Source organism: Genypterus blacodes, unplaced genomic scaffold (assembly GCF_046128005.1).
Source record: "Genypterus blacodes isolate CSIRO-AG114 ecotype Tasmania unplaced genomic scaffold, CSIRO-AGI_Gbla_v1 ptg000106l_1, whole genome shotgun sequence".
NCBI classification, from domain to species: domain Eukaryota; kingdom Metazoa; phylum Chordata; class Actinopteri; order Ophidiiformes; family Ophidiidae; genus Genypterus; species Genypterus blacodes.
Genome location: NW_027466910.1, coordinates 630,796 through 745,744, shown reverse-complemented (window position 1 = coordinate 745,744; position 114,949 = coordinate 630,796). Strand labels below are relative to the sequence as shown.

The following is a 114,949-nucleotide window of genomic DNA, read 5'->3' as shown; positions in this document are numbered from 1 at the left end:
CACACACACCGCACCGGTAAAAGCCATGACATCATCAGCATAGTTTGTAGCTTTGTTTTTATACCTAGTTGTTATCCTGTTGTTGTGGCCTGCAACATCTCTGTCTCCGCTTGAATCAAACAGGATCTGTGATGTCATGGTTCAGATCCAACACTTGCTAAAGGAATGTCAGCTTGTGTCCATACATTGTGTGTTTAGAGGAGATACACATCAGGACCGTGTGCCTCAGGGGTGAGGAGCAGAGCTGCTGAAACAGAGCTGGGGTCACAGTTGCAGGATTTCAGCCTGAGGTGTTCTTTTGATTGCACATCCATAGAACTTCCCCATTCCCATTCCCATTCCCATTCCTAGGGACCGTGGGGTTGATTTGACCTCGTCCTCGGCACGCTGTAAGGAGAGATGTCTTTATTACTGCAGCTCCACAAAGCCTGGACTTTTCTGCCTCTGTGTGCAGAATTGCAAGCTTGTGGTCGCAGGGGCTGGGATGAATGTTGCTTTTGCTATTTCACCAAATGCTTCAAATCTGAGAATAATATGGTTTGGAATGGGAAAGAAAGGTCTAGATGGCTCATATTTCTGAGATGAAATGGAGAGCATTAGCCCAACGCTGGTGGCCAAGGAGGTTGACGCTGTCCCTCAAACTGAGGCTGTGACAGTTCAGTGTCTTTTGCACTCAGGTATGTTCTCTCCAAAGGTTCAGAGACTGCTGGGTAGACACTGATTGCAAATGAAACAGACAGACAGTGGAATAGCAATGGCAATTATTCTAGACTTAGACCAACAGGGAAAACCACAGCAAACGACTGACGAGGAGATGCAACCCCCTTTATTTCATCTTGAATGCAACCCTACGACACTAAGCGGCCTTGTGAGTGCGGCTGAAGAAGATGTGGAAAATGACTTAGTTGTGTTTGATTACCTGAGTGGCTCTCAGGCTGAAAAACAGAGATTTGAAGAAGTGCTTTGTAGTAACGTGAAGTCAAAGACCTTCCCTGATCTTTAGGTATCATCACATCTGTCACTGTCAAACTGTGGCTGCGTAGCGAAGGTCTGAACTCCTCAGGGGCCACAGAGTGTCAGAACGAGCCGCACAGTATGAACTCAAGTATTTCTTCACTTCATCAAGTCAAGTCCAAGCCCCCCTGCCCCGCCCCATCAAACAACAGTGGACTACAGCGAACAGGAAAGTTTTCCTTGCAGTTTGACACGCTGTGCTTCAGGCCCGGAGGACATGCAAAGTGCTTTAAGCCCACATAAAGCCTCGCTGCCACAAACGCACAAGTTCAGTCCTGCTCCCTGTGAAAGGCTTTCACTGGGATGTTAAACCTGAAACAACATCTAAGGCCGCGCAGAATCAATCAAATGCCTCTGATGTAGAGTTTGATGTAGGAGAAAGGTCATCCTCTGGAGACAACGCATATTACCAACTTATTCAATGCAAACTCTACTAGTTAATTTGTAGACGTGCACTCGTCTGATCAGATGTGAGACTCCTGCATGTCAGAGGACTTAAAAAATCCAGTTAAAGCTTTCTCTGCAACTTTCTTCCTCATCCAGCGTCTCCGTTTCGCTTCTCAAGGCTGTAATTTCGATGCAAAATTCCAATAAATGTCCTCACAAATAGGACCACACAGGAAATGACGCACTGGCTCATCCCACTGCAGACCAAATGGGACCGGCACAGGCGGCGGTTAGATTCTGAAGGGGAATTTTGAAGCCAGGCTTTGGGTTGACCACATGGTAAAGGAAAATGAAGACAAAGGGTATATCTGTGTGTGTGTGTGTGTGTGTGTGTGTGTGTGTGTGTGAACGCATCAAAGAAAAACTTTGAATTACTCTTTCAAACACAAGCGATGACAAAATTACAATCACTTTTATTATCAACAAAAATAATTTGGAAGTCAATGTGGGAAAATCTGATGCTGTTTGTTGTCGTCTTTATATTTCCAATTTATTTTCTATGATAAAAAACAAAAGGTCTCTGATTGTGGATGATCCTAACTGAATCTCTGTGCTCACATTATCAGATTATCGTCATTAAATGCTGACATGCAAGATTCTGATCTGCTGCTGACTGATTTGACTTTAGTCGCCACAAATGTGACCATCATTCTGGGTTCAGTTTACACACTGATAGTTTGGTAGAGACAAACAGAACCCAGGTCCCGTCACCGCCTCCTCAGCCAGCGCTCCAGATCTCACCGCACATCTGGACGCCTTCCCACAACCATAGAGGGACTCAGAGTTTCCCCCTCTCTTCCACTATGAGCTGTGGATATTGTGTCGCAGACAGAAGGTTGCTCTGACTCGCCATGATCTCATCCAAACACGCCGAACCAGTCTGGAAAAATCTAACATCAGGGTTTTGTCTCTTTTCTGCATCATTTTTCGTCTAATCCATCAGAAACGCAGTCGGTCCATGCTGGCTTTGGATTACTGCGTGTATCAAACCTTTCTGTAACACTGAAGTGTGTAAACTTGTGTTTCTGCCCACCATTTTCCCCTTCTGGTGCCTCTCAGCAGCTCCTCTTGTCTGGAAAGTAAACAAACGTCTGAGTCCAGCTTTCAAAGGGAGGACTTCCATCCCCCCTCTAAGATAGCTGGCCCATGACTCATGCTCAGCCGCCTCAGCACTCCTCACATTTTCCACAAGGTGCAAATCGTTTCCCTACAACCGTGTACGGGTGGTTGGGAATGAGGCGATGTAATTCCGAAAGCATTTATTGCAATTACTTTGGTTGCTTTGCCGTGAGAGGAAACAGTGTTGTGGTTGATTTAAAAGATGAGAAGCACAGGTAGAGTTTACATCCTGTTTGGTTGCTTTGTTTCAGGATTACTCAAAAAGGTTTGAACCAATGTTGATGGCAGAGTGGGATGTGACCCAGGAGAGATATGTTAGTATTGCCAAACCCAATGAAAGATGCAATAGAAGTATTGATTCGGTGCAATTTGGTGCAGGTCCAGATGTTATGACAAAAAATGCAATCAAGCCCTATTCCTACTTTCTAGTTTCTGTCTGTTTAGGTCAGTATCTGATGACACTAGGTGGTGATTGATGGATAATTCCCCCTTTCACCACATCAGGTCTTAATCAGGATCAATAAATCACCTTCCTCTGTTTATTCACTTGTTCACTCACAAAAACACACCGTGTTTCTTCATCACTGCTCAGTGTTAGGTTGTAAATATGCAGTTGCAATAAAAATCTACAGGAGATGTATTCATGTAGTTGCCAGGTAGTGACATGCACAGGGGAACGCTGGGGAACACACTCACACACACACACACACACTCTGAGCTGAAATACTTTTCCATAAATAAGATCTTCTGCTCACTTCCCAATGTCATCCTCCCACATTAAAGTAATTCCTTCCCCAGATCGCTCGCTGTCCGCCCAGAGAAGCTCGTCTGACTCTGTGAGACGGATGACTGCTGCGTTACGGCTTTGTTTCCTCATTTGTCAAACGAGAGCCTTGTAGTTCTGTTCTGTCCGAGTTTGTTGGGACTTGTTCCAATAGATCCTCTGCAATATACTTAGGATCATTCATCACTGTTCATGAAGTCAACACTGCTGCTATACGGAGAGAGGGACAAGGAATGCAGAGGTCACACACACACAGACACACACACAGCTTCAGCCAGCTCATATCTAGAGCGATCATTAGCTCTGCTCTTGGTGGGTTAGACCAGCACATACTCATCACACAAACACACAACATAACACAAAGGTACAGGCGACGCACTCAAAGATGAAAACTTGAGTACAACTGCTGGAGTGAAACAGTTCAGCATGAAGTGTTTTCATTTAACTGAAACAAGCTGCTGCTGAAAATGAGTGAATATTTCCCTGCAGGTACAAAACAAGTCCTCATCAAAATTCAGCCGCAGCATCACACAGACATGTTTGTGCAAAGCAACATGGGTAATTGTACTGTATTGGTTGGATTTGATAAATGCATTTGAATCTAAGTTTATGCTGGAGGAGGAGGCGCTGCAGCATTAAGGGTGAGCTGACTTGTCATAGTGACTGAAAGTGATTGAAAGGGACATTGATTGGTACATAATGTGACAGTTATGGATCTTTATGTCAAACAAAACCAGGAAAACTCTTATTTTCATTACACAAAGTGAAACTCCGAGCATTGAATTCATCCCGCCACACTGTGTTTGTGACGGACTGAATTCAATATGAGCCGGATGATTGTGATGACTGCACAAACAATCATCTGGCCTCAGGATGGTGTCAGGATCTTGTGCCCGAGCATGAAGAGTTCAGCAGGAAGCCCGGAGGAAGCAATTCATTTCTCTTTGGGGCACCGAGAGTCGACCTCAGAGTTCTCTGCAGCATAAGGAGTTCATATGTGGGCACCAAAGGCCCCTGGTGTGGGTTACAGGGTTTACCTTAGCCCTGCCTGAGGGAAACGTCCTTCATGCTAAAAACAACATAAACCCTCTGCAGCACATGTGGGCTTTCTACTGCAAGATGGTTCCAGAGAGAACCAGAAATCAGCATTCAAAGCCTGTAACATGCCAATTCTTCAAATAATCCAAGAATGATGAGGGAATATTAAAATACCAAAAAGCAGCAACTTAATTCTACTTTTAACTGAGGTGAATGTTTATTTACTAAACCCTGCTGGGTCATGAATCATACCGAAACCAGAAGAGCTGTCAGTGTCAGGACTAAGAGCTGAGGAGTTTCCAAGGTTAAAAGAGGTCCAATGGCAGGAGAACATAGAGTGTGTAAACTATCACTGCAGCAAATGACCATTTAAGAGGTTTCGTGAAAAGTGAAGTTTATTCAAATGTCTCTTCCATTATTCTGCCTTTTTAATTGTGAATGTTAGAAACTAAAATGTATTTTTCAGGTCCTGGTGTTGTTTTTTGTGTTTTATTGGTCTCAGAGTCGTCTGGCCGGTGAGTTGATGACTTCAACAGAGTCGTAAGAACTATGAAAGTCGTCACAGCCTCTGCAGTCTGAGCTCCATCATGTGGAGCTTAGTGTGTGTGTGTGTGTGTGTGTGTGTGTGTGTGTGTGTGTGTGTGTGTGTGTGTGTGTGTGTGTAGGGGGATTGTTGTAGTACAAGTAGGAGATAGCAGAGGGGAGGATTTTCCACTGCAGGAAGTGTGTATTGGCTTACATTGATGTGGAGAATCCTTGTGACTTCTGCCAGTCCAACCAAGACTTCCAAGAAAAGTGCATAGAGGTGCAAGATGTTCCCTGAAATTTCCATCATGCGGATTAAACAGAAGAAACACAATTAGAACATCAAATAACATTCTGTCGCTTAAATAGCTTCCACTGCTTCTACTCAGGAAGTGAAACTGAGCCGATTTGTTGTTTCTCATCGGGCAGCTGCATCAAATACTCCCAAATATATGAGCCGTGAAAAGATCCCCCCTCAGCCGCCATCACATACTCCGATACACAACATGCACATACTGCATTTTATGGCGGGGCTACATGTGCGTTCCATCTGCTCACACATTCTTTCCGTCCCGTCCAATCGCTTCGTTTACAGTGAAGCAGAAAGAGTCCAACAAAAGAAAAAACGGGATTAAAACTTAGTCTTGGGTGGAAACACGCTTGCATGTAATGGATGGTTGCTCAGATGGAGGAGCAGTGAGCAAGCGAGTGAGCGAGCTGCTGGTGTGTGAGCGCTGGATACACAAGCTGTTCATTGCTATTTTGGCAGGCGTCGTCTTGGAGAACAACGCACATCTAATTGTTTCCATTCTCTGCTCAAGACCTCAGTTAAGGTTACTTGGGTCTCTACCAAAGGCGCCCCTCCATGTCCATCAACGACATGCGATCCATATGTCCTCAAAAGGAACAATGGCTACAACAGCATTCGTCATATTAAAGAAGTGGTGACTTTGCTATTCCGTACAATACGGAGTTTAGGGTTCTGTCTCTGGATGCCATCTTGCTGTACAGGCCAAACCTCCTCGTCACCATGGAAAGAGTTTGATAATAGGAGGAGTCAGAGCCTTCAGGAGGAGGAGCAGGAGTGGAACCATCGGTGGTTGGATGTGAGCAGAGTTTTAAGTGCTTCCTCTGTCAAAGCTTCATGAAATCCTTGGATCAGAAACAAAAACGCCGCCTTCCAAACACTCTGCACACCCTCAACGTTGACTGGGCAAATGCAGTCAGAGCAGGAAGAAGAGAACAGAACAGATGCTTCAGGCTGCTGTGTGTTCTATTTGCCACTTAATGACTTCTATTTATCAATTTTTGCGGTGAAATCTGTGCTTTGTTTCTTTGACTCAAATATAAGAAAGATGAGCACAAGAGAGGTAAAACCTGGGCCTGATCCCATAAACCTGAGCCCCTGAGTGACAGGTTGGGCCGCCTGCTTGTGCTGGAACAGGATGGACTTTATCCTTAAATTTGGTGAAAATGAACTCTACAGTTAAAGGATTTTGATGAGGTATGATTTATACTTCTTAGTGCCAGGAACTATTACTTAAATTCTACATCACATATATTTCTCAATATTTTAAGGACTCTCTTTGCTATTGAGCCATAGGTGAGTTTTAAAGGAACAAATGGAGCAGAGATTGGGTTTAACAGTGCAGTCCCTGAGAGGTCACAGGTTAATTTTTTGGGACCACATTAACACAGGAAGCAGAGTTACATAATTACGTCTAAGACCTCTGAAATCTGAATCTAAATAACCCTTCACTTTTTGTATTAGTGTTAGCCATGACAGCATAATATAAGTAGTATAAGGAGTCCTTTGATGACTCAGCGCCTTTATGTAAAATGAGAACAGAGAACAAATTGATCTACAGCCTATCAGATAAAAAGCTCATCCAAAAACTGCACATGAAACCTTGAATTTATGAGCAACAGTGGGATCATTTTCTTCTTTTCTGAAGCTGGATTTCTTGCTCATATTGCATCACCATGACTACAGGGGAAAACACAACAAAGCCTGCAGGTTGAATAGCGGGAGAATGACGACTAAAGTTCACATCTACTGAGGCATGCAGGCCTGGGAAACATCCCTCAGACTCTGCAAAGCATCTTATTCCTCATCTTCAGATTCAGATCAATCGCTATCATTTCACACCAACATGCATGTATAATAAGTCTTATCCATACCCTTACACGAAGAATGTAGCAACTTAGAGTATTGGTGAGTTTTCTGCAGATGTCTGCCGCCTGCTTTGTTGTTTACCCTCTGCTCTTTGAGAGAAGAGCCGAGGAGTCCACTTGATTGTAACTGGAAACAGTCCAGGGAAAAGAAACTGTGCTACAAATCTGAATGTTATTTGACAGAAACTATGTTCATTTGTCACAGACAATTCTGCTGTGGTTTCTTTGACAATTGTTCTCAACAGCGTGGGATCAAATCAGCCAAGGAAAGCGACCTGCAGAGGCATGCAGGGTTGAATGTTTGCTCCGTTGTAGTCATTCAGAATTCCTTTATATGCTTGTTTAGTGTTTTAACCTTTTCTTGACACTACTCAGCAGATTCTTTTAACTCCATTGTGGTGAGTTGTCTCTTTCTTTCGGGCCCTTTTCAATTGGGTCTTCTGACCTTCCACTATATGGATTTCTTCATGTTTAGTTCCTTACAGCGACATCACGGAAAATGATCTGCATCTGTCCATAAAATAATCTCTATCCAGCTGTTTCTATCCAATCAGTGCATCCTTCCATATGTCATCAGACCCGGTGTCATCACACTTCGAAGCGGGGCCAGAAATGTAATGGCGCCGCTTGATTTGTTCTGGCTCAGCTCAGCTCAACTCAGAGTGTAATGGAAAAGGAAGAAGTCAGTCGGCTCGGCGTTGCCATGAAGTGGAAAACAGCCGAAAGAACTGTGTCGATGTGAACATTCTGAAGGTACTGTAGGGTGATTCAAATGTATCTTAATCATTTCTGTACATTCAAGTATTTCATGTATATTTAGAGAATCATCCTTTACCTCCAGCAAGCCAGGCTGTGAGTCTGTTTACAGGCAGGCAGGCAGGGAGCAAACCATGATTCATCAACTCATTCCTCTGAGCCTCAACCTTCCATTTGGCAAATTCTCTGCCATGACAAAACCTTTGGCAACCATTCTGCAGCTGGCAGTGTAAACAGTGCCCTGATGTTCCCTCTATTTCTTCTCTGTTCCCTCACAAAATACATCTGATGCTTCTCCAGAGTCCTGTAGCAGAGAGGCTCTAAGCTGTTGGATGATTTGGACCGTGGGCAGGGTTACAAGTAAACAGCTGTCTTTCTCATTAGCTCTGCTGTAGTCTGCCTGTCAATCCCCCATCCCCACCCCTCTACACACACACACACACACACACACACACACACACACACACACACACACACAGACACCCTTTCTCATGGAAAGCAAATCACCCGAAGCTTTTAGCACCTTGTGAACATGGCACACAGCTGTTTCTTGTCACACGGCCCAGGAAGGAATGTGTGTGGCAAAGATGGGACAGAAAAACATAGTGTCACTTCAATTTGTTAAAAAGCCCTAGAACATGTATTTTCCTACGGCTCCTCCAAGCGTGGTTCTTGTCCAAAGGAATTGATCGACTTGAGTAACTCACAGTACATTGTTCTTGGTGTTTAACCGAGTTTAAAAATATCGCACGTCTTTATGCTTTAGGATTGTAACTGTATTCTGCCAAACTCCACACACATCTACAGTAATGTGACGTTAACATCAAAGTAATTGTCTCCGGGAACCCATTGTTTCCAAATAAAAAATACACCACAACATGATGGACCACAGAGAAGTTGCTCCTCAGAGAGTCCTTCTGCCGTTTTGTCTCTGTAAATTCCCACAGTGGAATCAAAGACGTCTTTATGAGCTTACAGAGCTAAACTACCACAGATTCCTCCGTCTGTTAGGGGATCATATGAAAGCCTCATTCTAAGAGGTCTTCTTTGACAGAGAACGGGTCACATGAGGATCTTAATGTGCCACCCTGGATGTAAAATGAGGTCTACCAAATTGAAACTTGTACTTTGGATATAAATGTTAGAGACCAGGAGTTCATCCAGAATCTCATTAAGCGGATGCTACAATCGGATTGTTTGTCTGTTCTGTGGTTAAGGCAAAAATTTGGGGAAAAATTAATAGGTTCTGTTGATAGTCGAGTATAAATGACTTCCTGCTCATCATCATCTAACAAGACCAAGAGAGGCAGGTAAGGAAAAGCATCTGCAGAGCGATCATGCTTAATGTAAGCTGATGGGGCATTTACATGGTTGAGCAAATCGTCTTGTAAAAGTAATCAGTCAATGTGTTCGATGCATCTTAAAACTTTTATTGTACTCATAATTGATATTTTTCTATAATTAGACTGAAATCGCCTCTGTAACTCCAAGCAACAGACCTGGAACATCAACTTACCCAAGCATGTGCAGAGTACAGCTGACATGAACCTGACAGACTCTCCTCACACTTACAGCAATGCTTCATGTATACTCAATGTACAGCACAGGCAGAAGGTGTAGCATACTATGCATGTAAACATAGTCAGTGACAGTAAGCGCAAAGTAAATATAGCAAACAAACAAATCAAAGGTTTCTCTTTCTCTCGCTGCTATACCAGAATCCACATTGTAAGCAGATTCCAACTCCAAAGGGTGTTGACCTCAGATTTCTCTCTAAATTTACAACCAGGATTCCCTATCATGACCACCAACAATCCTGACCACCCACAGTCACACTCACACACACATAGTTCTCAGTTCTCCTGGTATCTGTGGCCTTTACTTCTTCTGCATTTATTTGACAGCTATGATGACATAGACGCTAAAAAACAACACAGTCCACAAATAATTTCTCTTCATTTGTATTATTTCAGGTGTTGGTTGTCTACAACTTCTAATCAAAACACAATAGGTTGTAAACTCTATTCTTACTTTTAATTGCCCAGTAAAAAGGGAATTTTGAGCAGTGCTGTATTCTGTTCCCCTGAAGACTGCAATAAAACGCCACTTTTATGATCCTGCCTAGCAACCACTTCTTGAAGCCAGAGGGTAGAAACCTGTGACACCCCAAAACAAACAAAACTCTTCTCCTTATCTGCTCCCTGTCATCTTTTTCACTGCGTCTGAAAACCTTCAGGAGGGATTAATCTGTGAGAATAAACCCACAGGCAGGCAGGCAGGGGAGCATCGCCGGAAAGTATGAGAAGTTACGAACATGCATGGGTGTAGTTCTCCCACAGCCACCAAAGCCTGTGAGGGGATGGTTATGGGAGAGGGCTGACAAAAGGGGGAGGAAAATTAGGCTGGCCAGCATTCTTCTCATTTAAAGCTGTAACTACACAAAAAAAAGCACTCCGGCAGTCTGGGCTGGGTCGGCTTGCTGCTTACAAGCAGAGAGGAGGCACTCTTGTATTCATGGTGGTGCAGTGATAACCTGAACATTTTTTTTTCCTCCTTTCTTTTTTTGTTCCCCCTTTTTTTCCCCTGGCTTTGCACACTGGAGTGGCTCATGTCTTTCTTATAGACATGATGGACTTTGTGCATTTAAGGACTTTCCTTTTTCTGGCGGTCTCGGCTCAGGTTTTGATTGTTAAATGTCAAGATGCGACCAATGGTAAGTGAGACCCTCTTGTCTATTTATTTGCTGTTGGGTTCCATGTGTGACAGTGGCTGACAGGAGGTGAACTACTTGGACTGTTCTTGCTCATGCAGCTCAATAAATGAACAGAAATGCTCTTGATGATGTCATTTTTGATTGATTGGAAAATCAGCTATTGCTTCTTTCCATCGTTCTTGTAATGTGAACTTCATCTACATCGTCTTGTTCAGAGTTCCTGTTTGCTGATGGATCACAGCTGAACATGAAATGACTTCATGGAACACAGGAGATAGTTTTCTGCGGAGGAAGGGCTGGGACAAAACTTTACTTGGTCATTTAAGAGCAGTGTAGCTTATTAAAGAGATTATAGATTTAAGGGAGATGAGAGAAGCTCTAACATGGATTATCTGCAATTTGCAAACAAGCCTCGTACGTCAGGAACCAAACCTGAGGACATCTGTCAGTGATTGCTGGTGATGTCACCTTCAGGCACCAAAAATGTGAAGAGGAGGGAAATGAGCACCTTGAGGGTTCACGTTACTCCTGCACTTCTCCGTTACACCGTTAATCCGTTGTGTGTGAGTGTGTGTGTATGTGTGCGTGTGTGTATTTTTTTCCTCTGGTACATCTGCAGAAAGTATTTCAGCACCAGAGCTCACGCGCCTTTGAGGGAACACAGACAGCATGTTAATGCACGGCAGATGTGGGGAGACAAGAGAAAGGGGGGGTGGGGGTGGGGGGGTCGGATTCTGTGAGTCACAGCGGGTCCCTGGAAGTCTCAACCTGGCAACATTTAGCGCTGGAACACCTGAGTGCTCTTGTCAGAGCTGAACTCTGTTTCCCCCATTATTTTCTTTTTTAAAAGCCGTGTTTAAGGACTGAGATCTGTGGTGTCGTCACTGGAGTCGTGTTGGTTTGTACCTATGATGTCACAGCAGAATTAGGGGGACTGGAAGGTTCATTTGAGGGGCCCCTGATGTGGTTCAGTCCTCCAGCACAGAATGTACCGTTTATTTTTTTAGGCTATTATACCATTTAGGTAATTGTGTTTTTCTTCAATTATATCATTAACAAACAGGAGAAACTATTTCTTTAAGTGCAGTTTCACATGTTTTCATGAAATTACCGCGTGGTAGCGTTGGCGCCAGGATGAGCGCCACCTTGTGGTGAATGCAGCAAAGGGCCCAAAACACAACTTGTACTGCTTGTCCCCAAACAATGAAACACAATATTCTGACCAAACAGCAGCAGTGTGTGAATCCTCACTGTCTGACCTGCAGTGTGTCCACAACTGTTATGCTTCTAAATTATTTACTTTATCTTCTCAACCTCTGAGAAGCTCTGTTCTGGTGATCTCCTCCGCCCGCTCTGAGGAACGCTCTCTGGCCATATTAGTTCATGTGTGGCAGCGTAGTGATCTTGGAGTTGTTTCCATGGAACAGCGGTCGATGAGGGGATTGCATTTCAGCCAAACGAAAACTGCGGAAAGTTGATTTTTGCAGACTAATGGAAAATATGGTTTACCATCGGCTTTACTCCTCTGTGTTTGAGATTATCTGCCCAGTTATATACAATTACAGCAGGATGGAATTGTTTTTAATTCACAGTTAGATACTGAAACGCCATCATTTAGAACAATACTGTATGTTTGAAAGAAGCAGTTGTATTATGGAATACACACACGGCTACAATTAACTGTTTAAAGTTGACTTTTATATGGAAAATTGCGACTTCAAATTATGTGTGTCTGAATGTTGAAGAAACAACATAATTACAAGCAGACGCAGAAACTCCCAGGGAGAATACAGTAACACTATTTCTCTGTTCGGAAAAGCACAAAGAAGTCAGCTACATGTTCTTGTTGAGGGCAGTGAGGTTACTGGAAAGATCTCTGAGGTCCAGGACGTTGGTGGAATTCATACAAGACAAATATAGTCTCCTTTGAAGGCTGAAACCATGTTTAAAGCAAATGTTGACTTTTTTAGTTTAATCCAGTTCTAGATTAATGTCATATGTGTGCACATGTGCAGAAGGTTTGCTTGTAGAAGATGAAAATGAAGAAGCAGATGGCCACAATTGAAGATGGTGGAACAAGCACAGATTCCTCTTAAACAGTACAGCAGATTCCTCAATGGCCCAAAATGCACAACCTGCATTGGAAGAAGCCAGAGTGTTCGGATAATATTTGGATTAGAGTTCAGGTTCAGTGTTCTGAACATGGAAAATGGAAAAGAAACATTGGCTGATAACTAAAAAACAGGAGACTTTGAGACAGAGAGAGAGAGAGAGGCAGAGAGAATGAGAGAGAGCCAGAGAGAGAGAGAGACAGAGAGTGTGTGTGTGTGTGTGTTTCAGCGTTTCCCCTCCCAGAGGCTGACATCGCCGTAAAACATCTTCAAAGATACAAAGATGCCACTTAGTGTCGTACATCAAAGAGGCAAAACACTCCGACTCCGTAAAGCAATTTTAGTTTTACATTTTGCTCATTACAGCATTTGTGATTTTGGACCCAGAAGAAAAATAAGAAAGCAAAAAGTCTTATTCCGATTTAACAAATGCACATGAGGTCACTCCGACTCTCAAATTGCTTCCAGTTGCCGTTGCCACATCACTGACATCACAACAAATGGGCTGTTTTCTACCAACGCTGAAATGTCCAAACATGTGAATTCAAGCAGGTCCACAGACGGCTGATTAGAAACACATGCTGCATTTTTGAGCTATGACTTTATTACACGCCTCTTTTCTTCCAAAGTTCGAGTTTCCAGATTGTACATTGTCTCACGTTGCACCTATAGGATTCTAGACTCAAAGAGCCAAACGTTATCGGCTGTCTGAAGTGAAATCTCGGGACGTCTCGGTAGCAAAGATGATGGAGTTGATAGATTTTTAAGGTGGCCTCTGCCTGCGAGGACGGCTCCATGAGAACTACTTATAAACCAAATTATTGCAGTCAGCAAATGGAGGCTTGTGGTGGGGTGGGGGAGCTGGGGGTGGGAGGGATGACTTCCAGATGTTAAAATAGTCACTTTGGCAGTATTTGGAGAATATTAAAACAAGTCTTCAGCCTCAGAGAACATTTGGGAAGGAAGAATAATGGCTGACGTAAAGCAACGACGTGTCAGTGAAGCTTTGGGGCGACTTGAGCGAGGAGCACAAATGGCTCATGCTGTCCATAAAGGACATGTGGGGCTGTCACGTGTCCTACGTCCTCACACTGCACACCTCCATGTTTACAGGTTAAAGGAGCTATTTGTTCCAGACCTATGTAATTACAGCTCCTCCTGACAGCTTTCATAGCCCTTCATTGGTACTTTACTCACAAATCTGCCCTGTGATCCACTCACACGGTCCGTGTTGGATGGAAGACAGGTCCTTGCAGGGTCCTAAACACAGAATGGGCTTGGTTACCACGGTGCTGTAATCATCTTCACTTCATTCTACTTAAAGGCAGGCAGACACTACTGGAGTTAGGCTGGATTTAAACCCTGATTTGGCAGATTGACATACAGTCAGAGGACTGTAAGGTTCACAAGCCGCATTCCTGAAGACAAGACCGGATTTCCCCGAATGCATCACAAAGCTGTGTGCCAACACTTTGTGGATGCAGCCATGTGGTAAAATAAAGCTTCAACGGAAATTGGAAATAGATTTAGTTGTGGCTGTACAATCTGAGCAATCACAGGCTTTGATCTTTCAGAGTGGGCGATCTAAGTCTGATGTGAGTTAATGCCACTTTCTGCTTGGTATAACAATGTCCCAACATCGCTATTCATGGGTACGAGTACAACCTCACAAAGCTCAGTTAATACATTGATTCCCTCTTGTTTTCTTAATGTCAGTGTTTGTGTTTGTCTGGCCTGACATGACATGACTGCTACTTGTCCCTAGCCAGTGCTAACTTAACTCCACATTATTTGTCTCAACAATTAAAATGTTACATTTTCTATCCCTGAAAGCCAAATCAACAAACCTGACTTTCGTGTTGGGGCTTTTGAGAACCCCAGCCATTGGCTTTACAGTGTTGATACAGCTGGTTTAAATTTTTGTTTTGCAGGAGACTTGGGGGGCTTTTGCCCTCTGGAGCAAATCGACTGTAGGTTGGCAGGTCATGGTATAATGTAGCACTCCCACTGAACATGTTCCCTTTGTCTCCCCTGGTGACTTTTTCAAAGGCTGCTGTAATCGCTTTGAAACCTCCAATGTTATGTCTCATATCAGAAACTCGGTCTGGCCAAGTGCTTAAGGTGCTGGTAGATGACTCAATCAGTTAATCAGTCAAAATTGTCTGTTTTCAATGTGTACAAGTTGTGGTTAAAGCTCCAAAAAGGCTGACATCTGCTGAACAAATACATACATGTGATGGCGCCTTATTATCAGTAAAGTTCACATTATAACTCGTAACTCTTCAAAGGCTCCATAAATCCTCAAAGTACGTGTGGTAATATGCGATAATATTCTTTGACAGATCTCAAACACTAAGTGTACATGTTCAAATGCCACAAAATGGTGACTGTCAGCCATAATTGCAGGTTGTGGTCCGCCCCAAACTCTAAGTTGTAGTTGGGTTGTGTACGTTATAACTGCTGAGGGTGAAAGAAGCGGAGCCACAAGGGTGTCAGCGGGTGACAAAGGGCAACAATGTGGCCTGAGTTATGTTTAGGCTCTTAACAACTTGTTGGACAGCTGATTGACTTGATGGTGAGATGGCTCATATAACTCTGGTGAAATGCCCCGAGGTACCTCTGGATCCAGGTGGTCCCCCTCCAGAAGAGCTCAAGCAATACAGACACATTAACTTAACTTTAAATTCCCTGTAGTCTGTCATTTTTCCCTAACTAATTATTGGTTTCTAGGCATTATTTCTGTGTGTGTGTGTGTGTGTGTGATAAAATAAAGAAAGCTTTTTATCTGCAAGCTCTGACATGCTGTATTATAGATTAAACAGCAGAGTCGTCTTAGAGTCTTTTACTGTAAAGATGGCATAATCTCCAAAAGGCTTGTGTTCTGAAGGAAAATATGCTTTAGTAGAAGTGAGTTCCAACATGCGTAGGACTGGAGGTTTGACTGCAGTGCTGCCAGATCTCAGTTGAGGCTATGATGTTTCTTGAACTGTCATCTCCAATTAAACTCAGAGCAGATACAGGTTTTAACTGGGGAAAGCAGCATGTTTTGAGAGCTTCAAGGCACAAAGTCAATCAGAACTGCTGAGAAAGATGATTTGTACCTTCAACTTTGGTCAATTGTGGTTAATAAAGTGATTTAGCTTAGAGTGGGTAGTGTTAGATGCTAGAACTTAGAGCTGTATGAGCTGATGAAAGTCTAAGAACAGATCAGATCATAATCAAAAGAGTGCATGTATGCATACTGAGACACTTCAGGGCCTTGTCGGGGCGATGTCATGTAAGGTCAATAAGAAAAAGGATTTATAGACTCCTTCCCTTTGGATCACTGTCTGTTGCATCAAATGGCTGTTGAGGGTTCTTATGGGAGGATTCGGTAAAGACATAAGTTATTCAGTAGAGAAGGGAGCATTCTTTCTACACAATGTGAGTCTGTGCGGTCCCTCCCCAACTGACCGCTGTGTCCAGTCACTGTCCCGGACAAACACTTCTCAGAGCAAACCAGACCAATGATATGTGGAAATGTCTGCCTGTAGTCAGTGAGTCATGGCTGCCATTTAACCTAGATGGTTTCATTAAATGGGGAAAATGTGCTACTGTGGAGAAGAAGGGGCCCGGTGGAGATGTGGTCAACATGAAATATCTGCAAACTGGACTGACCAGATAACTGCACGTACAAATGGAGAGTCCTTGCTGCTCTAGCTTCTTGTTTATAGTGTGGAGAACTCTGTTTACAGGAGGACAGGACTCTAAAAGAAACGCTCCAACCTGGAAAATGACAAATCAAATTGTTTACAGTCTGCCATCTTAACAATTGCACCCAAGTAAATGACATGAAATAGTACTGTGTTGTGTTTCTGCAAATAGACTTTGGGTTTAACTCAAAGCCGTGTGGGTTATCTTGAAAAAACAATACGCTACAGAATAACCTTATAATTGGTGGTGCAGAGACAAACTGTTACTTAATCAGCCATGCCAGGGTCCCCTCAACAAATACCTCAGGTTTACATTGCTGGGACTCTTGCTGCAGAGTATCTACTGGCCTGTGTTTAGCCAAGCATAAACATAGAAAGTATAGGTTTGATGTAGGTTTGATCTGAGTTTCAGGCTCTCATGTGTTAAGACGTCTAGCCTGCTGTTTACTGTAGGTAGTTTATGTGGTACAGGCTTGAAGAATGGAGAAGATTGGGGAAGAAGCAGCTTTATTTCATCATCACGACTCATAGGAGTGGTGCGGGGAGGAGTTAAGAACAGTTGCAGATTAAAATGGAGGAGTGAGAGAGAAGTTAAGGCCAAGGGCAGGGATGGATCTACTCAAAGGGACAAAAAAGGACAGTTGACAGAAGAGGACATGGTGGTGGTGATTGTGGGTAATCCCAGAGGTCTGTTAGACACATGCCATCAAGGACAATCGCTCCTCCACAGTCTTCTTAGCCTCTATCCCCTCATATCCCAACAGACTGTTCTATCTCAAGCACAGGAAATCCCATCAAACTGGTATTTCCTCTGGAAGGGCATGTGTTTAAGCTTTTGGTGTTCCTCGTTAATGTCCACCGGGATTAATGATTAAAACATAGCAATTACAATAAGGACAACAAATAGCAAAAAGTGAGACTCAAGACTTCATAGGGTCCTGAATTCTTCTTCCCTTTGTTTAGGATACATGCCAGAGACATTTTGTTCGATATAGTATTTGATAATGTCAAAAGCTTGGATAGTAACTGAGTTATTCAAAGCAAACATCCTCAGAAAGTCTTTTAATTCAAGCTGTTGTGAAATTAGGTCAGTCAGAAATGTGTTACTCTTAATAATGGAATACAATAGTTAAAGGCTTTTTTCTGCTTGTGATTTGTCTTTTGGGAAGACATTTTGTGAGGCTCGCACAGATGTCCATGACCTGTTGTATAAAGTATGTAGCTGCTGCTGATGGAAGGGAGGGGTTCAGCAAGCCAACCGCTGCAAACTCGGCCAAAGGAGTAATCTGTTGCTTGGCGCTGCATTGCAAGAACGCCGTCGAGAATCAGGGTTTGTTGGTACTGAACAAGGCAGGATGAAGAGGGAGAGAAATTAGTTTTTCAGGGGTTGTTGCAACTGTTGATGTTTGCTATCCAAGGCCAAAATCTCATGGATGGGAAAATTCTTCTCATATGTCTCTCATTACAGTATTAAAAGTCAGTGTGTGTCCAGTGTGTGTGTGCAGTACGTGTATGCCGTGTGTGCCTGTTTGTGAGTGTGAGAGCAAGAGAGAGAGAGAGAGAGAGAGAGAGAGAGAGAGAGATCAAATCTGTAGTTGAATTAGGACTCCAAAGCAGTATTTGTATTTGTAAATTACATTACGCTTTCCCTCAAAAGTCACAAACACATAACACAAATTTTCCAAGTTGCACAAGAAAAATGTTTATGTCTAATTTCATCTAGCTGCAGTACAGACAGCACACCATGTGACAACAAAGAGCATGTCACTGTGCAAATGGGTTCAATATCGATTAAATCCTGTGATTTTTGTAATTTTGCTACAAGCCAGACAGACCTTCACTAATGTTTCACATGTTTCATAAATTAACTAAGCTAATGTGCATCTCTTCACCAAGCCGACTTGCAACAAAACTGTGTCCTTCTGACCTCCTCACCTTTGTCTGTCTGTGTCAGTCCCCGGCACCCAAAGAAATGCAGAGTGCAGTAAACTTCAAGGGTTCCATCCACCAATGAAGGGAAAGTGATAAATCCTGTCGAGGCCCGGGGCTCCAGGCTGAGTGATGTCACCACAGGGGCCACACACTCCAGTCTGTGCTCAGTGATCTAACCTGAGATGTTGGTGATAGCGTGCAGCTTAGGACAGATAACAAATCCAAATGGATTTGTTATCCACTGTTAGATTCTAAACGGAGGATGAGGCCACAGAACAGAGCCCCAGATGGTTTGTACCTGTATGAACGAGCCAATACTCTGTCTGTAAGCACTTCACCTGGAGTGAGATCATTGTTTCCACTACTGAGATGGATCTGGAACAGTAAGAATGCCAAATCAAACACTTCACAATTATTGTTGAGGACGAGCATCTGCTCTAACGCTTTTCGCCGTTTTCTCTACAAATTCTCTGTCTACTTCCAAAAAGTTGTATGAATGGGTCACGTTCCAAAAACATCCAAAACAAGGCCAATCCATGTTTTCACACAAATACATCAGTGTAAGTACAAATATATCTCCTAACTCAGGGAGAACATTCTCTTACTGTTTCTGAAAGATTGGGTTGGAGTTTTCTACACTAAATAAATGAGCAAGTATCCATGCAGTGGTTCATTACTGCTAACTGCTTAGTGATGCCAGGACTGGAATCTCAGCCTTTTCTCCTTCTGCAGCTGTTATGAGGTAGTTAGGGATACGAACATAAGCCTCATCTCCCAGTTTCAAGTAAATGTAAAAGTTGTGTTTGACCTTGCAGTGTGCATCCAAAATGTAAATATTTATTGAAGTGTCGATTGCACAGTTTAGCTCAGGAACCGCACATAATGTATGGTGCCAAGTGTGCTGCTATCTGAAGCCTTGCAGCTGCAGTAGAATAACCAAACAAAGGGACCCAAAAAGAACAAAGATTATACTTAACTATGGCTACATGTAAACATGATAACACGGTGATGTCATACACAGATGCTCATCTCTGGAGACAGAAATGTATTTTTCCAGCAGTGTTTCCTTTTGTACTATCTCACTTACCTGAACTTTTACCATATTGCTGAACTAAATTTAAAGATGTGGCATTCCTTTGCTTACCAGTGATAATTTATGTTTTGGCTTTAGTCTGGATATCGATGGATACGGTATGTAATCCTCCAGATCAGATAGTACAAAAGCAAGCAACACTGTGAAGAATGTGTGTGTGAACGTGTATGCCTGATTACCATCACGTAGACTAATGACACACTGAAGATGCATTTAAACGGATTTAACATGGTAAGAAAGAATGATTGACACAGACAATGTAGTCAGAAAAGAAAGAAGAGGAGGAGAGAAGTGTTTGGATGGTTTATGTCGAGAGAATGTGTAATAAGCAGAAGGGGGAAAAATGTGGATTTGGCAGAAAAGTACCACTGGCTTTGGTGGTATAACAAGAGGTTGAGGCTTTTGCTTTTAGAGGTCAGACAAAATGTGGGAACCATAAATCTCTCTGGCCTTGGGGGTTGCTCCTAACAACCAATATAGGACACCCCATAAAGCAACTCGGAGTCCTTCTATCCCACCTGAGGAATAATGGCTGGACATGTGTATCCCATTGTGTGGCTTTTAGGAGTCAGCATGAAGATTGTTAAGAACGCCTGAAAATGGAAAGTGTCTGTTTACATCGAGGCCACACTGCACCTACCAGGGTTGGTTGGTTGAGTGATTTTGTGATGTTTTTGGTAAGAGAGAGACACTGCATAATACATCCATCAACTTATAAATTCATCACAGTAGAACATCAGCAGCTCTGCCTTTGTGGCTCTCATCTTCCTGTGTTGGAGGGGCAAGACCAAACGTGTGCGCACAAGCCCGAGGAAATGCTCACACTGCTGTCTTTGTTTGAATCAACCTCTTTAATTTGACTCTCTTGGCACTGTCTTGTCTTGTAGTAAGAGTGGTCCATTGCTAATCAATGCCGCTGTCATGGAAGCATTCATTTTCAAGTAGATGAATTCAAAAATTGTGAGGATCTGAAGTGAGAAGATACAACTAACCGCAGTACTTCCCGTCAACTCTGACTACATGTGCCGTCTCTTGCTTTAGGCTGTCTTGTTCATTCTTGTCACATTTCATTCTGTCTGTATCCTCCATTCCAAATATTCAATTTCACCTCTGTTGTCACTGGCTGGAAACCCTATTCATTGCCGTATTCTGCGGTTTCAGTCGAGCAGGAAAAGCATATTGTGCACAAAACAACTCTCCTCCGATTTCCTCTGTCTGACGTGTCCACAGTTTATTATTTCACATCTGGATATGTGCTTGGTTGATGCAAAACACCAGGGTGCTGTGACCCGGTGTGTATGTTAACTCTCTGCTCTGCTAAACTGGAATGTTTGACGTCACTCTTTTTCCTTTGCTCCATACCTGTTTTTACATGCATTAGACATAAAAATGAGTTCATAAGGATTGATTTATTCTAGTTTTATGTCAGGAACGATGTTACGATGCAAGTATAAGTGCAAGATCATCTGCCAGATAATGTGCCTCATTGACTGATGCAGTGAATTGTGGTAATCAAGATTATATACATGAAGTCTGCAGTAAGTATGGATTTACAGAAATGTGAGTAGATTCTATGAATGTTTGAGTTTGGCCTTTGGTATTTGTACCAACTAAACAAGTACCTATTAGTTTTTAGTCTATAAAGTGGCTATGGGTGCAGAATAGTCACACAGGTGGTGCAGCACATTGTTCACATTTGGTTGAGTGTGTCGTTGTGTTCTTACTTAGCTTCATCACTACGCGCTGAATCCAACCTGAGAGGATATGAAAGCCACATGTTTGACAGTTAAACATAACTTGTTAAAGATATTGTTTCAAATCACAAAGCTCCATCTGGCAAAGTTAAAGTCGTGTTTGGCACTTTGTACTGTACCCATAGGTGATTCTCCCACGTACGGCATAGAGGCAAGATCGTGTGTAGCAAGTAGCAGATGCCTTACATTATTCATTCTCATAAGGTTCTGCTTCATTTCACTTGAGCTGATTTCACTCGTGAACTTCAGTTTATTGGTGCAGAGCATAATTCTGCATGTGAAAACATCTGGGTATGATTTTGTGAAATTAGATGGAGATGTGCCAAGTCAGGGAAATGAACCCTTACGACATCACTTACCTTCTGCTGGAGCTGAAGATACGACTTTGTGGCGGAGTCTCCCTTTAAAATAGAAATGTACTGTATGTCACTGCTGTGGATTTGAGATCAGTAAACTGAAAAACACTCTTTCTGAGCAAAATGAATCTTTTACTTCTTTGTAATGAAAAGATTTGGTGAAACATCATCAAATTATTGTTTTTGTGGAAGCAAAACTATGTCTTAACTTATGCTAAGTCAAGTTTAGATCTTTATTTAGCCTGGAACACAAAGACGGATGACACAGTTGAGTATACAAACTGACTGTCATAGGACTGTGTGATAGGCTGTAGTATATCTATTTACTAAACATCACTGGATTTTGTAGTCTGGCGGCTGTTACACATCTGAGATTTAAAGAAGCACAAAAAACCACATGAAGACGCCATGTGGTGTTAGAGTAACCTGAACATAAAGCCAGAGAGCCAAACACCAGACAAAAGCAGACCAGAAGAATTCACATAAAGACTCAACATGTTCTGTATTGAATCAGCATGTGGATCTTGTTTACTTGCCAGTTGAGGACTATTTTTCCATAGGGTTTATTTTGAGTACATTTCAGGCTCAATTAGGAAAAGATTACCCCTGTTTTGAACTTTGACCTTAGCCCCGGCGGACTTCAAAGGTCAGCACAGTCAGAATCCAAAGGAGGGTTCATGCTTTGGAGTTCGCATAGAATGACATTGATGGATTACAGTTATATTGCTATAGCTTGAGTTCCCTGAATGCCAAATCTCAAGAGTATTCGTTTCAAATAAATAATCTGTTGTGCAGCATGTACAGTGTTGTAGTTGACAAGAACACGCAAGTCACAATATCAAATCTCTGTGCCAGGAAAAGGAGGTTTGAGAACATGTCAACACATACATTCAGAACGCTCACAGTGTGACGGACGTTCGTACTCCTCTGTGGCGTAACATGCAGGTTTACTAGTTGAGAAATAACTAGACGGCAATCGTCAGTCAGTAGGAGTAGGAGTCAGTCAGCAGACCAGATAAAGAGCAGGAGAGGAGAAAGGGGGAGAGGGGGGTGCAATTTAACAGAGACCACAATCCTCCACAGGCTGAACGTGGGATTGGAACAGCTCATGACTGTGGCTGCGTCTTTAAAGAAAGCTCCAACTGGAGACGGGGGCCTGTTGATGGAAAAGCCTAGACGTGTAATCAGCGAGCTACTTATTCATTTCAAATTTCCTGGCCTGAACTTCCCTACCGCTACCCCCTCCCCCCTACCTCGCTCTCCCCTGCAGATACTGAGATTTGTTTGTGGAAGCCAAGGTGATGAGCGTGTTCAAACCGGAGTGTTCTTTGAGATTTCAACCCCCTGTCAACACAACGCCGCTCATCCTCAATGCTACAGAATATTTAATAGACAGGACTTTATTTCCAGGTATTATCAACCTTAGGCTAGGAGACAGGGTGAGGGATAATCACAGGGTGTCGATTCACTTTGAGAACAACAAGTAAGGCAGTAAGGCGTGGTTGACCTATAACAACTTGGCCGTTGGGCTAGCATGGTAAATGCTTTGACCAACGCGTTAGTGAAACCGCAGCCCTGGGGATCATAGCTCCATCAGAGCACCGTCGCAGGTCAGGCTAAAGGTCCTTTACAGAGGGAAGATTTACGTCTGCTTTTGACACCAGGGGTTTCCGAGCAGGAACGCACAGCTGCCACAAAGCCACACCACAGCAGCTGTAAGTCATCTGCATCTGGCCCAGGAATCAGCCTGCGCTCCGAACAGTATTAGCTGTATCTGTTTGGGCAAGTCAGCCTTGCTGTTTTCCATTTCAGAGTCATGAAGGAAACAAGTAAATATGCTGTGATTTCAATCCGTGGGCACTATCTTCTCTGAGAGTGTGATGATAGCAGTGTGGGGGCCTGTGGTCGTCCCGGGTCGTTCTTCACAAAAAGGAAATGGAGGGATCCAGATTGCAGTGAGTCACTGTTTCCATAAGGTCATATTCTAACCCCTCCACTTCTGGCTGCATTAGCCTCTCCCCAAACACAGCACGTTATGAGTATTTCCATACAAGCTGGCTGTGGAAAATCCATAAACTATCCACTTTTTTTGCCTCACATCTGCCAGATACATTGCATTTGGAGCGATCCAATTGTAGGTTTCCCAGGTTGTTGTTTTTTTCTGTGTTGATACTTGTGCCGTGACTTAAGAGAGGATGTTGGCTTCACTAATATGTGGCTGATGTCTGAGGTGAGCGGCACCAGATGAGAGCCGCAGTGCAGACTCGTGAGTCATGTCGAAGAGCTCCAGACTCCATGTTTTAAACCAGGAGAGGAAACCGTCTGCCCTCTTATAGCTGACTAGTGGAAAATCCAGATCCAGCCGTCACCTTCAGAGGGGAGCGTGCCATTTTCCCGCTGTCCCGATTAAACGGCGCTTTAAACGGTGTCTGTGGAAAAGTGCGGAACCTGCATTGAATTAGCTGAGAGGAAGGGAAAAAGTGAACGTTCTTCCTCTCCTCCTCAAGCCTTGCGGTGGGGGTTTAAGACCACTCTGCAAACCACACTTCGCTCTCTCTCTGCACATTTCTAACCCTCCCAACACACACACTCACACACACACACACACACACACACACACACACACACACACATCTTACGAAATCTCCCAGACCTCAAAAGGAAAAATCGCTTTCCAGCTCTGCGGCCAACAGCTCGGCCAGACGTCTCTTGTTTGGTATGTTTGCATCTCGGCGCTGAATAGGACTTAAGTTACACACTGGTGTAAAGGTAATCTGCGAATGAGATCTTCCTGTGATTGATAATTCAGGATGTTGGAGGCTGAGCAAACAATGTAGGGATATTCTAACACCATACCAAACCCAAGAAATGACTTATTCATTGGAGTTCTACACAGTTTCTTACAGGACAACTAAGCTGGTTCCACTGTAACCTGACACCTTATTATCACACGAAAAAGGTTCTAATCCTTTCCAAAAAAAAAGGATTTTAAGCCAAACTGATTCCAAATGTCCTCATAAATAAAGAGCAGCATGGAAAACTAACCCAGACTTTGGTTTTCATCTCGAAGTGGCCACATCATAGAACGTGAGCTGTTTCTGGCCTCCCAGGCAGGAAATTTCATAGGCGAACGGTGTTGTCAAACGCTTTGTGGTGAACAGAACAAGGACGGGTGATAAAGCAACGCTCGGGTTGTATTCTTAGTTGGTGCGTTAACATTTGAAGGCTGCTGTCTTCGGCCTACGCGGCTGACTGGAGAGGAACAGAGATAAAGATTGCAATAGAAGCATGGCAGCTGTTTCATGTCGAGGGAGTATTTACTGTTGGAGGACCCAAAGCTCAGGCTTGTGCCACAGTATACTGTATGTGTGACGGGCTGTTTATGTATGTGTGTGTGTTTACATGAGCCAGACATGAGCCAAATGGGAAATTTCTTGCATTTGTTTTGATTGACTACGGATGTCTCGCAGGTTCGTCAAACAGCACCAGAAGGCTTTGAAATTTAGTTTGAGATAGACATCTACACGAACCGTCTTAACTAGTGTGATATAGGAAGCTAAATGTTATGATCGCTCATTTCTATGGTTTAATATTTGAGGAGTGCGTGTTGAACATTTTCAAACTTGCCATTCGTGCCAGAAGAAATGCATCTAGCACATCGAACCCACCCACTGCTCTGACAAATGAACATGTTTACGTTCCAACACGCCTGCTTAGACACGCCCACAAACTACAACGCTGGCAAGAGAGTGTTTGGACCGTATCCATGTTTAGCAGTTCATGCATGTTGCCAACCCCAGCATGACACAGCTGGCTAATCAAAACAAAGTGGGGGGGAGGGGCTGTTAAATACTCAGCTCCTAAAGCGACGTGTTTGCTCTCACTGTGCACAATGGTGCTGCATCTCAGGAAAGTGGGAATAGATTATTCAGATGTGCGATTACTGATAATTACACTATTGGTTCCTGTATTTTGTGTTTACATGTGTCTTGCTCTTATCTGAGGTATTTCCCAAATCGTGGTTAACATTTCTATGGTTTGTTTATTTGGTAATTTAAAAGTGATTTATATAACAACATCTTCCTGGCTTTGTTTCATTGTGAGTCAAGCGTGTTGTTTGTCATACACGTTTATCTGATTTGATTTGGACATCTGGATTGAGGCTCTTTAACTCCTTTTTGTGTACTGCAGTCGTATTCAATGTGTCTTAAGATGGCTGAATCAATAATATTCATCTGAACAATACTTTCATAACGACCGGGAAAAAAGTCATTGCAGATAAATTTGAGTCTGTTTCCAGGGGACTCCAGATGGGTGAGAGTTTGAGTGGCACGCAGGATAAAGCGACACAAATTTGAATGTGAATGGACTGTAATTTCCTCTGATGGATTACTTAGCCGGGACAATCAAAAGTCCTGGTGCATCCGGCCCTCTGGAAATCTAAGCCAAGTATCAGCTGAACCTCCTCTCTGTCCAAGGTCTGCAGAACAGATGGCTGTACACACACACTGCACTGCCTGATGGCCCATGAGCCTTTGCATTGTCCATTTGTTTCCTTGAGATGCCAGTTCACTCCTTTTATTATAGTGATTCAATTACACAGCAACACTGTGGTAAGGGGTGTTGGTTCTATGCCCTTAGGCAGTCACAGCCAGGGTTGAATCTAGAAGTGGTCTTGCATTAGAAACAGATCTGCACACGTGTCAAGGCGACGCTGATTTTGGACTTTTTTTGGTCTTTTGGAAGCTTCTACAAAGCAAAATGTGGTAGAATGTATTCCGTTTCCTTCCCAGCTGTGGGCTCATTTCCCCCTCACTCTGGTGCTGAACGCTGCTAGACAACACACAACTATCTGAGCATCCTCAGCTGATTAGTGCTCCTATCGGCAACTTCCTGTTTTGTAAGAGGACTAACCTGACTTACCTGCCGACTGAAGCTCGGGGCTGCCACCTGCTGTTTAGAAAAGGAACAGGTAAAGGCTTAGAACCTCCTCTTTGCTGTTCTGACAGATTTGGAGATTCATACTGGTGTTAAAGCCAGGAGGACATTAAACGCCACACCCCTGAACAGGCCTCAACCTCGCCTCCACATTCTCTGCTCTCAATCCATGACTCTGTCTTACTCTTCCTCCTCTACTAGGAGGGTTTCAGCCACATTAATAATTGCTCAGTTATTTTTGAAGTACATACAAAAAAGTATTATTTAGCCTCCAAACAAAAGTGGAAACTGTGACTGGTGGGATGGGCGGCTGCTTCATAGGTGGCCACAGGTTCTCTCTTTTTCAAGTTTGGTTTGACGCTGCGTCTGGAGGAAATTAAGTCACGTCTTACGGCCAGAAACCTCGCTACAGCAAAGGGTCACGTTTTCCAGGCCTTTTTCCCTGAGAGTGAGCGGAACATAGCGGAACACTGTGTTTCACATTATGCCGTAAAATCCAGACCAAACAAGTATACAGAAAGTCCCTGAGTCTATTGAACATCGTGTTCCCTGTGTTCTGTCGATGTGCATCCCATATGGCTGCAATTTGAAAGAGATTGAATTTGAGATTAGGGTTTTATGTCGTGTGAGGTAATAAAGTTGAACTGAACTGGGGCGTTTCTTTGAGTTTACATGTTATTTCTGTGTTCATGTTGGGCTGAACATGCAAAGTGGAAAATTGTCTTTTTTCTTGGAATTGGTCTTCCATTAATGTTTAGGATCATACGACTGGAGACCTGACCTGTTCTTTACTCTGTTCATGCTGTGAACGGCTCCTCCTCCAAAGGCCACTCTAGTTACTTCCAGCTGACTTCTGGCACTGCTTCAATGAAATGCAAACAATGGCCTGTATCGTCTCCAATATCACCAAATTGGAACCTGATGTATCTCAAACGTGTGCTTGGATAATAAAGGGTGAAATGTATTCTAAACATCAGCTATCTGTATGTTTCAGGAGATGACATGAGCTGTACTGCAGATGGCCAGGTGTACACCAACAGGGACATCTGGAAGCCGGAGCCATGCCGGATCTGCGTTTGTGACAATGGCCAAGTCCTGTGTGATGAAATCCAATGTGACGAGCTGTCTAACTGTGAGAAGATGACCATCCCTGACGGCGAGTGCTGCCCCGTGTGCCAGACTGGTCCGACCGGGGGCGGGCAGGACAATTTTGGTGAGAGGAATCTTACTCTGTTTTGTTCTTTGGTGGAAATGTTCTCACATGGAATGAAACGAAACTAAATCTATTTACTTGACATTATTTTTCATGGATTGACTATGAGCGACTATTTTGAGATATCCAAAGCACAATTATGGAAGACAATAACACAATCTTTTCTGTTTTTCTGGGTTTAGGCGGAGGAGGAGGAGGAGGAGGAGGAGGAGGAGGAGGAGGGAGAGTCTACAAGGTGGGCAGTTGTGTGAAAGCCTCGGCATTATCACATCATTACCATATATTTCCACATGCACCTGTGCCTTGTGTCTGAACGCTTTTCTGTTTTCTATCTGATTATTCAGGGTCAGAAGGGTGAGCCTGGAGAGGTCCCACTCGTGAGTGTTTGCCAAATATGAACCAACAGATTCAGAATACAGACAAAAATATTGTAATTCATGATCTAACCCATAGCCTTGATGATGTGTTTGCAGGTGACAGGTATCAGAGGCCGTCCAGGACCCATGGTGAGCGTCTGCCTTACTCCTATGCTCCTCTAGATCACTGCTTTTCTTTGATAGCTCCCTTTAGTTGCTTACTTTCCAGGTTTACAAGTGCTGTAGGAAAGTCAACTAGCTGAATTGACACTAGATGGCATAAGAGCACAGTCACCTTCAGAACTTCCCCTTAAAAGGAGTTCTGCACAATCTTCCAATCATCTGTCACATTTGAAGCGTTGCCATGTCATAGAATTGCTCTGATGCAATCACAGTGTTATTATTGTGTTCAATTGTGTGGTTTTGCTTTTTACAACAGGGTCCCCCAGGCTCACCAGGAGAAAGAGGATCTCGAGGAAACAAAGGAAGGCCTGTATGTCACATCTACAAGACTCAAATGTTACAAATAAGTTCATTAGCACTTTTGACTCTGGACAGCATATTTTATATCAGGTAGAAAAAGAAGAATGAAATTATTATCTTCACATCAAATGTAACATCTGTTACGGTGATGAATGATGTGTGCAATAAGCAAAACCTGAGCAGCTTGAGGAATGAACAAGCTGGGCCCCCCTTTGTGTGCAGAGTCCAGAGCAGCCCAGAGCAGCTTTCTGTGGATCATTAATCAACAAATAACGAGTCTCTTCCTGCCGCAAAACATTCAAACGTCTCACGTACAAACACAGCTAAACCATTTCTATTAAACAGGAAACACCAAAGCGTCTGAATCTGCTGCTTTAAATTTCCTTCCCAAACATATGTTAGCTAACGTCTCCCCCTGCTGTTTAGGGACTGCGAGGTTCTGCCGGTTATGATGGAGAGCCTGGTATACCAGGTCAGCCCGGTGAACCAGGACCTGCGGGACATCCATCACACCCTGGGGTGAGTTTCAGTCAGGAGCATTGTTAACAGGCTGAACCACACAAACACACACAAATGCATGGATACAAGTTTTAGCATGTTCAGTAAGAACAAACATAGATCTCTAAGGGGTTATTTAATGGATCATACCTCTGAGAAACGCAAACGCATGTAAGTCTAACCAAACACAACAATGCAGAGTCACAGCCCACCAACTTCTAAACCTGTTTTTCATCTTCTGCATGTTTGGAGAGGCTCAGTCAATCATATTCAGGCAGAAATCTGTACCAACTAGCCCTCATCTGGAAATTCTACTGTTGATGTTCATGTCATGTCACACAGCGATATGGTACGATGCACACGCATGGATAAGCTCAACACAAATGGTGCACTGTGGGGAACAAACCCTATAATAAACCTGTCACTGTGCTTCTAGTATGTGGAGTTTTGTTTCCATGTTTTTTTTCCAGACTTAAACCCACGTCTCTCTCTCTTTCACCTGCAGGGCGTGGGAGCTCAGATGTCTACAGGGTTTGATGGGAAATCAGGACCCATGGCCATGTTAAGTGGCTCAAGGGTAAGAAAGTGAAAAGGAAGGGAAAGGAGAAAGAGATATAAAGTTGCCCACAAGTTACATGTGGATATCAGTATGTGTTTGAATATGGGCAGTAGTTTCTGACTCTCCATCCATCCATAGATTCATCCACTCTAACAACCAAATTCGAATCCAATTCCTGCTATCATCCATAGTGCTTTCACAAAACTCATCCAACTCTTTCTAGAACAAAACCAGACAATGTCAAGAGAGAAAGTTGAAATCTCCTGATAAATGATTTTCACGTCGAAAGTGAAATTAAATGCGTGGAATCAATCTGCTGTCCCTCAGTCTGCTGCATGTAAAATGGAGAGCAGAGGAATGCTCAGATTAAATCACATCCTTGACTGAATACAAATTTCTCTCAAAATCTCTATTGTTTATTGGTTTGCTTTAGTTTTATTTTAATGAAGCAAGGTCAAATGCTGCTGTCTTTGCCCTTCAGAATGACTTTAAAACACATTCTGCGACAAACTAAAGTAGTATGCTGATAAATTTTACCATGAGAAAGTTCCACAACAGAAATTCTTGCCTTCTTATATTTGAAAGCAGCATTTCCTTTAGGAGAATATTTTGATTTATTTGCCCGCCCCTGCATTCAAGGACTACAGTGTGTCAGCACAAACGTGACTCTAGTGGGGCTCAGCCAGGACCTCCATTAATCACATCATAACACACCACATGAATCCGTCTGCTGTCTTAAAAAGTATGAATCTGTCCTGCACTCGCTTCTGTTCTTCAGGTTGACTTCTTGTTTGTTACTTGATTGAGCTTTGTGTCTCCTGTCATTGTTTGTAGGGTGAGTCCGGATCAAGAGGAGCTCCTGGGCCCAACGGCTCGCCTGTAAGTCCTCAGCGTCTTCGTAAGATTCTTTGATGGACACAGAGTAGTGAGCGAAGTTTATTCTAAATCCCTGCATTAACCGTTTGCGGCTTTTGTCATTCTTTTTCAGGGTCAGGCTGGCCAACAAGGATCTCCTGGAGATGTCGGTGATCCAGGATATATGGTACAAACTGTTTTTGTCCACATTTTCTATGTGTATGTTCAAACTAAGCAGTCATGTTTTGTGGTTTTCATTGGGGTGAATCTGTTTTAAAGAAAATGGAGCAACTGTGTTTTTAAAAACAAATCTGAAAGAAGATTTGTGATTCTGCAGCTGAACTTATTACATGCCAATCTTACTGTGTGTTTCAGGGTCCACCTGGTCAAAGGGGACCTGAGGGCCCTCCAGGGAAAGCAGGTGAAGATGTAAGTCACCTCTGGGCTCTTTGGGTTTTGAGTTAGCAGACAGCTGATTGTTTTCTGTCAGCCTGTGTTCCACTGAAAGGTCACATCAACTTTCGCAAGAATGTCAATTGCCAAACGAGCCTACAGCAGTCGAGTGTGATCATATATCGTTAAAATAACACCTATATACGTTTGAGAGCCAGGTTCAACAAGGACTTATACAATAATCTGACGTATAAAATTAAACAAACAGAAATATTGTCTTACTCAGTCTTTACACTGGTGAATGTGTGTGAGGTCTTCTGTGAGGCCGATTTTGAGGCTTTGACTCAGCCTTACTACTGAAAACTTTTTAATCAAGCGAAGACATTTCCCTTTGTGTGACTTAAGAAGAGAGAGGAGAACTAAAATTAGATTGATTCGGTGACATTTACCTCTTTCTTTCTCCTGAACTTTGCAGCCAAATGAGTGTGTGTAACGTATAAATGTCATGTCCTCACACAGGGAGAATCAGGCAAAGCTGGAAATTCTGGCGAGGCTGGATTCCCCGGGTCAGCGGTAAGCCTCTCCACCTCTATACCTCCATCACAGCAACTGCACTACTAAGTTGATAAAGCTGAATGTCAGATCTGTTGCAATCCGCTACTTTGCATTTAGATTACATGGGGTAAGAGCTCATGCTGTGTCCACTTAATGCATATTCAATACATATCACTGACAGTGCGGTTCTATGTCACACATTTCAGGGTTCGAGAGGTTTTCCAGGGACCCCCGGACCTCCTGGACTGAAGGGTCACAGAGTGAGTTCTGCTCATCTGAAATCAATCTACATACTGATGAGCTACAATAGAAAACAGCTGATAGAATTTCCTTGAAAATGATGTGTTGGACCATGACTGCTATGGAAACCTTCAAATGAAATGCTTGCTACAGAAAAAAGTGAAAAGACACTCAGATATGTAAATAATCTGGAAAATTTGGTGCTGGAGCCTGAGAGCAGATTTTTATTTGTATAATATTTTGATAACAGGGCCACGGCGGACCACTGGGACAAAAGGGTGAAAATGGAGCTCTTGGATCCAAGGTAGGTTTGTCTACCATCTACATTCATTGGCTATATTGATTCCTACCTGCTTGTATAATAATAATATAATAATTGTATATAATACTGACAAACATTGTTCCTCTGGTTTCTTAGGGTGCTACAGGACCCCCTGGTCCAATGGGAGGATCTGGACCCCTAGTAAGACATATTCCCTAAACCAATTTAATCTGTTGACATAGGATCTCTAGTGATTTTTTTTCAGGAAGTAACAAATCTAATGTCACAAAAGATCACAGAATAATTATCTCATTAAAAGAAGTAGTTCAATATATCTGGATTCAATATATCTCACGGTCTTTACTGTTTCTCCTTCTTCATAACTGTAACTGATCTGTGTGTTATAGGGACCTGCTGGGATGCCAGGGGAGAGGGGACGCACCGGACCTGGTGGCATAGCGGTAAGGATGAAATTCCTATTGGTGATTCAGAAAGATGAATTACGATGGACAAGTAAGACAAGCAAGACAAGCAAGACAAGCAAGAGTGTGTTAATGACATGCACAATGACATGTTCGGGGGGGTTGTCTCAAACTGACTGGCACAAAGCTGATATACAAGACAAAATGGATTGTTTTTGTCTCTTAGGGTAAGCGTGGTCCACCTGGTAACGTCGGAAAATCTGGTCCAATGGTGAGTCAACATTTACTTTGGTGATCATCACGGGTGATCTACCTATGAAAGAAATAATAACAAAGTATCTGTACTCTGCTACCCCTTTACAGTCCTTGTTGGTATGCCTTATCATCATGATGCATATTTTTCAATTGTAGAAACATCATTGTTGTTGCTATTGCTTACAGGGTCCTTTGGGTTTGAATGGCCCACCCGGCTATCCTGGAACCCCAGGAATGAAGGTGAGTGCAGCAGCTACAAGTACAACAGCTTTCACAGCTACCATCAGCTTTGCACTGTGTGTGTGTGTGTTAAGCTTAATTATGGTAATTGTCAAAGATCTACTCAGTGGGATTTTCCGTCAAGTTACATGTACAGACTGTTTGTAAAGTGTTCTGAAGTTGGCAATTATCTTCCACAGGGACAACCTGGCCCTACAGGAGTCCGGGGTCCTGAGGGCCCTCAGGGACAGAGAGGAGAGACAGGTCACCTGGGAAGAGCTGGACAGACTGGCCAAGGGGTAAGTTTCTCTTTTACTGGAGGCTTATACATCAGATGTGGCACAACACACGGAAAACTTGTGACCAACTAATAAGACCTGTTAAATAAAGTTGCATGTAACTTCTCTAATTTATATCCAATATAAATATACTCACCATTGCTTTACATTGATAACCTAACGTGAGCAATTTTTCATTCATAGGGACCCATGGGTACAGATGGTGGGACCGGTACCAAAGGTCCAGTGGTGTGTATTCAAATTGCGAGATGTGTTTATAACACATGTACTGTACATGTAAGGTTACCTATCATATGGCTAGCAATGATATTTGAAGATAACTCACTTTGTTCATACAGGGTAACCTTGGTCCACAAGGTCCAGCAGGTCACCACGGACCTTCTGGCCCACCGGGACCACAAGGAAGCACTGGTCAGCCTGGTATCAAAGGACAACTGGTAAATTGGTCTTAGGTTTTACTCCTTTATATTGACTAATGATTGCAAGTTGATGGAATATCAATGTTTGATGTGCAACAGACTCGAGTTAATTTTTGTGTTCAAGGGCGATATTGGTGTAGGAGGATTTAAAGGAGAGTCAGGACCTAAAGGAGAAATGGTGAGCCCCAACACCAACACTACCTGTAGATGGAATACACATCTTGTATGCTTTGTTCTGACAATGACATGTATTTAAACTAAGGGAAACATTAAGTCTTACCTCTTTGTTGTGGGTATTCTAGGGTCCCTCTGGATCCCAAGGTGTGCTTGGACCTCAGGGTGAGGAAGGAAAACGAGGCACACGGGGAGATCCTGGCTCTATTGGTCCATCTGGTCCCCTCGGGGAGAGAGTAAGTCAATATTCTTCCTCCTTTTGTGGTATTATCAGGGGTCAGTTATGACCACAGTCTCACATCTCATTATCATCCAATAAGCCAGAGATATTGGAACTGCTTCCAAGATGAGTTCTGCTTAATGTTGTTTAAAGAATCAATGCAGTAATCTGTGTTTGTCCATTTATTTATTGAACCTGGTTAAACACAGTTTTAACTGACCTGCTGTTTGAGAGGCAAATTTCATTACATAGTGATGTTGAATCTAACTCATCGATTTGGTTGTTAGGGAACTCCTGGTAACAGAGGATTCCCTGGTGCTGATGGGCTTCCAGGACCAAAGGTACAGTGTATGCTTTCATGATCTTTAGAAACAGGTGTACTTATATTCAGTACACCCATATCAGTCCCTCAAAGACACAATATAACAAAGTCTTGTTTTTATTCTGAAGGGTGCTCAAGGAGATCGTGGAATTGGTGGCCCACCAGGGCCAAAAGGTTCTTTAGGAGATCCTGGGCGTACTGGAGAGCCTGGTCTTCCCGGTGCAAGGGTAACTTTACACTTTCCAATGCTGTCACAACTTAACTGGAATTTCTTTATATTTGCTATCATTTGTTTAACCATTTCCTCTCTTCTCTATAGGGTCTAACTGGAACCCCTGGAGTCCAGGGAGCAGAGGGCAAAGCAGGGCCACTGGTAGGTAACATTGCTCAATGTAAACATTTTCAGGGACAACTTTGACCTTACTCTGTAATTTTCATCTATGATGGTTGAGTCAATGATTGTTTTTTGTTTAGGGTGCCCCAGGTGAAGATGGCCGTCCTGGGCCTGCAGGATCCATCGGAAATAGGGGACCTGCAGGAACAATGGGATTACCAGGCCCCAAGGGCTTCAGTGTAAGACTTCACCATCATTCAGAACTCAGCATTGATAGTGGCAGGTAGATCAGTATGTTTGCTACAGGTGTATTTTTAATCATAAATCAATGTTTTAAACTCCAAAGGGCGACCCAGGAAAAACAGGTGAACAAGGATCTGCAGGTGTAGCAGGTCAAAGAGTAAGTACTATTTATGAATGATAAATTATTGTGATAGGTGATCACTTTCTTTTGCTACCAGCATAGTTAACGATTATACAGAAAATAATCAAAGTGTGTATGAAGGCAGCCCTTTTTTACACAGTGGATAAGTGCTTTAATTGTCAACATTGTCTAAAGGGTCCTCCTGGCAAAGATGGAGAAGTTGGACCTGCTGGACCACCTGGCCCAGCCGTAAGTCTCTCGATTGTAATTGTCCACAGTAACTGAAAAATGCATTTTCCTGTTAAAATTAATGACAAACAACATACGTCTCCTCCCAAAGGGTGTTGCTGGAGACAGAGGAGAGCAGGGACCTCCAGGTGTCAATGGATTCCAGGTATGACATTTTTGAATGGGAGTGGAATATTTCATTAACATTGATTTTAAAGAGTTCAATGAACTTCATGTTTAATTGGTTTTGTATTTAGGGTTTACCTGGAAACCAAGGGCCCCCTGGAGAACCTGGAAAACCAGGTGACCAAGTGAGTGTAACAAATGCTGCCGCTGATGGAAACCAGCTGACTTTGTTTTTTATTTGCTGTCTTGATGTCTTGTGACTCATGTTATCGTTTCATTTAGGGTATTCCTGGAGAGTTAGGTGCTGTGGGACAAATTGGACCAAGGGTACGTAAATCCCTTCCTCTGCTTTGATTCATATGATGGATTGTGCTGTTGAGTAGCTGAAACTAAAACCATACATTTCCCTACCAGGGAGAGCGTGGAATTCCTGGAGAGAGAGGAGAACTTGGTACGACTGGTCTACAGGGACCCAAAGGTATCCCTGGTGCACCAGGTCCAGATGGGCCAAAGGTACAGGATAATGTGCAGCCAGTGTTTACTTCAGAAAACACTGTACTGCTGACTTCCTACCCACCAATCTAGAAATGATGGAAATTCTTACCATGTTTTGAGACATGCTAACATCCATCCATTCTTCTTGAGGCTGTTTTTATTAACTATGCTGTGCGTTACAATTGCATACAAACAAGCCTGCTAACCTTTGTTATCTATCACTGAAGGGTAGCCCTGGTCCCACTGGTGCCCTTGGTGATGCAGGACCTCCAGGTCTTCAGGGAATGCCAGGAGAGAGGGGCATCTCTGGTCCACCTGGGCCTAAGGGTGACAGAGTAAGTTCAACATCATTATCTGTTCTTGTCTTGAACTTTGGGTCCGATTTACATCATGTACTGTATATCAGATAATTCGACCCCCTTAACCAGCGACACTGACACTGCAATTGCAGGTTCAACTTGTTACAAGGCTAGTCAAGTATCCGCGCTTCAGATCCTGTGTGAAGAAGTCATGTTGCAATTAAGTGTCTGGCAGTAGGTCTGGGCAAATATACACTCCAGGAGTACACTCATTTCTAAGACATATAGAGAAAGAAATAGTTGCTACATCTGCCAAAGACTGACCAACAAAAACATTAGGTGAGGGAAACAAAAGCTAGCATGACATTGCACAACTGTGGATGGAAGGATCATAGTGTGTGTTGGGGTATGGGAGGTGTGTAATAGTCATACCATCTTAAGTCGTGGAAACATTCTTGGCACTTTAGTTTACCCTTAAAATTAATATTATCACTTGATACCTCTATCTGCTATCAAGTCTGGGCCCATTCTGAAGTCTAATAAAAGATTGTTGTTTCTTCAATAGAAGTCATCAAAGTAAGGGCTTTTCTCTGTAATTTTTGTTTCTTGTAGGGAACAATTGGTGAGAAAGGATCAGAGGGTACAGCTGGAAACGATGGAGCAAGGGTAAGCAGAATATCTGTTCTGTTTGATCACTTTGGAAAAACAAATGCAACTCCTGAAGGGAAGGAGACAGGTTGAGTTGATGTAGTGCATGCTTGAAACTTGTCACAGCCTGTTCTCAGATACTGAAGTCCACTGACTTTCACTGATAACAGTAATGAGTGGAAATCCTCAACAGGGTGCCCCAGGTCCCGTTGGCCCGGTTGGATCTGCCGGACCCAGTGGAGAGAAGGTAATTTTCTTTCTTTCTAACATGAGAAGGAGCAGTTATTCACATTGAACTCACATAAGGTTATATTGGGAAAACATCAGTTCCAAAGATGCACACTATTCTGCAAAATCACGTTGCATCATTATTTTCCTGGCTGTATCTGTTAGCAGCTTCCATCTTCTAACGGCCACTATTTGGCTTGTGCTGCTTTGTCAAATATAAAAAGGATTGGATATATATTGGATGCTTGATAAGTGGTTGCAAAAATCCTGTCGGTAAACATGTAACATCTTTACAGGGAGAACCTGGACCCAAAGGACCGTCTGGGCCCCCAGGATCCAGAGGAGGGCCTGTGAGTAGAATTTGGCCAGTCTTTCAAGTTTGTACATGGAGTCCGATGTTGAAGATATATTATTTGGACCTAAATGTATATTTTCCTACAGGGATCAAGAGGTGATCCCGGCCCAATCGGTTCTGTTGGATTTGCTGGACCCCCTGTAAGTATTCATTCATCCATTGTCACTCATACAAATGCAATAATTCCTCACTTGCTGAGATACCCTGGCAATAGTGATACCTTTTGTTGTGTTTGACATAATATTGTCTTCCTTAAACAGGGTCCTGATGGCCAACCTGGAGTCAAGGGAGAGACTGGAGAACCTGGCCAGAAAGGAGATGCTGGGTCTCCAGGACCTCAGGGATTATCCGGTGCTCATGGACCACCTGTGAGTTGCACAAATAACAGAAAGTATCTACCAGTCATGTTTGCACTTTGGTCCAATCCTTTTATAGTGTGAACATCTAAAAAAAAACAACCTTGATGCTAATAGGCTTGTGATGACTTGTTTTCTAAAATGGTTTTGTTTTGTAGGGACCATTTGGTGTGGCTGGACTTAAAGGCGGAAGAGGAACACAGGGTGCACCAGTAAGATAATTTAGAATTTAAGTCTTATGATAGGATGATCCAGTGTACAGGGGATGGATACTTTATGTTTCCAATCAATTTTGTCAAATAGTGAACACCTCATTTTTGTATCAAATTGAAACACTTGTCTTATTTTACTGCTTACAGGGTCCAACTGGTTTCCCTGGATCTGCCGGAAGAGTCGGACCACCAGGTCCAACTGTGAGTGACACTTGAAACTACAACACACACATCTCTTACCAATCATGCTACATGCTTGACATGAGTATCTGCGGTATCTCATGACTAAAGTTGTTTGTTCTTGCCAGGGTCCTTTGGGAGAACCAGGACCTCTGGGATCCCCAGGAAAAGAGGGTCCTGCTGGCCTCCGTGGAGACCATGGACCCCCTGGAAGACAAGGAGAGCGAGGACAATCAGGACCACCAGGGAGTGCAGGAGACAAAGGGGACTCTGGCGAAGATGGACCCACGGTAAATGGGTGCTAATGTTCGGTAGTTGTGATATAGGAATGTTTTTAATCTCCAATACTTTGAAATAGTCTGTTTTTATTGAGCCCACCTTACTGTTTTTACTTCTAATGACTGACTATTACTCTTATAAAATAGGAATATGAGCTATTTGACAACTCCAAATCAAAACAAATGGAGAGAAGTCATACAGCTGTTGCTGGCCAGTGTTGATCTATTCTTGGCCAGTTTCAAACTGGTGCTGGCTCAACAAAGGAATCTCAAAGGCAAGGCAACAGTGGGTTCTCTCAGTATTTAATGTGTCTCTTTATTGTGATCTCTACTTTAGGGTCCTGATGGTCCTCCAGGGCCAGCTGGAACTACAGGACAGAGAGGCATTGTGGGTCTTCCTGGCCAGAGGGGAGAGCGCGGGATGCCAGGCCTTCCAGGGCCAGGGGTGTGTATCATCTTTCATCTAGACGTTAAATTGATACTATTATGTATCTATGATATATTGAATACAGTTCCAAACTGTGTTATGCTAGAGTGTTGTTAATGCCTTCTAAATCAATTTTTCTTGGGTATGTTATTACTCAACAGCATTATCTCATTATCTGAACATATTTGCAGCAAAACTAAACTTCATGTAGAGCAGCTTTTAGAGACTTTTAAACTCGTTTGGCATAAGGGTCCATAAAAAGGCACATCTCTTATGTGAATGCCAAATAGCTCCAGATCTCTCCAACTTACAACACAAACAATGTCAGTGATCTAGTTACGATCTGAATGACCAAAAAATAATTGCTGAAGTATCACTTAAACATATTTCTTATTTCTACGTCATTGTCTGAGCATTTCATGTGTTTTGTTTTTCAGGGTCCACCAGGAAAACAGGGATCCGCAGGAGCAGGTGGAGATAAAGGTCCCTCAGGCCCTGTTGGTGTGCCAGGTGCTAATGGACCACGTGGTGATCCTGGTCCTGATGTATGCAGATACTTAAAAATTGGTTCTCAAATTCTATTAAAGTGTCTCTTATGGGACCTCTCTGTAGTTGCCTTAACATGTGTCCATTCCTCAGGGCCCTGCAGGCTCTGATGGCCCACCAGGAAAGGATGGCGTTCTTGGACAAAGGGTAAGAGATCAAAGGAATCCTAACTTGCCTTGTATATTTCTTTACACCTCACAAGTGTGACCTTTGAGTATTCCTTTTTTCAGGGAGACCGTGGAGATTCCGGTCCAGAAGGTTTGGTAGGCCCCCAGGGTCTTCCTGGCACTCCAGGTCCTGTTGGTGCCCCAGGTGGTGCTGGAAGGAGAGGAGAGGCAGTAAGTGACTGTTTTTATGTCTCTCTTGTCTTCTGCCAACATGTAAATGGTACCTGGAACATCTTTATCACCTCTGCCAAGGAATTAATGTTATTTAGTCTGCCTGTCCAAGATGAACATAGACATATATACTCAAAAAAAGATGATTAAAAAAGGCCAGATGGTGTTCAGTTCATTTCCATAATGGGACTTAGAGAAAGAACTATCAGCCAAGTATCAAATGATAACAGTGGCGTGTTATGGACTTTTAGAGATGTTCAGTGTTGGCAGAGGAAGACAATATTTGAGTATCTTCTAGTATCTTATATTGCCTTTCATTTGCAGGGCTCAAGAGGACCTGTTGGTCCACCTGGATCAGCTGGAAAGAGAGGACTAGTGGTGAGTCTCCAACTGAGAACATTGAGGTCATGTGGTGCGAAAAGTTCTGATGTTATAAATCCGATTTAAAATACATTTTGGAGTTTTGTACTTAACAGGCATTTCCTGGCCCACGTTTAACGTTTTGTACAGTAAATGTAAATGTTTGACTAGATATTAATGTTAAAATACAAACATTTGACTCATGGGTACCTAATTAGGTAGCATTAATAATGAAATGTGATATCTTATCAACACAGGGACCCCAAGGACCAAGAGGAGATAAGGGTGATTTGGGAGATCATGGAGAGAGGGGACAGAAGGGACACAGAGGATTCACTGGTTTGCAGGGTCTCCCAGGACCTCCAGTAAGTGAAGTCAAGAAAAGCACAACCTTCTGTAAACCATCACACAGCGTGAAAGCTCCAGCAGAAATACGATTGTGGTGTATAACGTCCAGGTTCAATGAATGCAATTCAGATGATCAATGTATTGAGAGAATAATAAATATTTATCTGATTTTAGGGTACAGCAGGAGAGCAGGGAGCATCAGGTATCGTGGGACCAAGCGGCGCGAGGGTAAATACAACCCTTTCATTTGCTTCAAAATGTTTCTTTATGAGATAATGATTAGTGTCCTTCCAGCATGCTTTAACAGTCTCCACTGGACTATCATTCAGGGCCCCCCAGGACCTATTGGACCTCATGGAAAGGAAGGATATGTTGGTCAGACGGGGCCAATGGGACCTCCTGGATCTCGTGGATTCAGTGGTGAAATTGGACCAGAGGTATTGTCTCATTCCATCTTTCAGCACAGTATATCAAACTCATGCTGGATTGTAGCAGATTATTAAAGCAGCAGTGCATTAAGGAATTGCTGTAGTTAAAAAAAAAAAAAAAAAAAAAAGGGCCTAAATCAAAAACATTGTCTAAAAACCAGATTACGTCATTAAAATAATCGTCTTTGAAAAAGGTTTGTCAGGTGTTTTTTATCATCGTCTACTTCACAATCCATAGGGACCCCCAGGAGAGGACGGACCCGCAGGTCCTCCCGGTCCCCCAGGACCTCCCACAGCAGCTGTGGACGACCTGTTTAGCCATCACGACTATGACGCCGGTCCTCCACCTCCACCTGAGTTCAGCGAGGATGAGGCTCTGCCCAACAGCAACGCATCCACCATCGTGCCTGTGGACCCTGGGGTTCAGGCCACTCTGAAGGCCCTCAGCAGCCAACTCAACAGCATGAAGAGCCCAGATGGAACCAAGAAACATCCTGCCAGGACCTGTGATGACCTGAAGAGGTGCTACCCCATGAAGAAGAGCGGTGAGTTAGAGAGAAAATCAACAAATGTAAAGAGTAAAAACTGATTTTTCTGTAAGTTTTGCAGTTAAATTCTAATAAGCCTTCAGTTGATATGCTTATCGAAGCTGTGATCTCTCATAAGATGTATCTCTTACATGATACATCTGTGGTTACTCATAATAAATCGATCATCTAGGCGAATTCTGGGTTGATCCGAACCAAGGCAGTGCCGAAGACGCGATCAAAGTGCACTGCAACATGGAGACCGGAGAGACGTGCATCTCTGCCAGCCCCTCCAGCATACCTCGCAAAGTATGGTGGAACACCTCCAGGAACAAGCCTGTGTGGTTTGGAGCCGACATCAACAGGGGAACACATGTGAGCAGATACATTTCAATCCTGTGCCTGGGACAGAAAGGCAGGGACCTCGACTATATGAGGACTTTTAACACAGTTGATCAGAGTATTATCTTGGCCTAACGCCTTCTGTTCTTTCATATAGCAGTTAGCATAAAAGTCATATTGGCCTTGACACCAACTTTGCTTGTGTTTCTAGTTCATGTATGGCAACAAAGATCAGTCGGCAAACTCTGTTACGGTCCAGATGACGTTCATCCGCCTGCTCTCCAAAGAGGCATCCCAGACCATCACCTACAACTGCAAGAACTCTGTGGGCTACAAGGATGAAAAGAACGGCAACTTGAAGAAGGCTGTAATCCTGAAGGGCTCCAATGATCTGGAGCTCAAAGCAGAGGGAAACAGCCGCTTCAGATACACAGTGGTGCAGGACACCTGCACTGTAAGTTTCACAATATTCAATGTATTCATTAAGCAACATCATCCATCCTTCCATTCGGTCTAATGATCAACAGGATCTGCTTGTACTTTAATTGGAGTACATTTCAATGATGTCATTTATAATTTAACTGTCCTGAATTATTTCACCAATCAAAGTTAGAACTCAAGTCCACTTAAAAGTACAACGCAGTGGGCAGGTTTGGATTCCTACCTCCTGTGCCCCTTTCTTAAGTAGTTTGTTAATCTGATTCCAACCAGTAGGAGGCGCTTCAGAGATGTGATGTTTCTCACAGGACTCTAGATTTATGGATTTGGTATCAGCAAGTTATTATCTGAAAAAGTCTCTCAACAACATGTTTAATTAGTTGTAAGTTGTAAGTAAAACTGCAGCAAATTTGATCTTGTAAAATCTTGAACAATTAGTTTGTCCAGATTTGCCTAACCTTACTCAAGGATGACAAGAAAGTCCTTATGAACATTTTGAAGGATGTACATTTTGGGTTAAAATTGATCATAACCAAACTATGCACTGATTTCCTCTTCATCTCTCCCCTGCAGCAAGCCAATGGCAACTGGGGCAAGACAGTCTTTGAGTACAGGACACAGAAAACAGCAAGACTTCCCATTGTGGATATTGCTCCAGTGGACATTGGTGGCCCAGATCAAGAGTTCGGCGTCGACATCGGGCCCGTGTGCTTCCTATAAGTCCACCAGCAGGGATGGGTTGAAGAGAATCCTGAGACTATTGAACTATTGACAGCTGACCTGCTCAGCCACTTTGTACATACAAGTACTGAGGACAATTCTGGCCCTGTGGCAAGATATTTATTGTGCCTTTCAACCAATTTCAAGAAACCAAAGATTTGTAAGTTAGATGAATGTTTTAAGAGAGATTTACATTAAACGAAAAATTGGTAAAATTCAGAATCATTCCTGTTTCTTGTAGATGTTCCACTTCAAGCTTCCTGTGTTTCTAAGAGTTGTTTGTCAGAGTTTGCTCTTGATTGAGGAGTTTTTACTTGGACTGGACAAAGATTACAGAAGCTACCAAAGATTTATGAATATGAATGTCTTAGAGTAGTAATAACTGCTGTTTATAGGCCCACTGAATCCAAGTCGAATGCTTTATCTCGTCACTTTGATCTCCTGCTCCTTTTCACAAACTTCTAGTTTCTTTGTTTTTTTTTTATAACAAAGTGTTTTGAATATTAAACAAATCGTTGTGGTGCTATTGAGGAAAATTAATACGGCCCATGATGCATTCATAGGCAAAACGTATTTTCTCAAGACAGTTTTTAATGCAACTTTCTGTATCCAGTTCTTTGATCTCTGTACTGACCGAACATAGAACATTAAAGATCCGTTAAGACTGTCGATTCCTCAGTGTTAGCTACCTCGTCACCCGAAACTGAGAAACGATGACACGGCATGTACGTTCATTTTCACAGGTGCTATTTTTTTGTAAAGTAGTGTGACCCATTGTGCACGACGGTGGTGCGGTGCAGGGGTGTGACGGGAAGCCAAATAAAAGATCTTTCTGTCCATGACGGAGAGGCGACTGTGTTGTGGAGTGAGTGGTGTTTGGTCATCAGGATGTTATACTCTTATGCATGTCCGTTCCCCCTTTACCTATATGCTCTTGAAATTATTTTGTTTCTTATAACTATTTGACAGAATAAGGTGGCTGTGAGTGCCTGTTTTGCTTCATGTACTTCTTGCTATGCAACAAATTAAACTAAATGCTTGTTAATCCCCCCCCAAGCTTTTGTCATATTAATTCAGGTACGGCCAGGACTTTGTTTTAACGCAATAGATTTGTTCTGATCATGTATGTACGCCAAATAGTTTCCAGTTGTACTTAATGTGAGCTGTTTGTAATAACTGTACAGCACTGATTGTGCTTTTCTTAAGGGTCCTTCTATTGTGAGCATTTGGTTCCGATTTAAGTATTTATTTTAGATTAATCAGTGTGACTATTCTGTTTTTTATCAGGCTTGACTGCCTGTTTAAAGCCCCACAGGCAGAGAGGAGAGGAGGCAGGAGGGAGGGGGGGATTTCCATACTGGAAACAAATGATTCTTCCTTCGAAATAAATATTGAAAATACTTCTGCCTGTTCTTACTTGGTCCCTGCTAAACTTTTTGGATTACGATGATTTAGAAGGTTCTGAGTCTGGAGATGGTGCAAAATTGGCACAAAATGCAAAGAATCGATAGTAAAGCAGAGAAAACTGTGATGACAGTTTGAAGACGACGGCAGACGTTTCCAAGCCGAGCAGGTGTTCTTCGGATTGGAGTCGGGGGTTGGAGGAAACTCAGCGATTATCATGAGAGTCGTTGACACCTCTGGGCCCAGTGACCTGTCAGGTTACATGGCAGTGAGTCGTCACAGAGTCACGTTAATGGAGTTGAGAGGAAGCGTGTACAGGGATGTTTGGACAGGAACAGATTTTCCAGCTCGACACAAGTGGCTCCCTCCTCTTTCCGATCATCTGTTTATTCATTCACTGAGCCGTTGTTGTTGAACTCTCACACGACTCCCATGAGTAATCTGGCTCAAGGTCTGAACAACTAGTACTACAAAATTAATGTTAGTATACTCAGAAACAAAGAACCTCAGGGATTCCGGAACTTTCCTTCATTTCATAGGAAGGAATCTCTCCTCCTGGGTCGGCGCTGTGGGCTGAGGTGCTGAAGCTTCCCCACATGCAGAGCTGCAGTTTTTAACGCATTTCTTCCTGAGGCGTCATCGTACAAGAGTTCCTGTTCGGGTCAAGAACTTGAGGTCTAAATGCATCTCATGATAGAAAGAGGATAGAGGACTGGTAAAGATGCAATGACCAAGATGATCGACCTTTAGAAGACATCCGCAGAGCAAAGTACTCCTGAAACCGTCCGCATCAACACAAAATATAGGCGATATCTAAATCCAGGAAAGAGGGAAAACAACTGAATACATGCCAAAAATAAGACATTAAATATTAATCAATGAATAATAACTTTTGCATTTCTTTAATAACTGCAACAGCAATGGCATTGCAAACAAAGTCAAATAATGGGATTAGCACTGTGCTGTACAAGGACAGATGTCTTCTATAAAAGTGCCTTGTGGTGCAAGAAAAGAGATACTACCGCGTTCAAGTGCTATGGGAAGGTGGGAGAAACCAAATGCGTCAGGTTGTTTGTTTTTTACCTTAAATCTGCGTGGCATTTTAGGTCAAAACTCATGTAGCATCAACAATCCAGAGTGTGCGATTGGTAAATACGACTTCTGCAGATGTCCCATTGCAATTTCCAAGTTGTAAAATTGGCGTTTCCCAATTTCCCTCAGCACTAGAACGCAGCATAACACGATGGCAAAGTGAAGACATAACGAGCCCAGTAAATACTGACATGGCAAATTAGACATTTCAAACAATTCAATGCCAAAAAATAGAATATGTGAATACATCAGTAAGCAAAAAGGTCACAGTGAATTAAAAATCAATTAATCTGGAGTACTTTAATAAGCTATAGTATGAAAATATGGCTAAGCTGAAGGTTTGTGTTTGTGATTCCATTTCTTCTTCTTCTGGCCAGGTTGTGTTCGGCGTACAAACAGGAATGTGTTAACGATAGAGAATCAAATGGTGCATATTCAATGGAAGAGTCTACACACAAATATGGTGTAATATGAAAGTTCTGCCACAGATTTGTACCATTGGACATATTACTATATACATCTCTCATTGCCTGTGCAAGCAAAGGTTTCTCAAAACTCCGCCCCCCCCCCTCGCGTTTTTACAAAAATAGTTCTTTTCTATAATGGATCTGGATCTACTTTGTAATATCGAAAAACGGAAAGGAAAAAACCCCAAAACAAGTCTAAAATGTAAATGCATATAAACCTCAAGATGAAAGAAAGGTGACATCTTGACCGTGGAGTGGATTTTGGCACTTCTTCATACAAACGAGTTAAAAGCACAGAGAGAGCGTGCGGCGTCTCCTCGCCATCAGCAGCGGCTGTCCAGCGGGTCCAGGGAGAAGACGGTGCCCTCCAGGGTTAGTCCCATTTTGAACCCCTCCTGAGGAGACAAGCAGGGAAGGAGGAGAGCGGTGAGCCGAGACCCCGCCCTCACGCAACAACCGGCTCGATAACGACTTTAGTGGATGAATAATGGGACTAAAGCCTATAAGCCTCTGAGTGCAGAGGGACAGAGAGCGGCATGCATTATGCACAGAGTTAATGCCACTGTAAACACAATGAGAGGAGAAGAAGAGGAACGGGAGGAGCTGGTGAATAATGCAGCCGAATATTATGACATCTAATGAGAAAAAACAACAACAACAACGACCTTGGAGAGGTGAGACAAACAAAACTAAAGCAGAGTGAATCAGAGTATAAAAGTAGAACAAAATCTACTGGAAGTGACTTCAGCGTTGATTTGCATGCAGCAGCAATGACAGCATGCAGAGGAAAGAGAGAGAGAGGGAGAGAGACAAAGAGAGAGAGGAAGAGAGAGAGAGAGAAAGGAGAGAGGACAGAGGAGAGAGAGAGGGAGCGAGAGAGGGAGAGAGGAAGAGGGAGATACAGAGAGTACAAACCATCTCTGACGCTACCATTGGAAGCAGAAGGTTGATTAAACAGGGAGAAGAAGAAGAAGAAGAAGAAGAGGCCAAGGTTAACATCTAACATGTGCGTCTGTGTAACACTGCCTCCTACTGGCAACACCGAGCTTTAAAACACACAACAGGTTGGAAAACACAAACCAGCTGAACACATTAACAGCATTGTTTGGTTCTGGACGGCGTAATGAGTCACTGACTGTTTCTTTAGTTTGGATTAACAAAATTAAACCAAATTAAATCGGCCCCGCTGAAGGACGCTGGGATTTCATTACAAACATTCTGGGTTTATTACAAACAGAAGAATAAACAGGAATGTGAAAGTATCCTGATTCCTCACAGTTTGCTCGTTTTATTGCCACAGCAGCACAACACAAGGACCAATCAACTGCTACTTAAACATTTATGATGTAATAAATGAGGAGGGGGGGGGGGTTCTTACTCTCTACAACAGAGTTATTCAGCCTCAAATGTAGAGAAAGAATCCTCAAAGTGCCAGCGATGCAAACTGCTAAATGCCACAACAACCATGTGATCTCATCAAGTCATCCAAAGTCACAGGAAGAAATGTAACTTTGCCTCTGACTGAGCTGCCGGCTGCTGCCTACAGTCTCCAGAGCAGAAGCAGCATATCAAGGTACAATCTAAGAGAGTCATCATCACAGATGTAGCCTGGAGTGACTGTGAACTCTCTGCCTGTGGCGAGTCGCAGTCACAGAGTCTGACAGAGAGAAACGCTCACCTGCATCTCATCCAGCTTCGACTGAATATCTGGAGGGAAGTCGGCCGCCCCGCATGTGAACGGATCAAAGGGCTCGGCTCCAAACAGGTCTTTCCCTGAGAACACACAGACGGCAGGTGAGCCACACTTCAGACCTTCACCATCCACAAGAGTTTGACTTAAAGAAACACTTTGAGGTGTCAGAAGAAGAGTCAGTGTTATTCAGGTGAAGCAGCAGACATGTGGCTCCTTCACTGCTGTGTGAATCAGATACTCACGTATGTCTGGCGGCAGTGTGGTCGGCGGTGGAGGCGGGCAGCCGTTGCTGGCAGGCACGGGCACCAGCGGCGTCACGGCGGAGAAGGGGACCATGTCGAACACGTCGGTGGAGTCGGGCTTCATGGGGATGCTCCCTGCCTGTGGAGGGGGGAAGTCAGGAAGAGTGGTGAAGGTCAAAGAGTCGGACAAGAGCGAGTCACCCACAAAGCAAAGCAAGCAGCAGAGAGAGAGAGGAAGAGGCGAAAGGGCGTAAGAGAAGAAGCAGGAAAGCGAGAGCAGAAGCAGGAGGTGTTTGTTTACACGAGGCCGTGGGATGCTGTATCCCTCGCTCGGCTTAGGAGGAAGGAGAGGAGGTTTGGCAGGCGGAGGGGTTAGTAGCCCGCTGGAGAGGTTGGACTCGGGCGAGCTCATGGGCGTGAGCGTGACGGAGGAGATCTCCAGACAGGAGAGCGACTTGAAGCTGTGACACCAGAAGAGAGAGGAGGGCCTCTGCAGCATGTACGCCTCGTTAGCCGCGTCTATGTGCAGCGGCTGAGAAGAGAGCGCAGACAGGAAGTGAGCAGACAGAGACAAACGTACGCGTCCTTCCACATCTGGGTGGTTTCTCTCACAGGAGAACGCTGAGGAGTTTATCCCATCATCACCCATCAAACTAACTAACTCATCTAATCAATCTACTTCACAGCAGCTGTAGAATTAGCATGGTAATAGAACAGAACGCCGCTTTTAAAGGTTTTAGCTGTTCAAAATTATTTTATAACCACTAGGTGTCACTAGTGGGCAGCATCGTTTTGACAAAACAACCAAGTTACTCAGTTGAATGTACAGATTTGGACCTCGGGCCGACATTTGACCTACTCAGCGTTACTATGGTGATACTAATGCACTGTACAGGACGTACTGGTGGGACGTGAGCGATCATCAGCTGCTCCTCCAGGTCCTGAAGCTGCTTCTTTAACTCACAGTTTTCCGATTCCAGTTCTTGAATCTGCTTAAAAATCATAAAAAAAACATCAAACAAGTCAATCTAAGCTTTGCGTCAAGTTTTATCCGAGCTCAGACATTTCCGACGCTCAGTGAAGGCCACAGCAGCGTCTCAGCCTGTTGCACAGTAACACAATCACAGGTCTCCAACAACAACAACCACAGTCACAGCTGACATTTCCATCAGCGCAGCTCAATTTCACACTCCGGACGGCTCGGAATGATCAATACAAAACAAACACTGCGTTCTTTAATGAAAGCATCCGGTAATGTCAGCAGCAGAGTTGTGCCGGCGTAAATCAAGCGCACCCTTTTCTGCAGGGTTCCGATCTGTTTCCGCGTCTCCACGTCTTTGCCTCCCGACTCCAGGAACTTCTTGTAGGCCAAGTCGAAGGCCTGGCCGATGGTGAGAGTGATCTCCTCTGCCTGCACACACACACACACGTAGACGCAGTGTTAACGCATACAAGGTAAACAATAATGCTGTAATGAGGTAAACCTTTGATACGTACACATTTCTCACTGTCAAACACGTAGCAGAGGTGTTTGTTGGACTCAGAGTCTTTGCAGATGAAGGTAAATATCCTTTTGTCTGTCTTGTCGTCCGCACAGAAGGATATCCTGTGTAGCTGACAGTTATGCAGCACTTCCTGCGGGCAAAACGACAACGTCTTTAATCATTAACCCCATAAATGAATGAGTAAAACACAAGCCAACGGCTGAATGAAGCGGCTGCACTCACTTTCGTCTTGAGATCCAGGACCTTCACGCCGTAGATGGAGATCTGCAGCTCCACCTTGGGGGTCTTCTGTCCCTCAGACTTCTTGATGTGCCTTTGAAACTGCCAGAGAGATAAAAGGACGCATAAGAGACATGATGTATACCCCACCCACCCACACACACACACACACACACACACACACACACACACAGACTAAACAAGCAGAGATAACAGAGCAGCAGCCAGTTATCTTCTGTATTCAGGATGTTTGCATTTTAAACTATTTGGCACCAAAAGACTGAATTATTTAAAGTCCCTTAATTTATATCAACACCATGATTGTCTAGGGAAAATACGTAAAACGTGAAATAGTTAAGGGACGTATAATACCATAAGGATAAATTTGTTTTTTACCTAACCTAAGCCGGATTACATCATTGTCTATGCTCCAGCCTAACAGTGTTTTGATGATGTCATTATTTTGCTGCGACTCAAATACTGGAATTTCCCACCGTAGGTTAAGCATTCAAACTCACCAGCTTCCTTGAGAGTGAGACAGTAACTTTCTGCGCTAACCAAACAAACAAACATCTCCTTTAAAGCTTAATGTGTCACAGAGACAAACTCCACCTGTGATTCATTGACGGTGGAGCGTCTGTGACATCTGACGAGCTTATTGATGCCAACTGGCGTAAATATTAACAAGACACGTCTGTGAATTTAGGTCAGCGCCCGATGAAGGAGAGAAGAGAGGAAACAGCAGAATGTTGATGTTCCTCTGTGTGAATGATGTTACAGTTACAGGCGATGTGAGAGTTTAGGGTGAAATCATGTTCATAGTTAGAGAGAAACAGAAGGAAGATCTGTTTTAAAGTAGCAAAGCTAGGCAGGCAGGTGTGGGACTCTGCTGAACACTCACAGCCTCTTTATGTCAAATTGGGAATTGAAGATGTTTTCCTGAGTGTGCAGGTTGAAGGTCATGAGTGTTTGACCTTGATGAAGGTTAATGATCTCCAGGCCCAAAGCTCAATCTTTATATTTCACCAGAGCCTTTATACTCCCAGAGAGGTAACAGAGCTGGCGTATCCGTGGATACCAACCGGCCAGGCGAGCCACTCAGCCGGGATCTTTAGTCAAAAGTCGAAAACAAGCGTCCTCAACCAGCAGCAGTGTGTGTGTATGTGTGTACAATATGTCGCATTCTCTTACCATTGTGTTTTTTTTATCTTATTAACTTTAGTAGAGAGGAATGGTTGACCGGCTCCACTTATACATTTATTGCTGATTCAGCACTTACACACACACACACACACACTTGCAAGCTGGAGGAGAAACTCTGAGGGCACCTTGCTGCCTGCTGATGAGGCCCAGGCACATTTGTCATTCTTTCAGACTGCTTCAATCTGCGCGCGCACACACACACACACACACACACACACACACACAGTTACCTTCAGCTTCCTCACTGCATCCTTGACAACTTCTGTGCCTTTGGGGGCTTCAACCTCTGTGTTTCCAAGGAACTGTGGAGAGGAAGAAGGAAGAGGAAGATGAAGACAAAAAAAGGCAGATACATCCAGAGTGTGACAGCCCAGTACAGTACAGCCAAGGCAGAGCAGTACAGTACAGAGTGTACTGTGTGTTACTGTGCTGCAGAGGGGAGGAGGTGAAGTAACAGAGGAATACACAACTCCTGCTCATTAGCTCAACACTTTGATCCTCACTTACTTTACATTTGTTATTCTGAGTTTAAATTCATGCAGAACAGTAAACACTTGTTAAGACACCAAACTTATGCCTAAAACACACACTCACACACACACAGAGACGCTGGTGCATGTTTGCTAATGAAATCCCACACACAGGCGCACACTTCAGCCGCGCCGCACTTCTCCTGTTCTCCATCAGATGGAGCCATTAACCTTTGTGCCTGAACTTTGTGTTGTCCATCTGGCTGGCAGACACACACACACACACACACACACACACACACACACACACACACACACACACACACACACACACACACACACACACACACACACACACACACACACACACACACACACACACACACACACACACACACACACACACACACACACACACACACACACACAGCCTGGATGCCTACCGAGCTGTGTGTGTGTGTGTATCCTGTTCCAATATCTGCATACATACACAAACACGGTTCCCACTGAAGCGAGGCGAGCGAGACGGACGGAGACGTGGGTCTCCAGGCTACAGGACGCTCTGCCTGCTTGTTCATTCATAGATCATCTTCATCATACGTGAGGCACTGTGACATTATGAAGTGAGTCATGTAGAACCATTAAAGCAAACACAGTAGGAAAATAAGCCCCAAACATTGAAATAAAGCTTTTGTCCCCGACCCTGACATGGACAGATGGACGGACGGATGGAAGGACGGACAGATGGGTGGATGTTTTTGGTACGTCACGTTTGAGGAAACTAGAACTCTGTAATCCCTTATCCAGTATCATCACGGTTACCCATTTACAGGACTAGAATATGAGGATTGGCGAGGAACTCTGGCGTGACAAATGTCCTAAAACTTCAGGACAAAACAGCTGTAAGACAAACGAGACAACACAGACAGACGCATGGATGGAGAACGGAGGAGCTCTCGTTCCTGACCGCTGCATCCTGAGCCGCGGCGGAGGAGGGAGGGGGGAGAGGGAGGGGGAGGGGGAGAGGGAGGAGGAGGGGAGAGAGAGGTTTGACCAGATAACCCAGCTCGCCAGCTCATCCATCAACTGGTGCGGACAATCAACCTCTCTGCTGCCTACAAGGGACAGAGAACTCCAATCTCCACGCAGATTCAACATCCTTTCAGGCATTACTGCACAGATTTGGAGGCTCAGTGTCTTCATTCCCTCTCTAGATGACAGGATTGGATACTGTGTTGGAAACTGGGGTTCAAATGTTTTCCAGAACATCCTTCTCCATCAGTAGGAGCTACAGAGCTGCAGTATTCTCTCACTTTAAGGATTCTACATGGACGTTCTAGGCAAATTCTTGCAGCTTAAACCTCCCAGACACATTTCATATTTGATATTTACTTCACAGGAATAATCCTCTCCACACACACACACACACCTTGCTCAGGTTGCACCTCGGCAGCAGTAATGGCGGGCGAGTGCAGATCTTCACCTTGCTGCTCTGGTGACCCTCGTCTGCCTTTTCACGCTGCCGGTGTGTGAAGCGGCGCGGAGCGGCTCGCTGTTCTGCGTCAGCAGAGAAAATCAGCCAGGAGTCGATCCCCCCTCCCCCCCCCAGCTTCCTGTTTGCCTGCTGCAAAGCTGAATATCGCAAAATAATGGTTTTTGGGAATTCTATTTTAAGGATTTGTTGAGGTAATGTTAACCTTTTTCTGAAAATAAACAGGGACTGAATAAGCATTTTCAAGACTTCTCTCAGCGGGGAACAGAACCGTCTGGAGCACCTGGAGGGAACAGGAAGCGGCTCAACCAGGATCCACAACCGCAGCTCAACACTGTAGAGCCAGAAACAACACCATCAATAACACAGCATGGAGGTTTGACCCTCGTACGCAGGCTCAGGCCCTCAGTCCGGACTAAAGAGCGCTGAACTGTAGAGCAAAGACCTGAAGAAGGCGCCGGCTCATCGTCTCAGTCTGGATGGGGAAGTCGGAGCTTTGGAATCTGCTGACTATAAACACCTATAATACCAAGCTGGGTTCAGCCTGAGACCCTCAATGAACACACATCAGAGATCAGGCTGAGCAGAATGGAGAAGCAGGAATGTTGCAGTGGTGGAGTTTTGTCAAAAAGTTGGTCCAGAGTCCAGAGACAGAGGGAGAGAGCTTCATGACCCCAGTGAGATGAGTGCAGATCCACTGTCAGGAAGCGCAGGCTGAGCGTTTCCTGTAAGCACTTTGGCCGTCTCTCTCTCTCCCCCTCTCTCTCCCCCTCTCTCTCTCCCTCTCTCTCTCCCTCTCTCTCTTGGGATCTCAGCACATCTCTCTGGACTGGCAGCTCATCAGTGGGAGCAGGGACACTGACAGCACACTTTGCTTTGAGAGATCCGTCTCCCGTCGGCTCTTTGATGCAGGCCGGAACGTCAGCAGGAGGAGGAGGAGGAGGAGGAGGAGGAAGTGGAAGTCTGAAGTTGTACCTGGATGAATAGAAAGGCTTCGGAGGCGCGGGGACGCACGCTGACTCAAGCTTTCCTCGCAGGAGAGGAAGATGAAGCAGAACAACCGCTCTGACAGGCAAAGTGCCTCCCACGTGAAACACACTTCCTCAAAGTTGTCGGGAATAAAAAAAAGAGACTTTTGTGAAGAGAGGAGTTTGCAGATAAAAATAAACACGCCACTTCTCCAGTCACCGCCGCCGAGCACTAGACAATCAGACTCCCACTGAAGGACGACACGCTTTCCACACCTTTAAATGCTGACAGGTCAGATTTTCCTGCATGACAGAAGGAGAAGCAGCAGGAAGAGCGAGCAGGAAGCAGAGGCTCAGTGTTCAAACTCTGGATCAACCTCATCACCACAACATCACAGAGAGATAAGACACCAGCATCAGGAGATCAATCAGGTCTCTTTGTTTAAAGTCACTCAGATATCAAACTGCTTTTTAACAAATCAACCAGTTCGGGGCGAGTGAGCCGGTGAGCCACCATTGAAAGAGCCGAAGAAGAAATGCATCATGGGGGATCTGATGCTACTCGCCCCCAACTGAGAGGTGCGTTTGATTTTATGGTGTTTCTTCCTTTTAATTGGGGTTATTAGCGAGCCGCTCGCCCACACCGTCACACACACACACCGACACACACACCCACCCACCCACCCACCCACCCACCCACCCACCCACCCACCCACCCACCCACCCACCCACACACACACACACACACACACACACACACACACACACACACACACACACACACACACACACACACACACACACACACACACACACACACACACACACACACACACACACACCTTACCTTTACATTGTAGGGTATGTAGTGCTTGGCCAGAGCTTCCGGCGTGTGCATCCATGATTTATCTGAAACGACACAAAACAAACCACAACATCTGATCAACAGAGATCAAACGGAATAACACACGGTGCAGAAACACACACACACACATCACTCAAACACCTGTGTGTGTGTGTGTGTGTGTGTGTGTGTGTGTGGAATGGTAATGAAACTTGAATGACTTTATTAGAACCTAAGCTGCTTCAGAGTTCTGTGTGTTCTGTTCCTGCTGCTGAGAAGCTTCACGTCTCTCATCACCATAGAAACTAAACACAGCATTATAGCAGATCACAACATAAACACTGTCCTGGGGGCTCCATTTGCCCTGGACTTGGACTTAAGATTGAAGTTTTCTACGCATTCCTATACGACTTCCTCAGAGCAGCCGAAGCAGAGACGGATTCATTTTCTCTGGAAACACAAAGCAGCAAAGTCAAAAGCTTTAGTTTGATTGCATTTGAAGCCATTCCACATTAATACACTGCAGATGTCTCCCAGCGCATTAAAGGAAAGAATTCATCACAGCTAACCGAGCCAAATTATTACCCAGATATGAAACGGCTTCATCAGCGTAAACTGCAGATGGTGCTGGTGTGGGCGCCCGCACGGTTCTTACGGCTAATTGGTCGCTTCCCTCAGTGTCACATAAAGCCCGGATGAAACGAGCAGAGGGTCAGAGGTCGCCGAAGGTCGCCCGCGGCACGACCCGACACGTCCCATCAGGCCGTTTGTCAAACGACGCCTGATTGAGAATTCCTTCCCGTCTTCATTTCCCCTCCGCAATCACCAGCGGTTGGCGGCGGCGTTAATGAATCCCCGCCACAGAGGACGCAGCGGCCGCGACCTCGGCCCGCTCGGCGGCGGCGTGATTGTTCCAATCAAGAGCTTGCTTGGCGACGGCGGCTACAGCGGTGCGAATCAACTCGTCTGCGTCCTCTTGGCGGGTATGCAGATGGGTTTACATTGTCGTCGCTGCTAAGTGGCTTGATGAATGCAAAGTCTATTCTAATTAGTTTTAATTTGGTGTTCGGCGTGCACAGGAAGGCTCCGGGTTCAGGGAGGGACGTGAACTCTTTCCTGCTCTTTGTTTCATGTTTCAGATGCTTTTCCTCACATTAGACGTCAAGCGTCTCCTTTCAAACTTTCCTAAGACGCAGCACAAGCAGATCGTCTCTGCTCACATCCAGCAAACCGCCTCTTCCCACATGCAATCAATTTCCTAGTGGGGCCTCTTGAGGGGAGGAGACGGAGCTGATGGAGGGATGGTGCGTCCCCTCCTTCCCTCTGCGGAGGAGGGGAAGAAACTTTAGTCTCACAGAGAGAGGAGGGAGGAAAGGAGGAAGGGAGGGAGTGAGGAGTCAGGGGGCTGACACAGAGGCATGACAGGTAGGGCTGGATATATTTTGCCGCGTCAGCACACACTGTTCTGATTAAAGCAGGAATGGAGGGAAGGAGGGAGAGGGCGGGGGTGAGTGTTGTTCTTCTCTCACACACTCTGAGTAAAATGGCATCAAAGCCAGAGCAAGAAAAGCAGCAAAGAAGCCGAGAGGTTGGACCCAGTGAGGGTGAGACACAGTGAGGGTGAGACACAGTGAAGGGTTCATGAGGACGAGGAGGCTCTGACAGCTGCAGGGGTCAAACCTGGAGGTCAGAGCGTCCCTGTGAGGCGGCGACGCTCCTCTGTCACACACTCACGTCCGACTCCTCGACCCTCACATTTTAAAGAACCTTCCAGAATTCGAGTATTCTCTCTGCCACGCGAGCCGGAGCAGCGTGGCAGAGAGAATAAAGGTCGCCGGTCCTTCGTGAATTCTCCACTCCAGCGACTTCCATCATTAGCATTAGCCGGCGCCGTAGCATCGGGGGCCAGTTGGGCTCTGAAACGGGCCGTCTAACCCGAGCCAGCAAACTAATGAAGGTCAGGGAGGGCGGCGACCCCAGCAGGCACCACTCCAATACTGTGTGTGTTTACTGTACTGAGCTGCAGGTCACAGAGGTCAAAGTCAGAATGAAGGATCTTACTCTTTACCTCAGCTGCTGTAGGATCTCTGCACTTTAAACCATTAAGGCCTGGAGATAAGAAAGGGAAACACCTAAAGACTTCAATCTGACATGGAGACCAATGTTTAGGTCAAGCAGTTACAGGCAGAATCTGAGCCGTGAAGTCTGGACGAGAGGAGGAGGAGGAGGAGGAGGAGAGGGAACGGTGAAGAGGAGGGAGGATCATCATCATTCCACCTCTGACTTCAGGATATCAGCGGCTCAGTGTGATACCTGACGAAAGTGTTGGAAGTGAACATCAAAAAGAGCCGGAGTGATAATGTGATTAACCACACACACACACACACACCCTCAGGGAAACGTCTTCATCTCCCTCCTCTGCCTCAGATGTTCAGTTCATATCTTTTAAGTGCTTTGCTGATTGAAAACAACAAACAAAATAAAGACAAAACACTTTTAGCTGATGAGTTCAAAGCTGAGGAGCTAAAGTTTGATGTCTTTAAGTTTGCAAACTGGATGGAAATTAACTTGGTGTGAAGACAACTTAAGTGTTAATGTGAGAGCGATGTAATCAGGTTCAAATGGAGAAGAAAAGGAGTCGGGAAATGCTGCAAATCATCAGTTTGGGTTTAACGGGTTTGCTGTCGTCGCCGAGCAACAGCCTGGTTTGGGTTTGTGGGAGAAGCCCAATCATTCCTGTCAGATCTGTGTGTGTGTGTGTGTGTGTGTGTGTGTGTGTGTGTGTGTGGTTTACGTTTCACAACCACTGCATACAGATACGTTTTCATCAGCGTGTGTGTGTAAAGGTCACAGCGACACACTGGCAGAAAACAACGGCCACATCCACATGAATGACTGAACGACTCAGCTGACACGAAAGCAGCTCCAGGTTATAAATGACAAACTCAACTCAACTGTCAGCCCCGGATCTAAAACACTGACCTGCATACACGCTCCAATTAAAGAGAGTAGACAGATAGAAATGGTTAATGGTTTAGTGCTGAATAAAGATGAGCTTGAGTTAAACGGCCCGGCACTGTTTCCTGCGCTCCAGCTCCTCTTCCTCCTCTTCCTCCTCACCTGCAGGCGGACGGATCATCGCTAAAGATGAAGCCATGCAGTTGCTCCGTCTTTCATAGCCAATGAAAGTAGTTAAAAAAAAAAGATTTTGATAACTGAAACTTTTACTTTAGCCCTGAAAACCTCAGCAAGTTTGTGAGGCAAGTCGATAAAAGCGTAAAGGGAAAAAGGAAAAAACACAGTTTAAGACAATAAATTGGGCGGCAAGACGTTTCTCCAATGAGAGCGTAAACTAGAAGCTGGCTGCAACCTTTAAATAAATAAAAACACACTTTTCCAGCTCTTATGCTCTGAATTTAGCTGCTTTTCGGTGTTGAATAATGCATGAAGTTTACTAATACTGTTCATATTTGAACACTTTTCCTGGACAGTTAAAACAAAACAAACACTTAAGCTGCGTTCGTCACCACAGAGACTAGAAGGCCACAGGCCGCAGGCTTCAGAATGGCCTTCAAGCAGACCAGGTCTCTACCTCACATCTATTCAAAGCCCGACCTGTGCAGCAAAGAGATAAATACGACACAAAAAATCAATCGAGCCGCTGTGGAGTTTCACACGCCGACGCTAAGTGGAAGTGAAAAGCGCTGTGAGGTTGACGAGGCCGCAGGCGGGTTTGTTTGTTTGTTAGCGGTTTGTTATCTGGCCTGGAGGACACGTCGCCAACATGATACAATGCTGCATCCAATAATATCATCACCATAGAGACGCTACAGACATACACAGAGAGAGGTCAGAGGTCAGAGCAGCCACTTACTTCAAGATATCTACAGCTCACAAAGACTGAACTGAATACCTGGACATGGAACATAGAAGTGAGACAGGAAACAGAGAAATGAGAAAGAAAGAAATCATCCCTAGGTTTTCAAAACAAATAAAAAGGAGAGATTTACTGATTTCTAATACGATGACATTAATGAAAATATTAACCAGCTATCGTTTGGATAGCTGGTTAATACGAGACTGGATTCATTACAGTCTCGTACATGAACTTAGCCTAACTGCCAATTAGTTCAGATTTTACCTTGAATAAACTTCCCATCTCTCTTATTTTGTAAGATCCGGGGTAATTTGAGGTAGCGGGGGTAATTTGGTGTGTTTGTTGTGTGTTTGTTGTGTGTTTGTGAGTCCAAACTTTCACCACTTCCAGTCGTTTGCAGTGAAAGTTCCAAACTAGTTTCTGGCCTCAGCAAATGAATGTTTAGGCCGGATTAACCGCAGCGTTTTACGAGTGCGATTAACATCAGAGTGGTAAACCTCAGCATCAGAGTTCTGTTGACAAAACGACAATTGCCTCCCGCAATTTCATTTAAAAAAGCTAATTATAGCTCATGTAGTTAGAAGGTTTACTGACTGAGGCGTCAGGGAGAAGGAGAAGGAGAAATAGAAAGAGCCGAGTCAGCTGCATCTCCCTCTCTGTGTGGACGTGAAGGAGAAGGTTCAGCTCTTTACTTTACAATCTTTCATTTCTATTATATCAAAGTGACAATGGTTGATTTTTCAAACGCTGCTCAAGGACGCCTGTCTCTCTGCAGGCACGACCGACATCGGCATGGAGCAGTGAGGGGTTTAGTAGTCGCAGCACAATAGAAGTCATTTAAAGATAGAGACCTTTGAGACGAACTGAGGTGTTCCGAGTTCAACAATGCTCACTTCCCACTTCAACTTTCTCTCCATGGTACAACAGTCGTATCTGTCCTTTACTTGGTTCACAAGCCCCTTCTGACTCTACAGATTAAGTGTGAGTCATGCTGGGTGGTCACACTGCTTCATAAACCCAACATCAACACAGCCAGAACCCTGTGAGCCTTCCTGGCCATCGTCCTAGGGGGTGCCGCACACCCAGAGTTCAACTATAACAGCCACCTTCACTTCAGCACAGAGACCACTGAGAGTTTATAAACTTTAGTGTCGTGACTCACACAACATTGCTGCCAAGGAAGCAATTACACGTTTTAACCACACGTATGTTTTGTAGAATTGCCAGTACATCATTTTAAGTAGACGTGATGTCGAGTTAGCGGCGGGGTTAAGTTTTGCAAATTGCTACTTTGAGGCATTCCTCTTCCTCCATGCGAGTCACGTCCCGGCGTCACGGGGCGATAAAGGCCCGGGCATAAAAATGATGGAGCTCCCCGTCGACGTCACGCACGTGATACGATCAAGACCGCAAAACACGTCAACACACACGGATGAAGACGGGAGACAGATGACTGTTAGAATCGGAAAATTCAAGTAAGCTAACATTTAACCAGATTCTGCTTTTCTCCAAAAATCAGCCGACCTCCTTTCACCCTCCTCTTCCTCCCTCCTCCCCCTTTGGCCCTCTGCGATTCCAAACCTGCTTTGCTTTAATTAGCCTCTAAATCACAGAAGGCGTTAAATGGCTCTGTGGTAACTGGATGCACAAAAAAGAGAGACCGGGGGGGAAGATTTAAGGCGGTATAACCTGTATCTATGGCGACAGACCCACAGCGATTAAAAATGCAGTATTTACACTTGTAGACCCGGCGGGCCTTGTTGACAGCGTCGATGCTTCTTAATGTAGCAAAACAATCAAAGAGGCCGACGCCGCGGCTGTAGCTGCCCCGTAACCTCCTACCAAACAAACTCCTCATAAAAGAAGAAATGAGAAAGGATCCATTTAAAATGAACTAATAATGACGACGGGGAGCAGCAGCGGAGCCACAAGGTAATTATGTCTTCGCCATCGATTGACAGAATTCAGCTGAGGCTCGGCGGCCGCATCCTGAATAATTTACTCTAATGTGAAATCACTACGGCGAGTAAACGCAGTGTGACCCCGCGGATGGGAACGCTTCAAATCGACGTCCTGGGCTGAGAATGCCACGCTGTAAAATAAGGGATCAAGCGAGAGTCCCGGCTGCCACGCCCGCCTGATCTAACACGTATCCACGGCAACCTTCGGGATGCAGTTTTTCGCGCACTCTTGGAATGAAACAGGCATACACCAGGATGGAACACACGCTGGTGATTCATGCTCGCTGATGATGAAACATGCCCGCCCTGGAGGAGGAGGGGGGACAGGGGGGCGGGGGCCGGGGAGGGGAGGGGGGACAATCTATTATAGTAATTGGTATGGACCTGTTGGCACCATGCGCCGGGGTCTCTGCCTGTAATAACTGTAACAGATAATCATCACGGCGAGCTGCCTGAGGGGGTGGCCATCTGCCGGGGAGGCGGCGAGGCGGCTGAGTGTTGGAGTTTGGGGGGAAAAAGCCGCCGTCCTTCCATTAGCGGAAAAGGCTTCAAAACATATTTCACGGCAGATAAGTGAACCAGGGCTCGGCTCTGAAGTGGACGCCGGCTGACAGCCTGCGTGGGAGTCGCACGTTTGGAACGCTTCTCTTTCCACGGACCTTCGTGTAAAGATCCACATGAAGGAGAATCTCCTACACAGAGCTGTATTTTCAAATTCAAAGTTTACGGCGAGCCCTCTGTCGTTACCGTCTCCAGGCTCCTGAAATAGAACAGCTGACTGCCACTGAGTGAATTATGACGCCCTGATATCATTAAACAGGAAATGGCGCCGCACCACCTGGGACGCTTCCTCTCTGCCTGCATCCAAAGCTTGTCCAGGTCTGATTCGCACCAGACGGAGCGGGACAGATGGCGGTAAACACATCAGGCCGCAGTCCCAAAGACACACACACACACCACACACACACACACACCCCCCGCCACTCCTTTTTATTTAGGCAGGGTCACCTCTGCGTAGCACCGGCCAATCAGAAGTGATTTAGCCTTCTGGCGTCTTACAGCTGCCTTCAAAGTGTCTAACACTCAGGCCAAGACGTGCCAGGAAGTGGATGCTGTTATCGATTTTGTGTGAGAGGTTTGGTGTTTTGGTGTGTAACATTATATCTGGAGTGTGTAGAGAAGCATGAATACACAGATTAGATACCTCAGCTGCTCCGGTTTGAAACTTTAAGGCTGTTAATCTCACATTTATTCCATATTTCATGCAGATATTGGATATGGATCTGCACTGTATAGTCTCACAGAAAGATCTACTACAGTTTTTGGGAGCATTTTGGCGCATAAAGTGAGGAGGAACGCGTGAAAGAGCAGCGAGGCTCCCAGACGCGGCTGCAGGAGCGGAGGAGCGACTTCAGTCTGCTGCAGGATGTCACTTTGGTGCCTTACTAAAAATAATGGAAGGTCACATCAAAAAGGACTGAAACAAAAGACTGCAATCATCTGATCAGGAACAACAACTGGCAGCTCGCCCAAAGTGGACACACGCACACACCCTCACACACTCAGAGGGTGTGTGTGAGGCCTGAGACAGGAGACGTAAACGTCCTGACACCAAACGAGGCAGAGTTGTTTGTGCTCACCTTTTTTCCTGTTGAAGGCGCGGTTCATAGTGGAAGCTTGCGTGCTGGAGCCTCCTGAGTGAAGTATTCATACGCCAAGATTCCACCTGGAAAAGCAGCGGGAGAAGAAGAAGTTAAAAATGGCTTTAACCTACAAAAAGGTCCTGAAACAACAAACAAAGTCTCTCTCTCTCTCTCTCACTCTCTCCCTCTCTCTCTCTCATGGTGGGGCAGTGTTGAGAAAGAGCCAAGCTGTCAGAGTGTAAAGCCAATGAAAATCCCCCCCGTCCATCTGTGCCACCTTTGTTTACCACCGGGCAGCGCCGTGTTTGCCGGCTTTTCCTGTTTTGACGCCCAACACTCATTATTTCTAAAGACAACCAACATGGTCATGGTGCTGTCATGGCCGTCTCTTCAGAGCCTCACAGACTCTGAGTCATGGAGGCTTAACTGCTCACTCAGCAGCCTGCTGCACTGTGGGCGTGTCTAGCCAGACGTACAGGTGGGTAAACTCACTGCCAATCAAAGCCAAAGCTCAGGACCTATGGGTTTGTTTTGTTGGATGCATTTCCATAGCGACCAGCAGTTACACACACACTCTATACTTAATGATCTAGAATAACAACAAAAGCACAGTGGGTCCACACACACACACACACACACACACACACACACACACACACACACACACACACACACACACACACACACACACACACACACACACACACACACACACACACACACACACACACACACACACACACACACACACACACACACACACACACACACACACACCCCTCAGCCTCACAATCCATTTTCAGCAATATTACTGTTTATGAAAAGAAGAAGACTTAGAGAATGAATGTAATGTTCCCATCTCTGACATTAATAGAATCATCTCTGAGCTATTGCAGTTCTGAGTGCTTGGAAAGACTAAATGCTGCTTCCTGCTTCTGTATGAACCGGATAAAACCTGCTACAACATTAGAAACCATGACAACTGTATTAGCTTCTTCAGTGTAAATTATACTTGATAATAATATAAACATGATGTACGACGATGGAACAATCAGTTTCTCAAACGTAATTTAATGACTTTGTTCGCTACAGCAAAACAATACTTGAGTCATGAAAACTGTGAGAGACGTAATGAAGAGATTCTTGAACTTAATTCCCTTGTTCTTGTTGTAATTGTGGAGTTAAATCAAAAGTAGGGCGACTGAATAATAAAGCATTCATATCAAACGCGGCATTGGGAGGTGATGATGGGGTGGACTGCAATTATTTGGCAGGTTTTGCTAGAAGCTTCTGTAACGACGAGGCCATTTCTTCCCTCCGGCTACCGCTGATGAGAAGCTAGGAGCGCTAGAACGCAATAAAACGCGTAATGAAGATCCGCGCGTAAACGGGGAGGTGCGAGGTTTGCAAATACGCGTGTGCGGGGGTATATACCGCCGCTGTGCACACTGAGGGCGTATTCTATAGCAGAGCCAGGCCCTCGTGAGGCCCGGGAGGGAACAGAGACAGAACAGGCTTCAGGGTGTGGACTGGGACATTCCTCAGCATGCCAAACAGAATTACTCTGCTGGAGAAGAAGAAGAAGAAGAAGACGACGACGACAGCGATGTTTACAATCCAGCACACGAGGAGGGCTTGCCCGGTTACCTCATTAAGACCTCAGCGTAGTATTTTCAGAGGAACGCAGCATTCGATTTACCGATTTGCACCCATAGAGCGCTCGGCTTGACTGAGGGATTACTTTCAAATCTCCTTATGATATGAGACCCAGCAGAGGAATAAATGAACGACCGAGGCCGAGGAGAATGAATAAAGGAGAGAAGAGTGGATTCAAAGAAATGTACTTTAGTATCAGTACATATTTATTTTATAAGGTTCAGCAACAAATAAGTTACTAAACTATGATCTGGAATATAATCTCTCTACCCAACAGGTTTTATTATATCGTCTTTAGAGAGAGAGGGAGAGAGAGAGAGAGAGAGAGATCTTTGTGTGCGTTTTGTGTTCATTCCTCCATGACTGTGATGTTGCACATTGTGACTGACAGTTGCAGTTTTAATAGCTTCCTGTCTGGTGATTCACCCCCCCGTGCCCCCACAACCACCATCCCCCCCCCACCCCCCCGGGAGGACTGCCGACCCCAAGACAGAGAGAGAGACAGAGACAGAGACAGAGAGAGAGAGACAGAGAGAGAGAGAGATGTAACATTGAGGTGCAGACTTCCTCAGGCTCCCATCAATGTTTACCACCACCAACATAGGTATTCCTTACTAGGAAAGTGTGTGTGTGTCTTACATTATGTTGAGTTCACATTCAGGTTGAGGAAACACCACATGCACACATAAAGTAGGTTGAATTGCAACAATGACGCCACTAAATACAACAACAACAGCAATCCAAGCCAGACTAATCTGACTCAAAGAACCAGCGGATGGAATGTAAAGGAATAAACCCAACTCTAAAGGTCAAATCAGTCTCCCCCATAATCCAGCATGAAGAATGAATGGTGGAAAGTATGAGCAAGCAGCACAAAAGCACAGAGAGATGAGATGCGCAGTGAGAAGCTTGTCCAGTGACTCAAAGTTCTGGAATTCAGCTTCGGGAGAGAAACTTTCGAGAAACCCAGCGACCTACTTTGACCCTGTGAAGTCGTCTCTCAACCCGCACAGATCAATCCACAAATGAAGAGGAATTCAAATGCCCGCGAGAGAGAGGGGGGGGGAGAGGGAGAGAGAGAGAGAGGGAGAAGACGAGAATCTAAAGTCTAGCAAAGAAATTAAAGGTTCTGTCTGTGAGAGCTTCTCAGCCAGCGACTAATCTGACCCATATGCAGTCAGAAGGCAGCGAGCTTTGAACAAGCGCTGCACTCCCGACATAATGCCTTAGAAACCAAAATCAACAAAGATCCTTTGTTTTCTTCTCTTTGCTCGCAGTCGGGCTCTGGAATCTGCCTTTTAAAGCAGCACATCAGACATCGCAACTGCAATCTGTTTACGAATTCCTCGGCGGAATCGTCGGCGGTGCCTGACCCAAGACTAACTCTCACTCCTCCTTATCCAAATGCAGCCCCCCATCCCAGACCCCTGACACAGATTATCAAAGGAAAAGCAGCACTGGCCTTTTTGCAGAAAGAAGGGAAGAAAAAAAGAGAGATCTACGAGGAGAAACATGCAAAACAACAGCAGAGCTCAGATAAAAGCTACTTACTCGCCTTCAAACCCGGGCTGGAGTAGAAGAAAGGAAGTTCCAGCAGAGCTTAATAGTTTTCAGCTGTGGGCCAGATGGTGATACACTGAGGGCTGCAGTCAGGAGAAATGATGGGGTTTGCAAACTCGACAAGAAGCTTTTTGCCTCGACACATGATACCTGACATTCAAACCAAACTTCCTCCACCCACAGTTTTGTGCTACAGGATTCCTCTTGAGTTTGTGCGTGTGGGGGAAAAGAGGACAGGACGGTTTGCGTGGATGCACAGCAGCATACCAGAGAGCAGCTATAAAAGCCTGCGGGCCGCAATCTGACCCTTTTCACACACTAAGTGACGCACACTGGCAACTGCCTCTGGTCAACTTCCTGGCTGACTTTCATCAAATACGCGTTGAAAACATTCTGAAATAAACGTCACAACAATGCCACACACAGAGGCCCAACAGCTTTGCCTGTCAGAATTCTGTGGCCTTCTAATAACCCTGTCAGAACCTGTTCTTCACTCCGCTGCGGGAACATTTGAAGGTTCAGGATTGTGTGTTTTGGCAGGCGAGATAAAACGTCTGTTTTTATCACCTGGCTGTAGATGAACAGCCTGCCACAGCCTCGGCGGTCGGGGGTGAACAGAGAAGCACAACGCCGGAACTGACAAACATCTGAATGTGACGGCCAATTTCTCCGCTCGTTGGCGGCGAGTCGCACAGCCGCAGAGCAGTTTTTATATCTCCTGATCCGAGCCGGGGCCGACCTGGCTTCCCTCTGGGGTCTAATTAAGTGAGGCAGTGGTACGTCTACACTCCGCCGCCTTCACAGCCTCCTGCCGGTCAAAGGACAAAAACTGGAGGGAGCGGACGCGACGCCTTCTCAGAGGCAATTTGAGCGGACTGCGGTAACGTGGCATTTTTGGCAAAACGGGAAGACTCGGGAGAGGGAGGAATTTGGAGGAATGTAAAAGGAAAAGAGCACAATCAAAGGCGAGGAAAACTTGGAACTCAAATGTACTTTCCCATGAGAACTTCTACGTGCCAATCTTGGAGATGATTGAGCCAAATTATATTGAAGTTCACGTCTACGTTAGTTTGTCCTTCAGCAACTTCTTTGAGCTCGTCCCTGTTTGTGTGTGAACATGTGCCAGCCATGTTACAAAGTTCCCATGGTGCGATGGAAAACACATCCTTGCATTTTTTAAATCTTTGGTCATGCATTTGGCTGGAACAGGGCCTTGGGTGGTACTGTGTTTTTACTGGCGAGGCGTCCGCTCGTTTCTCTGAGGCCGTTTAAAACCAGCGAGGGCCTCCAGATTTAGGGGTTTGCTTTTCGCACTTTTATTTTTCCAGGGGGGGGTTTCTCTCTCTCCGCTTTGCCCTGTATCATTTGGTGTTTGTGCTGGTGTATGAACAGCTGTGGAGGGGAAGGAGAAGTGGCTGAAACCAGACATTTTCCAAGGAAGCGGGGGCCCTGCTCGCACCAGGAGAAGGAGTTTAGTGAAAAATGAAACAGACAAAAGCAGGAGAAGAAAGTGGAATGTTGCTTGTACGGCCACGAAATCATATTGACGGAAGCGTCTAATGGAGGACTGAGTCAATGAATGATTTGATAATTGAAGGTTCAAACCTCGGTTACTGCTTGTGAGACCTATTCGCAGAGAATTTGTACGTGAGACATCTGAATGAAAAGCTATTTTATTTTTGCATTTGAAGCCTTTGTGAGTTTTGAATAGCAGCCAGTTCCTCCAAGGTTGTTATCACAGCACAGTTAGGACGAATGAAAGCGATAATCCTGTTTGCTACAACGGCACCTCTGCATCGGGACAAGCAAAAAGCTGCAATTAAAGAGTTTACAGCCGACCTTTCCTCCGTTTCAGCTGTGGAGGTGAACCGAGCTGGAGGTTAATGAGTTTAAATGTCGTGCAAGTTTGCCAAAATCAAATCAAAATGTCAAGGTTATTCTGAAGGCCAAGGCTAATGGTGTGAAGTTTAGAGTTAACGTGCCGATTGTGACCCACTTTACTTCCTGACCTTTAGTTTGTCAGACCAACTTTCAAGAACTTCAGGAAGCAAAACATGATTGTGGCAGCAAAGTCTGCATGTTAAATCCAGATATGAGCAACGTGTATGACTAACAGCCAATCACATCCAATACAAAGAGAGGAGAGGGGATTTCGTCAATAACTTTGGAACTGGCTGTTAGTTAGGATCTATTCCGCATCGCCTCCAGTTAAGATGCTGAAACAGTAACAAACATTCAGCATGAGCATAAATTAGACCAACCTAGCACACAACGTCCAACTTGTGACCTTCAGATTTGTATACTTAAGAGAGAACGCAACAAATCCCAGCAGAGTCTGAGACGGAGACGGACAGCAGGAGATCATTAAAACAAACTCCTCTGCAAATAAAAAGCCTTAAAATAAAAAAAGACATAACTGAACTAATGTCTGTCACGATCGCCTTTCACAGTGAGAAGAAGAAGAAGAAGAAACGGCTGAATCCTCAAAAATACTTCTGACATTCCGGACTACGAATCAGAAATAGCCGCACAGCTACAAAGAGCATGTTGGTCACGAACAAACAAGCACATGGACTCAGAACGCAGAATCATGGAGCTACTTTTCTGCTCCAGCAACACAAATAAACCCTTCTATAATAGCAATTCTATAATGCAACAACAGCAGCTACGTCTGACATTCTGACCACTTTGACAGTATGGATGCCTGGTGTTGACTTCCCAGAAAAGTTGTTCCCGTTTACATTACATTACATTACGATCATTTGGCAGACGCTTTTATCCAAAGCGACTTACATTACATTACCACCCTTCGCAGAGGGGGGAGCAATTGAGGGTTCGGTACCTTGCTCAGGGGCACCTCGGCAGGGGCTCGAACCGGCTACCCTCCGGTTCCCAAGCGGAAGCACTACCCACTGAGCCACTGCCTCCCTGTGTTTAGTGGAATCGCTGGTTTTCCACCGCCGCCGCCGCCCAATCTATTTCTCCTTTGATGTTGAGGGTTTGAGCACAGCGTATCTGTTTACCAATTAATTAGAGGCAGGCAGAAGAAGGGAGGGTGCTGTGCTGCATCTGCTCATCCAATATCTCTCAGTACGGACGTGAAGGTTCCAGGAAATGTGGAGATTTGAATAAATAATGCGGTTATTGAAAAATGAAGGCCAGCAATTTATGGAAAATCTACATTACTGGTTGTGAAGTGAAGCTGAATGTTTCAAAGGTGTGAAGTTCCTCTTTGGCGGGACTGAGGGACTTGGAAGAAGCCGGAGCCAAGATTGTGTAAATTGGAAAACAAACGCTGTCAAAGCGGGCGCTGTATCAAATGATGCATCAGGGCGTGGACGCGGCGTGGAGCCTCTCCTCCCCACGGCCATGAGGACAGAATGACGGAGCCAGTAGGACAGTTCGTTTAATTGAATATGTATCAGCTCAGCCAATGAATTTAAGGCAAAGAGGGAAACGTTTAATAAGACACAGAGAACCGGAGTCCAGACCTGCACACAGTCCTGCTATTTCATTAAAGCTGCTCCACTCCTCTTAACCTTTTTATTCATCTCCAGTCATGCGTGTGAGCAGGGATTTGGTGGATGTCAGGGATTGTGACAGTTTAACTTATTAACTCTGTAACCCGCTGCTACACACACACACACACACACACACAGAGTAGTGTGTGTTCACAGTTTCTCTCTGCCGATTGAAAGAAACTAGAATTAGCTGTTGCGGCGTTGTGATGCTACGAGCCAATATGATGACATTAACTCATTTGTTCAGCTTTTTCTTTCTCTTTCCTCTCCATAGGTCACGTGTGGGCCGCTTCCTGCTGATTCTAGAACAGCGGGAAGATAATTAAGAGAGACAAACCTCGCCGTGTCAGGAGGTAGAAGGTGAAAGCCGCAGGGCGATGGAGTTCACGCGGCGCCGCACGGAGAAAAGGTCACGCTGTGCCTGACAAACTGAGCTGAGACAATACCTGCTTTCTAATTCAGTTATCTAAAGTCAAGCAGCCAGATGTTTGACTTTACAATTCATTACAAAATCGTTTCCAGACTGTGACGGCAGCGCCGCTTTGCATCGTCTCACTTTCATTTAGGGCTCCATGCTGCGAGCCTTCTGGGCAAAAACACACACATTCTCCTTGACTGCAGCACTACTGCGCACACTGAGTGAAACACGCTTAAAGCTCCGCCTCCACACCTCATGAAATGGAGAGATGTAATCAATCATGAAGCTCGTTTCCAGCCCTTAAAACCCCTGCAGTATCCCAGTTGCTGAGCACAGATACACTAGAATACAAACTCCTGCTCCAAATCTGCTTACTGTAGCGTTCAGCTCTAACTTTGGACATACTTCAGCAGTGGGCGGGCTTCACTTGGCATTTGTGGTAAAAACAGGAAGAAAACAAAAACATGATGTTGCAGAAAGGAGAAACTTCACTCTGGCGTTTTTTCCTTCTGGGGAATCGTGCCCACCGGAAAGACTGCAGGCTTCCAGCTCCGCCTCCTTTCATCTCTCACACAAGTCAACACAACACAAAAGGTGGAGGTTCAAGGCCTCAGCAGTTTGTGCTTGCTGACTGAGTGAATGTGTTTGCGTGAGGCTATAGAGGCAGAAATGTGTTGTCACAACCTTCACCGCCGCATGAAATAAAGAACAGGATTAGCATAGAGGAATATGATTCATATAGAGCGGAGAAGCCGTCGCATCGTTCCAGGCCACAGGGAAGCAAAAGCACCGAGTCGGTCTGATTCTCAAACCGCTGCAAAACAACAACCACTGTCAACGTCACTACTCATTTATTTATGCTTTATCAAATCTTTATTGTATTTCAAAACTGAAACTTTATCCTTTGACACGCGCAGTGTTAATAATAGATTTGATTTCTGCAGAAGTTAAATAGAGAAATATTTCAAGGGACGAGGAAGGAATCCAGAAGTCAGCGAGAGGCTTCAAAAGTCAAAGATCGAACTAATCTTAACTGACATACTTCAGCAAGAAGCCAAACAAACTACTTGGTACAATAAAAAACAGCCCAGGACAGACAGCTGAAGATGAGGTCAGATGTCTTCAGAGAGCACGGTGGTCTACTCACGTGGTCTAAGGTGGAACGTCGACTCTGAAGACACAAATCCAACCTAATGAAGCCCAAGACGTCCATCCATCCATCCATCTATCCTCCTCTATTTATCCAGGTCAGGGCTGGATCCATAGATTCCAATGCAGAGGAGCAGAGGAGGTTTTACTCCAAGCTCCTTGCCCTGGTCCCTATGGGTCCCTATTGGTCCCTATGGGTGAGCCATGAGACCCTGCTTAGGAAGCTCATTTCAACCGCTTGTATCCATCTCATTCTTTTGATCACAACCCAGAGCTCGTGACTATGACACTGTCGACACTGTCATGCACTAAAATGACTCTTGTGAAGCTCAAAGTATCAAAGAAAAGCTGCTTATTCTCTGTGGCAACATATTCAAAAAGATTTAAATATTACATTAGCTCATAATCATCATAACTTTGGTGTGCCTGTCAATCACAGGTACAGTGTTGCACCTTAGTACTAATCTTTAATCACACAGCCACAGAGGCTTTGGAGAATGCTAAAGATCATCGCTCCAGTTTCCCTCAGTGATCTACGTATGATACACAACCTCCAAAGGTCAAGCTTTGCCCCGTGACAGCAGAGCTTTAATATCTCATCTCCATACGATGGAACATTGGCAACGATGAATCATCCCTTCATGTTCTGTCAAAATCAGACGGCAGTGACTGACATGTTGACAGGACGTCAGGCAGGATGAACACAACAGGTACAGCTTGAGTCACACACACACTTTAATCTTAAGCCTGCTATATTCAGACCCCACTTACCAATAAGATGCACAATACAAAGTGCTTAAACACAGACGGACGTTTCTAGAAAACCCGGCGTGCTTTTTAAAATCCCTTTAAACCAAAGCTGAAGTGGGAAGGAGAACTATTTTGGGAAACTGCATTAGAAACTCCAGTCTTGCTTCACTTCTGCAGCGAGTCATTAAAAAAGTGGGACACACGGCTCCGTTCTGTTATGACCGAAATTTCAAGCAATAAAAATACCAGAAGGTATTACTGAGCAGCAGTAAAAATGATGCTGCGTGAAACAAGAGTGTTTTTCTTTCCAATATGGGAAACAATTAACTTTGAATATTGCCTTACAAACCTCCAGATAAGGTTAATGAACGGTACCAACGGCCTATAAACCAGGGAACTGCAATGATTACCAATGCAAATTCGAATTTTAAAGGGATATTTGTGAAAGAACAGGACGGCTCGCCATGTAACATCCTGTGCAGATCTGGTCATCACCGTTAGAGGGCGACAAATTCACGATTGACCGCTGGCGTGACAGTGTCGCTTCGATGGTTCTTCACCACTTTACAAAACACTTTAAAACAATCCGATGGCTATTTCCCAGACTTCAGCAAGACGACGTACAACCTCAATTTCCAATATAACATCACGATGTCATCAGCAGGAGCAGAAACTACAGACGCCGCTTCAAGATTGATTGGCGGCAAAGCGACACAAGCGAGTTTAACTGAAGCCAAAAAGAAGAAAAAATTGATTTCTCTGGGAAATAACAAGTGAGTTTCCAGATATTACATTTTCAAAGATAGCGGAGCTTTGGTTGATCCTTCAGATGGTTTCCCTGATGGGATCACGAGCCGTAAACATATCATCAGAATCACATATGAGAGATGAGAGTTTCTGCTCTGGCTCAGACAACTTTTACCCTCTGGGCTGTCGAGAAATGAAATGTTGTTAGATTTACTTACTTGTTTTCGAGAGAGCAGCCAATATAACTGGCTGTTCCTAGAATTAGGTATCGAAATAGCCTATTTGTGTTTGATACTGAATCTACCAAACGCCTCTATCCTGTTACATTCTTCACTTTCCCAGGTAGAGAAGTTTGAAACCGTACAAGAACAATACAGAAGAGGCATGAAGGTAACGTTTAGCTTTTTTTGTTATCCTTCTGCATTATATTGTGTTCTATAACAGAGAAGCTTTGATTGGTCTTTTGCTTTTGTGACAAAACAAGAGAGAACCAAAACTGCACTCTTTCTGAATTCATCTTCTTTTGTTTGAGGCTTGCTGAGAAGATAAACTGCCAAAAAGGAAACGCTGGGAAATGAGAAACTGTTTCATTTCACAGGCAGATCAGTTCTCTCTCTGCTCACAACCTCCAACTCCTACCCTCCACACACACACACACACACACACACACACACACACACACACACACACACACACACACACACACACACACACACACACACACACACACACACACACACACACACACACACACACACACACGAGAGAGTGTCATATTTTTAAAGAAGTCATCCTTCTCCAACTTCTCTCACGGTGGGAGTTTTACATTTTACAAACGGTTGTGATGGAGATGTCTGGATCCCGACTGTGAGATCCCGCAGAGAGGAAACGGCTGACCGGGCGCAGTGAGCGAGAGAGAGGGAGGACGTGACAGCTTCCACCAGAACATCTGTATCAAACCTCACAGATCTGTCACGGGCCGTCAGGGTGAATGTGAGGCCGAGCCGGCTCACCGCTCCCTCTCCGCTTCGTCCTTCACTCCCTCTGGAAACAAACTTGATCGGGGACTCTTCGCTTTGCACCTTCTTCTTCTCTTTTTTCCGAGTGCAATGATGAAATAAAAATCCCCTGAATAAATTGGGCGGTGCTGATTATGGATTTTGAGTGCGTGCCAGTAAGTTATGGGACTGGGACGACAGCGGGGCTCGTTTCAGACACCAATTTGATTAAAATGATTGATCGTGTTGGCGATTGCTTTATTCACAAAGCCATTCACGCTGCACCCAAAACAAAAACGGCTTTTAATTCAAATACGGCTGTAACAGAATGCCTACAAGTTTTAGTGGGAAACATTCATTTTTCTTCATTATTCAGAACGTTGTGCTGTAATTTCTGACAAATGTATTCAAAATGTCCTTCTATTGCAGCATAAAACTCAAAACTGCTCAGGCAACAACCCTGGATCAAGTGTTAGAGATGAGGACACAGAATGGGACTTATGCGAGCGTGTAAAGGTTCACAGGTCCACACGTGTGTACATGATGTGTGCTGATCATACGGCCTCTAATGTAACTCCCCCACACGTCCTATGAATAAAACAACAGCTTTGGGGCTAAAGTGTGGCATTCAGGCTGAACGTGAGGGATAGGAGCCATCACAGCAGCAGGTCTAATGTGATTTGTGTGTGAAGAATCCTTATCCAAGCTGACAAAAAGTTTGTTTCAGCCGTTATCTCTCTGGCTAAGCAGCTTATCTGCTGCCCCGAGCAACTCTATGGTCTCTATTTAAGTTCACTCCTGCTGCACAAAGTTATCAAGATCGACCCAACATGCAAAAGAGAAGCTGGGAACAATACGAATCCTTGTTTGTTTTCATGGCACCGTCGTTCCCTAAATGTCAGTGTTGGTTTGTTTCCAGTCAGAGGAGGTTGAACCGCCTTGACACAAACAGGTACATCCCACACACACAGCAATTAAACAAAGTCCGGCGCTTCAAACGGCGTAATGAGAAGTCTGGCCGGTTATATCGGAGACGGAAACCATGACAACGGGAGCGCCGACACGTGGAGGAGAAGCCCCGTGCTGCCCTGGCTGATTAGATCTTTAAAAACTAAATGAGGTTTCTAGACGTAAACAGGGCCGAGTCTGCGGGAAATAAATAAATAATTCAATAAAAGTTGCGTGATAGCAGCTACCCATTAATGTTGCGGCGATTGCCTCAGAATTGCAGACGCGTTTCACAGGAGGAGAGAAACGCTGCTTTGGCACAGATGAAACACTCCACGCAAATCTGGAGTAGGGTTTCAACAGAGCGCTTATTGCCCCAAAATCGACTCCAATTATTGACTCCTAATCTGCGCCCCTGTGGCTGCACGATAAGCCGCCGCCCTCCTCCTCCTCCTCCTGCTGCTTCAGCCTAATAGCCGTCCGCACACACTCGGCCTTATTTTACTGCAGCCAACTTTTTCTACGAGTGTTAAACACCTCTGGGATGTCGAGCTACTTTTGTCTACTTTTCTATTGAAGTGTGTGAAAAGCACGATCAGGCCCCTCTTTACTCAGTCACAGACTGATGTGTTCCTGTGGATCATTCTCTGCTAACATCACAGGCCTCCTGACACCTTGTGTGATGGCTCAGCTCCTGTTGTGTCACGTTAGTTGCAGATGTTGAAAAATCACGAGTATAAGTTCGGGACTGAGCCTCTGAACGGAGCGGGGAAGCAGGAGGAAGTGAGACGAAGCTTAAATCTGTTGGGTGAAGCTAGTGAGGCTCATAATTGCGACAAAAATTGATTTAATTGATGGGTTGATGGATTCAACGGCGCAATCAATGAAGCTACCATCCGATACCTCAAGACAAACCTGTGATGTCTGCTGGTCAAACAAACTCGAGCCTCTGATCTGGAAGGCTAATTTATACGCACATTCACAGGATGCCATACTAATGTCACTACAGCCTTAGATAGATGACATCAGCCAGCACAGCAAATGGACCCGGACGGGAACATACACACACCAATAATCTCAGACTTGTGAGCCAATAAAACGTCACATGCGTCATTAGCCGTGTTTGTGTTCCAAACAAACTAAAACCAACCAGAAATCCCCTGAACGCAGATACACACTGCTTCCAAGGGGCTAATGACAGTGCCACAGACGGGCGTGGGAGAGTGTGTAAGACACACACATATGAGCTCTAACTGCTCTCTGTGTTGTTGATGTTCACTCATCTAAAAGGCTGAAGGTTCATTTGTGCTGGGGGCAGGAAGACGGCAACAACATGTCAGGAGCCAGCCAGCGCTGCACTGCTGCGCTTTGTAATAATCAAATTTATTAAAATCTATACCGTTGTTTATACGTCGGGGGAGATCAATTTGTTAATTCCATTCCGTGTAGGAAAATTGAATTGCAGGGCGAAATATAAATAATCTGATGTGTTTCACTGGAGGCTGGGCAAGATAAATTATTATGTCATTCTGTGTGCTGGAGCCATTAAAGTGATTCAGGAGAAAAATCACTATCATGTCCACGTCTAAGACGAGGAGGGGGAGGAAGAGGAGGAGGAGGAGGAGGAGGAAGAGGATGACCGAGCAATTATTTCTCGTCAATCCTGAACAATTATTTTTCCTAGAGTTTCTCCTCCAGACTAAACAGCACGCATGGTAAACTGGAATGTGTGTCTTTGGTTTGTCAGATAATCTGAGCGACCAGAGAGCTGTTTATCCAATCAGATTACTGCATTCAGATCTGCTACAAACCTTCTGTTAGTGCCCAACACCAGAAAGTATCTGAGCAGTTCCACCTGCAGCTCAGTGTTACACATGAAAACGTAGAAACAGTCAATGTTTGTTTATAACGACGAAAATCTCTACTAATGGAAAACAAGTACAAACTGCGCCTCAATACTAGCCAAATAAAAAGCATTCTGGAGGTGTCAGATAAGAGACCAGAGGGGTTGTGTGTCTGTGTGTGTGTGTGTGTGTGTGTGTGTATGGGGGGGGGGCCATACGGACAGACCCAGACTGGCCATGGCCCAGGTCTCCTACCTGAGGGTCTGAGCTCGGGCCGCAGCAGGCAGATGTCAGGTGTGACACTCGCCTCTGCTGCACCACTACAACACTGCAGATACCACGTCGCTCTGCAGGCTCCTGAACGCCTCATCCTTCATGCTATATTTGTGCTCCCCACAGCAGGAAATGATGACAGATTATGCAGCACATCAACAGAAGCTCTGGCAACTCTTCCTTTCCTTTTTTTCTAAGCTTAAATGACGACACCTTTACAGTGGACGGTCTGGACACCATAACTGTAATGGGCTGAGTTACTTAATGTGATATTTATGCATATACATTAGCTCTGGCTGCTGCACTAATACTTAATAGCTTTACGACGGTCTGAGTGGAGTCACGCGTCATAAATACGCCAAAGTCGTTACGATCTATTACACAAAGTTCTGTTCTTTAAATGAGGGAAAATGTGATTTAGGAATTTAAATGAAAAGTAAACTGAGTACAGTGAGTTAACTGTACATACACACCTGATACACACTTGATACCATAACGCTTACCAACACAACACAACACACACTGTTACACAAGCACCGTCACAATGAGCCTGGTCCATTATCATCTGTTAGTCCATTACAATGAGACGCAATCAATTATTTTCCAAATGCCAAAAGCAAAGATGACTCCTGACTCCACACACACGTGCAAAGCTTCAGTCCCTTCCTGCTCTATAACATAACAAGCAATGAAAACCTAACACACCACACATAAGTGATAATGAGAATAATACTATTATCATAAGCAGTTGGTATTTATGAGTTTTCATTTCTTTCACAGAGAGAAAGACACACACACCCAAAGATCAACTACTCATTATTAATAATAGAAATAACCAGTAGAATAATGAAGCTCAACACACACACACACACACACCCACACCCACACACACACTTGAGGATTCAGTGCTTGTGGTGCAGACTAACATCAGCTGTAATGCCCAACCTGACCCAGTTTAAAGCACTAATTGATTTTCCGTGTTGACTTCAGTCAAGCAAGGTTCAACTTTGATTCCACACGTACAAAGTGCAATTAATCAGATCCCCCCCCCCCCCCAGCCCCCTCTTCTGTGAGCGCAGAGAGACGCATGGCTGGCAAGGAAATGCAGCAGAGGCCATTCATACTGTATATAAGTACGCCTCACAGATTTGGAATTAATATACAGAAGCTCTTCTACTTCCACCTCTGCTGAGCTTCGGTTGGCAGGACTAAAAGGATTTGGCGTGAAAACAACGTGGCGCCTACAGACAAAGGTTCAAAGGCTCAGAAGTAGAGAGAATCATCCAGTGAAATTAAATTAAAAGAATTGAAAACAGACATTTGTGCATCTAACAGGATCGTGAATAAGAAGGTAAAAGCCTTTGTAGCTGTGTTTACACTCTCTGCGTACTCGGCCGGACATGAAGGAGTCCAGCACATCTGCACTCAGATGATTATTACCAGAGGATTTAATCAGATACTAAAAAGAGGAGGAAGTCAGAGAGCATCCCTGCTGATGCACGACTCCAAACTGAGCCTCTTTACATTGACGTGTGCAAAATGAAGGTCTAGTTTCTGAGACAGATGAGAGGAATAATGATACATTGATTGATTCACAGGGCATCTTCAAAGCACCTGGAATGGAAAATGATGTAATCTAGCAGATTTTCAGAAATCATATCTAACAAACAACTAGCAGGTTCGCAGTGATGTCACCAGAACGGCAAAGGTCTTGTTTCCTTTTTCTTCCCTCTTCACACGTACGACTACAAATTACTTATCAAGTCTCGACTCGAGGGAAAATTAAGTTGCTAAATTAAAATAGCTGCTTTTGAAGGCCACAGACATTTTACTGAGCAGGTTTGTTGTTCATCTATCGGCTCGTTGCTCACAAAGCGTGAAATCTATTGTAGGAGAAATTACCTTTTCCGTCTCTTGACCTTTGGTAATCAACAGCAGTGATTCAACGACGCTCAACTTCAACTTTGATCCCATCAGACTGCAGTCAGTCTCTAGATCGCGTTGATTGCCTTTAATCAACGCTCTCTGCAGCGCGGCTCACAGAAGGACTTGGCCACAGTGAAGATGGCAGACTGTGGCTCTTGTGTGTGATACAAAGCAGCATGAAGTGAACTGTGCCGAGTGGATTCTGCAGAGCGTATGCCAACTTTCCCCAAGTTCAATGCACGTATGGGCCGGGGGCCAGGAGAGCGTGCCAAGGGGCTATCCTTCCCTGTCCGTGCGCTCTGTGGCTGTGACAGGAAATGGCGTTCAGAGTAACTAAACAAGCGAGACACATCTTCCGACCTCTTCCAGTGCCTCTTGATTTAGCGGCTCCTCGCAGAAGTCTGTATTCTTAAATTCTTGAACAAAGCGTGAAGTCCATAAGGGACAGACAGGAAGCACTTACTGACAAACTCAAAACGGGTTTTTCCTGTCTTAAACTACGCACCCACTTGACAACAAGTGGTTATCTCTTACCTATACACCGTATCAAGCAGGCCCAGGCCACGGACAGATTACAGGATGGCAGCGTGAACTGATTTCTCTCCGCCTTTCTCTTATCTTAATTCCCAGTGTGTAGTATTTATCACACAGCTGATAACCTTGCCAAAGCCTGTAAAGAACAGAAGTCCTTCAGTGAAGTGCAGCGAGAAGAAAAAATACTCAGTCTTTTCACGGTATAAAAGCTTAGACGTCATGGATCTCCGACAGGTGGAAGAGATGGACTACCTATAAACATGCTTATTAGGAATCTGTCAATCTATGCCTCAAACCTTCTTTGAGATTTATGCTTAAATGAACCCTGACCCTGGTTATTCCGGACACTGGTCTACACATTAGACCGTTCGAACATGCAGAGAGAGATTTTCAGTCCGACAGACATTGGTATACTTTTATAACAAAGAAATTCCAATGGATGTCGAGGGCAGAAACTGTGAAGGCCATAGAAACCTCATTCCCTCTGTCAGATTTAGCAACATTGCACAAAAATATGCCACCTTTTGCAGGTTTTACACGACACTGTACCGCCCATTCATGTCCACACACAGGGTGAAGGTATTTAAAGCTCACGGTTGCATTCTGTGCTGTGAATGCTGCGGCAGCCGAGTCATTTAGTGAGAGATGAACCTGCTAGGATACATAAAGAGATGCATAATGGAGGCATGCTTCCACTGGGATTCTGCTCAGTGAGGCTCTACTGTAGAAAATAAGTCGGCGGTTTCAGGTCACCACACTCCACCGCCTGCCAGTTTAGTATCTCAGACACTCAATGAGCTCCAGATTTACCAGCTCAGGGCTCCTGAACACAACGATAAAAGAGAGAAAGCTCTTTCAGAGGTAAATCCCTTCACCCAAATCTGAAGATTTTCATTAATATTTCACAGATTAAAATCGTTTCTGATAAAGGAATTTAGCAACTCGTTAAATTAGTAAGACCCATCAGATGCAACTCACGCTGTTGTGACTGTGCAACAAGCTCCATGATGTCATTGTGTCAAAAGAGATATATAATATAAATACTTCATGATCCATATGGTGACTTTGCATTACATTTGTGTGGGATGCTGCCATCTTGAATTGAGCAATATGGATTGTAATCAGAGCAACATAAATGTTTCACTCTATTACCACAAACGACCATCTGTGTCACAGAACAAGAAGAGAGGCCTGAGGTGCTTCTTCATGAAAAGACGGCACTTCACTCGTCAAGCTTTGACCCTGGCACAATTCTTGCACGACTTTGAAACATTTTCTAAAGAGCGGAGGAGGTCGGCCGCCTCTGCGAGATCCATTCATCAACTCTACCATCAGAAAATGCAGTGAAGAAAGACAAAACATGTAGCATCAGGTGAAGGAGACGATGAAGAGCTCGTCTTTCTACTTCTCTGTTTCTTCTGAAGAGTCTTGCTCATTCTGCCTGCCGGGCTACAAGAGAGAAGAATCCCCGAAATGAGAAGAGCATCTGATTTATTCATAGGATGGAAGGGGGAAAGCCTGGGCTGAGCTTGTTGACGAGGTGGCGGCGGCAGCGGTGGGGTGGACGGGCACACAGGTGGGGGGGGGGGGGAGGTGATTAGCATCCATCACTGTCTGTTCTGCTCAGACACAAAGAGGATGGTGACAGATGAAGGAGACACAATCAGGGGCAAAACAGCCAAGAGTGAAGCCCGGGAGGAGAGGAACAGAGGGACGGGGGGGGGACAGGTCCCATCAAAGAAATGACAGAAGAGTCAGGACGGCAGCTTATTCAAGGGCGAGACAAGGGCGAGGGACAGGTACGGACGAGCCTCCAGGTGCTGAGGGAGGACAGAGGGTACCTGAGTATACGTGTGTGTGTGTGTATGTGTGTGTGTGAGAGAGAGACAGAGAGAGTATATGCAATGGGAAAAGATTTATCGTCTGCTTCCTCATTTCAATTGATAACATTTCCATTTATCAGACACTTTTATCCATGAGGTTTCCATACAACTGAAGCAAAGATGTAGTCCAGAGAAAACAACAAGAGTAACGTATAAGATTGTATTCCGTATGCATCACCCAAATTCTACACTTATGTACCAGTGTTCATCTTCTGACACCAAACAATGAAGAAGATGATGATGAGTGCCCCTGACACACAGGTGAAGCTCTTTGTGTACCTTTGCTGTCACTTAACAGGCCTATTTGTGTTAGCAATTGTATTCTAAATTAGGTTTACCTCTATATGGAACTATTCCCCCTCTATAACACCAGAGCCAAGTGTCAACCTCATAATTTATCATCAAGTCGTCCCTCTTCCTCTTCCCTCTACTTATTAATGCGACAGGCCTAATTTATTGAGTCCAGGCGGACTCGGGTGTGGAGACGGACTGCAGCGGGGAAAGGCCATTACTTCAGTCTGGGTAAAATTCCGTACGAAATTCGGCTTGTTTTGCTTCCCCGGTGGAATCGTTTCAGTCAGTTTGGTGGAGGGCCAGAGCGATTCCATCCTGACAGCCTCAGAGGAGTCGCCCCCGCAGGTCTGCAGCTCAGCTTCCACTGCCGTTACTGCTGCAATTACACACTGGATTTTCTCACTGGCCTTGTTTTAGAGACGATTGAGCAGAACTCCAACCTACAATCAAACAAGCCAAACTGGCGCGCTGGATAAAAGGAAAAATATGGCAAAGACAGCTAAGGGTGAAGAAAAAACAATTTAGAATGTTGTATATTTTTAGCTTCAAAAATCAAGAAGTTTTCAAACAAACCAGCCCCCAACTCAGGTTTCCGCGATGTAGCGCAGTGATCTGAGCTAAAATGTCGACTATAAACTGCAGTTGGTCACCATCAACCTGATCCAGCCAGACGAGCATATTCATAAATGCAAATCAAAACTAAAATATTCATTTTATTGAGGTTAGCCTCTCTGTGAGGAGACGATAACACGGCTGGACAGCAATTTAACAAAGACTGCCAAGTATTTGTCACCATCATAAAGCATGTTTACGTTTGTCGCCAGCCCGGAGCACAAACAACGGCGACAGAGCGCTGAAAGGCCGCCTGTATCTGCACAAGAAGGTGCCATTGTAATGAGCCCAGATAAATCTAATTAGGTTTAATGTGAATGAACTTTATGGAGGAAGCTTCCGGGCTGACAGTATAGAAGAAGATGAAGGATGGACATGAAGAAGGATAAGTATGTACTCCAGACTACAGCCTTGGCAAAACATCTCAAACTCGTAAATTGCTGTTTCACGCCTGGTGCGATGAGATACGCGGTCGGCCCAAAGACAAGGGACTGAAAAATCAGCTTCCCGAGTGAAGTGCAAAACAATAACAGTAAAACACATGACGACTGCCAATTCATTACCGAGGCGGAGGATAATGCAGTCACGTTGTCCCAAGTGGATAAAAAATGCCGTCTACAGCACCGAGGGCCGGCCCCTGGAATTAATGGTCGTCATCAACAAATAAAAAAGCTATTAAAAACGATCCGCTTTCACTCACAAGCCAACGACTTCTTGAATTAACTGGGGGAACGGCGTGGGACCGTTATTTCTATGGAAGTGTTGGGAGGCGGAGCTGTGCTTCATCACGGCTCAACCCGAGCGGAACACACAACCCCAAACTGTGTCTGTGTGCGTCTCTGTCTGGCTCATAAATGCTGCTCCTCCGTTCCTACAGCGATGAAGAGAGTCGGCGAGAGGAAGATGAAATTCAGATATGAGATGCTTTTATTTTGTCTACTTTGCACCATGTGGCTTAGCGGTGCGACCTCTGATCCAGAGATTGGGGCGAAATTGGTACATTGGTCAACTCAGCGCAGCCTTTTGCTACTTGGGCCTGAATTTGTCTGAAAATGGCTCAATTAGTGAGACTGGCTGTGCAATTAACTTCCACACATAATTGGTCTGGAGCCAATTTGAAGTTGAAACCCATTAGTGTGTCTTTGTGTGAGCGGTGACAAACAGGACACGGCAGGGCGTCTGCCATTGTCGAGAGGAAGCGAATACACACATACACAGGTGATGGATAGAGACGGAACTGAGGAAGCTTCAACTTTATGCAAATAGAAAAAACGAGCCTGAAGTCTGATCTTCACCCACTTCACTCTTATCTCAACATCAGTAGCATTAACGACTCTGACCAGAGGGTGAGAGAGCGGCAGCACAGGGCCGCAGCTCTGCACACACACACACACACACACACACACACACACACACACACACACACACACACACACACACACACACACACACACACACACACACACACACACACACACACACACACACACACACACACACACACACACACACACACACACACACTCCAATAAAACACTGCGCCACTGCTGCCCACGCTTAGGTCTGTGCACAGTGATGGAATGATCCGACTGTATTTCATGACTGAGCGGATGGCTTAATTGTATAATCCAGCTCCTATAGGTAAAGCCAGAGTCGGATAAGCTGCCGCAGCACTTTGTCGAGGCACAGGAGTGAAAACACAACCTCCTTGGTGCAGCTAATGAGCCTTGATTTAATATTTTAGGAAGAAACTGCTTCACTGTGGATGAATTCAGGCCCTAATTTAACTTGCAACTGCCCGAGAAAAGGTGCACGCATTCCTCACAAAAGCAAGCTGCATTCAGCTGCAGACTGATTCACAGCATTTGCAAACCACTTCACACTGCAGGAAGTCATTTTGTTTAATGGAAACATGGTAAAAAAAGGCTTAAGGGGTTTTACCAATTGACTTGCACAGTAAATTAAAGATGATTGCCTGTGAATGATGTGGAGCACTGGCTGTCACCAAAAGGACATTCAAGCAAGGATGAGGAATCTCAGCGCTGCAAACCGATCTGGGATGCAGGCTGCACGTTTCCACCGCAGTTGCCTTCCCCATCAAATCTGTGCGGTCGGCGAGCTAATTGTGACGAGCTGCTCCTCATCCCATTAGCCCGGCGCTTAAGAAAGCAGAAGCACATTCATTAGGAAAGCACACAGCATGGGGGCTTCCATTAATCAAAAACGTATACCCTTGGCCAACCTTGTTTAAAACTACAACAAGCGATCCTCACTCTCATTAATCGGCGACCCAACGCTCTGCCACACGAGTCACATCTCTCCATTTAGACACAACGCTTACATCAACATTCCTTACACGCCGCTGAGGTAAGACGGGGAGTCGAGAGAGGTGGCGACGCATCTTACATTAAACTCAGTGTTTTGACTAACCTCAATAAATCAGAGTAAAGTTATGCCGCGGTTAAAGAAACGAGGGTCTCCCGCTCTTTTCTACTCATCGTTCTTATCTGCTCACGATTCTCAGTAATTGACTTCCCTTGTCTCGGCTGTGATTTACTTACGAGATCAATCCGACGTATCCGGGAGACGCAGAGACACATTTCTTCTACATGTCAACGGGCAACATCTGGGAATGAAAGCAGCAGAGCACGCTGAGTGATATGAAGGTTGAGGTTGTTGCGTTCAAGATAACAAGACTCTCTCATGTCGCTTTCCATTTCTCTCAGGTGACAGGACATTACCATCCCAACTATCTGACAAACCTGTGTACTCTGCTGGTCCTGAAGTGGGCTACACAATGACCAAAGGGTTAGATTAAAAGCTCTCCAACAGCATCAACACAAACTGGACAGTAAAGGCCTCACAAAGACACTGGATTGGACTGAAGTTGGATAAAATGACATGTTATGATTTAGGATTATCCAACAAAGCTCCATTCCCTTCCAAACCCATATGGCCGCATACGCAAACCGTTGGCTTGTGCAGACACTTTCGAGGAGCTTCATTGACTCGCCCACTCTCAAAGTGTCTCATGAGAGTTTCCAAACTGCAGGATAGGCCGGCCAAAAATTCACGACATGGCAAAAATCCATTCATTTTGGGCAATTAATCATGATCTGTGGTTCTTCTTAAATGCAGACAAAAACAGCCAACCAAGCAAAATTTGATCACTTGGTCAGTATGATTGATGGAAATATACTCAGTTCAAATTTTCATGAGGTGCCTCAGAATTATGCAACTATAATGCAATATATGGTAAGCAACCATGGAAGCAATCACCTTAGAAACCATTTAAGCAACGGCATAGGCAACCACAAACAATCACGTAAGCAACCACGTAAGCAACGTTTGTTTTCACACACAGTAGAGATGGTGTCTACCTTGGTGACAGTGAGGTCTTTGTGGATGCAGTTTGCCACCCAGTAGCTGGACTCTGATCTGGACTGTGATCTGGACTCTGTGATCTGAGCACATTAGCACTGCCACACAGACGGGAGCTTCATATTGATTTTATGTCTCAGAAATAAAGAAATCCATCCTGTGTCTTTTGAGAACAAACTCTGCCCCACAACATCAGGCCATTAAAAACACGCTCGAATATCAGAAAAACAGAACTTTTCCACAGACCGGCCGCCGTCAGATGTCAGTCAGGTCAGGCTGAGGCATGAGTTGTGGACGGTCGTTCTGAAGGGGGCGACCTCAAGCCGTATTTTACAGGAAGTCATTCCTGTTCCATTCTGGTCTGTAGTAATGTGGCATCCAAGGAGCAGGGCCAATAAGACAGAGCATTTATCACGCTGAGAGGTTTCATTAGGGCCTGTGCTCGGTTCTGTACACTTATTTGGCAGATTTATTTACCCTGGACTCATTTGGCATTTTAAGGGAACAGGTCCAACTGCTGTAAACTGTCTGTCTGGACAAGCAAATGTCTATAGTACATGCCCTTTTAATTTTGCCTTTGGTTGAAGACATATTTTATAAAGTAACAGCTTCTGCTATTGGCTACATCAAAGTTTACAGCCTTCTTCTTTTGTTAACAGACAGACAGTGGTTTCAATCCAAAACAACCAACCGAGTTCTACAGTCCTGTCACCAAAAAGTCTGAAATTATTCATTCAGAGCAAGCTTCAGATGAACTAGAGGAGCGTTGCCTGTAGTTTGGCAGAGCCAGCGGGGTTGTAAGTTAGTGGCACTTTGCCCACTTTCAAGGGTGTTGGCGTTCCTGACGAGGCGCTCCGACCTCAGCGGTCCAGCTGAGGCAGGCTTGGACACTTTGGTCTGAAGCAGCCCAACGTTTCAGATTTATGACATCTTGTTTCTTGTGGGAAATATGCGGCTCGCTGGATGCTGACGTGTGCAGTGACATGTGAGGTCACTGTGGGCCAGAATGTGTTTTGTTAGTTTGGAGTTCAATGTACAACAGTTGTCCTTGTAACCCAGCACAGACTTGTGTATTGTTATACGCTGCATTTTGTGAAACAGATCTGTAAATAAAACATGATTCTGAATTCATTTGTGCAGCTAAGAGAGGACAGATTTACAGCGACTGCAGAAATGATTACGCTACTATGTGGGCCTATTATAATGACTTATAAAGAAAGGGGAACAAGAGTGTGACTTTCCAAAGAAAATATACCTTTTAAATGCCTGGACCGTTAACATTTGTGCCACGCCATTCTTGGAAACAGGTGACTCTCCCACAATGCCACTTTAAAATAACAAAGAAGCTCTATTAGTGCGGGAACAGAGGCGTCATTCAGCAGAAACAATGGCCATCTCATCCAGGAAGAGATAAGACAGAGAATGGGGCAGATTCCTTGAGGGCTGTGTCATTTACAAAAAAGGGTTTGATTAATTGAGATGTGCAATAACGGCGGAGAAGATTAATGTCATCACGGCGGCGGCGGACAAAAGGCTTCATAGGCGGTCAAACACCTCATCCAGGGAAGACAGAAATACCAATTATGTTGACTGGGGCACGTCAGCTCTACGGTTTTATTACAGGGATCGGGTTTCAAGCTTGGACTGAAGGAAAACTGAGCGGCTTATGAGATCCCCCTGTTTTCTTCTGTTTCTCCGGCAACATCTGCAATTGTCAAAACCGATGACAAACTGGTTGCTATTCCTGAGCGCGCGTGCCAGGCTGGAGTCGCTTCAGCTTTCCAACGACCCGCGACAAAACGGCTGGAGGTGGAAAGATGAACCTGTTGTAATGGAGTTTTGGGTGACAGTGAGTTATGGGGAGCAGGAGCTGATAGTAATGATGTCATCAGTCATTCTGAGATCTGCTACTGATAGATGAAGTGGCTGCTGCTACTTCAGGAGCCAGGACGTGTGTGTGTGTGAGGAGCCAACGTACAGTAGAAGATACAGTGAATGTGTTGAACCCGCTGAGATCCGTAGACACACACACACACACAGGAAGGTCAGAAGTGCTTCAGAAGCTTTAGAGACACAATCCCATTGGCTCTGACATCTACAGGGACAGGTTGACCTCCTATACATTCCACAGCTACTGTACAACCACGAGATGCATTCAGGAACATGTCAAAACCAAAAAGCACCTGTGTTTGGAGCCTGAACAGAACCACTGCCCCGCAAATCAATACACGTGCAACAGTTGCCGGCGTTTCTCTATTTACAGCAAAGAAAACAAACGACAGGAAACGAGCGTGACAATAGTTTGTGAGCCTTGCAGCTGAAAGGTTAATAACACGGACAGTTACACACAAACTATCTGCTCCAGCTACAGGTTATTAACGCCACTGTCTTCCTGGGTGCTGTTATTAAAATGTGTTGTTTTCATTTCACCATCATTTCTACATTTAGATACTTCATGGTCTTTAAACTTTAAGAGGAATCGGACATTGCAGAGATTTAGTTGTCACCTACTTGATCACAATATAAGAACCAGTAAATCATCCAAGTTCTGGTTTGATTAAATATTTTATATCTCACAGAATCGTGATGTTGTGAGTCTCCTGTGCCGCTGAAGGCGACGCTCCCTGATCCCTGAGTACCCCAAAACTTTTATGTCTCAATTTTCTGTGAGGAAAATGGGATTCTGAGCTACGCTGGGCTGCCGCATGAGAGACGACAGGGATGTTGGGCTGCAGACTGAGCAAAGTTCGTATTCAGATGCTTTGAGTTAAAGGTTTCAATTTATTTATTTATTCCAATGTGAATGTCAAAATGGAAGGAAAGTGTTCTGTAACTTTAAACGACTTTGCCTTTGTTCCTACTTGACACAAATGAAACTTGAGCCCCATGAGACCTAAGTGGCGGTTAAGGTTGCTTGAATCTAATAAGACTTTGTTTCTTGATTTATTTGACCTTAATTTTACTCTGCATAAAATCACTTGTGCCCTTTGCACCGCGAGCGTCTTGGCAAATCACTGAGAAACCGGAAGAAAAAAAAAACTTGCTGTCCAGGACTTCAATTTAATCTAAAAGCCTTGAAGCAAATTCATGCTGATGTGCAAAAAAACAGCTTTGCATTCTCACAGCATACGATATGAGCTCATCAGTGCTGCCCATGCTCACACAGCCACTCTGAGCGGCCATTCAATTACTGAAAGCAGCAGAAACACACCCAGAGCTTTGACGTAATGTCCGTCGGATGGTACACCTTCAACTTCTACCAAGGCGGACTACATCTTCGGAAATGAACCTTTTTGTTATTGCTGACTTCAACAAGTCTCTCCAATCCTCTGTTGCACAATCTAAGGAAATGGTGACTCCTCAGCCATGAAATGAGAACTGGCACCGAAACCAGAAGTGCAACAGACAGATGCTGATCCGTCCTGGATGTAATGGGCAGATCCCTTACTTAGGTTCTTAATGGCTCACGCAGTGGTAAACATTCACACTTTTACTGGAATCATTCGCAATCCTCAGCTCCATACTGAAGGAACACGGCTCGGATATGGCAAAATGTCTGGAAAGCTAATTGGTAGCGGACTCAGCAGTTGTAGATGTTGGAGTAAAACAAGGAGAGCAAATTGCTTAGACTCCTTTTAGTGAACTGTCCTCATCGTTCACTTCATAATCAGTACGGACAGCAGCGTCTTCCTCATTAGACGACGTCAATAACATCTGAGATTGAAGCCAGTTTAGTATTTATCCATATTTTCGGGAAGTGTTTACAGCCAGTCTGTCCACTTCCACAGCTGCAGCATATAGAGAGAGAAGACGTCCACATCCTGAGTCAAGCTCAGAGAAGGTAAATAAGAACAAAGTGTCAAAGACAAACAGGGACAAAGGGCAGAGTCGGCAGAGTCGTACGTCTTTCATTTCTGCACCTTCAAACTCATAAAGGGGCCCCAAAAAAAATGTTCATTAAGAAGCTCATTTTTGTATTTCATCAAGTGCTCCCAAGAGGCTTTGAAAAGCTCCCAAATTCAGGCAGTGAGAGAAATTGCCCCATTAAAAAAAGATTAATTCCCACCGCCGTGTGTGTGAGAGAGAGACAGGCACTATACGACCTTGTCCATAAGTGTTCCCTCAGGGCAACAGTCGAAAGGTGCAGCTGTCCTCTAGGACAAATACTGCACAGTGGACAAATGTCAGCACGCAACTTTCCACTGTACGGAGCCCAAAGGTTCATTTCACCGCTGATATCTCCGATGTCTTCACCTTAATGACTTTTGCCAGCTCCAGCCGCTGTTTGGATTCACCTGAGCACTTTAGGAGACTGAACCCAGCAAAGTGTACAAGCCCATGACTGCAGAATCCAAAGAGTACTCATCCTCACTCTGGGGTGTCGGACAGGTCAGTGTTTACTGTCCTTCGTGGTAAGTGCATCCTCTGGGGTATAATCAAGGGTGCAAGTGTAAATCTACACCAAACACAGGTGGGTGATTTGTGAGGTGCTGAGCCGTCACAGGCGTCTCCAGCCTCGGGCCTTCTGATGGGAGGGCTGGGCTCCACTTGTCTCCTTGGAAGGACGCATCACTGCACACTACCAAGGTTATTCCGAGTGATCACCTTTGTCCCAAGAGAAAAAGTTTCTATTTTGATAAATGCAGACTGTTCCAGGATGACATCACCCACATCCTCAGGGCAGGAGGTCACTGAGCTGATTGGCAGGTGGGCGGCTAGGTGCACAGCTAAGAGGGACCAACTAACAATACACACAATATGATGTTTACATCTAACTAATGTCAATATGTTAAAGACCTGACAGCATCAGACGACACTATGAACATTTACTCGGTTTGTCTCTCCATCTAAAGTCAGATCAGTTGGTTGGAAAGTGTCAGCAGGTTGTAACTCTGTGTGTGTGTGTGTGTGTGCTGAATTCTGGTGGAGACTGAATACTTTTGTTTACATACAGGCAACATGCAGACATTCTATTCATTATTATACTCAGTTATGAAAGGGGGTCAGGAGGGGGAGGGGGGGGGCTCTTTACTGGCACTTGCCCAGGACCCAAAAATCACTGAGTCTGCCCCTGCTGAACAGTTTGATGACCTAATCATTTGCTGAGGCCTTCAAAGACCCCAGACATCAAACCAGTGAAACATTTAGGATCAAAACACAACATGATTACCAAAGCAACACACAGACAGGAGGAATGTCTGCCAACATGGAGACTGAAGCTGATCTGGTGACCCCACAGCTTTACTCACTCACTTTATGTTGGTTATGTTTCCATTAATATGTCACACATCTGTGCATCTCTGGACAAAAACAAAAAGCAGAACACACACACGAGCACACACACACACACACAGGCTCAGCTGGAGCCAGACGTTGCCTAAGAATAGATGTTTTTGACCCACAGCGACGCATCCAGCAGATCAGCGTTTGTTCCCGTTTACATGACGAACACAGCGCCGCTAAATGTCCTCCGTTCATCACAACCACAGCCTCTGTTGCGCAAATAACAACGCTGCTTGTTGACTTAACGAGCAAACACAAGACGGAGAGTACAGAAAGTGGAAGTATGTCGACGGAGAAGCTCAAACTAACGTGACGTTCCCTCAGAATCCACCTTGCGCGAACACAAACTTAATTGCGTAACAAAGTTCGCGGTTTGCTCGAAGGTTCTGGATCACGAACGGGACCAGAACGCAACATTCACACACACACACACACATTTTCAGATTACTCACCACAGAAACACAACGTCAACTTGGTGAGTCTCACACACACATGCAGACAAGTGGAGCGGCGAAAGTGTTTGAGGCAGAAACACAAGCTGGAATGTTTCCCAGCTGACCGGGAAAGCCGACGGGACAACTCCGGAAAGCGATGTGGGAATGTCGACTTATATACAGGAGGATACTCACAGCGGGGCGAGCTGAAGTCCAAAGAGTTCCGTTAGTAAAGAACCTCCCGGCTCCTGTGCGCTCCACACACACGCAGAGCTCCACATCAGGCGCTCTCATGCCTCCTCCTCCTCCTCCTCCTCCTCATCTCCTCCTCCTCCTCGCCTCTCCGCCGGGCTGCCCGGCATGCTTGATGACGTCAGTCGGCTCTCGGTTCCAACCGGCGAAGCTCTTTGGTCGCGACTTGAATAATACATGGAAGAGGAGGAGGAGGAAGAGCGGAAACAATTAGTGAGTCTGGGAGCGAAAAAAGAGGCTCCGCTCTGCCAGGCTGCACATGTGTGTTACATAAACCTCAACTATAAACTATAAATGTACTCAATAAGCTGATGCTTTCTTGTGTTTTGCAGAACTTTTGGTCAGAAGTTTTTTCTCATGTGAGTGTGTGAGTTTCATTTACAGCTCAAAGTAAATAGTTGTGTGTTTTCAACAGGAACACCATCTGTTTTAATATGAGCTCATTGGTTTTAATGCTCATCACAGTTTCTCTCTAATCGTCCCAAAAACTGAACGTTTTCAAACCTTAAACCTCAAAAGTTCATCACAGTTGGAGTCCATTCTGGCCACCAGAGGGCGCTGGAATTAATTTCTCTTATTTTTAATTTTCTTTTTCATGTTGATGTTTATTCAGTGGTAACGTCTCAGAATATGAACACATCACATCTACAACATCTACAAGAAACCACCACAATCACAGCACACTGGCTTTTACAAAGATCTCTCCGGTGTGAAGATGTTTAAACAAACATTGTTTTAAAGCGCTTGGTTGAGGACACATGATCACACTCCCAGTCGTCCATCTACCCTCGACCTTCACACTCTTCTTCACACTTTTTACTTCCACAATATGAACATCACATTATCTTCTGCATTGGCAGAGAACGTTGGCACAGGAAAATGTGACCTTCAGAATCATCTGGAGCAAATCTCATTTATAGGAGACAAGGATATACATATATACATATATATATATATATATATACATATTGTATCTCAGGGGAAGACTATGCAATGTTTACTCTGTTCCACTGTGGCTGCGCTGTGCGGTGTGTGTGTGTGTGCGTGCGTGTGCAGGCTGTGTGTGTGTGTTTGTGAGACAGTGTGTGTCAGAATAGAGACGTTGCCCTGAGCTCACTCTTCTCTCAGTAAACCCGATCCTGCAGCACCTTCAGCTGTCCCTTATTCCAGCTCCAGACACAACACACTCCTGTCCCTGCATGCATTAACATAACAATACCTCTGATTCTGATTCCCCAGGATGCTAGCAGATAGAAAAATATGAGATATTGTGAATTTAAAAAAACAGAATGTTCAACTGTACATCACCCTTCATAGCCACACATTCTGTATGCACTCATACAGAAACAGTTTGGAGAGGAATTCATTACATCATTTAACATAGCAGCAATGACAATAGATCAGGTCCAACCAGTCGATGGGACGATGCGTTCATGAATGTTGTTAATGCCATTAAAATGTCTCAGCATGTGTTCTGATCAGCTGTGTAGCTCTGTGTCCGAGGCTGCACTGTGGCACAGAGCTGAAGCTGTGAGAGCACAGCCAAACAAGCCACTGTGACTTCTCTCCTCCATTATTTATTCACTGTTTCCCTGATTCACCTCAGGGCCATGATGGATATTAAAAGCTTTGGATTCTTTTTTTTTCTAATATTGCCCGAATTCTACTTTTCAACACGAGTCCAGAGCTGCAGGAAAACAAGATTCAAGGTTTCTGTGGGTCACAGTGAAGAGGGTAAATGTATGTAGTCCCTGTATGTGTGTGTGTGTGTGTGTGTGTGTGTGTGTGGCTGAGCCTTCAGTCTCTGTGTGTGTGTGTTCACCCTGTGATTAGCTGATGACGTGCCCACTGTGCACACTGGGATGTGCTTCAGTCCCTTCAGTATTAAGAGAGAGTGTGTATCAGCATGTTCAGTGTTGCAAAACGAATCACATCCACAGTTAATAAATATAATTAAAATGTAATTATGATGAAGTCCGAGCAGGCTGAATGGAATACAAAGCGCACGGTAGTGATGGTGAATTCAAACCCTTATTCAGATTTACTAGATAGATGATGTAATGGTGATGCAGGCAGGGACACATTGTCTCACTGAAGGACACTTTAATGGCTTGTATAAGTTTGTCCAGGTGAACTCTCTTCTGTCCTCGTCTGTCCTTGTCCCTGTCCTTGTCCCTCTCCCTCTCCCTCTGGCGTTGAGGCTCAAACCCTTCCTGGAACAAAATACAGATACTGTGGCTCAGGTGTTGTGTGCATGGCGTCTGTTTGAAGAATTTAATAACCACATAAACTTTATTTCATGGTCATTCAAAGTGTTTCACAGAGGATTAGTGGCCGTCTCGATGGAGCCGGCGGAGAGTCAGATTAAAATAGTTTTATGGTCCTCGTTTAAAATCTCCCTGCAGGTCGTCTCTGAGTGTTTACGTCCTCCACCTTGGACTCCTGCGATGACAATGCAGATATGAGACTTCCACTTTTCAGATTCTGACCCACACACCCATGCCCACTGCCCCCCCAAACACACACACACACACACACACACTCTCACACACACACACACACACACACACACACACACACACACACACACACACACACACACACGCACAGACCGGCGGCTGGATTAAACTGTCTACGGTAATAAATTACATCACCGTGTTATTTCTCCTCCATGGTTAAACGTCTCCTTTTTAATTAATATTCCGGGTGGTGCAAAATTAAAGAGGCTATCAAATTGGCGCTTAATCTGATGTGATAACAATCGTCAGCCCTTCCTTTGTGCCTTTAAGCAAGACTGTTAATCTTTTACACTTCAAGAAAATGGATTCGGAGAGGCGATGCATATTTCTAATTTTCCCTGTGAATCAAACGATCTGACCTGATTAGCGTCTCTTCATCCTGAGGTAAAGGTATCTTGATGATTTGCCGTCTTCATTGGGATTCCAAAGCCACAACTTTGCCTACGACAACTTTGCAAAAACACAAATTTGCCTCCAACACTGTAAATGATCCTCTGATGCAGCAAACGTGGAGTTTGTGTGTTTAAAGTGATGGAGATGCTTTGTATTCAGACCTGTGAAGGCCGTGTCATATATGCTGTTTGAACTTATTAAAATAACCTCTGCTGCTGATTTGCAAGGCAAAGCTCCAGCTCTCACTTTCCTCTCCTCTCTGGCAGCAGCGGCAGCTTTTTAAAAGGGCTCAAACATAAAAGATGTCAACTCCACTGCTGCATTAAGCGGCATGCTGAAGGTTGGTAGTTGATTGTAACCTCTGCCAGGGAGGCGAGGCGTGTTGTCAGCTGTGTTTGTTTGTCTGATCTTCAGCCGAGAGCAGCGGCTCAGAAAGCAGACGAGAGCTTTTGATTAAATTCTGTGTGTAAGTGGGAGTTGAAGGACCGAGGGTCAAGGTAGACTTTCTTCCATTCGAGGCTGCCTGGGATCTTTCCAGAACATTTAGAATTGCAAGACGTGTCAGTTCTTGATATATATCTCCTAAAGTAAAACACAAATCCACTTCAAAAACTTTTCTATGGGTGCAATTTTAAATAATAACAACAATAATCTGGATACATTTTCTGTCTGGACAACAAATTCACATCATCAATCTTTTTTCCATGACTGATTTCAAAATTCAAGTCAAAAAAGGAAACCAGAGGACTGTTGGGCCTTGGTGGAGGTATGCTGCACATTGCAAATATTACAAATTCCTTCTTCTCTGGTTGTGTATTAATATGAATGCAAAAACATGCAAACAGCTGCACACTTAACACATTCTTTAGGTCTTATGTTTGAATGCAACAGCAGCTTGTTTCAGCGACGTCTACTCCACATGCTTATCTTCATCATACTCATCATCTGTTGAGACGCAGCTTCTGCATGGAGAGGAGCTTGAGACAGATCTAAATATCCATCGTGGTTGCAGCTCATCAGTGCGGCTGTCAGAGGTGAACAGCGCTCAGATGATTGATGTGATGAGGGGCACAAGCAGGGACTCCACTCCGTTTCCTCTCAGAGATCATTTCTGCACCCATGATGAGAAAAGGAAACACTCAAAAATCTGCAGGACATTTTTTTCCTTTTAAGGTTTTTATCATTTTTCTTCCATTTTGTATGCAGTTTACTCCTCTATCGCATATTCTTGTCTCTTCTTTATGGAATGATTTATTTGTTTACTGCTCTTGTGTATTGCTGAGGCCCTTAAGCTTAAACAATCTGCAGAGATGCTTTATCGCTCCTTTTTACAATACAGCAAACGGACTGTGGAGTCAGGATTGCATAATGCGCTTAAATATAGATTTAATCTCGGGGTTCTAAACAGAAATGAGGATTGCCGCAAACCACAGAGAAAACATCTACTCAGCATTCCACCCATTGTTTCAGAAACACACACACACAGCAGAAGTGTTGAAGCTTCAAAAACAAACACAAATTATTGCTGTCTTTCAAATTCTAATTGCGGTCTTGTTCCTGTTTTAATTGCCAGCAGAAAAGAGACGGAGCTAAGATCAGAACTCATGCAACAGGAAGATTGGTAACAGCGTCTCTGTGATCCGGTGCCACAGTTATTAGATCCCGACTCCATCAGCCCGGTGAGAGACAGAGGCTGCATGAAAAACACAGAAAATGGGAGTATTGATGTCACACAAAGCAGCCATTAGGGAGCTGTGCTTTGTGGCTTCACCCGCTGTGTGTGGCGCCGCCGGCCCAAAAATGACACTGATTGTGTGCATTGTCATGCCTCACTCACATTAACAATGTCTCCCTCCTAGTTTATGGATCCAAATGGCTGAATTAGAGAGCTGCTTTGGTGACGTGCCTCCTGAAAAGAGCTTTCAATGCTCATTTTCTGTCTGCTCAGTATTGGCAAAGTTGCAAAACAGTTCCATTCCTGTAGCACTGCATCCTGCGTCCTTGTCTGCCTTGATGAGTCTTTCACTTCTTTCATTTTTTGTAATGTTTGAGATTTATTTATACACGCGGAAGGGAAGGAAAGAACACAAGACACAAAAGAAAAAGAGGTACTTACTTAAACTGGTAATGTCATTGTGAGACAGCACCTAAATTACCCTGTTTTCACTCAGCACAGCCCTAAAACAAGGGACAGGGGAAGAGGATGAGTGTGTCCTTGCACATAAATAAAAAAGCATGATGTTTGAACATAACAAATTATTGCCAAACTCTGATATCATTTCTAAGAACATGTTGCTGTTCTACCCCCTTGCTGGCTGCAGGATGGGGCAGCATGCTGGGTTTTACATTTGCTAGGATAGGAGGAGCTGTTATTATTACTGCCTTCATAGAGAGAAAGACAGGAGCAGGGCTTCGTGTTCAACAAGGTGGCAAAGATCCTGATGAGGTTTATTCTGTGCAGAGAAACAGAATCACATGAATGAATGTGGAGCTTCCAACACTGTGACAAAAGAGAAAACAACAGCATAATACATGAGGCATACAAACACAAGCATCACCCAGGTTCCTTGAATGTGTGAAACAATCCGTCTTACTCCATGAGTGTGTAGATTTGCGACACAGTTACCCCACACCAACAGTCACCGTTTTCATCAGCTGCTTTCACTTCTGTTTCCTGAAATGCCCGGACTCGGTTGAACCGTCAGGAAAGAGCGAGAGTCTCCCGTCAGACAGGAGATGTTGAAACAGCTGCGCTCGTGTTTGCTCTGGACCTCAGAAGTATGCACGTGATTATTTAGCTTAATGTAAAAGATAAAAGAGGGAACCGTCAGCATTACAAACGTGCAGCCTGCAGTCTTACAGAGAAAGGGAAGTACTTGTGATGCAGCGCTTTAACACACTTTTACTGCAACTTTGACTGAAAGTAAATATCCTGATATATATAGGGTAAGACGCCTTGTAAACCGGCACAGCAAAGCGATCAGATAGGAGAGTCCATTTGGAAAGCCACAGCGAGATTACAAGTAAATCAGATCTCCATTTCTGAGCTGAAGAGTCTGTGTATTGCAGATGTTATCACCTGAGGCAGCAGAAGCACAAAGAAGTGGGTTGTTGTGAGCCCTCCTCTCTATGGAACAGTGACAAATAACAGACATCTGTGAGTCTGCTGTGTGTCTTACAGAGTGAGACGGGGCAAGAAAATCCATTGTCATCTGCTAGTGTCAGTCAATGTGCGTGAGGACTCTCTGCATACAGATGCTGGGGACCTCGTGGACCTGTGTGAGTAAAATGGACACTAGGATTATACACTACACACATTTCAGTCATCATCTGTGTCAGAATATCGAGTGTGATGCATGTCAGAGGCTGAAAACCTAAAGTATGCAGGCAGAAGCACAACTAACTTGTTATTGTTGATCGGCGACATGTCGGTTTGTAGCCAGTAGTCATGGCAACAGTGAAATTGTGAGACGTTGGGTCTTTCCACAGGCCGTCTCTGGTCGCCCGAGGGAGAGTTGGCTGTTGGTGGACATGTCTCTGACTGGACCGCCATGTCAGGGTTGGCAGCTAAAGATTGGGTCATGATTCCCTCTCTCTCTCTCGTCTGCAGCAGTCCATCCCTGAGAATAATATATCAGAAAATGACCCGTCTTCCACCCAAAACGGAATGTTGAGCACCTGTATACGTAGGCATCAATTTAACACCGTAAGCAGCTTAAATTCTCCACCGCCTGCTTTTCCAATTTCACCTCCTGCCTGTTGGTTTGACCTGCGGCAACTTCTGGTGCTTGGCTATGAAAATATTTCCGGCTCCGTCACGCCATTCTTCACTCTGACACCGCGGAGGAAAGCGGATGATCCTCCTGTCTCACTTTCTGGCACCTCCTCAGCGTCAGACAGGCACAGACTGACAGGGTTGCGGTGACTTTCTGTTCCCTCTCCTTGTTTCAAAAGCCTCTTCAGTCAAAAAGCGTTATTTTTCTGTGGAAAGCATACTTTGTCACAGTTCCGATGACAGATAAGCTCTATCAAATCCAGTAAAAGCCATCAATCAAACACTAAGTTATCTCTCCTAAAGACATTTTTAGCACATCCATCCATTAAAATTTTAATTTACTGTCTTTTAAGACGATGCCAGTTTGCGTTCCGGTTATCAGAGACCCGGCAGGACGGAGAATTCTCTCTGCAAACTCAAACCGTTCTCTTATCAGTTAGTGCGATAATCCTTGGTATAAAAGCTTCCGTGTAATAAACCGATCTAAGATGGTCCCAGCATGCGCTACATTCAGAGCAGAGATTACGTCTGTGCATGCATGAAAAACAGATTTCCTCCCCCGCAGAGTCGCTGTGATGTCAGGGCCACAGCCAGGAACAGGCACTGAAAAAAGCCTGTGAACCACAACTCTATATTATCACTCTATATTATATTTTAAAAGACATGAACAAAGACATGAAATGGATTTTGTTATCTTCATGAAACTTCTACAGTGTTGCGGTGATGTGTGTGACTGAGAGAATGTCCACTAAAAATATTGCAAAACACTTCAAAAACTCTCCCAAAAACTCTCTCAAAGCTGTGACTGAATACTTTCCCACACATTCTGAGACCCAGTCTCTCGCTTTGATGATCGTATTATGATAACAGGCTGTTTTCTATATTATGTATGTAAACAAAACACAGCCGTTGAGCCGCTCAGTCAGCTAAATGAGGCATCCTGGTTAGCATCACACTGCTGCTAAACGCGTGCTATTTGGCTTAGATGCAGATTAAAGTAGAGCATTACAGGCTCAGCACCATTTTTCTTCAGTCTGTGTCGCAGATTTATTTATTTATTTGATCCCAACAGCAGCTGGAGTGTGTTCCTTATGCACAGAGAACTATAGCACGCCCACGTTCAGCTGCAACTGGAAGCTACAACAGGGAGATACGCTTAAGAAGCTAAGGCTGCTTCCACGCTTTCTATCCCCAGTGTCCTCAAAAATGGACAAAATGGATAAAATAGATAAAATAGATAAAATGGAGGTCTTGACAAGGTGCTAAATGCCAAATACAGAGTAGAAGTGTGGAACCTTCTAGGTTTCTGCTGTTCATACACACTGAGGCGTATCAGGGTTGTGAAATCTGCTGACACGTCTCTGTACCTGGGGAGCCTCTTACTGCCAGGCAAGATGGTGGTATTGTGCAGGTGACACTTATTTATTAAGATTGAAGAATATTATGGAAAAATGGACATCGCACAACAGATTGTGGTGCCTTCCCTGTCACTGTTTTGGCGTTTAAGGCAGCCGAACCCCTGCCGGTCCTCAGATGCGTCGCCTATTCCCCCGCTTGTCAGAACTCCCGTGGTTGTTTTCATCAAATAACAGGTGACAGGTTGAGAACGCTGTGATGGACTCGTTTGGCTGTTGGAAGTCCAGACCAGGTGTTCTAATTGGCTACTCTGAAATTAGACGTCAGGAAGTTGATGTTGTTTTTTTTCTGCCCCCTTTTTCTACCAATCAGGCGCAAGAACACGGGTGTGAAGTTGAGGCTAATGAAGAAGGAATGAGATTGCTCGCAGCCCCGGCAGATTCTCTCCATCACTTCCCCAATGTCTGGAATGGTTTCACTTCCATACATCAAGATTCCTATTTGTCTTCCCCCAGGTAGTCAGATGTCAGGTCAGGGCCGATCACACACTGGGCTGAGATTCTCCATTAGTTCACCCCAAAGCCTCCATCTTCTTCTTCTGCAGGCTAACAAACACAGCTGTGAGGTTTCTTAAACAGATGGGAGAGAAGATTTGAGAGGTGCGTTCCAAGTTCTCAATGCCAAACAGGAGAAAACATCCTTTAACAGGGGTGGAGGGTTGAGACGCCACTTGTTTGCTGTTTACATGCTGCTCTGACATCGGAGCCATCGTGTTCGCCAAACCATCTGCCCTCACACGGGCCCGGTGGTGATGAGAACAGAACGTACCGCGCTCAATGTGCCACACTCTGCCTGCTACGCTACATCAAGCAGCATCATGTAAGATTCATGACCTAAAAACACTCCCTTCTTATTGACATAGAGTCATTATTGTGGAGAGTTTGTCCACTAATGCGTTTCTGTGGCTCGTTTTTGATTTAGTAGTCTCACATTTGAATGGATTGCTCTTCACAAATGCAAATGTGGAGAGGTTTTGATTTTATGACCAATTAATCACATAAATGCAAACTAGTAACAATGAGACAACACTAGAGGGTGCCACAAGTTACATCGTGTAGCTTTAAGAATGCTTTCAGATAAAAGGTTAAATATTGATTTTACTTTGGACCTCAACATTCCTAATAATGGTGGACACAACATCTCTATGGAAATGGAACACACAGTGTTGTCATCATGTTGCTGGACTGCCTCATGGTTAACATACAGACAGGGAACATCGCTGATCACACACGCTTAAAGTCCACATGCTCCTCTGTGATTTATTCACTGTTGACTGCTGTTATTTCCTTGAATTGTCGCTATAACACTGCAGTGGGTCATAATTGCTTCGACCGTTGTTGTAGATTCCGTCAGAAGCGTCGCAATCAAACTTTATTCATCTCATCAACTGTTAAAGGTTCATGGCCGCGATATTTATGAGTAAGCGCCAGTGTAGTTACGACACGCAACGCCATAATAACTTCAAGAACCTTTGCAGTGGCTTTTACCCTCCGCTCATAAACATCAGTCACAAGGTTAAATCTGCATCGTCAAATGATCTGAAGCGACTATGAAGTATTTCTGATTTAGCCTTCATTTGCTTGAATATGGAACATGAATAACCTGCACATGAATATGAATCTCTGAAGTTTCCACAGAATGCCTGAATGATACGAGCAGAACTCCTCTGAGATCAACCTGAACGGTCGGCTGCCTGACCTGAGACTCTGAGCTGCCACAGCGCCGCTCAGTCACTCCGCACTGGATGTGGGATAAAGCATTAATCTGTAACATACACAGCTATTTTAACGAGCGCAGCAAACACGGCTTTCCCTGCAATCCCAACGATCCCAGGCTGCATTGTATGGAATAAGTTTCCGCCTGGCCGGGCTCCACTAACAAGGTCGTGCGTGGAACCAACGAGGGACTTTGAAGTAGGATTACGAAACAGTCACAGATCCATCAGTCAAAACCCTAACTGGGCCTTTTCAAGTCAGCCGCCGCCGCTGCAGCATGTCACAGCTTTGACACGACTCCAAATTATTGAATCAGTGCGAACACACGTATATATAATTCACAAGCGCCGCTGTTGATTCATTATCCGGCTCTGTTCACCGACGGGGTGGAGAGAGGGATCAAAGGCGACAAAGACATGACTTCTCATTTTTTCGAATGGTTAGTAGCTGCTGTACCTGCTTTAATGGCTGTGTGTGGGTGCACGCTGCTGAGTCTTAGTTTTGCCCCGGAAAGTCTTCAATAAAATATAAGGAAATGGGTTTTATAGACGTAGGCAGATGCTGAATCAATGATTTAAGACACAACATTTAGCACGGAGTTAGAGGACATTTCACAAGGGGAAGCATGCGGGTGAGGAAGCGTGTGTGTGTAACTGTGTGTCAACACGCATGCATTGCAATGGTGCTTTGACAATGATGAGGCTACAAGGACCCGGGCTGATCATTGTTTACTATAAGGCTGTTTTCCATAAGGATATTTACTGTGTTGTTTATGTAAATCTGCAGTCTGAGAGATTAAGAACAATAGCTTGATGGTAATAAACCAGCGTGAGTCTGGTTGCCGTGGTGTCTTCTGTATTTATGCTGCATGCAGGCGTTATATGAGGAATTGGTAAATACCAGATTTACAGCTTGGAATTTGCAAATGAGTGGCCGCCAAAGTCGTATACACAAGTAGTAACCTTGAGCTGCTGTGCTGTTCCATCAGAAAATAAACACGGGCTCCTTCTCTCTAAATGCCTGAAACATTTCCCTCCTGCACCTCCATGATTATACTTTCATGTTTGGGTTGTACAGGTTGGACCTCGTACCGCCTGCCGCCTGGTATTGATCATCCTCTGATTAGCATCTGAAGGCTGCATGAGCTCCATGCCCCAGTTCTTAATGCTCCACTCCAATTTCGTGAGGTCAGACCTGATTGTTTCTCTTTCGACCTTTCTGTGGAACAGCGTTTAAAGAAACCTTAACACTGCCACAGATTGGCTTAGACTTCGGTGGGCTGAGGAGTCGAGTGCCAGCAGGATAGGGACCAAACTGGATAGGGACCAAACTGGTGGTGGCGAGGAGAGGGAGGTTAATTTATTGTCAAACAGAACGTAATTCCAAGCATGTCTCACAAAGTAAAAACACCACAAATCTCAAATTGAAGTAGGTACACAGAAGGATATTGCACGTATTAGGTTACTGCACATACTGGGTTTGAAGACTGTTGTAGATAATCAGGAGTGTGTTATTGTGTTCAGTAGTCTGGTGGCAGTCAGGTAGAAACTCTTACTGAGCCTGACAGTCCTGCTCTGAAGGCTGCGGTACCTAATGGTAACATAAGCCAAGGATGTGATTGGATCAACTAATCTAGTGTGATCTCAATCTCATGTGAACACAGACCTGGTTGGAGGAAGTAATGAGTTAAACATGACAAAGCCCTCCAGCGAGAGAGAGAGAGAGAGAGAGAGAGAGAGAGAGAGAGAGGGAGAGAGAGAGCGAGAGAGAGCGAGAGAGAGAGAGAGAGAGAGAGAGAGAGAGAGATGAGTTTGATTGGAGGAACTGATGAATGAATAAAACAAACTGTACAAGGCTTCCAGGCAGAACTAAGGCTGAGGCTTACATCACCACACTCTCTCTGATCTGTGTGAGCCGGACGCTTAGTGTTCAGGCTAATAGCACACAGACACACCTGACATACATAAATCCATATGTTGGTTAAGTGCTTGGACATTTGAATCTGTAGGTGTGGAGTAGCGGCGGCGGTTGAGCGTTCAATCCCGTCTTTACGGGCGAAGCCTGGACGCGTTCCCACACAAAATGGCATCCACGAGCACGGAACGAATTAAAAAACAAGTGGACTGATAAAAGAGATGAGCCTATTTCGCTCTGACTGATTCCTAATTTCACACCTCACCATTTCCTCCTCGCAGGGCCTGCAGAGAAGGGAAAGAGAGGAGAAGTGCATATGCGGCACAAGGACACAACAAAATCCTATTTAGCTTGGGGGGTAAAAACTCCCAAAGAAGATCCCAGCAGAACCTAATCTGGCCACGGTTCATCCTCCTCACATTATCCGCCGTTACACATCCACAGTCTGCAAAGAGCGGAGACTTTGGCAGGAGTTCTGTCTCCGTCGTTATGGCCGCTCTCGACAAAATGCTATACTGGCAGGATCGTGGAGCGAGACGCAACGGTTGGAACCACAGATTGTCTCTCTGGCGGTGCTGCGGCGCACTCGTCCAGGTTTTGAATTGCATTGAATACGTGTCGTCACGGCTGATTGTTGACTTGCTGTGCCGAGGTAACACCACCTCCGTGTCGGGGTTTGATTGCGAAACAGCATCCCTCACAATCCTCGCCTCTTCTCTTACTGTTCATGTCCCTGCGTTAGGAAATGTCCTCACCATACACCTGATAAATCTAAAGCTAGAATCCTTTTTAATAATCAACACTTAATAGTATTTTAGCTCATTCTCACTAATTTTTTCCCAATTCTTCTCCCTTTGGGCCCGAGGTTGTCGGTGTAGCTGTGTTCATTCATCTCCTCGTGAAGTGGAGCCCTCCATGTGAAGACTGTGATTAAATGAGGTCGCCATCAATTTGATTTGGCTGAACTTAAGGTTAAAGTTAATGGGTACTTAAACTCAGGGCTGAAGTCTATGTGTGCACCAGATGTATGAAATCATTAAGGAGTTATTATTCCTTTTTAATACGATACTTGAGATCATTTCTTATGTAGTGGAGGTGATTTTGTCTCCAGGACTCAAGGTACAACACCTTTACTTTAAGAGACCTGTAGATCTGAAAGCGAGTCTAATCCGGCACAAACACCACCGAGCTAAAGTGAGCCGCAGCTGTCATTAGCATTAGCAATGCTACACTTAGCAGCGCAGAGCCTCGGGCGGCCGTGTCAGCAGCTAGCACCGACGTTATCAATGAGATGAGCAACATTACATCGCTAACGACTAATGAAGAGCAAGATTACATTTAAATAAAGTCAATCTGCCCGTTTCCAGAGTTCAACTTTAGACTTTAGACATGAAGAGTGAGTTTAGCTTGTTTCCTCTTCTCCTTCCTTCTTTTCTTCTTTGTCCCCCCATTTTTCTGTCCTTTTTATAGGTTATATAGAATATGGAAATCCTTATTAGTACATAGAAACACTCTTTCCATGGCCGGTCTCTGCCCAGCGTGAGTGTCGTCTCCTTCCCTTCTGTGCGTCCTGCATGGTAAAGTTAGACGACAGAGGTTCTGTATTTATGGGCAATAAACCTGCCTGTGTCCCCGCACGATTTAGAGAAATGCTGTCGGGTGAGTGGGCGAGCGAGGAGAGGGGGCAGTGGCCTGGTTTGGGGCGGGGGGGGGGGCTTGAATCACATTCTCACCTATTCCATGCCAGAATGATGTAATAGTCCTGCAGGGTGGCCTTGACAAATGGGGTGTGGTCAGGCAGGGTGGGGAGAGTGAACTCAAGACGGATGCCCGGTGAGGCTGGGCTCCCTCTGTCATCTGCTACTGTACGTGTTGACACAGAAACACAAGTTTGTTAGAGTTGTGGCCGTTCGCTAAGTGTGGAGTTTTGGGGAATTTTGAGTTGCATTTCCTGTTTGTGAGCTCAAGCGGATTGAATTGTTTGAATTTGCAGTGAGAGGAGGGGCTGGACCACACACACACACACACACACACACACACACACACACACTCTTTGTCATACTCTGTGCTCTCTCCTGTCTGTAATTGCTTTGTCGATTCATTCAAGCGGTTACATGAATTGGCTTGTTTCACCCAGTGTGCACAGTGGTGCTCCCAAAACTGGGGAGAAGATGTGGATTGATATGACTTTTTTTGCAAATTAAAGCATCGCATAATTGTGTCCCTCTCCTGGTTTGTCACATCGAGCAATCGGGCTGCAGACCTGACCGGATGATGGAGGTTCCAATTCTCTTGTGTGTCTTTCCAGAAAACTCAACATCGAGAACAGAAAAGGCATAAAATCCCAAATGGAGAAATTAAAACAGTTGAAAACCAAGCAGCTGTCTTAGAAAGGGCACTTTTCCCCCAGTCAGTTATGTAACTAACTGCCCAGGAAATGATGAATTGGACTGTAACAATATTAATTTGTCCGGAGTCGAATCAGGAAGTAGTAGCCAGGGGGATAATGCTGTATTGATAATGATGTCATGGCGGGAGTGCTCTTTAACGGGTGAATAATGGCTCATCTGTGACAAAATGAAATTGTTTTCAGGCACATTATTATTTGGGGGGGGGGGAGTGCTCGCTTCGCTAACCAGGGATGCACGCAGCTGGCAGTGCCCCCTGTCGTTGCTGCTCTGGGCCAATAGGAATCCATTACTTCACTTAGCCATCGATTTTCCTCCTGCCCGGGAAAGATGCACTGCAGAAAATATGAACAGCAGCTCCAAGATAGATTGCCAATCCTCCAGCTTGAAGGACATTTTATCAACAACACATTGTGCTTAGAGGCAAACAGAGTTGATGTGTCTCCATTCTGGTCCTAACATGTGACACTCTGACTTCAAAGTGACTGAAAAGCCCCAAAATAATAAATGAATAAATCAAACTTTACGATTTTTTCGGCAAGTATCCATCCCAACGCATCTGCCACCGTCGAGAACACAAAACAAGACGCTTCTGCTGGAACCCAACCTCACAGAACTCAGAGTCGTGTCACTTTGGAACATTTCATTTTCATCTCCTTGTGCGTTTTGCGTTGCCTCTCAGCAGATGAGCGGCCATGTGGGCCACATTAGTGCACACTGACACGTTCTCTCAACAGGGGGCGCAACAGATTGGATCATTAAACCGGTAATTGTGCCTTATAAGGCTTCATCAAAAGGGAATCTGTGCTCTTATATCACTGTGAGTGGCTTTGGGGAGGTGAACAGTGTTTACAGTCAGATCTGCTCCTGCTGTTATTAGAAAGCAACACAATCCACTTACACTGTAGTTCCATCTACTGTATATGAAGTGAGGTGGAGCGGGAGAAATGCTTATCTGATGCGTGTTTATTCAGGTCGATGAGCATTTGACACGTCTTTTGTAATGTGTGTGTGTGTGTGTGTGTGTGTGTGTGTGTGTGTGTGTGTGTAGTAAGTAGATTATTTCAGCACATTCAAGGCGCCGTGCAGCAGAGCACAAAGCCGAGCTCACGGTGAGGAAAACTACAGCGGAAAATTGAATATTAGCTTACACACACGCTGAAAAATGGGGAGAGAATAACGACTCTATTCTCCATAATAATACATTTACTTAATGTCGCGTCTTGTTTGGACTGGAGGCTGAATTACAGCACAGGAGAGGCTCAGAAGACTCAAGCAAGACATGAAAGACACAGACTAAACCAGATATAAACATACACACATGATTCAGGCATGTTGTGTGTGTGTTTGTGCATTTTTGGTGTATGTAATGTTATGATTATTCATTTTAATTTTACTGGAAACAATGGATTGAAACGGCGCTTTCTGCTCCCCCGCCTGAATATCTTAGCCCAGGTTGCATTATGTACATTGTTTCTAAGTGTGTGTGAGTGTGTGTGTGTGCAGCATTATCTCCACTGGCCAGCAGTGAGTCATCTTAGGGGAAATGAACGGACAATGCAGTCGCACAAAGAATACATTTACAAATGCATCTCAGTGTGTTGGCTGGGTGGAGGACTTTCACCCGCCGGCAATTCTGGGTTCAAACGCTATGGATCAAAAAAAAATTGAAAAAGTATTGAAAAGAGAAGAAAAGCAACAAATCACAGCTGTCATTCATTCTATCAGCCCTCCACTGAAGCCGGCCCGCTGGATTTGGTCCGTCCTTCTGCGCCTGGTATGCCCCGAGTCCTAATGCCTTCTGATTCTGTTATCAGGAGGCAAAAGGGGGCTGAGATAAGTTGGATGCCCGGGGGCGAGGGGAGGTGTGTGTGTGTGTGTGTGTGTGTGTGGGGGGGGGGCTTAAGTGTGGCCTCTGTGGCAGCCATGGATGTACTGTGTATCAACTCGCCTATCTCATTTTCCGCCCTGCACTTAAGGGACCAACAAGGACAATCTTCTGCACTTCTCCAGCACTTCTTTGTTTATTATTGAGATGAGCCCACATCTGAGAGAGAGAGAGAGAGAGAGAGAGAGAGAGAGAGAGAGAGAGAAGTAGAAGAAGCACTGGGGAAAACAACAATGTGGAAAACAAAAACAAACAAACACAAAGCAGCTCTGGTCCTTATAGGATGTGGAGGAAAGTGCAGCGCCGCTTTAATGAACGTTGGCAGTTCCCCAGCTAAGCATGTTCGGCTAACGAGATGAAACAGAAAGTCCATTTGTCCGTTTACCTCCGTTCAAAGCCGGCGCGGTGAGGCCCCGCCCACCTCGTTCCGGGTGAATAGGGCATTGAGGCTTTTTTTGGGGTCCATGCATCAAGTGGAAAGCACAGTGTGTATTCTCAGTGTGCACGGCGGCGCAGCGTTCTCAGCAGGTTAGCGGTGTCAGGCTGCTCATTAGGCAGCAGAGGAGCTCTAATCTAACTATGAGAAGCATCTCCTCGCCTAGCAGGGGATGATTCATCTCATTCCAAATGCAGATTTAATGAGCTTTACTTTCAGCCCAGGAGTTCTGGCAAATAATGTCAGAGTGAAAATCATTATTTTACCTATAGGTCAAGATATAGAGGGTGTAAAGTGAGAGATCTTGTAATGTGGAGTCAATGTCACCAACATCCCTAATGTTTCTGATGAGTCTGTGATGTTTCTCATGTTGTTGTTGTGTATCCGTACTCAGGCGTTTTGTGAGGGGTCCTTCACTCTGTGTGCACAGCGGTGATGCACAGAGAGACAGAGAGAAGTGAAGCAAAACTTTCAAAATAGAACCATAAGTAAGTACTATGTATCCTTGTACTTACAATGTGAAAGGACAAACTAGACTCTGATTCAATGCAACTTTTGTCAGAAATGAACCAAACACAAACACAAACACGACCTTGCAGTGTTTCTGCAGCTCAAACTGAGACTGAAACAAGCTGCCTGAGCGTCTGCTGGAGCTCTGATGCCAACGCTCTCCCTCTCTCTCTCTCTCTCTCTCTCTCTCTCTCTCTCTCTTTCTCTCTCTCTCCTCCTGCCGTGCCATATCTCCTGCACGCCTTGGGCTCCAGTTATGCTTGCCTAATGTGCAGAGCGCCTTTGATTGAATGTTGAATTCTACGACGAGACTCCATTGGTTCTTAAGATGATGTGCAGGAATTGAAACGAGTGTTGAGCAGCACTCAGGCTGAGCTCCAGATAGACTCAAAACAAAGTGTTGTTACCAACAACTAGAGACAGCGAGGACAGAGACGAGCTTACATCTGATTTATGAGAGATAAACAGAAGAAGAGAACACAGTTTTATTGTTTGGGAGTTCATCGTGAAACACTTTTGCACGCAAGGCACCAAACTGTGTGATGTGCTGTGCCTGAGCTTCGGATCAGAGTGTGTATGGAGGCTGCACATAAATTAAAGAGTGTGTGGGCTGATTGGACACATAAGGATTTAATAATTCATCCCTTCATGTCATCACGCAGCTGTGACGGCTCCGTGCAGCGATCCCACCGTCTCTCTGCTCCAGCGTGTGAGACAGACACCGATACACGGCAAAATACATATTTATATAATATTTAAAAGGAAGAAAGACAGAAGAAGTGATAAACAAACCAACATGGCAGAAAATAACTGTGACGAGAGATGATAGTGGCATACTTGCACAATTTGATTTGATGAGCTAAAGGTTAAATTCAGCCACATAAAAGTAAAGGACAAAGTAGGAAAGAAAGTTCAACAAAAAGACTCAATGATTTAACAGTTATAAAAAAGTCATCGGACCACTTCACGATTTCAGCCTCACTACACGAGACGTACGTCCAGGTTGACTTAATTAACTTATGCATGCAGCTGCAGCAGCAACTGCGGCACCACGCCAGCTGCTGCCGCCGCTGCCACCGCCGCTGCCACCGCCGCTGCCGCCGCTGCCACCGCTGCTGCTGCTGCTGCTCGCTCCCCAGACGCTCGGCTGCTCCAAACAGAATTCATCAACACCCATACATTAAAACTGAACAACAGAAAACTTTGAACAAGTGGAGAATCAACTTAAGTCCTACACAAACATTAAGACGTCTGACTCCTGAAACGGGACAACATGGTGATTATTGTTTCTATTATTGACCTTTGATTCTCCGGGAAAGTCCATTTGAGAACATTTGAACCTTTATTTTAAGGGTTGAGCAGCAGAACAAGTTTAGCAACAATACACAGACTTCAAATCATCAACTTCGCTCTGATACAGCATCTCTCTCTTAATGTGGCCGTTTGGATGTCAGACACAGACGTGACAGCGAGCCGTCTCATTCTGGAGGATCCTGGCTCGACGTTACTGCTTTTATAGTCGGCGGGCTAAGTTATTGATGAGGTAAAGCCAGCGTCCTGCCAAGCGTCGAGCGGGATCCTTGAGGAAACATTGTGTGTTATGCATACGGAAGCTGCGATATCACTGCAGGCTCAGGTGAGGCTAAATGAGGCGACGACGCTCACTGACATCATTCAACCCAACGACCCTGTGGCTGCTTCACACTTTGGTGTAGAGACGTTTAAATCTATACTCTGGTAGTTTGTGTGACGATCGATAAATATCCAATCTTATATTTCTTACATTTCTTTGCTCATCTGCATAAACGACATCCCTAACAGCCTCATCTGACAGTAAAAGGTTTCTAAAGGAGGAACACATAGAAATCATGTTTACGTTCTTACGGCGTCTCTGTTATTGAGTTCCTGCATTCAGACGGTAATTACGGAATTGAATCAAGGCAGAAAAGGTTTTCTTGAAGAATTTTGGGCCGGCCTCTTTTTGAAAACTCAAATGGTGTGTATTTGAAGCACAGACGCTGTCGACGATTCACTCAACTCAAGAGCCGCAGACTCACAACGTCTCATCTAGTGGGAGTAACGCAATCCCTATTAAGAGCACAGTGATGACTGTTATTCCAAAAATGTCATGTTTACGCTCTTATGTGTGAAGCGAGGATGAGTCAGTTTGAAAATGATCACAAAAAGATTCCAGTTGTAAGTATTCATTCCTCCAGTGTGTAACACCAGAGCACTTAGGACACAATCCCCTCACACCTCTCACTTTAAAGCTCATTCCTCTCTCCTTCCTCCTCTTCACATCTCTTCCTCGCGCTCCCCTCGGCTTTCCGCTTCACGATAATGGACCACAAGGTGAAATGAAATTGGTTTTGAAAAAAAAGGGACAAAATCTGTGACATCCTGTCAGGCGAAGTCGAGCCTTGACCCCGGTTCACACTTGAGAACCTGCTCTCCCTCTCGACCTCTGAGGCGGACTGGATCCGGTGAGCTGACTCAACATCCCAGAATCACCTTGGAACATTTAAGGCGCCGACACAGAACGCCTCAACTCTTTCACCTAACGCTTAAGAATAACAGAGGTGAGGAGCCGCAGAGGTTTCTCACAACATACAATCACTCAAGGATGAACATTCCCTCCCCCAAACACCTGAGTAATCAATGCTGTAACATCTGTGTCTCCCTCGCCCGCTGAGCAGAGGGGAAACTGCCTGGGCATTAATTATTCACGCCGTTCCTCCGCCGAGCATTCAGATGATGGGTTGAAATCAATAATCAAATTGCTCCTTGTTAATCATCGCCGCGAGAGACGCTTAGCTTCCCCGGTGTCAGCGTCATCCATCTGTTACCAAACACACCTGCGGGGGGGAAGTTTCACTCTGTGCGGCGGAGCGCTCCATGCTAATACGACCTTTTTACCAGTACAGTCATTATGCTAATACAAGTTTTCTGTCCTTTAATTTAACCTTAATCAGGAGTGGCGTTCCTTGTTTTTGAAGGTCAGATTCTGAGGTTGGAGGAAGAGGAGAGAGAGAGTGTTAGGGAGGGGAGGAGGGGGGCACTTGTTTCACCAATTAGGCCTCAAATCACAGACCTGGAGACGGTCCACTCGTCTGATTGGTGCGGCGTGTTGAGCACAGTTTGTACACTTCCCACACAAAGCTGCAGGGTGTGAGTGTGAGGCTGCAGTGACCCGTAAGAGCGCCGGAGCAGCCAGGAGGAAGAACATCACGCTCTCTTATCCCAAGGTTGTTTTTATGGACATTTAAATTCAGAGATTCAAGACAAAAGAACCTGTCTCTGCCCAATGAGGACGTGAGCGACGAGACGTGAAGCGTTCTGAGGACAAAGAGTCGAGAGAAAGACTTTTGGTGATAAGGACAAAAGTCATTTGAGTCATACTTATAATTTGGATGAAAGCTGAGATTCAGAGAACTGTGAAAAACTACAAAATAAAAGCACCGATATGCTTATACAGGGTCTTAGTTTTAGATCAATCATACTATTAACCTGGCAGTCAAGTGGTGGGCTTAGATAGCCCTGTTAGCGCCCCCTGCTGGCCCCTCCCATAATGTAGCGTGTTAGTCTTGTGGAATCATCTGATAGCTGATTGTTAGCATAATATATTGTTATCGTTGCTTCTTAAACAATGCAGAATGACAGTAAGAACCACAATTGGCTCTTTTCGATTATTTCAATGAGTTAAAGTCATCATTAGACCTTCACTCACTGAACTCTGCTTGGCTCAGTGGACCACACTGTCCTGGTGGCTTCTGCAGATCTTGTTACGGTGTTGTTGTGAGGATGTTATAGTTTGATTTAGTCTTCAGGCTTGGAACAGAAATTGGGGAGCAGCCAGTTGAAAGTAGAAAAAGAATCCAGACTTTACAGCAATAAATTGGTACATAAAATATCCTGACAGGCCTTTTGGCGCATTAGATCCTTTTCAAGCCTCCAACAAATAAGAATCCATCCATTCCACCTTAATGCGAAGGGACGTTTACCAAGATGAACTTCATCACAGCTGCTAATATGAAAGCCTTCTCATGGAAATCTCAACCAGATGACGTCCTCACACTTAACTTCCCATCGGATCGCACCGGCCGCATCCTCACTTTATCAATTATCTCTTGGTTTTCAAAGTGAATGTTTCTCAAGGTTACATCACTTGGAAGCTTGACTCCACAATTTACCAAGTATCCAAGCGCCTGGGAGAAGCAATTTAGACGACACGGGCAGCTATCGGTCTGTGTGAGGCTCCAAATGACCCTCGTGCTTAAAGGAGAGCGATGCAGGGAGGAGGCGGTTAGGGAAGATAAGAGAGACGAGCTGCTGCTGCTGCTGCTGGAATGTGAGCAGGTGTGGGGCGACCACATTTGTCCCGGGAGAGATTGTTAACAGCAGCATATAGTCAAACTTGACCCAGGGTCTAATTCTCTGCAGACTGGGTAAAGCTGGCTGTGCCACAGTGACATGAGGAGTGTTTAGGGCAGGTAATTGGAAAAGGCTTCCATGTGGGGCGGCGAGACGGAGCAGGATGGGAATCCAGGGGACTGTATGGAGGCGGGGGGCTGTGGATTTATGTCCACTATAATTACCAAATTACTCAATTTTGTGGAGCGATGTGAGCATTCATCACATCTCACTCCTGCGAATGCTGATTGGTGGAAAGGGGCGCTGGGAAAGCCAATACTAACTGGCCGACAAAACATGACAAGCGGGAGATTTGATAGCCCAGCTGTGGACGACGACCCGGGCAGGATGCCTGGAACACAAACTGGGACAAAACCAAAGAGATCCAAGCTTACAAACGTCCACACTTTGACTGATCGGGATGTCCAAGCGGGCAGGGATGAGGATGAGGTTGCCAGATTTTGCCGTAAAAACTGATTGAAGTGGCTCAGATTGACGTGGTGTGTCGTTCTCCACCTTGTCTTGCCCCCCCGGTCTGTCAGGTCAGTGTGTAGGTCTGTTTGTCCTGAACATGGTGGACAGTATGTTTGCTATGTCCACTTCTGATTGAAATGCATACTTGAGGGTAAATATAAACGTGTGGGCTGTGGACAGTCATCATAATCATAATGTGTTCAAGTGGAAAATATGATGTTGGACAAATTGCTCCTGTGCTCAGAGCTGCAATGCAGTTCCATATAAAAACACAAACCTCCTCAAGTGACACAGTTTATAAGTCCCCCAGGTTGACTGTAAGAGGATATAAAGTATAAAAAAGATACGTGGGGGATTTTGGCATAATGTGATTTTAGTTTTACTGATTTGGGTCTGAAGCTATTTGTTTGTTGTGTCTCTGCTCGGCTTCCTGTTCTTCATCTACATCCTTTATCCCTTTTGCCAAATACTACATACATTTGCATAATATGTTGAAGTGCGTTGTGACTGCTCAGCCACTAAGTGTGATTATATTGGCAAATTATAACCTCAATTGTCGACGGTGTTGGTTAATTCATAAATCCAGGGACTCGGTTCTGTTCTGTTTTTAGAGAGAGGCTCAAAGTGCGAGCTGCATTGTTAATGGATTCCTGAGTGGAGTTTCAGCCTGGAAACACACAGATCTGGTTCACAGTTGATGTTTTGTTATCGTCATGGCTTCTGTTGAGGACAGCCTTCCAGTCCTCCACAGGTGTTCAGCCTGAAACACATTTCAGCACATAGAACCCTTCTTCTTGCGATCTCTGGTTACGTTATCTGGATAATGAATTTCCACAGCGGGACTTTATCCCTGTTCCCCCGGCATCTGCTGCCTTATTTCAGATTCTCTATTTCATTCACAGTTTCTAATTCATCTCTGGAGGTCCAATGCCAGCGTTAAAGAGTCTTTAAAAGCATCAGTGTGTCACTTGGTTGGGGGCGAGTCACAGTCACACAGGGTGTTCTTCATATTCCAGAGGAATTGTGACATTTGAATGTTAACTCAGTCACTTTTGTTGAGGTGCACAGCGAACAGCATGGAACAAATCAAAGGCTGGGAGCTCGGTGCTGTCAGGGGCAATAAAGCTGATGCCACTGGAGGAGTGCTGAGTGCAGTCTGGCTCCGTCACCCAGGCACTCATCACACTGCAGGATGGAATTTCCGACTGACTGGAGGAATCACTCAGATCCCTTTATTGGAGCCCAAAACTGACCCTTGTTCAAATGAATTTCATTCAACAGTAAATTTCATTTGATTTCATGTAAGATGTGCTTTGGGCAGTGATGATGTCACTCCTGACCCTTAACACAGTCTGAGGTGATTGCAAGTTCAACTTTCATTGAATTTGTCTCTTATTTGACATTTAAAAAATACATGATGGCAAATTTTGACATGACTTTTTACAAATTAGCTTTTTTGTGCAGCTTTTCGGTGGCAAATGAAGACAAATTTATTCCTACTAACACTGCTAAAAGGACTTAAGACTCTCGGCTCCAGAGTCTGTGTGTGGCCTTTAACGTGTTCATACATATTAAACAGTATTTCCATCATTTTGATCGCTCCAAGGCCAGACGGGGTTCAGGGAAGTGCTGCTGATATCGGGAATCAATACTTTAGATGTGGGCGCTGGTCGTCTTGCTGATGCGTCAGAAACAAGCCATTTACATACACAGGCTGCAAAGTTCATGAAGTGCACTTTTAATCTGATCATCTCTGCATTCAATGTGCCTTTATTACATATTGATCTGTTTTAACCTGATCACCTGTGCAGGGCATGAAAATGATTGAATGCATGAGTTTGGTGGTGGTTTGTGGAAAATTCGATGTGTTTATGTGAAATGTTCCTCGTCTTCCTCAGTAAACATCACAGGTTGTCTAGTTCTACAGGCTGGAGGAGGTTGTATACATGTATGAGTCTGCAGCCCGTCCCTACAGATGATTCCAGAACCTTCAGATGTAAGTGAATGTGCTGTGAGCCTGCAGATCTGCATAATGAAGACAAAGTTGTTTCAACAGTTGCCTTCATCGGTCGCACAGGAGGGGGCGAGATGATGCTTGTTATTCAAAGGGAAGTACAGGATCGGATACAGATGCAAAACAATCTTACTCCTCCCAAATCCCACACTCAGCAGGACACTAAATGCAACACAAAGGGCCCTTATTTGATCTAAAACAATGCATTCACTGTCATATTATGTTGCGACATGTTAACGATCTCTGGAGGAACGCGTGGATCCTAGTTTTCCCACTGTAATACTTCAGGATTATCACACTGCTGATTGGTTTGGAGCGATTAAAGTAACACACCATTCATTATTTACTGAAAACAAACTTCAGCGATCTCCTGGATGAATAAGATGATCAAAGAGGGAGCAAACAAAAACACTGAGGAACGCATGGATATCAACTCCTGATGAGGCTTACATCAAATGTTTCCCCTCTGCTGTGTGAATTTTGATGGCATTGTTAACCCTCATTACGCTGGGAGATATGAGAGAGGTCCATGGATTTTACAATTCAAGGGAATCCAGTCAAACATACTGTTGTATAACAGTGACGAACGACTGAATACAGACGCAACGTTGAATTAAGAGAAGCAGGAAGAAAACAAACACGCAATTAAACCAGGGGATATTTGACAAACATGAGTGCTTTGAAAAGTGACTGCTCCTTTCTTAACGAATGAGGAATTTAGTCAAGCAGGGTCTCAAACACACACACACACACACACACAAACACA

At 44.7% G+C, this 114,949-nt stretch overlaps 2 protein-coding genes across 6 annotated transcripts; one reads left to right on the top strand and one right to left on the bottom strand.

The window, feature by feature from the left end:
- Positions 1 to 27,449: 27,449 nt before the first annotated feature.
- col5a2a (collagen, type V, alpha 2a) lies at positions 27,450 to 44,106 on the top strand. Its single transcript, XM_076160520.1, has 53 exons — positions 27,450 to 27,660; positions 27,843 to 27,895; positions 28,005 to 28,037; positions 28,134 to 28,166; positions 28,456 to 28,509; positions 28,926 to 29,018; positions 29,503 to 29,574; positions 30,391 to 30,435; positions 30,545 to 30,598; positions 30,787 to 30,840; positions 31,324 to 31,377; positions 31,566 to 31,619; positions 31,850 to 31,903; positions 32,018 to 32,062; positions 32,269 to 32,322; positions 32,510 to 32,554; positions 32,725 to 32,778; positions 32,958 to 33,056; positions 33,240 to 33,284; positions 33,395 to 33,493; positions 33,600 to 33,653; positions 33,778 to 33,885; positions 34,157 to 34,210; positions 34,320 to 34,418; positions 34,511 to 34,564; positions 34,666 to 34,764; positions 34,872 to 34,925; positions 35,085 to 35,138; positions 35,230 to 35,283; positions 35,375 to 35,428; positions 35,526 to 35,570; positions 35,658 to 35,756; positions 35,966 to 36,073; positions 36,650 to 36,703; positions 36,879 to 36,932; positions 37,210 to 37,263; positions 37,355 to 37,408; positions 37,529 to 37,636; positions 37,783 to 37,836; positions 37,984 to 38,037; positions 38,145 to 38,306; positions 38,632 to 38,739; positions 39,159 to 39,266; positions 39,361 to 39,414; positions 39,498 to 39,605; positions 39,930 to 39,983; positions 40,223 to 40,330; positions 40,488 to 40,541; positions 40,643 to 40,750; positions 40,980 to 41,286; positions 41,462 to 41,643; positions 41,822 to 42,064; positions 42,622 to 44,106. The coding sequence occupies exons 1-53, from the start codon at positions 27,450 to 27,452 to the stop codon at positions 42,766 to 42,768; spliced, it is 4,416 nt and encodes a 1,471-aa protein (XP_076016635.1). The 3' UTR covers positions 42,769 to 44,106.
- A 949-nt stretch (positions 44,107 to 45,055) lies between these two features.
- Positions 45,056 to 90,365, bottom strand: gulp1a (GULP PTB domain containing engulfment adaptor 1a). 5 transcript variants are annotated; one of them, XM_076160584.1, is made up of 12 exons: positions 90,255 to 90,365; positions 61,846 to 61,931; positions 54,371 to 54,432; positions 50,824 to 50,895; positions 49,394 to 49,492; positions 49,164 to 49,301; positions 48,961 to 49,077; positions 48,569 to 48,655; positions 47,968 to 48,198; positions 47,667 to 47,805; positions 47,410 to 47,504; positions 45,056 to 46,126 (listed from the first exon to the last, which is right to left on the bottom strand). In XM_076160584.1, the coding sequence occupies exons 2-12, from the start codon at positions 61,871 to 61,873 to the stop codon at positions 46,055 to 46,057; spliced, it is 1,140 nt and encodes a 379-aa protein (XP_076016699.1). In that variant the 5' UTR covers positions 61,874 to 61,931; positions 90,255 to 90,365; the 3' UTR covers positions 45,056 to 46,054. The 5 variants fall into 5 exon arrangements, with proteins under 5 accessions (XP_076016699.1, XP_076016695.1, XP_076016698.1 ...); XM_076160580.1 differs by lacking the exon at positions 47,968 to 48,198 and having other exon boundaries at positions 48,569 to 48,658; XM_076160583.1 differs by lacking the exon at positions 47,968 to 48,198.
- Positions 90,366 to 114,949: the final 24,584 nt, after the last annotated feature.

Bases quoted from the DNA above. Each gene is read 5' to 3' on its own strand.
- col5a2a (XM_076160520.1), top strand. From the start codon at position 27,450: ATGAGCTGTACTGCAGATGGCCAGGTGTACACCAACAGGGACATCTGG. The intron at 34,926-35,084 runs GTAAGTACTATT...CATTGTCTAAAG, and splicing joins CAGGTGTAGCAGGTCAAAGA to GGTCCTCCTGGCAAAGATGG. The intron at 39,267-39,360 runs GTATGCAGATAC...TCCATTCCTCAG, and splicing joins GTGGTGATCCTGGTCCTGAT to GGCCCTGCAGGCTCTGATGG.
- gulp1a (XM_076160584.1), bottom strand. From the start codon at position 61,873: ATGAACCGCGCCTTCAACAGGAAAAAAG. The intron at 54,433-61,845 runs GTGAGCACAAAC...GTGTCGTTTCAG, and splicing joins CGCCTTCAACAGGAAAAAAG to ATAAATCATGGATGCACACG. The intron at 49,078-49,163 runs GTACGTATCAAA...GTGTGTGTGCAG, and splicing joins TGTTTGACAGTGAGAAATGT to GCAGAGGAGATCACTCTCAC.